We start from the raw sequence: 144179 nt of genomic DNA on the forward strand, positions 1-144179 counted from the left end.
AAACCTTTAGGTTAACGATCTTGTTAAATGTTGTTAACCCAATGTTTATAATATCAAAAGAGATTTTAAATTATTATATTATCATGATATTATGATGTACAAATATCTCTTAATATGATATATATATACATTAAATGTCGTTACAACGATAATCGTTACATATATGTCTCGCTTCAAAATCATTAAGTTAGTAGTCTTGTTTTTACATATGTAGTTCATTGTTAATATACTTAATGATATGTTTACTTATCATAATATAATGTTAACTATATATATAACCATATATATGTCATCATATAGTTTTTACAAGTTTTAACGTTCGTGAATCACCGGTCAACTTGGGTGGTCAATTGTCTATATGAAACCTATTTCAATTAATCAAGTCTTAACAAGTTTGATTGCTTAACATGTTGGAAACATTTAATCATGTAAATATCAATCTCAATTAATATATATAAACATGGAAAAGTTCGGGTCACTACAACTCCGTCACTTGTGGGAACGTTTTGTTTAATAGTTGTAGCCCGATGTTCTTTTTCTCACATTGGTGAGAAGCGAACATTACTAACCCGTAAGCATAGCATGCTTCTTTATGTTGCATGTTAGCCGCTTTTTCTAAATCATGAAGTCCTATATTCGGATACATTGAGTCAAAATAATTTCTTAGCCCGTTGCGTAAAATAGCATTTGGGTTCCCCGCAATATATGCGTCAAAGTAAACACATCGTAACTTATGGGTTTCCCAATGTGATATCCCCCATCTTTTAAACGAAAGTCTCTTATAAACCAAGACATTCTTGGAACGTTCTTCGAATGTCTTACAAACTGATTTTACCGTAAATAGTTGTGCCGAAGAATTCTGACCGACTCTAGACAAGATTTCATCAATCATGTCTCCGGGTAGGTCTCTTAAAATATTGGGTTGTCTATCCATTTTGTGTTTTTATACTGTAAAATAGACAAGATTAGATTCATAAAAAAAAAATACTTATTAATGCAAGCAATTTTTACATATATCATAAAGCATAAGCACACTATATTACATATATTACACCACATGAATACAACTATCTTATTCTGACTCGCTCGTTTCTTCTTCTTCGGTTTGGTTCGTTTTGCCAAGTTTCTTGGGATATATGATGTTCCCCTAATACGAGCTGTCGTTTTCCACAACGGTTTAGAAAAACCTGGTGGTTTAGAGGTTTCCGGGTCATTGTTACAACTTAAGGGCTTCGGGGATTGACAATACATATAAAGTTCATCGGGGTTGGAATTAGATTTCTCTATTTTTATGCCCTTTTCCTTATTATTTTCTTTTGCCTTTTTAAATTCAGTTGGGGTAATTTCTATAACATAATCGGAATTCTCGTCAGAATCCGATTCATCGGAGAATTGGTAATCCTCCCCATATTTTGCTTCCTTGGCGGAAACACCATTGACCATAATTAACCTTGGTCGGTTGGTTGAGGATTTTCTTTTACTTAACCGTTTTATTATTTCCCCCACCGGTTCTATTTCCTCCTCCGGTTCCTCCTCTTCCGGTTCTGATTCTTCTTCCGGTTCTTCTTCGGGAACTTGTGAATCAGTCCAATATATATTCGACTCTTCGTTATTATTTGGTAAGTCAATGGGATTTGTGCTAGAGGTAGACATCTATCACACAATATCAAACATGTTAAGAGATTAATATATCACATAATATATACATGTTAATAATATATAGTTTCCAATAAAAATGTTAAGCAATCATTTTTAAAGAAAATACGGTCGAAGTCCAGACTCACTAATGCATCCTAACAAACTCGATAAGACACACTAATAAAAATTTTCTGATTCTCTAAGACCAACGCTCGGATACCAACTGAAATGTCACGTTCTTATTGATTAAAAACGTTCCATATTAATTGATTTCGTTGCGAGGTTTTGACCTCTATATGAGACATTTTTCAAAGACTGCATGTGACAACCCGGAAATTTCCAACCAAATTTAAACTTTATCTTTATATTATTCCTACACGATAAGCAAAGTTTGCTAAGTTAAATCTCAAAAATTTTAAATTGTGTTCATACATTCATTATAACCTCGACCAAATTCCGACGATTCACGAACCGTTATATATAAATAAATATGTATATATATGTATATATATATTATAACTTGAGAATATTAATAAAGTATTAAACGTATAATACTTTACATGAACGTATTTGTTTCAATATGTTTATCGATGGAATTAGAAGATAATATCAAATGATTGATTTATCAGATACATTATGATATGATTACGGGTCTATGTTATGAGGTCCACTGTGATTTAAGAAATCTATTCTTTTTGTCAACATTCGGAAAATGGTAAAGTGATTTATAAGTAAGAACGTGAAGTGTAAATAACTTAGATGTTGGATATCGACAAGTTAAGTAATTCGACATTTTTCATTAAGATGATTTCATACGTTTATTTAACCTTTGAACTTTATCCCATGCTTCACCAACAAACTGTAATTTAAAAACTTGAAACCTATTATGAATATATATGATTCTACTTTTCTAAAACATTTTATGATATAACGATTTCCATTATTTTAACCTTTAAATAAAATGATTCTTAAAAATATATTTGGTTTTGGAAAACAAAATTATTATATTTATTTGATTTAGTTTCAAACGTACAAAAATGTTTTCAGTTTAAAAAAAACTTTATTATTAAAACGTATATAACTTTTATAAATATCTAGAACCACTTTTGATAACTCATTACTTAACCAGTATGATAAAGATAACGATATTTATATTTTATTTTATTAAATATATATAACGATTTAAATTAATATTATATATATTTATACGCGTATTATACTTACATATTTTTATACTTTTACTATACTTAAACTTTACCTTTACTTTATTTTTACTTTACTTTAACTTTAATAATTCATTTTAATAATTCATACTTTAATAATTCACTTTAATAATTCATACTTTAATAATTCACTTTAATAATTCATACTTTAATAATTCACTTTAATAATTCATACTTTAATAATTCACTTTAATAATTCAAAAATCTATTATAAATAGAATTCAATAGGTTTCATTATTTCATAGAAACTTGAAAATATTTTTCTCTAAACTCTCTCAATCGATTTACATATATATATTTACTCCGTATTATTTCAAGATATTATTAGTATACATAAAATATTATGTCAGAGTGCTATCCGAGTGATTCCGAAATTGTTTTTCGAGTGGGATTAGATTAAGGAAATTATGGGTTATAGCTATGGAGGTGATTGGGTATGGTTCATGGGTATGCTCGTGAGGTCAATATAGTGTTTATCATCTCCTTTGCGTCTACGTACCTTTCCTGCAATATTGAATCTCAATATTGATACGTGAGTACTCATAATTTAACTTTTACATACTAATAGTGTATCCATGACTAGTGCTCGAGTATATAGGATTATGCATGTTTGTACTTTTGATATTGCCTTTAGTTTGGTTATGTTGAATCCTGAATTAGTTATATATGCGACTGAGATAAGGTATAAGATATGCATGTCGTTGGAAAGGTAGCGAAAAATTAAGAACTTTTCATTTAGATATCGAATGATTTCGATGAACGGATTTGAAGTTATAGTCCATCGAATTTTTGTATTATTATTAAAAATGATTATTATTATCGTCGTTATTATCGTCGTTCTAGTTTTATCTTATTATTATTATTATTATTATTATTATTATTATTATTATTATTATTATTATTATTATTATTATTATTATTATTATTATTATCTTTATCAATAAAAGGATTTATCATTAATAATTGTTATTTTTTTATTACTACTATCGTTATTATCGTTAAAGTTATAATTAGTCTTATTATTATTATTATCCAATTATTATTATTATTATTATTATTATTATTATTATTATTATTATTATTATTATTGGTATTATTATTATTATTATTATCATTATTAATATATATATCATTATTTAAAAATGGTTATTGTTATTGTTATTATTATTATTACTATATTATCATTAAGATAATTATAATTATTAGTATTATCGTTAATAATGTTATAGTAACTATCATTATTAATATTAGTGTAATTAAAACAAATATTTGTAACACCTAATTATTTTGATTACTATTATTATCATTATTACGAACACGATATAAAAGACGATTAAAAGCTATTAAACAAAACGATTAGGAAATAATGGGTAAGAGTATCATGATGAAATTAAAATATTATAAGATATTGATTTAGATAAAATTATCGTTCTTATTATTTTTATCATTACTATTATTATTAAAATTATCGTTAGTATTAAAACTATCATTTTAACAAAAATTATCATTTTAATAAAAATGTCATTGTTACTATAAAATATCATTATTATTATTATTTTAAATAGAATTATTATTTTAAAGATAATATTAAAAATTATCGTAAATATTAAAGTTATCATAATTAGAATTATTGTTTTATCATAATGTCATCTTAGTAATTATAAATATTGATATTTTTATAATAATAATTATTATTACAAAATAATACAACTTTTACTTATTATCATTATAGATATTATTTTATCAAATAAATATTTGATACAAACATATTTTACTACGTGTAATAACTTACTTTAATAATACCTATCATATTATCTTTATAATATTAAATGAACCCTATAAATTTTATTACTTAATATATATATAAGTATATTTTATTATATAAATATAATATAAAATTTTATTTATTAATAAATAAATTATATTATTTACTCTAATAAATCTTTTAAAAATATTTAAAAATATAAAACGACGATATTTAAACTATATATTAATCATGTATAGATTTTTGAAAATTATTTTGAGTCAAATTTACTTTTGTTGACTTTTGCATATTAGTCTCGAGCATTAGGATCGTGGTACACTATGACTTGACCTAATTTGCTAGACAAATATTGACCAACACATAAATATATATAATTAATTTAGGTTCGTGAATCCGAGGCCAACCTTGCACTTGTTCAATGACATTATATGTATTTTTACTACGAAATACAGTATGGTGAGTTTCATTTACCTTTTTACCCTTTATATTTTTGGACTGAGAATACATGCGCTTTTATAAATGTTTGACGAAATAGACACAAGTAATTGAAACTACATTCTATGGTTGAATTATCAAAATCGAATATGCCCCTTTTTATTAAAGTCTGGTAATCTAAGAATTAGGGAACAGACACCCTAATTGACGCGAATCCTAAAGATAGATCTATTGGGCCTAACAAACCTCATCCAAAGTACCGGATGCTTTAGTACTTCGAAATTATATCATGTCCGAAGGAGGATCCCGGAATGATAGGGGATATTCTTATATGTATCTAGTTAATGTCGGTTACCAGGTGTTCACCATATGAATGATTATTTTTTTGTCTCTATGCATGGGACGTATATTTATGAGAACTGGAAATGAAATTCTTGTGGTCTATTAAAATGATGGAAATAAATGATTATGATAAACTAATGAACTCACCAACCTTTTGGTTGACACTTTAAAGCATGTTTATTCTCAGGTGTTAAAGAAATCTTCCGCTGTGCATTTGCTCATTTTAAAGATATTACTTGGAGTCTTTCATAGCATATTTTGAAGAACGTTGCATTCGAGTCATTGAGTTCATCAAAGATTATTATTAAATCAATTTATAGTTGGATAGTGGATATTATGAAATGGTATGCATGCCTGTCAATTTTTGATGTAAAGAAAGATTGTCATTTAAAAACGAATGCAATGTTTGTAAAATGTATCATATAGAGGTCAAATACCTCGGAATGTAATCAACTATTGTGAATCGTTTATAATGTATATGAACGGGTCCTTTCAGTTGGTATCAGAGCGGTGGTCTTAGCGAACAAGGTCTGCATTAGTGTGTCTAACTGATAAGTCGTTAGGATGCATTAGTGAGTCTGGACTTCGACCGTGTCTGCATGTCAAAAGTTTTGCTTATCATTTCTAGTCGGAAATCATCTGCTTATCATCCATAGGAAATTAACTGCTTATCATTATTAGTCTAGACACGTCTTGCTACATTAATTGCATGAGTAGTGTATAGACAAAATTCATATCTTAGCGTATCTGCTAAATCATATCTTATCGTATATGTTACTTTAAACTTTGCCTGACATATCCCGCAAATTCCTCCGTAATCTTTGAAATCTTTTGATCTCTATATATAGATATCCTATGTAAATAGAATACCACCCGATAGCCGAAAAATCATTTTATATCGAAAATCCTTTATCCAATCGTATGAAATGGAATTTGTCATCAGTTCAGGTCACTCGGATTCCGAAATGGAATCTCACTCAAGCTCCGAAAGCAGTGTGACCGGAATAGATCAACCAATCAGTCATCACCTATTCTGGATGAATTGGGGATGGGTTCGTAGCCTCCTCAATCATTGGAAACAAGAAGAAGGCGATCCTTTCCATCCACCACATTGCCCTCTTGGCGAAGAACCTGAAGCACTTACCGGCGAACCTGTTCGAGACACCATTTTCTCTCTCATTTCCAGGGTATCTCGTCACGATTATATACTACATCAAATTCTAGATTTTATTTATCCGCTCGTTCTGACCGACAATCATCCTGGAATAATAGAAGAAGTCAACGAACTTCGCGCTCGGGTAGTGGCTTTGGAGAATATGGTGTAGAGATTACAAACACCAGCAGCAGCACCAGCAGCATAACCAGTACCACCATCATCAATGCCAATAATACCATTACCACCTCCAACCACAACCGCGTTGTAAACTTCAACTTCACAATCTGTCCCACGAGCATCAACGTCATACGCACCATAGATACCAAGGAGTACCAACAACAATAACTGATGAAGTATTAATTCATAACTTCATTGGAGAAACATTCTGCGGTGATTATATAATCTCTAAAGTCTTAGAGATTATCTAATCTAGCCCTAACCATAAATCAGTTAAGCGAACCAAAATGATAGAAGGAAGAGTAGAAACCCTGACAAAAATGGTGTGTGATTAACAAGTTAAACTTGTTTTACCAACAGCATCAACAGTACCGTCAACGTCACCAGCATCGTCAGTACAGTCAACATCAGAATCAACAACACCTATAACATCACAAACTCCGTCAGTTCAAGAATCACTGTGGACATCATTACGAATCAATAACGTGTATATTGTATCAACAAGTTATGAAGAATTAACTCATTCCCTCTGAAGAAATTATATATATATTTTATATATATATATATTTTGAAATAAAAAATAAATCTTTCCGTGCTAAGCTATTGTGTGTGAATCTTAACTACTCGGTTAATTCATATTACAAATATGCAATAATGTACGTCCCTCGCCCGCGACTTAATCATCGTTAACTACAATCTCTGTCTCAATTCAACAAATTCCAATTCCTAATAAATCAAGTATATATTTGATTTTACACTTCATCATTGATGTAACCGAAACTTTTCAGATAACATCATTCGTACTTTGCGAAGTTCACAAGAATTTAACGAAAACCAACATCACATCTCAACAAATAATGAAGTATTGATTCATAATTTCAATATTATTGAAGAAATACTTATGTAACCTCTAAAGCCTTCAAGGAATTATTCAATTCTAGTTCCAACCGTAAATCGAATGAGTTTAATTTAGTATTAACTCATTAAAATCTATGTTACATCTGAGGAGAATATATACATATATATTTTCATAAAGACTATAATAAAATTCGTATGTACAAAATATTAATTGTGAAAATTTTTTAACGGGTAGGTAATACCCGAGAGATATATATAAATTCACAATTAATATGTTACATTCTTCGAATCAGATTAAGCAAAAATATAAATTATACTTCCTACTTTCACAATAATATACATTCTTTCATAGAAATCAAAACAACCATACTCATTCAAACCCAATTACATATTCTGATTTTAAAATCTCAGAATTCAATTCGAGATATAACCGGTACCATCACTTTTAGATTCCTACATCTTTCAAAGCTATACTTTGACTTCAAAAGTGTGTTAGAACATCAAATGTATACAAACGATTACAATCTGTGTTCAAACCCTTCGAAAATCTCTGAAGACACTTCAAATAATGAGCAATCGAGATGATGATCCAACCACATATTACCCACAGTTATGTACTTAAAAAGCTCTTGAAACCAAAGTCATAATTCAACACATATCTGTGTCAGATCTTTTGGCATTTATTAGAAAAAATAACCTTGCAATTCCTTTGCAAAGTAGCAAATTATATCATAGCTCCAGCAAGAAAACTTCGATTTTTTCATTCGGAGTAGCCTTATCATAATTTTGATATATGTGATTACCCTTTTGTTACCGGAGAACCTTTCATATTCCACCACATTAGCAATAAACTTACCAACAACTTCACTGATCTTGGGCATTCCGAAGAATCTTTATATTTATCGAAACCTCATCATTTACTCATCTGCCTCTTGTAACGAGAATTGCCATACGAATCATTGGGAATTAGCAATCAGTATTTTGAAATCTCACAGCATGTTGACGCCAACAGTTATACATAACGTCTATTTCCAAGGCTTACATACTTCGAATGTGAAGTTTCTGAAAAACACTCTGAACCGCGAACTAGTTCTCGAAATGCTGATGAAGCAACAAAAACTGTAAACGACCTTAGCAGTAAAAAGTTTGATGATAAAGATTAGTGTATTAACAAAGCTTAGAAATAGAGAAGTTTTGGAACTAGAAAACGGATTGAGCAAAGTATGAAGGAGGCTGTGGACAAATCACCAAGACTGAACCTGCCTTCAAAGAATCCAAATGATTCAGTGTCTGCTGAAGTCATTAACGAATACCTTGCTCCTGACACTAAACCCTTACAGACAATATTCTTCATCATCCTCTGATATTAGAAATTCTAAGATATCATCGTATCTTTCATTATAAATATCCTCCATATTTCTAAAGATATTTCCATAACTATTCTTATCTGGAATCGTTTATCTCTTTGCGCTATCTGTATTACATCAAAAAGGAAACTGTTTAGTTCCTATACTCTGTAAACCTTTGAGTTTAAAATATGAATGTTTTTGAAGTAGTGTTGGAAACTGAAGCATGAGTTAGTATAATATAATGACACTTGATCAACGTGATTATATTACAGTAATTCATGCTGAGTTTCTAAATGGAACGTGATGATTCACAGATCATAACATCATCATGTGCCATGTTATACGACTCTTGTATTCTATTTAACCTCTAAAATATCAAGAAAATATTTCTTGATGATTTGGCCTTTTCCAAGGTATTTTAGTAATTTGACAAGTCAAGATCGTGCCATCACAATTTCCTTCCTAGAACATTAACAATGTTCATTCCGAAGTTCATATCTGTGAATTCTGGACCATTACAAGCGGTGCTTAATCGCAAGAAGAAGAAACGAAAGGACAAAACTCCGAAATAGAAATTGGGGTATAAATTGCAGCAAATAAAAGAGAGCATTAACTGTGGATAATAATGATTATAGAAGATAGAAACAGAGACTTTGAAATATAAGGGAAGATATAAAGCCCAACGACAAACCAAAAATTATAAACCATATATATCGATGCATATAGCAATATAAAGACACGGGAGAACTAGAAACACTATAAACTCAAGAGTATAGTAGAAGTAAATAGATTCTTCCGGCGGTTGATGAAAAAGAAGAATGACCGATATGAAAGTTATAAGTATATCGAGAATCAAAATTGGATGAAGCATATTGATGAATACTTTAAAATATGAGTTGAGGGGGGAAAGAATAGAAGGTGATGAAACATGACTAGGAACTTAAAAATCAACAGATTTAACTCACACAATGACGAAATAATTGAATCAAACCCTCTAGTGAATAGGTTAAGCTTTTTGGGATTAATTTAGTCATACCACAACTAAATCAAGTGTGATTAGATCAACACCTAGAGCTATTATTCACCACCTGGGTGATTTGGGTTGAGAGAGAATCGGAGGAGCTCACCAGATCTGAGTGTGTGTAACAAATGAGAGGCTTAACCTAAAATGAAGAACATAAGACCTTATATACCCCTACTGTTGACTCACCCGTACGATTCATCCATCACACATACGAGTTGGCTTCATCAGCCGTACGGGTGATCACTCACTCGTGTCTTCTCATTTAGGTTGTAATTGTGACTTAGCTCAGCATCAATCGTGCGTATGAGCCTATCAGCCGTACGAGTGAGGCTTCACTCAAACGTCTGACTAAGTCTAACATAGTCAAACATCCAAATCTCATTCCTGCAGTTGCTTTAACCACATACAAACACGGATAGGATAATAACGAACGATCATGGTGGCCTGTAAACTGTTGTACCTGCAATGGACGTGGGTAGATGTCTAGGGACTTGCATAAAATGCATCAACAGAAGGCGTGAGTTGTAAGAAAACGAAGGAGGTGAATTTATAAGAAAATCTCCGACAGAACAATTAAAATGGACGATCGCATTTAAAGCGGATCCTAATTCCTTTTGTTACCAGAGAATCAAATCTTATTACAAAGATTTTCTTCAAATCCCTTGAAATCTGGAAATCAATCATATCTACGTCAAATGATAAGATGAATCTACACTTACTCATTTCACTCTTCTATGTTAGCTTCATTCGTACTCTTCATATAAATGGATTGTTTATCCAAATTATTCGCTGATGATAAAACTCTAATTTTCAGCCTGTATGCATCATGAAAACATACTTATTCTCATTCACGACCTTTCCACTCAAATTTCGGGACGAAATTTCTTTAACGGGTAGGTACTGTGACAACCCGAAAATTTCCAACCAAATTTAAACTTTATCTTTATATTATTCCGACACGATAAGCAAAGTTTGTTAAGTTAAATCTCGAGAATTTTAAATTGTGTTCATATATTCATTATAACCTCGACCAAATTCCGACGATTCACGAACCGTTATATATAAATAAATATGTATATATATGTATATATATATTATAACTTGAGAATATTAATAAAGTATTAAACGTATAATACTTTACATGAACGTATTTGTTTCAATATGTTTATCGATGGAATTAGAAGATAATATCAAATGATTGATTTATCAGATACATTATGATATGATTACGGGTCTATGTTATGAGGTCCACTGTGATTTAAGAAATCTATTCTTTTTGACAACATTCGGAAAATGGTAAAGTGATTTATAAGTAAGAACGTGAAGTGTAAATAACTTAGATGTTGGATATCGACAAGTTAAGTAACTCGACATTTTTCATTAAGATGATTTTATACGTTTATTTAACCTTTGAACTTTATCCCATGCTTCACCAACAAACTGTAATTTAAAAACTTGAAATCTATTATGAATATATATGATTCTACTTTTCTAAAACATTTTATGATATAACGATTTCCATTATTTTAACCTTTAAACAAAATGATTCTTAAAAATATATTTGGTTTTGGAAAACAAAATTATTATATTTATTTGATTTAGTTTCAAACGTACAAAAACGTTTTCAGTTTAAAAAGAACTTTATTATTAAAACGTATATAACTTTTATAAATATCTAGAACCACTTTTGACAACTCATTACTTAACCAGTATGATAAAGATAACGATATTTATATTTTATTTTATTAAATATATAACGATTTAAATTAATATTATATATATTTATACGCGTATTATACGTACATAGTTTTATACTTTTACTATACTTAAACTTTACCTTTACTTTATTTTTACTTTACTTTAACTTTAATAATTCACTTTAATAATTCATACTTTAATAATTCACTTTAATAATTCATACTTTAATAATTCACTTTAATAATTCATACTTTAATAATTCACTTTAATAATTCACTTTAATAATTCAAAAATCTATTATGAATAGAATTCAATAGGTTTCATTATTTCATAGAAACTTGAAAATATTTTTCTCTAAACTCTCTCAATCGATTTACATATATATATTTACTCCGTATTATTTCAAGATATTATTAGTATACATAAAATATTAAGTCAGAGTGCTGTCCGAGTGATTCCGAAATTGTTTTTCGAGTGGGATTGGATTAAGGAAATTATGGGTTATAGCTATGGAGGTGATTGGGTATGGTTCATGGGTATGCTCGTGAGGTCAATATAGTGTTTATCATCTCCTTTACGTCTACGTACCTTTCCTGCAATATTGAATCTCAATATTGATATGTGAGTACTCATAATTTAACTTTTACATACTAATAGTGTATCCCTGACTAGTGCTCGAGTATATAGGATTATGCATGTTTGTACTTTTGATATTGCCTTTAGTTAGGTTATGTTGAATCCTGAATTAGTTATATATGCGACTGAGATAAGGTATAAGATATGCATGTCGTTGGAAAGGTAGCGAAAAATTAAGAACTTTTCATTTAGATATCGAATGATTTCGATGAACGGATTTGAAGTTATAGTCCATCGAATTTTTGTATTATTATTAAAAATGATTATTATTATCGTCGTTATTATCGTCGTTCTAGTTTTATCTTATTATTATTATTATTATTATTATTATTATTATTATTATTATTATTATTATTATTATTATTATTATTATTATTATCTTTATCAATAAAAGGATTTATCATTAAAAATTGTTATTTTTTTTATTATTACTATCGTTATTATCGTTAAAGTTATAATTAGTATTATTATTATTATCCAATTATTATTATTATTATTATTATTATTATTATTATTATTATTATTATTATTATTATTATTATTATTATTATTGGTATTATTATTATTATTATTATCATTATTAATATATATTATTATTTAAAAATGGTTATTGTTATTGTTATTATTATTATTACTATATTATCATTAAGATAATTATTAGTATTATCGTTAATAATGTTATAGTAACTATCATTATTAATATTAGTGTAATTAAAACAAATATTTGTAACACCTAATTATTTTGATTACTATTATTATCATTATTACGAACACGATATAAAAGACGATTAAAAGCTATTAAACGAAACGATTAAGAAATAATGGGTAAGAGTATCATGATGAAATTAAAATATTATAAGATATTGATTTAGATGAAATTATCGTTCTTATTATTTTTATCATTACTATTATTATTAAAAATATCGTTAGTATTAAAACTATCATTTTAACAAAAATTATCATTTTAATAAAAATGTCATTGTTACTATAAAATATCATTATTATTATTTTAAATAGAATTATTATTTTAAAGATAATATTAAAAATTATCGTAAATATTAAAGTTATCATAATTAGAATTATCGTTTTATCATAATGTCATCTTAGTAATTATAAATATTGATATTTTTATAATAATAATTATTATTACAAAATAATACAACTTTTACTTACTATCATTATAGATATTATTTTATCAAATAAATATTTGATACAAATATATTTTACTACGTGTAATAACTTACTTTAATAATACCTATCATATTATCTTTATAATATTAAATGAACCCTATAAATTTTATTACTTAATATATATAAAAGTATATTTTATTATATAAATATAATATAAAATTTTATTTATTAATAAATAAATTATATTATTTACTCTAATAAATCTTTTAAAAATATTTAAAAATATAAAACAACGATATTAAAACTATTTATTAATCATGTATAGATTTTTAGAAATTATTTTGAGTCAAATTTACTTTTGTTGACTTTTGCATATTAGTCTCGAGCATTAGGATTGTGGTACACTATGACTTGACCTAATTTGCTAGACAAATATTGACCAACACATAAATATATATAATTAATTTAGGTTCATGAATCCGAGGCCAACCTTGCACTTGTTCAATGACGTTATATGTATTTTTACTACGAAATACAGTATGGTGAGTTTCATTTACCTTTTTACCCTTTATATTTTTGGGACTGAGAATACATGCGCTTTTATAAATGTTTGACGAAATAGACACAAGTAATTAAAACTACATTCTATGGTTGAATTATCAAAATCGAATATGTCCCTTTTTATTAAAGTCTGGTAATCTAAGAATTAGGGAACAGACACCCTAATTGACGCGAATCCTAAAGATAGATCTATTGGGCCTAACAAACCTCATCCAAAGTACCGGATACTTTAGTACTTCAAAATTATATCATGTCCGAAGGAGGATCCCGGAATGATAGGTGTAATGACCCGCACTTTTTCGATCGTTCTATACTTATAAGATTGATATTTACATAAATTAAACATTACCAACTTGATAAGCAATCCAAATTGTCGAGACTTATATTTCCGAAAAGAGTTTTACACAACGTTTGACCGTCTAGTTTGACCGATGATATCACGAACTATACAATATATGATAATTATACGTTTGTGTATATATATGTATATATACATATTTAACATGATTAATAAATGTTTTAATATCTCATTTTGTATTAATAACAACAAGTTATATGTGTATTTTGAAACTACTAACTTAAGTTTTCAAAACGATAACTATACGTAACGTTATTTGACATAAATACTTAAGACATATAATGTTTATACATATATTGTATAAGTAATGTATTTAATCACTTTTAAAGACTTAAATACATAAAACCATATAAGTGTATTCACAAAAGATAGCTATATTTGAATCCTCATTCCATTTTTCACAAAATTTCTATACGTATACCTAGAGTATTTGTACTCGTATCATACCAAGCTCCTATACGTATTTACTAATAGTAAATACACATCAAAATCACCACCTAACCAGCCATTATTCATGCCATGAGGGCTAGGTAATTGAACTTGGAAGCAATTAGGACTAGATACATAAAATGATTACTTGAAAATTTTGTCCATATACTCCTTATGCCACGTTTTTTTGTAGTATTTATACATGATCATTTTGATTCATTTTATCTCAAATTCTCTAGCAAAACACACACATACTTTGAAGCCTTAAAACCCTTAATCAATTCAGCAAAGTTTCCAAGAAGATCTAGCTTCAAAAACCATACTAAAACACCATAAGAAAACCATACAAAAACACTTCAAGAAAACCTTCCAAGAACACCAACTTACTTCCAATCTTTCATCCACTTCCATCACCCTTTTGATTCTAGCTTCTTACTTCTCTTTTACAGAAACTTCATCCAAGGAACTTGAGGTAGAATCTATGTTCATAACCTTATTCGATTCATATATATATAGCTATCATATTTTGTGATATACAAGTTTAACAACAAGAACATAGTTTGAATGTTTTCAAACTTGTTTGCAAACTAAATAGATCCTTCTAACCTAACTTTTAAAATACTTCAAGACATGTAACATAACTTATTTATATGTTAATTTAACAAGGTAAAACTTGGTTTTTCAAAGTATAAGTATTTTTGGAAAAATGGTCATTAAATGATTTTGTTGTAACAAAATGTTTAACTTCATATGTTTCACTAAACTTTCACTTATGCCGTATGATTTTGAATACAAACCAAGGTATTTACAGTTCATAGTCTTAAAGAAGAACTCGATCCAAGAAGATGGCAATTTGAATCAACGAAAACGGACTTGTAACGAAGAAACTATGACCGAAACAAAATTGGCTATCCTAGACATTTTCAACTACGGGATTCATTGGAAAAATTTACATAAAATCACATACTTCTAAGATAACATGATATTTTATATATATGTACTCATAATTCAATTTCATATGGTTCAGGATCACCCGTAAGCAACACGAGAAGATTAATCATAAGATCCCATGATTGTACGCAACACGTCATTTGACAACACCGGTACTTTATGTACGCAACACGTCATTTGACAACACCGGTACCATGGGTCAAGATTAATCTCGACCAATACATATACGATGGGGTTTTATTTATTTCGTTGGGGGTTTTATTTATTGCGGGTATATTAAACATCTAAAAATGAACCATTAAAAATTGAATTGCTAACCTCGGACAGCTAACTTCGGACTAAGGAAATATTCAAAGTATTAAAAGTATAACAAGTATATATATATATAACGTTTGTTTTAAAATGAAAACATATTGATATATTATATATGGATAGGTTCGTGATATCAACCGGAAGACCGAGTCAAAATATATATATCATCAAGACAAGAGTGAGTATATAGTCCCACTTTTAAACTCTAAATATTTTGGGATGAGAATACATGTATTTTATGTTTTACATTATGGACACAAGTAACTGAAAAATATATTCTACGTTGAGTTGTACCACTGGCATACTTCCCTGTAGCTTGGTAACTAATATTTACAGCGGTATTGTAAACGCGAATCCTGTTGATAGATCTATCGGGCCTGACAACCTCAACCGGACTGGACGACCAGTATTCAACGGTTGCACAGTACTTCGTTTTGTGACTACACTTGGTACGGTGTAGTAAGATTTCATATTAAAGGGAATATGCGACGTGAAAATGTTAAGTATGGTTACCAAGTGCTCAACCACTTAGAATACTTTTATTAAACTGTTTATATACGAAATCTTGTGGTCTATATATATATTGCTGCCGGCATTAAACCTATATCTCACCAACTTTATGTTGACCTTTTTAAAACATGTCTATTCTCAGGTGATTTCTAAAGCTTCCGCTGCATCATGTTGGATCTAACCAGGATCTTGCGTACGCATGTTTGTGTCAAAAATAAAACTGCATATCCGAGATGTTGTATTGTAAAATATGCTAGAAACCGTGTTGTTGTCATCATTTGTAAAGTTTGTAAGTCGAAGATTATCGCTAAACGTTAATCTTCTTTTTATTGTCTTAAGCTTGTAACAAAAATAATGGTTGTGGTTTGTAATGTATAATATATGCAGTTTTTCTTTTAAAAATGTCTCATATAGAGGTCAATACCTCGCAATGAAATCATACGTTATCTAACGCGTTCTTATGGTTAAGGACGGGTTATGACATGTGGTATCAGAGCGGTGGTCTTAGCGAACCAGGTTTGCATTAGTGTGTCTAACTGATAAGTCGTTAGGATACATTAGTAAGTCTGGACTTTGACCGGGTCTGATTTAAAAACCATTGCTTATCATTGTTGGTTAAAATTTATATGTAAATATTATGTAGTACTAATGGGTTAGTTGTTGTGTGATAGATGTCGGGCTCGAAACTTATTATCACATTCAGCGACTCCGAATCAGAACCTTCAGATTGTGTTTCAGTCATTAACATATCCGATGACGAAAGTGGTATTTTTGGAGAAGACTCACAATTTCCGGATGAACCAACTATAGAAATATCGGAAAGTGAACCCGAGGAGGAAAGTGAACCCGAGGAGGAAAGTGAACCCGAGGAGGAAAGTGAACCCGAGGAAGAAATACAGGAAATTACAAAAGACGAGTTCGAACTAGGAAAGAAACGAAAGGCTAATGAATTAGAAAATCCAAATCCCGAGTTTAATGAGAATGATGTGGCACCAATTCCACTCAACACTACCACCCCTATCCCCGCTATTCCTATTAGTGCTATCCCCGCATCTAGTTCTTCGGCACCTCAGCCAAAACGTAGGGAGACAGCTAGGATTCGCGTTGGGGGATTCCCTGGACATAAATGTTTTGGGAAATAGACCAAATGATGCGCTACCGTATTAAACCATGGAATCACATAATGTTTTGTATAATATTATTAGTGTGGTTTGTTTAAAGTTTGATGTAAGCATATGTAAAATAGCGAAGTATGAAATGCAATAATTTTCCATGGTTAAGTATTATTTAGATTGTAGTAATTGGTTCTGTACTAAGCTATTAAGTATGAACATTAACGGGTAGGTACTACCCTAGATATAATTATAAAACGCTAATAAGAAGAAAAGGCTTTTATAATAATACCTGGTTCATATTATTAACAAGCTATAAATGTACTATAAATACACACTACATCTATAATATTCCATGTGAATAATTATTTTCTTTCATTAGGAAATGGCGCGATTGAATCGAATGACGGAACAAGAACTCGAGGAACTCATCAACCAGCGAGTGAACGACAGAATGTTATGGGTTGAGGCTGCAAGAGCTGCTGCAGTTAATCCAAATCCTCGTGTAGGATGCTCCTACAAGACGTTTCAAGCTTGCAAGCCATCATCATTCAGTGGAACGGAAGGACCGATCGGTTTAACCCGATGGATAGAAAAGATGGAGACGGTGTTCAAAATCAGTGGTTGTGATGAAAAAGACATGACCAAGTTTGCATCGTGCACTTTACAAGATAGTGCACTCACATGGTGGAAGAATTATGTGAAGGCGGTAGGAGGAGATGTAGCTTATGATACTCCATGGGAAGAATTCAAAGCAATGATAATCACCGAGTATTGTCCAAGGAATGAGGTTATTAAGTTAGAAGATGAGTTACGAAGTTTGAAGGTGGTTGGTACTGAAATCACCAACTACAATCAGCGATTCATGGAATTGGTTTTACTATGTCCTGAATTGGTTCCAACCGAAGCACGGAAGATTGAAATGTACAAAGGTGGTTTGCCCAAAAAGGTCAAGGCAAACGTTACGGCGTCGAAACCTAAGACAATTCATGAAGCTATAACCATGGCGAACGAGTTAATGGATCAGGTCATTCTGGATAAGAAAGCATTCACTACTGAGGTGAAGGTATCGAGTAACAAAAGGAAGTGGAACGGAAATTATGATCGAGGTTACCAACAGCAATCTTTTAAGAAACCAGAAACCCCGAAAGGTGCGGGTAGCGATTCAGGCTTTGGTTACAAAGGACAAAGTCCTTTATGCAACCGTTGTCACAAACATCACTTTGGTTACTGTAGTGTGTTGTGCACCAAATGCAATCGACAGGGACATCTTGCTGAAGATTGTAAGGCTCTCGTTACAAATGCAAATGGTAACAAGACTCCTGCCACCAACGCAAATAGAACTGCTTTGGCTAACATTACTTGTTTTGGGTGTGGAAAACAAGGTCACTATAAGAGCCAGTGCCCGAATCAGAATGGCGGACCTGCACGTGGAAGAGCGTTTGTTATTAATGCTAGAGAGGCACGAGAAGACCCGGAGCTTGTTACGGGTACGTTTACCATTAATAACTTATCAGCATCTATTTTATTTGATACTGGCGCCGATAGAAGTTATGTGTGTAAAAATTTTTACACTAAATTGAATTGTTCATCATCACCTCTAGATGCTAAGTACTTGATTGAGTTAGCTAATGGTAAACTAATTAAAGCCGATAAAATATGTCGTGATTGTGAAATAAATCTAGCCGGAGAAACGTTTAAAATCGACTTAATACCCGTAGAATTAGGAGGTTTTGATGTAATAGTCGGCATGGACTGGATGTCCAAAATAGGAGCGGAAGTTGTTTGTGCCAAGAAGGCAATTCGTATTCCTGGTAAGGATAAAATACCGGTGATGATTTATGGAGAGAAGGGTAATTCAAAACTAAAACTCATTAGCTGTTTGAAAGCCAAGAAGTGTTTAGAAAAGGGATGTTATGCTATTCTAGCACATGTTAATAAAGTCGAAAAGAAAGAAAAGTGCATCAACGACGTGCCTGTGGCAAGAGATTTTCCTGAAGTTTTTCCGGAAGAATTGCCGGGATTACCTCCATTTAGATCGGTAGAATTTCAAATAGATTTAGTACCAGGAGCTGCACCAGTGGCTCGTGCTCCATATAGACTTGCACCATCCGAGTTAAAAGAACTTCAAAGTCAGTTAAAAGAATTACTGGACCGTGGATTCATACGACCGAGTACTTCACCGTGGGGAGCTCCAATTTTGTTTGTTAAGAAGAAAGATGGATCTTTCAGGATGTGTATAGACTATCGTGAATTAAATAAGTTAACTATCAAGAATCGGTATCCACTACCGAGAATTGATGACTTATTTTATCAATTGCAAGGATCATGTGTGTATTCGAAAATCGACTTAAGATCGGGCTATCATCAACTACGCGTCAAAGAAGAGGACATTCCGAAAACTGCTTTTCGGACACGTTATGGTCATTACGAATTTTTGGTTATGCCGTTTGGATTGACGAATGCGCCAGCTGTATTCATGGACCTCATGAATCGAGTTTGTAGTCCGTATTTAGATAAGTTTGTTATCGTTTTCATTGATGATATTCTTATCTATTCCAAGAGTGAGCAAGAGCATGAAGAGCATTTAAGGTTGATACTGGAGTTGTTGAGAAAAGAACAACTTTATGCTAAATTTTCTAAGTGTGCTTTCTGGTTGAAAGAAGTGCAATTTCTTGGTCACGTTGTTAATAGCGAAGGAATTCAGGTTGATCCAGCAAAAACTGAAGCTATTGAAAAATGGGAGACTCCTAAGACACCAACACAGATACGCCAATTTTTGGGTTTAGCCGGTTATTATAGAAGGTTTATTCAAGATTTTTCCCGAATAGCTAAGCCGTTGACAGCGTTAACGCAAAAAGGGAAGAAATATGAATGGACCTCGGAGCAGGAGAACGCATTTCAAATACTGAAGAAGAAGTTAACTACGGCGCCTATTTTATCGTTACCAGAAGGGAACGATGATTTTGAAATATATTGTGACGCTTCGCGACAAGGTTTTGGTTGTGTTCTTATGCAACGAAAGAAAGTAATTGCATTTGCATCCCGACAATTGAAGATTCACGAGCGGAATTATACGACGCATGATCTAGAACTGGGAGCAGTCGTGTTTGCATTAAAGATGTGGAGACACTACTTGTATGGGGTTAAATTCACTGTGTTTACTGATCATAAAAGCCTTCAACATATTTTTGATCAGAAACAATTGAACATGAGGCAACGTAGGTGGGTCGAGTTAATAAACGACTATGATTGTGAAATTCGTTATCATCCCGGAAAGGCGAACGTGGTGGCCGATGCTTTAAGCAGAAAGGAACGAGAACCAATTCGAGTTCGAGCAATGAATATAAAAATTCGCATGAATCTCAACTCACAAATCAAAGAAGTTCAACGAGAAGCACTTACTAAAGAAAATAAAGGAAATGAAATAATGAAGAAGTATGAGAAGCAACTCGTTATGCGGGAAGATGGAATTCGATATTTTGCAAATCGTATTTGGGTACCGAAGTTGGGTGGATTAAGGAAGTTGATATTGAACGAGGCACATAAGACAAGATATTCGATACATCCTGGAGTTGGGAAGATGTACCAAGATCTTAAGACGCATTATTGGTGGCCTAATTTGAAGACAGACGTTGCAACATATGTTGGGGAATGTTTAACTTGTTCCAAAGTCAAAGCAGAACACCAGAAGCCGTCAGGGTTACTTCAACAACCAGAAATCCCAGAATGGAAATTGGATGGTATTACCATGGATTTCATCACGAAGTTACCAAAGACTGCCTGGGGATACGACACCATTTGGGTGATTGTTGATCGTCTCACCAAGTCTGCACATTTCTTGCCTATAAAGGAAACAGATAGAATGGAGAAACTATTACGATTGTATATAAAGGAAGTTGTTTCAAGGCATGGAATACCTATTTCCATTATATCCGATCGTGATAGTAGATTTACCTCAAAGTTTTGGCAATCACTACAGGAGGCACTAGGAACTCGTTTGGATATGAGTACCGCATATCATCCGCAGACCGACGGGCAGAGTGAAAGAACAATTCAGACTCTTGAAGACATGCTCAGGGCATGTGTGATCGATTTTGGAAACGGATGGGATAAATATCTACCGTTAGCAGAATTCTCGTATAATAATAGTTATCATGCGAGCATTGGAGCTGCGCCATTCGAAGCATTGTATGGAAGGAAGTGTAGATCTCCTATCTGTTGGAATGAAGTAGGAGATCGACATTTAACTGGTCCCGAGATCATACATGAAACGACTGAGAAGATAGTGCAAATCAAGGAGAGATTGAAAACAGCCCGTAGTCGCCAAAAGAGCTACGCCAATGTCCGAAGGAAACCATTAGAGTTTCAGGTCGGGGACATGGTTATGCTAAAGGTGTCACCTTGGAAAGGTGTAATACGGTTCGGCAAAAGGGGTAAACTGAACCCAAGGTACGTAGGCCCGTTCAAGATCATCGAACGCATTGGACCGGTAGCTTATCGACTCGAGTTACCGCAACAACTCGCCGGAGTACATAATACCTTTCACGTCTCAAACCTTAAGAAGTGTCTTGCAAAGGAAGACCTCACCATTCCTCTTGAAGAAATCCATGTCGACGAGAAACTACAATTCGTCGAAGAACCAATCGAAATCATGGACCGAGAAGTTAAACAGCTCAAACAGAGCAATATACCGATTGTTAAAGTTCGTTGGAATGCTAGAAGAGGTCCCGAGTTTACTTGGGAACGAGAGGATCAGATGAAACGAAAGTATCCGCACTTGTTTATCAATGACGCAAAATAGGTACGATTTTAAAATTTCGGGACGAAATTTATTTAACGGGGAGGTAATGTAATGACCCGCACTTTTTCGATCGTTCTATACTTATAAGATTGATATTTACATAAATTAAACATTACCAACTTGATAAGCAATCCAAATTGTCGAGACTTATATTTCCGAAAAGAGTTTTACACAACGTTTGACCGTCTAGTTTGACCGATGATATCACGAACTATACAATATATGATAATTATACGTTTGTGTATATATATGTATATATACATATTTAACATGATTAATAAATGTTTTAATATCTCATTTTGTATTAATAACAACAAGTTATATGTGTATTTTGAAACTACTAACTTAAGTTTTCAAAACGATAACTATACGTAACGTTATTTGACATAAATACTTAAGACATATAATGTTTATACATATATTGTATAAGTAATGTATTTAATCACTTTTAAAGACTTAAATACATAAAACCATATAAGTGTATTCACAAAAGATAGCTATATTTGAATCCTCATTCCATTTTTCACAAAATTTCTATACGTATACCTAGAGTATTTGTACTCGTATCATACCAAGCTCCTATACGTATTTACTAATAGTAAATACACATCAAAATCACCACCTAACCAGCCATTATTCATGCCATGAGGGCTAGGTAATTGAACTTGGAAGCAATTAGGACTAGATACATAAAATGATTACTTGAAAATTTTGTCCATATACTCCTTATGCCACGTTTTTTTGTAGTATTTATACATGATCATTTTGATTCATTTTATCTCAAATTCTCTAGCAAAACACACACATACTTTGAAGCCTTAAAACCCTTAATCAATTCAGCAAAGTTTCCAAGAAGATCTAGCTTCAAAAACCATACTAAAACACCATAAGAAAACCATACAAAAACACTTCAAGAAAACCTTCCAAGAACACCAACTTACTTCCAATCTTTCATCCACTTCCATCACCCTTTTGATTCTAGCTTCTTACTTCTCTTTTACAGCAACTTCATCCAAGGAACTTGAGGTAGAATCTATGTTCATAACCTTATTCGATTCATATATATATAGCTATCATATTTTGTGATATACAAGTTTAACAACAAGAACATAGTTTGAATGTTTTCAAACTTGTTTGCAAACTAAATAGATCCTTCTAACCTAACTTTTAAAATACTTCAAGACATGTAACATAACTTATTTATATGTTAATTTAACAAGGTAAAACTTGGTTTTTCAAAGTATAAGTATTTTTGGAAAAATGGTCATTAAATGATTTTGTTGTAACAAAATGTTTAACTTCATATGTTTCACTAAACTTTCACTTATGCCGTATGATTTTGAATACAAACCAAGGTATTTACAGTTCATAGTCTTAAAGAAGAACTCGATCCAAGAAGATGGCAATTTGAATCAACGAAAACGGACTTGTAACGAAGAAACTATGACCGAAACAAAATTGGCTATCCTAGACATTTTCAACTACGGGATTCATTGGAAAAATTTACATAAAATCACATACTTCTAAGATAACATGATATTTTATATATATGTACTCATAATTCAATTTCATATGGTTCAGGATCACCCGTAAGCAACACGAGAAGATTAATCATAAGATCCCATGATTGTACGCAACACGTCATTTGACAACACCGGTACTTTATGTACGCAACACGTCATTTGACAACACCGGTACCATGGGTCAAGATTAATCTCGACCAATACATATACGATGGGGTTTTATTTATTTCGTTGGGGGTTTTATTTATTGCGGGTATATTAAACATCTAAAAATGAACCATTAAAAATTGAATTGCTAACCTCGGACAGCTAACTTCGGACTAAGGAAATATTCAAAGTATTAAAAGTATAACAAGTATATATATATATAACGTTTGTTTTAAAATGAAAACATATTGATATATTATATATGGATAGGTTCGTGATATCAACCGGAAGACCGAGTCAAAATATATATATCATCAAGACAAGAGTGAGTATATAGTCCCACTTTTAAACTCTAAATATTTCGGGATGAGAATACATGTATTTTATGTTTTACATTATGGACACAAGTAACTGAAAAATATATTCTACGTTGAGTTGTACCACTGGCATACTTCCCTGTAGCTTGGTAACTAATATTTACAGCGGTATTGTAAACGCGAATCCTGTTGATAGATCTATCGGGCCTGACAACCTCAACCGGACTGGACGACCAGTATTCAACGGTTGCACAGTACTTCGTTTTGTGACTACACTTGGTACGGTGTAGTAAGATTTCATATTAAAGGGAATATGCGACGTGAAAATGTTAAGTATGGTTACCAAGTGCTCAACCACTTAGAATACTTTTATTAAACTGTTTATATACGAAATCTTGTGGTCTATATATATATTGCTGCCGGCATTAAACCTATATCTCACCAACTTTATGTTGACCTTTTTAAAACATGTCTATTCTCAGGTGATTTCTAAAGCTTCCGCTGCATCATGTTGGATCTAACCAGGATCTTGCGTACGCATGTTTGTGTCAAAAATAAAACTGCATATCCGAGATGTTGTATTGTAAAATATGCTAGAAACCGTGTTGTTGTCATCATTTGTAAAGTTTGTAAGTCGAAGATTATCGCTAAACGTTAATCTTCTTTTTATTGTCTTAAGCTTGTAACAAAAATAATGGTTGTGGTTTGTAATGTATAATATATGCAGTTTTTCTTTTAAAAATGTCTCATATAGAGGTCAATACCTCGCAATGAAATCATACGTTATCTAACGCGTTCTTATGGTTAAGGACGGGTTATGACAATAGGGGATATTCTTATATGTATCTAGTTAATGTCGGTTACCAGGTGTTCACCATATGAATGATTATTTTTTGTCTCTATGCATGGGACGTATATTTATGAGAACTGGAAATGAAATTCTTGTGGTCTATTAAAATGATGGAAATAAATGATTATGATAAACTAATGAACTCACCAACCTTTTGGTTGACACTTTAAAGCATGTTTATTCTCAGGTGTTAAAGAAATCTTCCGCTGTGCATTTGCTCATTTTAAAGATATTACTTGGAGTCTTTCATAGCATATTTCGAAGAACGTTGCATTCAAGTCATTGAGTTCATCAAAGATTATTATTAAATCAATTTATAGTTGGATAGTAGATATTATGAAATGGTATGCATGCCTGTCAATTTTTGATGTAAAGAAAGATTGTCATTTAAAAACGAATGCAATGTTTGTAAAATGTATCATATAGAGGTCAAATACCTCACAATGTAATCAACTATTGTGAATCGTTTATAATGTATATGAACGGGTCCTTTCACTGCATTCATTTTTAAAACAAACCATAACCTTTATTTCATAAATAAAGGTTTAAAAAGCTTTACGTAGATTATCAAATAATGATAATCTAAAATATCCTGTTTACACACGACCATTACATAATGGTTTACAATACAAATATGTTACATCGAAATCAGTTTCTTGAATGCAGTTTTTACACAATATCATACAAACATGGACTCCAAATCTTTTTCTTATTTTAGTATGCAACAGCGGAAGCTCTTAGTATTCACTTGAGAATAAACATGCTTTAAACGTCAACAAAAATGTTGGTGAGTTATAGGTTTAACCTATATATATCAAATCGTAACAATAGACCACAAGATTTCATATTTCAATACACATCCCATACATAGAGATAAAAATCATTCATATGGTGAACACCTGGTAATCGACATTAACAAGATGTATATATAAGAATATCCCCATCATTCCGGGACACCCTTCGGATATGATATAAATTTCGAAGTACTAAAGCATCCAGTACTTTGGATGGGGTTTGTTAGGCCCAATAGATCTATCTTTAGGATTCGCGTCAATTAGGGTGTCTGTTCCCTAATTCTTAGATTACCAGAGTTAATAAAAAGGGGCATATTCGATTTCGATAATTCAACCATAGAATGTAGTTTCACGTACTTGTGTCTATTTTGTAAATCATTTATAAAACCTGCATGTATTCTCATCCCAAAAATATTAGATTTTAAAAGTGGGACTATAACTCACTTTCACAAATTTTTACTTCGTCGGGAAGTAAGACTTGGCCACTGGTTGATTCACGAACCTATAACAATATATACATATATATCAAAGTATGTTCAAAATATATTTACAACACTTTTAATATATTTTGATGTTTTAAGTTTATTAAGTCAGCTGTCCTCGTTAGTAACCTACAACTAGTTGTCCACAGTTAGATGTACAGAAATAAATCGATAAATATTATCTTGAATCAATCCACAACCCAGTGTATACGTATCTCAGTATTGATCACAACTCAAACTATATATATTTTGGAATCAACCTCAACCCTGTATAGCTAACTCCAACATTTACATATGGAGTGTCTATGGTTGTTAAGAAATATATATAGATGTGTCGACATGATAGGTCAAAACATTGTATACGTGTCTATGGTATCTCAAGATTACATAATATACAATACAAGTTGATTAAGTTATGGTTGGAATAGATTTGTTACCAATTTTCACGTAGCTAAAATGAGAAAAATTATCCAATCTTGTTTTACCCATAACTTCTTCATTTTAAATCCGTTTTGAGTGAATCAAATTGCTATGGTTTCATATTGAACTCTATTTTATGAATCTAAACAGAAAAATTATAGGTTTATAGTCGGAAAAATAAGTTACAAGTCGTTTTTGTAAAGGTAGTCATTTCAGTCGAAAGAACGACGTCTAGATGACCATTTTAGAAAACATACTTCCACTTTGAGTTTAACCATAATTTTTGGATATAGTTTCATGTTCATAATAAAAATCATTTTCTCAGAATAAAAACTTTTAAATCAAAGTTTATCATAGTTTTTAATTAACTAACCCAAAACAGCCCGCGGTGTTACTACGACGGCGTAAATCCGGTTTTACGGTGTTTTTCGTGTTTCCAGGTTTTAAATCATTAAGTTAGTATATCATATAGATATAGAACATGTGTTTAGTTGATTTTAAAAGTCAAGTTAGAAGGATTAACTTTTATTTGCGAACAAGTTTAGAATGAACTAAACTATGTTCTAGTGATTACAAGTTTAAACCTTCGAATAAGATAGCTTTATATGTATGAATCGAATGATGTTATGAACATCATTACTACCTCAAGTTCCTTGGATAAACCAACTGGAAATGAGAAAAATAGATCTAGCTTCAAAGGATCCTTGGATGGCTTGAAAGTTCTTGAAGCAGAATCATGACACGAAAACAATTTCAAGTAAGATTTCCACTCGAAATAAGATTGTTATAGTTATAGAAATTGAATTAAAGTTTGAATATGATTATTACCTTGTATTAGAAAGATAAACTACTGTAAGTAACAAAGGTTTCTTGATCTTGGATGATTACTTGGAATGGATTTAGAAAACTTGGAAGTAAACTTGCAATCTTGGAAGTATTCTTGATTTTATGAAACTAGAACTTTTGGAATTTATGAAGAACACTTAGAACTTGAAGATAGAACTTGAGAGAGATCAATTAGATGAAGAAAATTGAAGAATGAAAGTTTTTGTAGGTGTTTTTAGTCGTTGGTGTATGGATTAGATATAAAGGATGTGTAATTTTGTTTTCATGTAAATAAGTCATGAATGATTACTCATATTTTTGTAATTTTATGAGATATTTCATGCTAGTTGCCAAATGATGGTTTCCACATGTGTTAGGTGACTCACATGGGCTGCTAAGAGCTGATCATTGGAGTGTATATACCAATAGTACATACATCTAAAAGCTGTGTATTGTACGAGTACGAATACGGGTGCATACGAGTAGAATTGTTGATGAAACTGAACGAGGATGTAATTGTAAGCATTTTTGTTAAGTAGAAGTATTTTGATAAGTGTATTGAAGTCTTTCAAAAGTGTATGAAACACTACATGTATATACATATTAAAACACTACATGTATATACATTTTAACTGAGTCGTTAAGTCATCGTTAGTCGTTACATATAAATGTTGTTTTGAAACCTTTAGGTTAATGATCTTGTTGAATGTTGTTAACCCATTGTTTATTATAACAAATGAGATGTTAAATTGTTATATTATCATGATATTATGATATATAATATATCTTAGTATGATATATATACAGTTAAATGTCGTTACAACGATAATCGTTACATATATGTCTCGTTTCGAAATCATTAAGTTAGTAGTCTTCTTTTTACATATGTATTTCATTGTTAATACACTTAATAATATATTTACTTATCATTTAACATAATTAACCAAGTGTATCAATATCTTAATATGATTCATATGTACCTAGTAAGACGTTGTTATAACGATAATCGTTATATATATCGTTTTCGAGTTTCTTAAATTAATAGTCTCATTTTTATGTATATAACTCATTGTTAAAATACCTAATGAGATACATACTTATAATAAAATCATGTTAACTATATATATAATCATATATATGTCATCGTATAGTTTTTACAAGTTTTAACGTTCGTGAATCACCGGTCAACTTGGGTGGTCAATTGTCTATATGAAACCTATTTCAATTAATCAAGTCTTAACAAGTTGATTGCTTAACATGTTGGAAACACTTAATCATGTAAATAACAATTTCATTTAATATATATATATAAACATGGAAAAGTTCGGGTCACTACAGGTATCAATATTTCTTCCTCCGGAACCTCTTCTTCTTCTGGTTCCTCCTCTTCCGATTCCTCCTCTTCTGGTTCCTCTTCTTCTGGTTCCTCCTCTTCCAGTTCCTCCTCTTCCGGTTCCTCTTCGGGAATTTGTGAATCTTCCCAAAATATATTCGACTCTTCATTATTATTAGGTGAATCAATGAGATTTGTACTAGAGGTAGAAATCTATCACACAATATCAAACACGTTAAGAGATTAATATATCACATAATATTTACATGTTAATAATATATAGTTTCCAACAAAAAAAATGTTAAGCAATCGTTTTTGAAGAAAACACGGTCGAAGTCCAGAATCACTAATGCATCCAAACAAACTCGGTAAGACACACTAATGCAATTTTCCGGTTCTCTAAGACCAACGCTCGGATACCAACTGAAATGTCCCATTCATATTGATTATAAATGTTCCATATTAATTGATTTCATCGCGAGGTTTTGACCTCTATATGAGACGTTTTTCAAAGACTGCATTCATTTTTAAAACAACCATAACCTTTATTTTATCGATAAAGGTTTAAAAAGCATTACGTAGATTATCAAATAATGATAATCTAAAATATACCGTTTACACACGACCATTACATAATGGTTTACAATAAGAATATATTACATCAAAAATAAGTTTCTTGAATGCAGTTTTTACATAATATCATACAAGCATGGACTCCAAATCTTGTCCTTATTTTAGTATGCAACAGCGGAAGCTCTTAATAATCACCTGAGAATAAACATGCTTAAAACGTCAACAAAAATGTTGGTGAGTTATAGGTTTAACCTATATATTATCAAATCATAATAATAATATACCACACGATTTCATATTTCAATATACATCCCATACATAGAGATAAAATTCATTCATATGGTGAACACCTGGTAACCGACATTAACAAGATGCATATAAGAATATCCCCTATCATTCCGGAAAATCCTTCGGACATGATAAAAACGAATTCGAAGTACTAAAGCATCCGGTACTTTGGATGGGGTTCGTTAGGCCCAATAGATCTATCTTTAGGATTCGCGTCAATTAGTAGATCGGTTTACTAATTCTTAGGTTACCAAGCAAAAGGGGCATATTCGGCTTCGGTCATTCACCCATATAATGTAGTTTCAATTACTTGTATCTATTTCATAAAATATTTATAAAACTGCATGTATTCTCATCCCAAAATATTAGATTTTAAAAGTGGGACTATAACTCACTTTTACAGATTTTTACTTCGTCGGGAAGTAAGACTTAGCCACTGGTCGATTCACGAACCTATAACAAATATGTACATATATATCAAAGTATGTTCAAAATATATTTACAACATTTTTAATACGTTTTAATGTTTTAAGTTTATTAATTCAGCTGTCCTCGTTAGTAACCTACAACTAGTTGTCCACAATTAGATGTACAGAAAATAAATTGATATATATTATCTTGAATCAATCCACGACCCAGTGTATACACGTCTCAGGCTAGATCACAACTCAAAGTATATATATTTTTGGAATCAACCTCAACCCTGTATAGCTAACTCCAACATTACTGCATATAGAGTGTCTATGGTTATTCCAAATAATATATATACATGGGTCGATATGATATGTCAAAACATTTGCATACGTGTCTATGGTATCCCAAGATTACATAATATATTAGAATACATGTATAATACAATATAAGTTAGCTAGGATATGATTTGTATAGAATTGTTACAATATTTCCCGTAGCTACAACAATCAAAAAAATATCCAATCTTGTTTTACCCATAACTTCCTCGTCTTAAATCCGTTTTGAGTGAATCAAATTGCTATGGTTTCATATTGAACCCTATTTTATGAATCTCAACATAAAAAGTATAGGTTTATAGTAGGAAATATAAGTTACAAGTCATTTTTGTAAGAGGTAGTCATTTCAGTCGAAAGAACGACGTCTTGATGACCATTTTGAAAAACATACTTTCACTTTGAGTTTAACCATATTTTTGGATATAGTTTCATGTTCATAAGAAAAATCATTTTCCCAGAAGAACAACTTTTAAATCAAAGTTTATCATAGTTTTTAATTAACTAACCCAAAACAGCCCGCAGTGTTACTACGACGGCGTATATCCGGTTTTACGGTGTTTTTCGTGTTTCCAGGTTTTAAATCATTAAGTTAGCATATCATATAGATATAGAACATGTGTTTAGTTGATTTTAAAAGTCAAGTTAGAAGGATTAACTTTTGTTTGTGAACAAGTTTAGAATTAACTAAACTATGTTCTAGTGATTTCAAGTTTAAACCTTCGAATAAGGTAGTTTTATATATATGAATCGAATGATGTTATGAACATCATTACTACCTCAGGTTTTGTGGATAACCTACTAGAAATAAGAAAAATGGATCTAGCTTAAAAGGATCCTTGGATGGCTTGAAAGTTCTTGAAGCAGAATCATGACACGAAAACAAGTTCAAGTAAGATTTCCACTCGAAATAAGATTGTTATAGTTATATAAATTGAATCAAAGTTTGAATATGAGTATTACATTGTATTAGAAAGATATCTTATTGTAAATAAGAAAGATTTCTTGAGGTTGGATGATCACTTTACAAGATTGGAAGTAAGCTAGCAAACTTGGAAGTATCCTTGATTTTATGAAACTAGAACTTATAGAATTTATGAAGAACACTTAGAACTTGAAGATAGAACTTGAGAGAGATCAATTAGATGAAGAAAATTGAAGAATGAAAGTGTTTGTAGGTGTTTTTGGTCGTTGGTATATGGATTAGATATAAAGGATGTGTAATTTTGTTTACATGTAAATAAGTCATGAATGATTACTAATATTTTTGTAATTTTATGAGATATTTCATGCTAGTTGCCAAATGATGGTTCCCACATGTGTTAGGTGACTCACATGGGCTGTTAAGAGCTGATCATTGGAGTGTATATATGATGTGTGTGAGGTGGTATATGAAATAGTATTAATTTTTACAGGGAAATACTATTAAATACAATACAATTTTATACAAGTTATTTATTTATTTAAAGAGTGGATATACCTAAACCTTGCTACAACACTTATAGGCAGTGTACCTAATCGTACAGTAGTGTAGTTTTTAGTAAGTCCGGTTCGTCCACAGGGAACTCTAGCCAAGTTTAACGCTATATTAGTTTTAACTTATAATTGTAAAAATACAAAAATATATATAAGTAGTATTATTATTATAAAGGGGGTTTTTACCGTTTAATGACCGGTTTGTCGATTTTAAAACTTTAGTCGCAGTTAAAACCTAATGTAAAATATTAAATATATAAAAGACTTAACTTAAAGTGTAAAGTAAATAACGATAATGAAATTGTGATAAATAAAAGTGCGATAAAATAAAATTGCGATAATTAAAGAGTACGATAATTAAAAATGCAATTAAATAAAATGACAATAAATAAAAGTGTGATAATTAAAAGTGCAATTAAATATGAAATATATAAATTATGCTTATTTAAACTTCCGTAATCATGATGTTTGACGTGTTGATTTTAGTTTTATTACCATGGGTTAATTGTCCTTTGTCCTGGATTATTCGATATGTCCATACGGATTTGTCCATAATAGTCCATCAGTCATAATCATAAAGTGCGAAAGTCTTCGTCAAATTATTCTTATTCCCGAAGTCAAATATTCCAACTAATTGGGAATTCGAATTGTAACAAGGTCATAATACTTTGTTTAATGAATACATCAGGTTATCGACTGCGTGTAGACCAAGGTTTTACTACTTTGTTAACAATTACACCAATTACCCTTGAATGTAATCCACCCCAGTTTCAACAAGTCTATTAACTATTAATCCAATCCCGTGTCCGGTAAAATGAACAATTATTGGTATTTATAGATATCCCGCCCACCGTACCCAGTCAAGCGTATGTGGTTATATATAAATACATCAAATTATAAGTCTATATATTAAATTAACGAGGTGTCGTTTAGTTAATATAAAGCCCATTAATAGCCCATCGTCTAATTTCCACAAGTGTCATTCTTTTGTCCAAACCCCAATTATGGTACAAAGCCCAATTACCCAATTTTAATATTTAGCCCAACATCACGATTACTTCGGCATTAAATAAGCATAATAATAATTTAGCTATGAGACATTAAATTAAAAAGGTTGAACATAACTTACAATGATTAAAAATAGCGTAGCGTTACACGGACAGAATTTCGACTTACACCCTTACAACATTCGCTAACATACCCTTATTATTAGAATTAGAATTAGAATTAAAATTAAAATTAAAATTAAAATTAAAATTATAATATATATATATATATATATATATATATATATATATATATATATATATATATATATATATATATATATATATATATATATATATATATATATATATATGTATATATATATATTATACGAGTGAGATTGAGAGAAAGATATATGGATGTGTAAAAGATCGCTTAAAAATGCGAAATTTATAGCATGTAGCCTGACTTTTTGGCTCATGCGATCGTATGATATTATCTCATGCAGGCCATGCGATCGCATGGCCTGGGATTCCAGCTCACATGTCTTTGTTTGCATTCTGCCGACGGATTTTAAATATAAATATAATATATAAATAATTTTAAGAATTATTTAAATATTATATTATATTTATGTGCATAGTTGACTTATAATTTTAGGTCCGTTGCGTCGAGCGTTGAGAGTTGACTTTGGTCCCGGTTCCGGATTTCCGAACGTCCTTGCGTACAATTTAATATCTTGTATTTTGCGTTACGCGTCTTATACTCTTGTAATTTTGAGACGTTTCTCATTAATAATTGGAACCACTTTGATTGTATTTTGTACTTTTGAGCTTTTTGGTCGTTTGCATCTTCAATTCGTCGAATTTGTCTTTTGTCTTCTCCTTTTATTATTTAAACAAATATCACTTGTAAATAGAACACTTGTAACTAAAAGCTTGTCTTTCTTGAGGGATAATGCTATAAAATATATGTTCGTTTTTAGCATTATCAAATATTCCCACACTTGAGCGTTGCTTGTCCTCAAGCAATATAGTCTTGAAATAAAAATGCTAGAATCACTTCTTTATTCTTCACACTTTGTACATCAGTGATTTCTATACGGCGGTATAAACAATGGTAGTAACGATGTGGTTTACAGTCAAACATGACTATAAAAATTTAGATACTTAAGGAAATTGGATCTTTATGAAAACATTTGATCTTTTGAAAATTAAATCTAATTTTTACCCTGAATAAGTTTTCCGGAATAACCCTTCACCGGTGTTTACAAATTGTTTTTGTGGGTTTTGTGGGTTTCAGATTTGATAATTTTAGCTCAAAACTTGCGGTTTTGTGTCACCCACTTGCTAACCTTGTATTAGGAAACCAACACGTCCAGTATACTTGCTCCGTATATTACCTTTCGGTAAACTACCGTCCGGTTGTAAAGGAAAGCATTGAACAAGCAACTGTTAAGGCAATGTCGCCTGGCATGCTTTTAATTATGGTCTATAACGTGTCGGATGCAATTACTATCCTTTGTAGGAGCAATAGTAAAGCTCACCCTTATGGTTTTTCGGTCTGGCACAAGATCCTGTCTTTGACCATGCTATGCAACCACCGTTCTTACGGTTGACACCCGATTTGGTTCAGGTGACCTAATGAATTCTAGGTAAATTCCTAGGATTTTACGTTCAATGGTAATGAACGCATTAAAAATGGGTTTTTCAGAAAACAAATCGGTTTGTAATTTTGATCAAAATATTTTCTCGTTCAAGCTCGAGTTTAGATATCATCGAATTCCATGAGTTTGTAATTCTCAATATTTAAAGTCAATCTCTAGGATTGTAACGACCCGGAAATTTCCGACCAAATTTAAACCTTAAACTCTATATGTTTCCGACACGATAAGCAAAAACCTTGATGTTGAGTCTAGAAAGTCTGAAATCTAAATCTGGAAGATTAGTTACCCTTTTGACCAAGCCTGACGATTCACGAATGATTATGTGTATATGTGTTATATGATTATTTATAGTTAACGATAACAAAAGTATTAGATATGTAATAGGTTTTGAAATAAAATTATTATATTGGCAAGAGTAAAAGATAATATGTTTAATAAATATCTGAAACCATTTTTGTCAAATTATTTAAGAATCATTTTAATAAGATTAAACGTTTTAACGTTATTTTAAAAGTCATAACTTTTCTAGAAACCTTTTGTTAAACGATAAATGTAACGGTCCGTGATTTTTATAAAAATAAATATTTAATTAAAACGTGTTTATTAAATATATATTTATGTATTTTACAAAATGATTAAATATAGTCTTTAACTAAATATAAAACGTTTTGTATTTAAAAACACTTAGTTAAACAACGAACACATTTTTTTTTCGATATAATATAATTTGATTATAAAATATTTTTATGGATTTTCAATAATATAAAAATAAAAATAAAGATAATATAAAGATTTTTTTTAATGACACCAAAAGACTACAACATTTCATCACATGATTGTAAGTTAAAACATTGTAAATCACTAAACCTGCGCACTTGCACGAGAAAAATCATAACTAATTCATTCGGACTCGAAAAAGGGTGATCTTGGTGTCCAAACGACCGTAACTCAAAAATCTACAACTTTCGTGACTATACCTTACACGAATCGTGTACCCATCTACACGAAACGTGTAATGTTTTGCCGACATAAAGTGGGTAGGTGACGAAAATTTCTTTAAAAAGGCCTCGTACGTTTCAGTTTATTCATTTTCATCAAACACAAACACACACATACAGAGACATAAGATAGATAGATAGATATTACTCCGTATAACTTAATAATTATAATATAAATATATTATGATTATTACTATAATTATTAGAATTAATATTAATCTTAAGATTAATATTACATGAAACTCGAGAATAGGAGTGTTATTAATACTGAAAATACACAAAGTATTATGACGGGGTTCTGTCCAAGTGTTCCAAAACTGGTTTTATGAATGGGATAAGATTAAGGAGATTATGGGTTAAATTTATGAAAGTTATGAGTATGGATCGGGGGTTTTGCTCATGAGACAAACTAGTGTTTGTCATCTCTGTTGCGTTTAAATAATATCCTGCAATATTGAATCTCAATATTGATACGTGAGCACTCTAAACTTAACTTTTATTTACTTTTAGTGTGTCCCTGACTAGTGCTCGAGAAGTTAGGATCGTGTACATTTTTATATCTATTTTTGTTAAAATATATTTAGGATAGAATCTGAATTAGTTACTCTTGCGGTTAAGATAATGTATATGAATAATATGTTTTTGGAAAGGTGGCGAAAAACTATAAACTTTTCATTTAGATGTCGAATGGATTCGACGGATGGATTTGAAGTTATAGTCAATTGAACTTTTGTACAAATTATCAAAAATGAATATTTTAACATTACGTCGATGTTATAAATTTCTATTATTATTGATATTATGATTTTTATGGGAAAACTAATATTTTTATTAACAACTATAAAATTATTATTTTAATGGTTATTGTTATTAAAACTATTAAATATCATTTTACTAAAAATATTATTTTTACGATTATTATGATTGTTGTTATTAATATTTCAAAGAAAATAATATTTTTATCAAAACTATAAAGTTATTATTTTATTGTAATTAAAAATATTATTGATACTAAAACTATAAAATTATTATCATCAATAATATTAATATTAAAATTATTATTTAAAAATATTGTTTAAAAGTAAAAAGTATCTTTATATCAAAATTTGGTATAATTTTAAGATATTATAAAAAGAATTATATTATTATTTACCTTAATAAGTATTGTAAAAATATTTGAGGATATAAAACAGTGATATATAGTTATATTTAGAATTTTTGGAAATCTTTTTGAGTCAAACGAATTTTTATTAACTTTTACATATTGGTCTCGAGCATTAGGATTGTGGAACACTGTAAATTGACTTTATTTTGTTATTAACCAATATATAAATATATAATTAATTAGGTTCGTGAATCGAAGGCCAACCTTATAAGTGTTCAACGGTGTTATATGTATTTTTGCTACAAAATACATTAGGTGAGTATATAGTCCTACTTTTAAACTCTAAATATTTCGGGATGAGAATACATGTATTTTATGTTTTACATTATGGACACAAGTAACTGAAAAATATATTCTACGTTGAGTTGTACCACTGGCATACTTCCCTGTAGCTTGGTAACTAATATTTACAGCTGTATTGTAAACGCGAATCCTGTTGATAGATCTATCGGGCCTGACAACCCCAACCGGACTGGACGACCAGTATTCAACGGTTGCACAGTACTTCGTTTTGTGACTACACCTTGGTACGGTGTAGTAAAATTTCATATTAAAGGGAATATGCGACGTGATTAAATGTTAAGTATGGTTACCAAGTGCTCAACCACTTAGAATATTTTTATTTAAACGCTTATGAATATGAAATCTTGTGGTCCATTGTTATAACGCTGCTAGCATCAAACCTATATATCTCACCAACTTTATGTTGACTTTTTAAAGCATGTTATTCTCAGGTACGAATTAAGACTTCCGCTGTGCATTAGCTCATATAAAGAATATTAGTTGGGACCATTTAAGTCATGTTACAAGAACGTGCATTCGAGTCATTGAAGATCATTAAAGACATTTATTAAGTAAATGACAGAATAGGTCATTCGGATATCGAGAAATGTTAGACGAGTTTAATAATGTTTGATGTAAAGATAGATTGCCTTTTAAGAATAAATGCAACGTTTGTAAAATGTATCATATAGAGGTCTAGTACCTCGCGATGTTATCAACTGTTGTAATTCGTTTGTAATCAATATGGACACTGTCCGGATGATTAGTTTCGGATCCTTTCAAGGATTGAGTAATATCAGGCTTAAAAGCTGATTTTTAATCTTTAAGGAGATTATCCTTTTCTGGGGGTCTGATTCTTTAGTCTTATCAAGCTAATTTGCACGGCGTCCTCCCAATTTTACGAGATAGATCCTCTCATGGTTAGGATAAGTCTGACCACTTGACGACCCTGTTTGATGCTGAGGTCCGTGGATTTCCTGCTGATTTTAGTGATGACTTTTCTAGATTTTTCGTCAACCTACAACTGGTCTGGATGACAACTTCCTGACCTAAATCAAGAAGCGCGTGTCTTTTTCAGAAGACTTTACATCCTTTTAATGATGAAATTGATTTATCGTGTAGATCTATCTTTCTTTCAAATATATTACAGTTTTCCTTGTAAAACGGTTAATTTTGTCCAAAACAAAAGTATCTTCAATTATTTGTACAAAAATATGTGATATATGTTTTTAAATAACTTGGTAAATTTTTCCCACACTTGGCTTTTATTTTCCTTTTTATTGTCCTCTATTCCATTTTAAATGAATTCTAACATTTTGCTTTGTTTCTCAATTTTTGTCCTTTCCGAGGTAACACCTAGTTTTATCGTTCATAAATATGTATAAACATGATTTTGAATTCATTTAATTGAAAATTTTGAAAATTTTACTAGAATTGGGTAGTCAGTATATAAGACTAGGGCTGTTCTTTATTATCAGAGAGCACTAGATTCTAATATAACTACTGCATTACTAGTATTTTTAATGGTGACCAAGTGTATAAGTCAAAAAATTTAAGAATCCGAAAGAATTTAACCCCTTCCCACACTTAAGATCTTGCAATGCCCTCATTTGCAAGAAATCAGTAACACTTTAAATTATTGAGGGTGATTAGCGTAGAAAAGTGATTAAATTTGTACCAAAGTTTCCAAACATATTGGCGTTTGCTTGTTGAATGATAAATGGTGCACATCATTTGTTCATTCCGTCTTGTTGTTACATCACATTTGTTTTTCGTTTTGTTGTCAAAAGTACTAGCTTTTGCTGAACTTAATGCCAGTCTTTGAAAATGCGATGTTTTACCCTGTTGTGTACAATTGACAATATACATACATACAAATATAAATATGCATGGTAATTTGAAATGAGACTTAAAATCCCACTTTCAAATCAAATATGAAATATTAGTACCAAATAATAAAAATATTAAACAATACATTAATGTATCACAATATCATATGTTTAAACATAAATAAATAAAAATAATAAAAAGATAAAAATCATACAAATCACCAACTGGAACTATATCAATCTGGATAGGGGTTCCAGTTCATGTCGTCGTCCGGGTTCCATGGTTGGTAATAGGTTTACTGGTAGGCCTGGTTAGGGTCGTAGAGAGTATATGGTGGTCTCATCTCGGGCTGGTGTGGAGGATAGTAAGCGGGTCGGGTCGGGTCGGAACGTAGTGATCCTGAGGTGACAGCTGGCTCATAATCTGATGCCGATGATAGTCCCATCTATCATGCTTTCATTGCCTGGAATGCTCGTAATCATTCCGGGCTTGCCACTGCTCCATCCGACTAAATCTCTCCCCGTTTGTCATATCTACCTCATCTACACGCTGGTAGACGTCAGTCATAGCCTCCCTAAGGACATCCCTAATGTCATCCGCTTCCTCCATTTCCTCATCTGAAACTCTCTCTACCTGAGGATGACTACCTTCATAGGGTACTGGCTGGTTGCGTCTTGTGATGACCCGGGAATTTTCGACTAAATTTAAACTTAATCTTATTATGTTTCCGACACGATAAGCAAAGTATGTTATGTTAAGTCTCCAAAAGTTTGAATTGTTGTCATACATTCAATTGACCTTCGACTGCTCTCGACGATTCACGAACAATTGTTGTAAAAAAATATATGTATATATATATATATATATATTTAAATATAAATAAAAGCATAAATAATAAGTTGAAATAATAAAATACAACTTAATAATTAGAATTAAATATGTAACATATAAATATGAAATTGGATAGGTATAAATTATTATATTATTATGAATATAATTATTATCATTAATAATATTAATATTAATATTATTATAATTAGTATTATTATAATTAGTATCATTATTATTAATAATATTATTGTTATACATATTATAGTAATTATTATAATCATCATTAATAATAATATTATTATTTTTATGAATTTATATTATTATTATTATGTGTATTATTATTATATTTATATTTATATTTATATTTATCAATAAAGTTAATTATAATCTATAAATATAAATACTGATATAAGAACAGATATATGTACATATATATACAGTTTATAAATAAATACTTTTACATATATCCAAATGCAGAATACGGATTTACATGTATAACTAAATATGTATGTATGTAGATACGATTTATACATAAATAAATAATTAGATAAAAGCGTATTCAATTGCCTATCATTGTCCGAGCTGCTCAATCTGTCTGTTAACTTTGAACAACTCGAATCAATTATTACCAACCAAGACAAAATCTGTTAGCAGTCTTTTCTTCTTTTATTTATTTTTTTTCTTTTTGTATTCTTCTTCCTGGATTAATATTCTATCGACCATTTTCATTATAAAACAAATGATTATCTCGTTAGACATAAACCATTCAATTCTTTCACTTGCATATGAAATTGTAATTACAGATAGAAGCTACAATCCGATTGAATTAAGCAGGAAAAGTAAGAAACAGCTCAAAACCTCTATTCGTGTAACTTTTTAACTATAACCATCTTCATTCCAGTTTTCTTGATCTTGGATAAACAACCAACAAGAATCAATCGAACACCATTACCATCTTCAACCTCTAGATCACCACGATATATATATACTCTCATCACCACTACTCTCTTCAACCCAAAACACCAACATGTATAACTACAATAAACGCCACTTGTTTTCTATCTCTAATATTTTAACCATCGTAGAACACCATCGAAAACCACTTTCATCAACCACAAGTCACCACCCTACCACCTCATTCATCAATCACTTTATATTTCTCTCTTTCCTTTCTCTTGCTCGACTCCACCACTTCAAACCAATATCCTCGCCACCCCAAACTACCAATCTACACCACCATCATGAATTAATAATCGCCACTTTCTAACCCACATTTTCTTTATATTTTCTGTTTCTAGCGAGAACAAACATCACCACCTTCACCCCTCTCAAAAACACAATTGTTGTTGTATATATTCCTATCCGTGACCCATGTCGTCACCACCATTAAAACCATCATCACACATCACCAACACCTGCTGCTGCACCTTCTTTTCTGTTTCAAATCGATGAAACACCACCTACAATGAACCCAAGTTACTATTGCTACCCGTTTTTTTTTTTTTTACAACCGACATCCACACTTTAGTGATAATGATAGCGAACAATGATAATAATAAACGATGATGCTTTTTGGGTATACACAAAAGCCATACGAGTCAAATATGGAACGTACATCATTTTAAATTGCAAGTGGAACATCATTTTATATTTGCAAGTGGAACATCATTTTATATTTGCAAGTGGAACATATACCATTTTCAAGTGGGACTAAGACTTGGAACTTAGATGGCCGACAAGATTGCAAAAGCTAAACACAATATATATTTTTTAATGAAAACGCTGGATACCGATCGAATGCATCTTGGGCCACGTTTCTGTTTAATATGAAATAAACCCTACCACTACTTGGATAAAGAGATAAAGCACCAAAGGAACATTAGGTGGTGGATTAAACTAATTTGCTTGCATAATGGAGTGGGGCCGAACCCTTAGTTATTGAGCCGGAAGGACGATGATGATTAATGAATGATGATAACGAGCATGATGAGAAGATCATAGATAGATAGATGATGGTCATACATAAAGCTAGAAGATGCTATGATGATAAATACGATGGTGAACCGAGATGTCGGGTTTGCTAATAGCTGCTGCAATATTAAGTGATACGCAGGAAACCATCAATTAGGTTTCCTGTATTTCCTGTCGTGACAAAAATCATCCCAAACCACAAACCAACAACTTATCTAGCGGGCTATTGAATAATAACTTATTGGACTTCCATAATTTAGAATGTTTGCCTGGATCAATAACAAATTATATGGTTTAATACGGGGTAAAATTACAAAAGCGAAAATGGAAGAATGGTTTGGATAATTGCGGGTGAGCGGGAGGTCGCGGGTTCGAGCCCGGGCTGGGGCATTCTTTTAAGCCTTTTTCATTTTAAGGTAGAATTTTTACTTATTATTATTATTATTATCATTATTACCATTATTAAAATAGATTATTACTAATATTATTATGAATATAAATATAAAGATTATAAATAAGGATATTAATATGAAAATGAAAAAAATTACATTTAAGTTACAATTTAAATGAATTATTAATATTATTATTATTATGGTTAGTTTATCATTTTTATTATTAATATCATTATTAGTATTATTTTTAACCTTATAATTATTATCATTAATATTATTTTATCAAATAACTATTAAGTTATATAAAAACTATATTTAATACATATAACATAAATATATTAATATGTTTATAATAAATAATAATTATTTATTTAAAGTATAAATAAAATAAATGTACCTAATTAATTAATAAAACCTATAAGTTATTAAATATAACAACTATATCACTAGTAATATATAAAATTGTTCGATTTCAAGTTTATGCTTTAATAAATATATGAATAATATAGGTTCGCGAATCCGAGGCCAACCCTATACTTGTTCAATGTCGTCGTATGTATTTTTACTACAAAATACATTAAGTGAGTTTCATTTGCCTTTTTACCCTTTATATTTTTGGGCTGAGAATACATGCGCAACTTTTATAACTGTTTTACGAAATAGACACAAGTAATCGAAATTACGTTCTATGGTTGAATGATCGAAACTGAATATGCCCCTTTTTAGTCTGGTAATCTAAGAATTAGGGAACAGACACCCTAATTGACGCGAACTCTAAAGATAGATCTATCGGGCCCAACAAGCCCCATCCAAAGTACCGGATGCTTTAGTACTTCAAAATTTATATCATGTCCGAAGGAGGATCCCGGAATGATGGGGATATTCTTATATGCATATTGTGAATGTCGATTACCAGGTGTTCAATCCATATGAATGATATTTTTGTCTCTATGCATGGGACGTATGTTACGAGAAATGGAAATATGAAATCTTATGGTCTATTAAAATTATGAAATGATTATTTATGTTATACTAATGAACTCACCAACCTTTTGGTTGACACTTTAAAGCATGTTTATTCTCAGGTACGAAAGAAATCTTCCGCTGTGAAATTACTCATTATAAAGATATTACTTGGAGTCATTCATGACATATTTCAAAAGACGTTGCATTCGAGTCATTGAGTTCATCAAGATTATTATTAAGTCAATTATATTTGGATATATTATGAAATGCTATACATGCCTGTCAACTGTCGATGTAACGAAAGTTTGTCTTTTCAAAACGAATGCAATGTTTGTAAAATGTATCATATAGAGGTCAATTACCTCGCGATGTAATCAACTGTTGTGAATCATTTGTAATCGATATGGACTTCATCTGGATGGATTAGGACGGGTCTTCACAGTTGGTATCAGAGCGGTGGTCTTAGCGAACCATGTCTTGCATTAGTGTGTCTAACTGATAGTTGTTAGGATGCATTAGTGAGTCTGGACTTCGACCGTGTCTGTATGTCAAAAGTTTTGCTTATCATTTCGTGTCGGAAATCATCTGCTTATCATCCTTAGGAAATTACCTGCTTATCATTCTTAGTCTAAACACATCTTACTGCATTGATTGCATTAATAGTGTATAGACAAATTCATATCTTTGCATATCTGCTAATTCATATCTTAGCGTATCTGGTACTATTACCTTTGCCTGACAGCTTCCGTAGATTCCTCCGTAACTTATGAGATTTTAGTATTATATATGCATATGTAAATTATGTATTGCAGGATACTAATCTGCATCCTATAATCTATTTCTTATCGAAAATCCTTCATCTGATCGTACGAGATGAATCCTTCAACTAGTTCGAGTCCCTCGGTTTCCGACAGCTATTCCGATAGTTATCCTGACAGTTATTCCGAATGGATAGTCACCTAAGCTCCGGAAGCAACGTCACCATAATGAATCAACCAATCATCCATCCCCAATTCATCTGATGGATTCGTAGTCGACTTAATCAACGGAGACGCACAGAAGGCAATCCCTTCCACCAACCAAATTCACCTCTTAACAATGAACCTGAAGCGTTTACCGGCGAACCTGTTCGAGACACCATTTTCAGTCTCATTTCCAGGGTAACTCGACAAGATTATATTCTATCCACAATTCTGAACCTTATTCATCCGCTCGTTCAGACCGACAATCATCCTGGAGTAATAAGTCAACGAACTTCGTGCTCGAATAATCAATTCGAAGAATATGGGTGCAAAATGTACCAGCTTCAGCAACATCACCGGCACCAACAATACCATCAATAACAGCACCAGTACCATCAACAATCCATGCTTCAATATCATCATCTGTACTTTGAGTATGATCTTCGTTCTACGTATAGTTCTACATCATTTATCTTCGTTCAACATGGCGAATATGTAATCTCTGAAGTTTTAGAGATTATTTATTCTAGTTCCAACCGAAAAGTAAACGAGTTTAATATCATATTAACTCATTTAATCCATGAATACATATGAAGAAAATATATATGTATATATGTTTTCATAAAGATTGTAATTAAAAATTCTCTTGTACAAACTGTTAATGGTGAAAATATTTTAACGGGTAGGTAATACCCGAGGAATATTTAAATTTCACATTAATGAGTTACAATGTACGTTCTTCGAATCTGTTTCAACAGTCATATACTATCCTACTTACGTCCACCGATATACAAATCCGTTCACCACAGAATAACCATATTCATCTAATTTCATATTTGAATTTTGATTTACCAGAATCCAACAAGTGGCATAACGAAGAAAACATTTGACAAAATAAAATTTGTTAGAAATAAACAAATTAACTATATGAAATTTTGTTAAGAATCCACGCTAACAAAATCCTAGCTAAATGTTCCTAGCTAACTATTAATTCTGTATTACATTTTAATTATCGCAATTTATTTTATCACAATTTTAATTCTCGCAACTTTAATTATCGTCATTTAATTTCTGTTATTTATTTTTATGCATTTTAAATATTGGGACACGTATAAAAGGTTTTGACATATCATATCGACGCATTTATATATATTATTTGGAATAACCATAGACACTCTATATGCAGTAATGAACAAGTTCTCTATACAGGGTTGAGGTTGATTCTACAATAATATATATAGTTTGAGTTGTGATCGAGTCTGAGACGAATACGGGTCACGATCCGTATTAATTAATTCGAATATTATATATTAAACTATACATAAATTATTGAATTTATAATTGTGGACTATCAGCTGTGGACTACCAACATTGGACAATTAAAAGGAATTAAAATATTGAATATAACATATAAAACTAAACAATTCTTCAAGTTTGCCACTTGATTTCATCTTAAACCTCATTTGTATCTTAACGATTACAATCTGCGTTCAAACCTTTCGTAATTCTTGAAAACACCTCAATCGAGAGGATGGACCAACCGCACTTCATCTACGGAAGAAAAATTTTATGCATATAGTTATGTACCTGAAAACACTCAGAACCTGAGTAAACGTATAACACGTATCTGTGCTAGTTTTCTTTAGCGTTGTTATTACCAAAAATAAGTTTACATACTCTCTCCAAATTAGCCAATTTTGTCACAGCTTCAGCAAATCAACTCCGACTTCCATTCGAATTAGCCTTATTATAACCTCGATATATAAGTTTGCCTGTCGTCATCGTTACCGGGGAACTATTTATATTCCGTCACATTAGCAGTAAACTTGCCAACAACTTCATTACTCATTAGCTTAAGTCTCTATGAAGAACCATTATATCTGGTCATTAAAACCCTATCATGTACTCAACTATATTTGTGACGGTGATTGCCCAATCAATTATCGAGAATCAGCAATCAGCATTTCGAATCTTGTAGCGTTTCTACATCAACAATTATATGTATACACTTAACATTTATCTCCTAGAATTATGTACTACAATTCTGAAATTCTGAAAAGTAACCAGCCTACGAATCAATACTTTGAACTTTGAAAAAGCTGAGTGAAGCAACAGAAACCGTAGACAATCATAAATGACCTTAATCATCAGAAGTTTGAAGATAAATAATAGCATGTTGGAAAAGCTCGGAAAAGTTAAAACTGGAGAACGGATTAAGCTAACCACGAAGGAGACCAAGGACAAATACAAGGACCATACCCTATATTCAAAGAATCCAGATAATTCTGGATCCGTTGAAATCTTTAGAGAATATCTTGCTCCGAAGTCATGTTAAAATCTTGCGGAAAATCTTTCTCCATCAACCACCGAACTTAGAAATTCCAAAATATCATCATCAATATCTTCGATATCTCTGAGGATATTTTGATAAATATTCTCGTCCGAAATTATATACCTCTTCGTGCTTCATGTGTATCATTATGTTGGAAACATTCAATAGAAAATTTAGTACCGAAAAGCAGATTATGCGAAACTATGAAGAAAGCCGTGGACAAATCACAAAGAATAATTTGACTTCAAAGAATCCAAATGATTCAATGTCTGCTAAAGTCTTTAGTGAATATCTTGCTCCTTACTCTAAACCCTTACTGACAATAGTTTCTATCATCCTCTGATCTTAGATATTCCGAGATATTATCGTATCTTTCATTATAAATATCCTCCATATTTCTGGAGATATTTTTATAACTATTCTTATCTGAAATCATTAATCTCTTCGTGCTATCAGTATTACATCATATAGAAACTGTTAGTTTCTATATTCTGTAAACTTTTGAGCTTAAAATATGAATGTTATTGAAGTAATGTTGGGAATTGATGCATGAGTTAGTATAATATAATGACACTTGATCAATGTGATTATATTACAGTAAGTCATGCTGGGTTTCTAATGGGACGTGATGATTCACAGATCATAACGTCATCATGTGCCATGTTACATAACTCTGTCATTCTGCTTAACTTCTGAACATATCAAGAAAGTATATTCTTGATAGTTCTATTCTCATTGAATCTGGTAATTTGACAAATCAAATCGTGCTATTACGTTCCTTCTTATTTAGAACATTAATAATGTTCATTCTGAAACTTATATCTGCGAATTCTGGACCATTACAAGAGATGTCAAATCGCCAGAAGAAGAAACAAAGGGACAAAGCTCTGAAATAGAAATTGAATTATAAATCGCAGCAAATAGGAGGGAGTATTAACTATGGATGACAATGATTATAGGAACCAGAAATAGGGATATTGAAAAATAAGGGGAGATACAAAGCCCGATAACAACGTATAAATTACAAACCGTGAATATCAATGTTTATCGCAACATACAGACACGGAAAAATTAAAAACACTATAACCCCAAAAGCAAAATAGAAGTAAGTAGATTCTTCTGGTGGAAGTTGGAAAAGGAGAATGATTGTTGCGATAGTAAGGAAAAGGGACAAGGATCAGAGCCGGATTAAGCATTTTTCATAAAGTTTTGAATTTGGGAATTGGGTATAGGAATGGTAAAAGTAACGGAACGGAAGAAGTTAATTTATAGTGACATATCTGATAGAAAAATCAAGGCAGATCTCCGCATTTAATTAGAAAATCCTAATTTTATTGCTCGCCGAATAATCAAATCTTTTAGATTTTTAAGATTTTCTGTAAATCCCTTGAATTCCGGAATTCAAACCTGACTACGTCAAAAGTTAAAAATAAATATTTGTTTCTCATTTCCTTCTTTTGTGAATAGCTCCACTCGTACTCTTCGATTAATCGAATCCTTTTATCCATATTACTCAATGATGATAAAACTCTATTTATCAACTCATATTCGTCATGAAAACATTTTTATTGTTAACCATGACCACCTCACTCAAATTTTGGGACAAAATTTCTTTAACGGGTGGGTACTGTGATGACCCGGGAATTTTCGACTAAATTTAAACTTAATCTTATTATGTTTCCGACACGATAAGCAAAGTATGTTATGTTAAGTCTCAAAAAGTTTGAATTGTTGTCATACATTCAATTGACCTTCGACTGTTCTCGACGATTCACGAACAATTGTTGTAAATAAATATATGTATATATATATTTAAATATAAAAAAAGCATAAATAATAAGTTGAAATAATAAAATACAACTTAATAATTAGAATTAAATATGTAACATATAAATATGAAATTGGATAGGTATAAATTATTATATTATTATGAATATTATTATTATCATTAATAATATTAATATTATTATTATTATAATTAGCATTATTATAATTAGTATCATTATTATTAATAATATTATTGTTATACATATTATAGTAATTATTATAATCATCATTAATAATAATATTATTATTTTTATGAATTTGTATTATTATTATTATTATGTGTATTATTATTATATTTATATTTATATTTATATTTATCAATAAAGTTAATTATAATCTATAAATATAAATACTGATATAAGAAGAGATATATGTACATATATATATATATATATATACAGTTTATAAATAAATACTTTTACATATATCCAAATGCAGAATACGGATTTACATGTATAAATAAATATGTATGTATGTAGATACGATTTATACATAAATAAATAATTAGATAAAAGTGTATTCAATTGCCTATCATTGTCCGAGCTGCTCAATCTGTCTGTTAACTTTGAACAACTCGAATCAATTATCACCAACCAAGACAAAATCTGTTAGCAGTCTTTTCTTCTTTTATTTATTTTTTTTCTTTTTGTATTCTTCTTCCTGGATTAATATTCTGTCGACCATTTTCATTATAAAACAAATGATTATCTCGTTAGACATAAACCATTCAATTCTTTCACTTGCATATGAAATTGTAATTACAGATAGAAGCTACAATCCGATTGAATTAAGCAGGAAAAGTAAGAAACAGCTCAAAACCTCTATTCGTGTAACTTTTTAACTATAACCATCTTCATTCCAGTTTTCTTATTCTTGGATAAACAACCAACAAGAATAAATCGAACACCATTACCATCTTCAACCTCTAGATCACCACGATATATATATACTCTCATCACCAGTACTCTCTTCAACCCAAAACACCAACATGTATAACCACAATAAACGCCACTTGTTTTCTATCTCTAATATTTTAACCACCATAGAACACCATCAAAAACCACTTTCATCAACCACAAGTCACCACCCTACCACCTCATTCATCAATCACTTTATATTTCTCTCTTTCCTTTCTCTTGCTCGACTCCACCACTTCAAACCAATATCCTCGCCACCCCAAACTACCAATCTACACCACCATCATGAATTAATAATCGCTACTTTCTAACCCACATTTTCTTTATATTTTCTGTTTCTAGCGAGAACAAACATCACCACCTTCACCCCTTTCAAAAACACAATTATTGTTGTATATATTCCTATCCGTGACCCATGTCTTCACCACCATTAAAACCATCATCACACATCACCAACACCTGCTGCTGCACCTTCTTTTCTGTTTCAAATCGATGAAACACCACCTACAACGAACCCAAGTTACTACTGCTACCCGTTATTTTTTTTTACAACCGACATCCACACTTTAGTGATAATGATAGCGAATAATGATAATAATAAACGATGATGCTTTTTGGGTATATACAAAAGCCATACGAGTCAAATATGGAACGTACATCATTTTAAATTGCAAGTGGAACATCATTTTATATTTACAAGTGGAACATCATTTTATATTTGCAAGTGGAACGTATACCATTTTCAAGTGGGACTAAGACTTGGAACTTAGATGGCCGACAAGATTGCAAAAGCTAAACACAATATATATTTTTTTATGAAAACGCTGGATACCGATCGAATGCATCTTGGGCCACGTTTCTGTTTAATATGAAATAAACCCTACCACTACTTGGATAAAGAGATAAAGCACCAAAGGAACATTAGGTGGTGGATTAAACTAATTTGCTTGCATAATGGAGTGGGGCCGAACCCTTAGTTATTGAGCCGGAAGGACGATGATGATTAATGAATGATGATAACGAGCATGATGAGAAGATCATAGATAGATAGATGATGGTCATACATAAAGCTAGAAGATGATATGATGATAAATACGATGGTGAACCGAGATGTCGGGTTTGCTAATAGCTGCTGCAATATTAAGTGATACGCAAGAAACCATCAATTAGGTTTCCTGTATTTCCTGTCGTGACCAAAATCAACCCAAACCACAAACCAACAACTCATCTAGCGGGCTATTGAATAATAACTTATTGGACTTCCATAATTTAGAATGTTGGGCCGGATTAATAACAAATTATATGGTTTAATACGGGGTAAAATTACAAAAGCAAAAATGGAAGAATGGTTAGGATGTTTGCGGGTGAGCGGGAGGTCGCGGGTTCGAGCCCGGGCTGAGGCATTCCTTTAAGCCTTTTTCATTTTAAGGTAGAATTTTTACTTATTATTATTATTATTATTATTATCATTATTACCATTATTAAAATAGATTATTACTAATATTATTATGAATATAAATATAAAGATTATAAATAAGGATATTAATATGAAAATGATAAAGAAACATTTAAGTTACAATTTAAATGAATTATTAATATTATTATTATTATGGTTAGTTTATCATTTTTATTATTAATATCATTATTAGTATTATTTTTAACCTTATAATTATTATCATTAATATTATTTTATCAAATAACTATTAAGTTATATAAAAACTATATTTAATACATATAACATAAATATATTAATATGTTTATAATAAATAATAATTATTTATTTAAAGTATAAATAAAATAAATGTACCTAATTAATTAATAAAACCTATAAGTTATTAAATATAACAACTATATCACTAGTAATATATAAAATTGTTCGATTTCAAGTTTATGCTTTAATAAATATATGAATAATATAGGTTCGCGAATCCGAGGCCAACCCTATACTTGTTCAATGTCGTCGTATGTATTTTTACTACAAAATACATTAAGTGAGTTTCATTTGCCTTTTTACCCTTTATATTTTTGGGCTGAGAATACATGCGCAACTTTTATAACTGTTTTATGAAATAGACACAAGTAATTGAAATTACGTTCTATGGTTGAATGATCGAAACTGAATATACCCCTTTTTAGTCTGGTAATCTAAGAATTAGGGAACAGACACCCTAATTGACGCGAACTCTAAAGATAGATCTATCGGGCCCAACAAGCCCCATCCAAAGTACCAGATGCTTTAGTACTTCGAAATTTATATCATGTCCGAAGGAGGATCCCAGAATGATGGGGATATTCTTATATGCATATTGTGAATGTCGATTACCAGGTGTTCAATCCATATGAATGATATTTTTGTCTCTATGCATGGGACGTATGTTACGAGAAATGGAAATATGAAATCTTGTGGTCTATTAAAATTATGAAATGATTATTTATGTTATACTAATGAACTCACCAACCTTTTGGTTGACACTTTAAAGCATGTTTATTCTCAGGTACGAAAGAAATCTTCCGCTGTGAAATTACTCATTATAAAGATATTACTTGGAGTCATTCATGACATATTTCAAAAGACGTTTCATTCGAGTCGTTGAGTTCATCAAGATTATTATTAAGTCAATTATATTTGGATATATTATGAAATGCTATACATGCCTGTCAACTGTCGATGTAACGAAAGTTTATCTTTTCAAAACGAATGCAATGTTTGTAAAATGTATCATATAGAGGTCAATTAGCTCACGATGTAATCAACTGTTGTGAATCGTTTGTAATTGATATGGACTTCGTCCAGATGGATTAGGACGGGTCTTCACACGTCTACTCTTTAATACCTTAGCATCCTGATAGACCTTCAATCTTAAAGGCTCAACCTGTTCCCTACATTCCAAAAGTGGACCCCCTTGGTCCCTATCTACACCCAAATACTCTTCAATGAGAGTAATAAAAATACCTCCTCCTATATTCCTTCCACCATCTTAGACAAATAAAAACCGACACAGTAGGGGATATTAACAAAGCTTCTTGGGTCTCGAATACACTTTAGGTAAAATAAATCATGTAAGGTCATTTTCTCCTTATTGTGACCTCTCTGTGTAATCGAGTTAGCCAAAAATCTATGAATTATACGAAGCTCGACTTTGTTAATATGTAAGTAGGAGTGTTTTCCTCCCAGTGTAAAAAATTATAGTTTGACATACGCCTCCAAACGGCGTTCGCGTCAAAATTCCTATCTACCCTTTCACCACGATAAATCAAATTCATACAATCGGGTAGTAGCAATTCACTAGGAGTGTAAATCTGTAATGCCCTGGCCATGTCCAGCATGGACATCCTGTACATCCTACGGCGAAGTATAAATCTAAGAAAACGTCTATCATCTAATCTATCTACATCTACATTTAACGCTATAGTACTCATCAGCTCAACACACCATTCCTTATATACAGGTCTACGAATGGTGAATAGACGTTCCCAATCGGTAAAAGAAGTGCTGCCATACCGTTGGATCAAATGCTGTCTAACTGAGTTAGCAAGTTGGACCCTTTTCAAAGGATCCCAATCGATTACCCTTGGCACTTCTACATTTTTCGATATCAGTTTGAATTTGTTACTTTGATATGCCGGGTAATCCCTCCAGCTTCTATCGAATCTCAGATTAGGATGCAACGTGTGTTCAGGAATCGTTGGGTATTCTACTGGCGGATGTATCGGAAATACTATGAAGGCATCAACAAATTGTAGCGGATCATAATAAGGTACGTGTTGATCAGGTTGTTGTTGTGGTTCCTGTTGTTGCTCCGGTTCAGGTTCATATTGCATTTCTGGTTCAGGTTCTGGAGCAGGTCGTCTAGATGATGATGAAACACCATCAGTATCTGTAAATCTCTGCAAAACACATTAAACACAAAATTTGTGCATCCAAATATGCATTAGTGTTAGCAAAATAACAACTTAAAACAATCACAATGACATGTTTAATCAAAATTAAACTTATGCTCATTTTCACAATTTTATCAATTCTACACTTATTCAAATAAGCATATATGAAAATGTATACAAAGTTTATAAGCATTTAACTCAAATAACATGTCAAACTAGTCATTACTAGCAATTAAACAAGTCTCAAATGGCATTTATATCAATTTAATCAAGTTCATGAATTTTAGACTTAAAAAGTCCACTTTAATTCTCAAAAATCATGTTTAGGATCAAAGGTTGGATCATTTAGCTACCTAAACATGTTACAATACTTAATTTAGCAATAATTCATGACAAAAATCGGCCATAACCTGTTTATATCAAAAAGCCCCAAATTGCTCAAGAACACAAACCCTAGATTCCTAAAAATTTTGAAGTTTTTGGCTTCAAATCATGTTAAATAGCATCAATCTAGGTTATACATGCATAAAATATTAACAATTTAACTCTAATTACACTAGAAATTAACAAAATCAAATTAGGAAAAATATAGCTCAAGAACACTAAAAATCAAATTTAAAGAGGTTTAGGGATATAATTGTTACCTTTCTTGATAAACTTCTGAACAATTTCATGTTTGGAGCGGATTGTAGAAAGAAATTTGGTGAATTTTGGTGGAAAAATGATGAAATTTGTGAGGTTTTGGGGTGTATGTTCGTGATATGTGTGTGTGTTTGTGGAGTGGACAGAAGCAGTCGACTGCTTTTGATCCTGAGCTATTTTCCTGCCTCATGCGATCGCATGAGGTTGCAGTGCAAACCCCATGCGATCGCATGGGGTCCGAGTACAGTGCTTTTTTTCCTTTTTTTTCCTTTTTTTGTTTTTTAATAAAAACCTTATAACTTTTAAAACATATAATTAAATTAAATTTTAAAAATTTGTTTCTTTTTAGGATGAGGGCGTTTCGGATCGTTGTCCTAGTCCGTCCCTCGAAATTTTTTTAAAATTTGTTGCATTTCAAATACTTATTTTTGGAAATGGACCCATAAAGTCAATACCCCAAATGTCAAATACTTCACATACTTGAATGACATTTTGTTGCATTTCATCATGTTGACTTATTTTTCCGGCCCTTTGACAAGCATCACAGGATTTGCAAAGAAGGTGTGCGTCTTTGAAAATTGTAGGCCAATAGAATCCAGCATCATAAATTTTTCTTGTTGTGAGCTGAGGCCCATAATGCCCTCCTGTTGGTCCTGTGTGACAATGGTTTAATATTTGACTAGCTTCATCTCCGAATACACATCGGCATATTATTTCATCGGGACAACTTTTAAACAAATGTGGATCTTCCCAGAAATAGTGTTTTATATCACTGAAGAATTTCTTTCGTTTTTGGTACGATAATCCTTTTTCAAGGAATCCACATACTAAGTAGTTTGCATAGTCTGCAAACCATGGAATTTCATTATAATCTCTCTTCAATAGATATTCATCAGGAAAGTTGTCTTGTATGGCCGATTCATTTAGAACTTCTAATTCAGGATTTTCAAGACGAGAAAGATGATCAGCTGCGAGATTTTCTGCTCCCTTTTTATCTCGGATTTCAATATCGAACTCTTGTAAGAGTAAGATCCAACGGATTAATCTTGGTTTAGCATCTTGTTTCGAAAATAGGTATCTAAGAGCAGAATGGTCGGTATAGACCACCGTTTTAGCTAGAACGAGATATGAACAAAATTGGTCAAAAGCAAAGACAATAGCAAGGAGTTCTTTTTTAGTAGTTGTATAGTTTGTTTGTGCTCCTTGTAACGTCTTACTAGCATAATATATAGGTTGAAATCGTTTTTCAATCCTTTGTCCTAAAACGGCTCCCATTGCAAAATCACTTGCATCGCACATTAGTTCAAACGGTAGACTCCAATTTGGAGTTATCATGATCGGCGCATTAGTGAGTTTTTCTTTAAGAATATTAAAAGATTTAATGCATTCATCTGAAAAGATGAATGGAACATCATTTTCTAGGAGTTTATTCATAGGAGTGGCAATTTTAGAAAAATCTTTTATGAAACGTCGGTAAAAACCGGCATGCCCTAGAAAACTCCTAACTCCTCTAACATTGGTGGGATGTGGAAGTTTAGCAATTACATCTACTTTAGCTCTATCCACTTCAATTCCTTCCTTTGAGATTTTATGACCAAGAACGATGCCTTCTTTAACCATGAAATGGCATTTCTCCCAATTAAGTACTAGATTTGATTGTTCTCATCTAATAAGTATTCGTTCAAGATTAACTAGACATGATTCAAATGTATCACCGAAGACTGAAAATTCATCCATGAAAACTTCCATGCATTCTTCTATCATGTCGTGAAAAATCGCCATCATGCACCTTTGAAAGGTTGCAGGGGCGTTGCAAAGTCCAAATGGCATGCGTTTGTAAGCAAAAGTAATCTTAGAATTACCCCTCGACATATTGTATGAAGGGACCCGTTCATATACATTATAAATGATTCACAATAGTTGATTTCATTGCGAGGTACTTGATCTCTATATGATACATTTTACAAATATTGAATTTATTTTTTTAAAAGACAAACTTTCATTTACATCGAAAGTTGACGGCATGCATACCCTTTCATAATATATCCATCTATAATTGACTTAATAATAATCTTGATGAACTCGATGACTCGAATGCAACATCTTTTGAAATATGTCATGAATGACTCCAAGTAATGTCTCTAATATGAGCTAATGCACAGCGGAAGATTTCTTTCATACCTGAGAATAAACATGCTTTCAAGTGTCAACCAAAAGGTTGGTGAGTTCATCAGTTTATCATAATCATTCATTTCCATTATTTTAATAAACCACAAGATTTTGATTAAACATAATTCCAATAGCAGAATCGTCTCATCTGCATAAAGGTAAAATCATTTCCAATAATATAATAGACCAAAAGATTTTCATTTTTCATAAACATAATCCTCAAGCAGAATCCTCTCGTCTGAATTAAGATAAAATCATTCATATGGTGAACACCTGGTAATCGACATTAACAAGATGCATATAGAATATCCCCAAAACAGAATCCTCTCGTCTGTATAACAGAATCCTCTGGTCTGTATAAAAATCGAAGTACTAAAGCATCCGTACCTTGGATGGGTTTGTTAGGCCCATAGATCTATCTTTAGGATTCGCGTCAATTAGGGGTACTGTTCCCTAATTCTTAGGTTACCATGCTAAAAAGGGATATATTCGGTATTCATAATCCAACATAGAATGTAGTTTCAAGACTTGTGTCTATTTTGTCAAACATTTATAAAAACAACACATGTATTCTCAGTCCCAAAAATATATATTGCAAAAGCATTTAAAAAGGGAGAAAATGAAACTCACTATACTGTATTTCGTAGTAAAAATACATATGACGTCATTGAACAATGCAGGGTTGGCCTCGGATTCACGAACCTATATCAATTGTATATCTATTAAAACATATCGTGGAAATCACACAATTTCCTTTATTAATTATATATTATTTATGTGTTTGTAGTTTATATAAATTTTATGTTAAATTCTATTATATTTTAACTTTTATGTTATATATATTATTTTAACATAATTATTATCTAGATATTTAGTTATATATATACATACGTGTTTAGTGATATATCTGAAAATCATTAGTTTGTTATACATAAGTATAATGTTAATAGGGTTGATATATAGTTATATGAAATATTAATACAATTGTAGTATATGTAATAAGTATATTTTACGTACAAAATATTTGTCTGTTTTTAAATGATAGTTTTAATAACAATAAATTACTAAAAGTAATAATAACTTATTTTTAATAATATTACTAATAATAATAATGATATTGTTAATAGTGGTACTTTTGTTAATAATAATAGTTCTACTATATATATAAAATGATAATAATACTAATATTTATGAAAGTACTAATAAATCATATCATTTTTATAATAATATTTCCAATGTTAATCATAATCATAATATTTATAATAATACTAAAATTGTACGATTTATAATATTAATGTTACTTATAACAATACAAATGAAAATATTAATAATATTATTACTTAATAATAATACTAGTGATAATGATAATAATAGTAGTCTTAATTGTAATTTTTAATTGTGTTAGTAATAATAAATGATAACTTTTATTAGTAATAATGATAATAATGATAATAACTAATATTAACAATAATATCAACAATAATAATAATACTTATAATAATAATAATGGTAATACTAATAATTTCTAAATAATAATGCTAATAATAATAATAATAACACTAATACTTGAATTAATAACAATAATTAATAATACATAACAATAACAATAACAATAACAATCATAATAATAAAAATAATAATAATAATAATAATAACAATAATAATAATAATAATAATGATAATGATAATAATAATAATAATAATAATAATAATAATAATAATAATAATAATAATAATAATAATAATAATAATGATGATGATGATGATGATGATGATGATGATGATGATAAAAATGATAAAATTACCACCTCACATAAAATGGGCCTAAAAAAGAATGGAACGCCGTTGCCAAGACTCGAACCCTCAACCTCTCGCTAACCCACAAACACAATAAACCACTGAACCGTTCATGCTTTTCTGTTATTTTACAACACCCATTTATTTTTAACTCGTTATTTTCTGTTCTATTTCTACTTTCATCTTCAAGAACTCATCGATCAAAACTATAAATTGGTCATAAAAATAATTTAAATGTTATCTCAGAAATCGTAAAACTGAAACACAAATCAGTTGGTTACGTTTGAAATTTATTAAAACAAAAGGAATAATAAAAATCAGAAGCTGTACAGCTCTCGGATGAACACGAGGAACTAAAGATTGATTTTCAAATTTAAGATCGTTCTAGCTATAGATTTCTACATGAATTAGCTCCTATTTCCATCCTAGATACTTTCTAAATCCCTAATTGAAACAGAAACTTTAAAACAATTATGAATTTCACGATTAACATCTGTTTTGACTTTTTAGAAATCAACTTTGACTTCGAAATTAAACCTCGATATCAAAAATTGAAATCTCAAACTTTGCAGAAAGATTGCTTATCGGATTCCTAACAAAACTATATTTTTACATTTTGATAAAAATTGTAGAATCAAGCTTTTTGTAAAAAGGTGGAAGGACATAGGTAATGAAAGGACCCGTCCTAATCCACCTGGACGAAGTCATCAACATTTGATCCCATTGCGATGATCGGCTCCAAGTAATGTCCTTATATTGAGCAAATGCACAGCGGAAGACTTAATTCATACCTGAGAATAAACATGCTTTAAAGTGTCAACCAAAAGGTTGGTGAGTTCATAGGTTTATCATAACAATCATTTCAATATGTTAATAGACCACAAGATTTCATAATCATAAATATTTTAATAAAGATATTCTAAGTGGTTGAGCACTTGGTAACCATACTTAACATTTAATCAACGTCGCATATTCCCTTTATTATGAAATCTCACTACACCGTACCAAGTATAGTCACCGAAACGAAGTACTGTGCAACCGTTGAATACTGGTCGTCCAGCCCGGTTGGGGTTGTCAGGCCCGATAGATCTATCAACAGGATTCGCGTTTACAATACCACATGTAAATAGTAGTTACCAAGCTACAAGGAAGTATGCCAGTGGTACAACTCAACGTAGAATATATTTTTAAGTACTTGTGTCTATTTCATAAACATTTATAAAAACAGCGCATGCATTCTCAGCCCAAAAATATATATTGCAAAAGCAATTAAAAAGGGAGCAAATGAAACTCACTTTTGCCTTGAAGGTATTTAATTCAACTTGGTCTCCGATAGATATCACGAACCTAACCATATATATAATATATCAACATATTTTCTTTTTAAATAATCGTTACATATATATATATATATATATATATATATATATATACTTTTAATACTTTTAATATTTTCTTAGTCCGTAGTTAGCAGTCCGATGTTAGTGGTCCACAATTAGTTGCTTAAATAAAAAAAATAAATACCCCATCATATTTGTATTGATCAGAATTAATCTCGACCCATGGTACCATGTTGTAAAATGACGTGTTGCGTACATAAAATACCGTGTTGTCAAATGACGTGTTGCGTACAATCATGAGGTCTTATGATTAATCTTCTCGTGTTGTTTACGGGTGCTCCTGAAATATATAAAATCAAATCATAAGTAATTATATATAAAATATCATATTAATTAGAAAAGATATGATTAATTTACTTTTTCTCCAAATATTTTCGTGGCTAAACTAGCTTCGGATACCCAATCCTGTTTTAGTCGTAGTTTCTTCATTACAACTCCGTTTTTGTTGGTTCAACTTGCCACTTCCTTGGATCGAGTCAAATTTTAAGAATATGAACTGAAAATACCTTAGTTTATATTCAAAATCATAGGTTATAGGTCAAACTTTGGTGAAACTTATGAAAGTGATCATTTTCCATCATAAAAACAATATTTAATGATCATTTTTCTAAAAATACTTACACTTTGAGTTAAACCATGCAATTTTTATGTGTTAACATATTCATAAGAAATATCATTTTTCCAGAACATGAACTTCCAATTCAAAGTTCAAGATGGTTTTTAATTATCCAACCCAAAACAGCCCCCGGTTGCACTCTGACGACGTAGATTCAGTTTTTAAGATGTTCTTTGTAAAACCAAGTTATATCTTGTTAGGTTAGCATATCATTATGATATATTACAGGTCTTGAAGTGTTTTAAAAGTCAAGTTAGAAGGATCTATTTAGTTTGCGAACAAGTTTGAATCATTCAAACTATGTTCTTGTTGTTAAAATTTTATACCACAAAATAAGATAGCTATATGAATATGAATTGAATAATATTATGAACAAGGTTACTACCTCAAGTTACTTGGACAAAGTTACTGCAAAAGATAAGAAATAATCTTGGAATCAAAGAGTGGTGGAGTTAGATCAAAAGGTTGGAAGTAAACTTCTTCAAATGGGTGGTTATTTTGATATGTTCTTGAAAGAGTTTTCTTATGGTGTTTAAGGCTTGTAATTGAAGCTAAATGATGGGGAAAATGCTTGGAGATGATCAAGTATGAAGTTAGGAGTATTTTTAGAGAGAAATGAGGGTGTAGGTATGAGAAAATGGAGTGAAGAAATGGTGTTCATTTATAAAAACGTTTTTAGTTTATAAAGAAAGAAAAGGATTCCTAATTTTGTTTTCTTACTAATAATTCATACTACTTGACAAATCCTAGTTATCTCATATATAGGGCAGTAATAATGTTGATTAGGATGTTGATTTTATGTGTATATACCAATAGTAAATACGTATAGAAGCTGGGTATGATACGGGTACATATACCCTAGATATACGTATAGAAATCTTGAGGAAACGGAACGAGAATTCAAATATAGCTATATTTTGTGAATATACTTATATTTTTTTTTATGTATTTAAGTCCTTAAAAAGTGATTAAATACATTATATATACGATACATGTATAAGCATCATAGATTATAAGTATATATATCAAAGAATGTTACGTATAGTTATCGTTTTGAAAACTTAAGTTAGTAGTTTCAAAATATACTTATAACTCATTGTCATTAGTACACAATGAGATGTTAAACCATCCTTAGATCATGTTAAATATATATAAATAAATATATATACAAAAACATATAATTATCGTATGTTATATAGTTCGTGATATTATCGGTCATATTGGACGGTCAAACGTTGTGTAAAACTCTTTTCAAAAACACAAGTCTCAACAATTTGGATTGCTTATCATGTTGGTATGGTTTAATTTATGTAAATATTAATCTCATAAGTATAATTTGGTCGGAAAATTCCGGGTCATTACAGTACCTACCCGTTAAAGAAATTTCGTCCCCGAAATTTGATAGAGGTTGTTATGGATAACAATAAGAAGGTTTTCATGACAAATATAAGGTGATAATGGAGTTTTATCATCATTGAGTAATGTAGATAAAACGATTCGATTATGGGAAGAATATAAACGAGACTATCGTAAAAGAGTGAGATGAGTAAAATATATTCGTCTTAACCGACGACGTAGTTATGATTGATTTCCAGGATTTAAGGGATTTAAAAAGAATCTTACGTAATAAGATTTGGTTCTTTGGTGATTAAGGAAATCAGGATCTTCTTTGATTATATACAATAATCTATTTCGATTGCTCTGTCGGATATTTCACTATAAATTCACCCCTTCGTTTCCTTATTTTCCACGACTCACACCTTTTATTCTTTCTCCCTTGATTCTTACTTTAAAGCATTCATCAATATGCTCCATCCAGTCCTGATTTTTGATATACTCCTAACTTTTATATCTGTCATTCTTCTTTTTCATCTACCACCAGAAGAATCTATTTACTTCTACTATACTCTTGTGTTTATAGTGTTTCTAATTCTCCCATGTCTCTATATTGCTATCTGCATCGATATACACGGTTTGTAATTTCGGGGTTATTATCGGAGTTTATATTCTTCATTATTTTTCGGAGCTTCATGCTTTCGTTTTCTCTTCCCGACTTCAAGTCAAGCAAGTAATGATCCGGAATTCGTAGATATGAAATTCAGAATGAACATAGCTAATGCTCTAAGAAGAAAATGGTAATAGAACGATTTTGATTTGTTAAATTACCAGAATACCCTGGAGAAGACCGAGTCATCCAGAAAAATATTCTCTTGATATGTTTAGGGATTAGATAGAATGTAAGAGTCGTGTAAATGGCACATGATGACGGTACTGTGAATCATCATGCTTCATTAGAAACTCAGCATGACTTACTGTAATATAATGACGTTGATCAAGTGTCATTATATTATACTAATCCATGCTTCAGTTCCCAACACTACTTCAAAACATTCATATTTTAAACTCGAAGGTTTCAGAATTTAGAAACTAACACAGTTTCTTTTATGTTGCAGATATTACGGAGAGATAAATGATCTCAGATAAGAATAGTTGTGAAAATATCGCCAGAAATATGGAGGATATTTATAATAGAACATACGAGAATATCTTAGAATTTCTAATATCAATGGATGATGAAGAAGATTTGTCTGTGAAGGTTTAGAATGAGAAATAAGATGTTTGCTAAAGATTTCAGCAGGCACAGAATCATTTGGATTCTTTGAAGGCAAACTTATTCTTTTGATTTGTCCATGGCTTTCTTCATAGTTTCGCATAATCCGCTTTTCGGTACTAAATTTTCTATCGAGCATTCCTAACACTCCTTTCTTTATCATTAAACTTTTGGCCATTAAGATCATCTACAACATGCTGCTTCGTCAGCATTTTCAAAGTTAACTGATCTGGGTCATCGGTTATAAAACCGAGGTAGTTTCAGGAGAATCGTGTTTTAAGAATGATTAATCGCTGATGGTAATATTGTGGAATATAAAAGGTTCCCCAGTAACAATAAAGAGTACGCATATATATCGCGGTTATAATAAAGTTATTTCGGATGAAAAGTCGGAGTTGACTTGCTGGAGCTATGACAAAATTAGATACTTTGGAAAGGGATTGCAAAACGATCTTCGGTAATAACAATGTTAAAGGAACTAGAACAGATACGTGTCAAACGTTTACTCAATTTTCGAGGGTTTTTCAGGTGCATAACTATATGCATCAATCTTTTCTTCCGATGAAGTGCGATTGGTTTATCCTCTCGATTGAGTTATTTTTAAGAATCATGATAGATTTGAACGCTGATTGTAATCGTCGAGATACAATGAGGTTTAAGATGAAATCAAGTGGCAATCTTGAAGAAATATTTAGTTTCATATGTTATAATCAATATTTTAATTCATTTTAATTGTCCAATGTCATTAGTCCATAGTCGATAGTCCACAGTAACAGTCCAATAATTCATATATAGTTTAATATATAATATATGAATTAATTAATACGTGTCGTGACCCGTATACGTCTCAGACTCGATCACAACTCAAACTATATATATTATTGTAGAATCAACCTCAACCCTGTATAGAGAACTCGATCATTACTGCATATAGAGTGTCTATGGTGATTCCAAATAATATATATAGATGCATCGATATGATATGTCAAAACATTGTATATACGTGTCCCGATATTTAAAGTGCGTAAAATAATTACAGAAATTAAATGACGATAAATAAAAGTGCTATAATTAAATTGCGATAAATAAACTGCGATAAATAAAATGTAATCAGTTAGCTAGGAACAGTTAGCTGGAACAGTTAGCGTGGATTCTTAACAAAATTTTTCATAGTTAATTTGTTTGTTTCTAACAGATTTTATTTTGTCATATGTTTTCTTCATATGCCACTTGTTGGATTCTGGGAAGTCAAAATCCAAATATGAAATTGAATGAAAATGGTTATTCTGCGGTGAACGGATACGTATATCGGTGGTTGTAAGTAGGATAGTAAATGACTGTTGAATCAGCTTCGACGAATGTACAATGTAACTTATTAAGATGAAATCTAATTATTCCTCGGGTATTACCTACCCGTTAAAAAAAAAATTCACCATTAATATTTTGTACAAAAGAACTTTTAATTACAATCTTTATGAAAACATATATACATATATATTTTCTTCAGATGAAATCATGAATTTAATGATTTAATATGATATTAATCTCATTTGCTTTTCGGTTTGAGCTAGAATAAGAAATCTCTAAAACTTTTTGAAACCACATATTCTTCGCAGAATATCAATGAAGTTATGGATCAATACTTCATCGTTCATTATTGTTGGTACTCTTTGGTATCTATGGTGCGTATGATGTTGATGTTTGTGGGACAGATTATGATGTCGAGACGTGTGATGCGAATGTTGTTTGTTAGTGGTGATGATGGTATTGTTGATGTTATTGATGGTGGTGCTGATTATGCTGCTGGTGCTGCTGCTGGTGTTTGCAACCTTCGCACCATGTTCTCCAAAGCCGTCACGCGAGCGCGAAGTTCGTTAACTTCTGCTAGTACACCGGGATGATTGGCGGTTGGAGCAAGCGAATGAACAAGATTTGTAATATGGGATAGTATATAATTGTGACGAGATACTCTAGAAATGAGAGAGAAAATGGTGTTTCGAATAGGTTCGCCGGTAAGTGCTTCAGGTTCATCGCCAAGAGGGCAATTTGGTGGATGGAATGGATCACCTTCTTTTTGTCTCCAGTGATTTAGTATATTACGAACCCATCCCTAATTCATCCAGAATAGATGATGGGAAATTGGTTGATCCATTCCGGTGACGCTGCTTTCGGAGCCCGAATGGAAATCCATATCGGCATAACTGTCGGAATCTGCAGAATTCGAACTAGATGCGGAATCCATCTTGTATAATGGGGAAAATGAATTTTTGGTATGGAATAGATTATAGGAGTTAGATTTAGTACTCTTCAATACATAATTTACATATGTATATATAATACCAAAATCCCGTAAATTACGGAGAATCTTTGAAAAGATATCAGTCAAAGTACGCAATAACAGATATGCTAAGATAAGAATTCGTCTATACACTATCAATGCAGTAAATGCAGTAAAACATGTCTAGACTTATGAATGATAAGCAGGTAATTTCCTAAGGATGATAAGCAGATGATTTCCGACTAGAAATGATAAGCAAAACTTTTGACATGTAGACACGGTCGAAGTCCAGACTCATTAATGCATCCTAACAACTACTAGTTAGACACACTAATGCAAGACCTGGTTCGCTACGACCACCACTCTGATACCAACTAAAAGGACCCGTCCTAATCCACCTAGACGAAGTCATCAACATTTGGTCCCATTGCGATGATCGACTCCAAGTAATGTCCTTATATTGAGCAAATGCACAGCAGAAGACTTAATTCATACCTGAGAATAAACATGCTTTAAAGTGTCAACCAAAAGGTTGGTGAGTTCATAGGTTTATCATAACAATCATTTCAATATGTTAATAGACCACAAGATTTCATAATCATAAATATTTTAATAAAGATATTCTAAGTGGTTGAGCACTTGGTAACCATACTTAACATTTAATCAACGTCGCATATTCCCTTTATTATGAAATCTCACTACACCGTACCAAGTATAGTCGCCAAAACGAAGTACTGTGCAACCGTTGAATACTGGTCGTTCAGCCCGGTTGGGGTTGTCAGGCCTGATAGATCTATCAACAGGATTCGCGTTTACAATACCACATGTAAATAGTAGTTACCAAGCTACAGGGAAGTATGCCAGTGGTACAACTCAACATAGAATATATTTTTAAGTACTTGTGTCTATTTCGTAAAGATTTATAAAAGCAGCGCGTGCATTCTCAGGCCAAAAATAGATATTGCAAAAGCAATTAAAAAGGGAGCAAATGAAACTCACTTTTGCCTTGAAGGTATTTAATTCAACTTGGTCTCCGATAGATATCACGAACCTAACCATATATATAATATATCAACATATTTTCTTTTTAAGTAATCGTTACATATATATATACTTTTAATACTTTTAATATTTTCTTAGTCCGTAGTTAGTAGTTCGATGTTAGTGGTCCACAATTAGTTGCTTAAATAAAATAAATAAATACCCCATCATATTCGTATTGATCAGAATTAATCTCGACCCATGGTACTATGTTGTCAAATGACGTGTTGCGTACATAAAGTACCGTGTTGTCAAATGACGTGTTGCGTACAATCATGAGGTCTTATGATTAATCTTCTCGTGTTGTTTACGGGTGCTCCTGAAATATATAAAATCAAATCATAAGTAATTATATATAAAATATCATAATAATTAGAAAAGATATGATTAATTTACTTTTTCTCCAAATATTTTCGTAGCTAAACTAGCTTCGGATACCCAATCCTGTTTTAGTCGTAGTTTCTTCATTACAACTCCGTTTTTGTTGGTTCAACTTGCCACTTCCTTGGATCGAGTCAAATTTTAAGAATATGAACTGAAAATACCTTAGTTTATATTCAAAATCATAGGTTATAGGTCAAACTTTGGTGAAACTTATGAAAGTGATCATTTTCCATCATAAAAACAACATTTAATGATCATTTTTCTAAAAATACTTACACTTTGAGTTAAACCATGAAATTTTTATGTGTTAACATATTCATAAGAAATATCATTTTTCCAGAACATGAACTTCCAATTCAAAGTTCAGGATGGTTTTTAATTATCCAACCCAAAACAGCCCCCGGTTGCACTCTGGCAACGTAGATTCAGTTTTTAAGATGTTCTTTGTAAAACTAAGTTATATCTTGTTGGGTTAGCATATCATTATGATATATTACAGGTCTTGAAGTGTTTTAAAAGTCAAGTTAGAAGGATCTATTTAGTTTGCGAACAAGTTTGAAATCATTCAAACTATGTTCTTGTTGTTAAAATTTTATACCACAAAATAAGATAGCTATATGAATATGAATTGAATAAGATTATGAACAAGGTTACTACCTCAAGTTACTTGGACAAAGTTACTGCAAAAGATAAGAAATAATCTTGGAATCAAAGAGTGGTGGAGTTAGATCAAAAGGTTGGAAGTAAACTTCTTCAAATGGGTGGTTATTTTGATATGTTCTTGAAAGAGTTTTCTTATGGTGTTTAAGGCGTGTAATTGAAGCTAAATGATGGGGAAAATGCTTGGAGATGATCAAGTATGAAGTTAGGAGTATTTTGAGAGAGAAATGAGGGTGTAGTTATGAGAAAATGGAGTGAAGAAATGGTGTTCATTTATAAAAACGTTTTTAGTTTATAAAGAAAGAAAAGGATTCATAATTTTGTTTTCTTACTAATAATTCATACTACTTGACAAATCCTAGTTACCTCATATATAGGGCAGTAATAATATTGATTAGGATGTTGATTTGATGTGTATATACCAATAGTAAATACTTATAGAAGCTGGGTATGATACGGGTACATATACCCTAGATATACGTATAGAAATCTTGAGGAAACGGAACGAGAATTCAAATATAGCTATCTTTTGTGAATATACTTATATTTTTTTATGTATTTAAGTCCTTAAAAAGTGATTAAATACATTATATATACGATACATGTATAAGCATCATAGATTATAAGTATATATATCAAAGAATGTTACGTATAGTTATCGTTTTGAAAACTTAAGTTAGTAGTTTCAAAATATACTTATAACTCATTGTCATTAGTACACAATGAGATGTTAAACCATCCTTAGATCATGTTGAATATATATAAATACATATATATACACAAACGTATAATTATCGTATGTTATATAGTTCATGATATTATCGGTCATATTGGACGGTCAAACGTTGTGTAAAACTCTTTTCAAAAACACAAGTCTCAACAATTTGGATTGCTTATCATGTTGGTATGGTTTAATTTATGTAAATATTAATCTCATAAGTATAATTTAGTCGGAAAATTCCGGGTCATTACAGGTAACGAGCAGAATGAGAGAAAAAAATATATCAGATTAGTTCTTCACCTAGTAATTGTTATACGAATATAATTGATAAAGATGGAGAATAATTGAATGATTGTTCAATAGCTTAAGACTATTGATGGATATGTATTGGGAATATTTACAGACCAATTATCACAAGGAAGCAGAAACCACAGAAAAGAATATATATAAAATAAAAATAAAAGAACAGATGGGGATATATATGTACGCGTACCAGCTGTTATAATTTATATTTATAATTAATAAATATAATAATTTTGTTACTATTATTAATAATAGAAATAAAATACTAATATTATAATAATAATAATAATGATATTAATAATATTAATAATAATAATAATAATAATAATAATAATAATAATAATAATAATAATAATAATAATAATAATAATAATAATAATAATAATAATTGATAACAACAATGATAATAATGTTAATACTTAACAATACTAGTTTTAATATAACAATTTAATATTACTACATAATTATTTATATGGAAGAAAATGTTTATAATTTTCTAAATATTATTTATAATTTACTTATTTTACAATATTTATATAAATAACTTATGTATAGAAATTTTATATATGTTACATATTTTAATCCACAATTGTTAATATATATATATATATATATATATATATATATATATATATATATATATATATATATATATATATATATATATATATATTCATTATTAATTTCATTAAGAAACTAGAACGAGCATTTCTAAATAATGTATAATTATATATATACTAATTTACTATATTATTATATATACTTGTTACATAACCAGTTTTAGTGTATATCATAAATTATTTTATATCTTTACTTTTAATAACAAAATCGTATAATATTTTATTAATGTACTTTTAAGTTATCAAGTTATAATATATATACACATATATTCATGTACACATCTTTACTTACAATTTAACTATTCTTCAATTAATTGTTCGTGAATTGTTGGGAATTGTCAGAGGGTAACTAAATACATGAACACAGTTTCAAAAATTCTTGAGACTCAACAATACAGACTTTGCTTATCGTGTCAAAATCATCTAAAGATTTAAGTTTAAATTTGGTCGAAATTTTCCGGGTCATCACATTGTATACGTATTATCTTTGCATCAACCCAGAGACGTATTATATACGTATTGTCTTAGAATTAACTAAGATGTATTGTGTACATATTGTCTTAGGATTTATCAAAACGTATTGTATATTATGTGTTAGGACGTACCAAGAATATTATTATACATATATACGATCACATAATTAACCAAGATTATAATATTTTGTTATACTACTGATAACATGTCCAAATATATATAGGATATAGGAAAATTTAGCAAGGATATGGTTAATATAGTTTTTATAATATAAATTTCGTCCATACAACGTTAAATTTATCAGATTTTATTTTGCTCGCCAAATATTCATTACAACTCCGTTTAAAGTGAATCAAATTGCTATGGATTCCTTAAGGAGTAAATTTTATAAAACCCCTTCGAAAAGTTCATCCCAAGTAGTAATTTTTAGAGCTTTACCCTCTTTTTGTGTCGGTGGACAGATTTAGAAAAATCCCGGCATCCACCCGTATATGATTTTTGATAAAAAAAATACTTCTACTTTATCTAAAATCATGAAAAAAATAATGGAAGTCTTATTTACATATATTAACATATTTCCAAAGTCTTAGCCTCGAACTCAAAGTCTAAGATAGGTTTTTAATTCCCAACCAAAAATAGCCCCCGGTTTTACTACGACGGCGTATGTTCGGTTTTACGGTGTTCTTCGTGTTTCCAGGTTTTAAATCATTAAGTTAGCATATAATATAGATATAGAACATGTGTTTAGTTTATTTTAAAAGTTAAGTTAGAAGGATTAACTTTATTTGCGAACAAGTTTAGAATTAACTAAACTATGTTCTAGTGATTACAAGTTTAAATCTTCGAATAAGATAGTTATATATATATGAATCGAATGATGTTATGAACATCATGGTTACCTCAAGTATAGTAGGTAAACCTACTGGAAATGATGAGAAAATGACTTGAGCTTCAAAGGATCTTTGATGGCTTGGAAGTTCTTGAAGCAGAATCATGACACGAAACAAGTTCAAGTAAGATTACTACTTGATTTAAGATAGTTATGTTTATAGTAATTGAACCAAAGCTTGGATATGATTATTACCTTGATTAAGAATGAAAAGTTACTAATATTAGATGGAAGTTCTTGATCTTTGATGAGTTGTTGGATTGGATTAAAAAGATTGGAAGTAGTCTTGCAACTTCTTGATTCTAGGTTGTTTTTATGGTGATTAAAGCTTGTAATTGAAGCTAAATGATGGAGAAAATGCTTGGAGATGATCAAGTATGAAGTTAGGAGTATGTTGAAAGAGAATTGGGAGTGTAAGTATGAGAAAATGGAATGAATAAATGGTGTGCATGTATAAAAATGTTTTTAGTTTATAAAGAAAGAAAAGATTCCTAATTTTGTTTTTTTGCTAAATAATTCATGCTACTTGACAAATGGTTGGTTCCACATGTTCCTTAATCATTTACGGCTGCTAAGGAGAAGATTTGTATTGGTATATACCAATAGTAAATACATCTAGAAGCTGAGTATAATACGAGTGCAATTACCGAGCGAATACGACTAGAATTCTTGATGAAAACAAATGGGAATACAATTGTGATTATTTTTGTTAAGTAAGAGTGTTTTGATATATGTATTGAAGTCGTTCAAATGTGTATTAATACATTATAATACACTATATATATATACATTTTAACTGAGTCGTTAAATCATCGTTAGTCGTTACATGTAAGTGTTGTTTTGAAACCTTTAAGTTAACGACCTTGTTAAATGTAATTAATCCCATTGTTATTATATCTAATGGGATGTTACATTGTTATATTATCATGATAACATAGTGTGTTAATATATCTTAATACAATATATAAATATTAAGACGTTATTACAACGATAATCGTTACGTATATATATCGTTTCGAAATCCTTAAGTTACTACTCTCATGTTATGTATATAGTTAATTGTTAATATACTTAATGAGATAGTTAATTATCATTTTATTATGTTAAATATATATATAAGTTCATATATATATTATCATGTTATTTACAAGTTATAACGTTCGTGAATCATTGGACAAATTGGGTGGTCACACATTTACATAAAATTCATTTCAATTAATCAAGTCTTAAAAAGTTTGATTGCTCAACATGTTGGAAACATTTAATCATGTAAATATTAATATCGTTCAATATATAATCATGGAAAAATCCGGGTCATGACAATTTTGTAAAACATTTATAAAACTGCACATATTCTCATCCCAAAAATATTAGATTTTAAAAGTGAGACTATAACTCACTTTCACAGATTTTTCCTTCATCGAAAATAAGACTTGGCCATGGGTCGATTCACGAACCTATAACAAATATGTACATATATATCAAAGTATGATCAAAATATATTCACAACATTTTTTATTACGTTTTAATGATTTAAGTTTGTTAAGTCCACAGTCCAACGTTATTAATCTACAACTAGTTGTCCACAGTTAGATGTACAGAATAATTCAATATATATTATCTCGAATCAATCCATGACCCAGTGTCTACAAGTCTCAGACTTGATCATAACTCAAAGTATATATATTATTTTGGAATCAACCTCAACCTTGTATAGCTAACTCAAGCATTACTACATATAGAGTGTCTATGGTTGTTCCAAATAATATATATAGATGAGTCGATATGATATGTCAAAAGATTGTATACGTATCTATGGTATCCCAAAATTACATAATATATGTTAGAATACATGTATAATATAATATAAGTTGGTTAAGTTATGATTTGTTACAAATTTCACGTAGCTACAACAAGCAAAATTATCCAATATTGTTTTACCCATAACTTCTTCGTTTTAAATCCGTTTTGAGTGATTCAAATTGCTATGGCTTCATAATGAACTGAAATTTATGAAACTAAATAGAAAAAGTATAAGTTTATAGTCAGAAATACAGGTTACAAGTCATTTTTGTAAGAGGTAGTCATTTCAGTCGAAAGAACGACGTCTTGATAACCATTTTGAAAAGCATACTTCCACTTTGAGTTTAACCATGATTTTTGGATATAGTTTCATTTTCATAAGAAAAATCATTTTCACAGAGGGACAACTTTTAAATCAAATTTTATCATAGTTTTTAATTATCTAACCCAAAACAGCACGCGGTGTTACTATGACGGCGTATGTCCAGTTTTACGGTGTTCTTCGTGTTTCCAGGTTTTAAATCATTAAGTTAGCATATCATATAGATATATAACATGTGTTTAGTTGATTTTAAGAGTTAAGTTAGAAGGATTAACTTTATTTGCGAATCAGTTTAGAATTAACTAAACTATGTTCTAGTGATTACATGTTCAAATCTTTGAATAAGATAGTTACATATATATGAATTGAATGATGTTATGAATATCAGTACTACCTCAAATATAGTAGGTAAACCTACTGGAAATGACAAAAATAATCTTGAGCTTGAATGGATCTTTGATGGCTTGGATGTTCTTGAAGCAGAATAATGACACGAAAACCATTTCAAGTAAGATTATTACTCGAATTAAGATAGTTTATAGTTATAGAAATTGAATCAAAGTTTAGATATGAGTATTACCTTGAATAAGAAAGATAACCTACTGTAAATAACAAAGGTTTCTTGATCTTGGATGATTACTTGGATTGGATTAGAAAGCTTGGAAGTAATCTTATAAACTTGAAAGTGTTCTTGATATGTTCTTGAGTTGTTGTTTTGTAAGTTATTTTATGTTTGGATTTTTGAGCTAAGTTGAGCTAGATTTTGATGAAGATGATGAAGAACACTTAGAACATCAAGAGAGAACTTGAGAGAGGTGAGTTTGATTCATAACAATTGAAAAATGAAAGTGTTAATGATGGTGATGAAAAATGTGAGCATGCATGGCCATATAAGGTCACATTAGTTTGTAATTTTGTGTAATCATTCATGCTAGTTGTCAAATGATGGTTCCCACATGTTTAATGACTCATATGGGATGTTAAGGAGCTGATGATTGAGTGTATATACTAATAGTATATACATCTAGAAGCTGTGTATTGTACGAGTACGAATACTGGTGCATACGAGTAGAATTGTTGATGAAAACGAATAAGGATGTAATTGTAAGTATTTTTTAATAAGTAGAAGTACTTTGATAAGTGTCTTTAAGTCTTTCAAAAGTTTATGAATGCATATTAAAATACTAGATGTATATACATTTAACGGAGTCGTTAAGTCATCGTTAGTCGTTACATGTAAGTGTTGTTTTGAAAGCTTTAAGTTAACGATCTCATTTAATGTTGTTAACCCATTGTTTATTATATCTAATGAGATGTTAAATTATTACATTATCATGATATTATGATGTATGAATATATCTTATTTTGATATATATACATTAAAATGTCGTTACAACGATAATCGTTACATATATGTCTCGTTTCGAAATACTTAAGTTAGTATTCTTGTTTTACATATGTAGTTCATTGTTAACATACTTAATGATATATATATATATAATTATCATTTTATCATGTTAAATATAGTGTAACAATATCTTAATATGATATATATGTATTTAGTAAGACGTTGTTATAGCGATAATCGTTATATATATCATTTCGAGTTTCATAACTTAGTAGTCTCATTTTTGGTGCATATAACTCTTTGTTAATATACTTTGTGAGATATTTACATATCATAGTATCATGGTATCTCAAGATTACATATATAGATGTGTCGACATGATAGGTCGAAACATTGTATACGTGTCTATGGTATCTCAAGATTACATAATATACAATACAAGTTGATTAAGTTATGGTTGGAATAGATTTGTTACCAATTTTCACGTAGCTAAAATGAGAAAAATTATCCAATCTTGTTTTACCCATAACTTCTTCATTTTAAATCCGTTTTGAGTGAATCAAATTGCTATGGTTTCATATTGAACTCTATTTTATGAATCTAAATAGAAAATGTATAGGTTTATAGTCAGAAAAATAAGTTACAAGTCGTTTTTATAAAGGTAGTCATTTCAGTCAAAAGAACGACGTCTAGATGACCATTTTAGAAAACATACTTTCACTTTGAGTTTAACCATAATTTTTGGATATAGTTTCATGTTCATAATAAAAATCATTTTCTCAGAATAACAACTTTTAAATCAAAGTTTATCATAGTTTTTAATTAACTAACCCAAAACAGCCCGCGGTGTTACTACGACGGCGTAAATTCGGTTTTACGGTGTTTTTCGTGTTTCCAGGTTTTAAATCATTAAGTTAGCATATCATATAGATATAGAACATGTGTTTAGTTGATTTTAAAAGTCAAGTTAGAAGGATTCACTTTTGTTTGCGAACAAGTTTAGAATTAACTAAACTATGTTCTACTGATTACAAGTTTAAACCTTCGAATAAGATAGCTTTATATATATGAATCGAATAATGTTATGAACATCATTACTACCTTAAGTTCCTTGGATAAACCTACTGGAAAAGAGAAAAATGGATCTAGCTTCAACGGATCCTTGGATGGCTCGAAGTTCTTGAAGCAGAATCATGACACGAAAACAAGTTCAAGTAAGATCATCACTTGAATTAAGATTGTTATAGTTATAGAAATTGAACCAAAGTTTGAATATGATTATTACCTTATATTAGAATGATAACCTACTGTAAGAAACAAAGATTTCTTGAGGTTGGATGATCACCTTACAAGATTGGAAGTGAGCTAGCAAACTTGAAAGTATTCTTGATTTTATGTAACTAGAACTTGTAGAATATATGAAGAACACTTAGAACTTGAAGATAGAACTTGAGAGAGATCAATTAGATGAAGAAAATTGAAGAATGAAAGTGTTTGTAGGTGTTTTTGGTCGTTGATGTATGGATTTGATATAAAGGATATGTAATTTTGTTTTCATGTAAATAAGTCATGAATGATTACTCATATTTTTGTAATTTTATGAGATATTTCATGCTAGTTGCCAAATGATGGTCCCCACATGTGTTAGGTGACTCACATGGGCTGCTAAGAGCTGATCATTAGAGTGTATATACCCATAGTACATACATCTAAAAGCTGTGTATTGTACGAGTACGAATACGGATGCATACGAGTAGAATTGTTGATGAAACTGAACGAGGATGTAATTGTAAGCATTTTTGTTAAGTAGAAGTATTTTGATAAGTGTCTTGAAGTCTTTAAAAAGTGTATAAATACATATTATAACACTACATGTATATACATTTTAACTGAGTCGTTAAGTCATCGTTAGTCGTTACATGTAAGTGTTGTTTTGAAACCTTTAGGTTAACGATCTTGTTAAATGTTGTTAACCCAATGTTTATAATATCAAATGAGATTTTAAATTATTATATTATCATGATATTATCATTTATGAATATCTCTTAATATGATATATATATATACATTAAATGTCTTTACAACGATAATCGTTACATATATGTCTCGTTTAAAAATTATTAAGTTAGTAGTCTTGTTTTTACATATGTAGTTCATTGTTAATATACTTAATGATATGTTTACTTATCATAGTATCATGTTAACTATATATATATATCCATATATATGTCATCATATAGTTTTTACAAGTTTTAACGTTCGTGAATCACCGGTCAACTTGGGTGGTCAATTGTCTATATGAAACATATTTCAATTAATCAAGTCTTAACAAGTTTGATTACTTAACATGTTGGAAACATTTAATCATGTAAATATCAATCTCAATTAATATATATATAAACATGGAAAAGTTCGGGTCACTACAGTACCTACCCGTTAAATAAATTTCGTCTCGAAATTTTAAGCTGTTGAAGGTGTTGACGAATCTTCTGGAAATAGATGCGGGTATTTCTTCTTCATCTGATCTTCATGCTCCCAGGTGAACTCGGGTCCACTACGAGCATTCCATCGAACCTTAACAATTGGTATCTTGTTTTGCTTAAGTCTTTTAACCTCACGATCCATTATTTCGACCGGTTCTTCGATGAATTGAAGTTTTTCGTTGATTTGGATTTCATCTAATGGAATAGTGAGATCTACTTTAGCAAAACATTTCTTCAAATTCGAGACGTGGAAAGTGTTATGTACGGCCGCGAGTTGTTGAGGTAACTCAAGTCGGTAAGCTACTGGTCCGACACGATCAATAATCTTGAATGGTCCAATATACCTTGGATTTAATTTCCCTCATTTACCAAATCGAACAACGCCTTTCCAAGGTGCAACTTTAAGCATGACCATCTCTCCAATTTCAAATTCTATATCTTTTCTTTTAATGTCAGAGTAGCTCTTTTGTCGACTTTGGGCGGTTTTCAACCGTTGTTGAATTTGGATGATCTTCTCGGTAGTTTCTTGTATAATCTCCGGACCCGTAATCTGTCTATCCCCCACTTCATTCCAACAAATCGGAGACCTGCACTTTCTACCATAAAGTGCTTCAAACGGCGCCATCTCAATGCTTGAATGGTAGCTGTTGTTGTAGGAAAATTCTACTAACGGTAGACGTCGATCCCAACTGTTTCTGAAATCAATAACACATGCCCGTAGCATGTCTTCAAGCGTTTGTATCGTCCTTTCGCTCTGCCCATCAGTTTGTGGATGATAGGCGGTACTCATGTCTAGACGAGTTCCTAATGCTTGTTGTAATGTCTGCCAGAATCTTGAAATAAATCTGCCATCCCTATCAGGGATAATAGAGATTGGTATTCCATGTCTGGAAACGACTTCCTTCAAATACAGTCGTGCTAACTTCTCCATCTTGTCATCTTCTCTTATTGGCAGGAAGTGTGCAGATTTGGTGAGACGATCAACTATTACCCAAATAGTATCAAAACCACTTGCAGTCCTTGGCAATTTAGTGATGAAATCCATGGTAATGTTTTCCCATTTCCATTCCGGGATTTCGGGTTGTTGAAGTAGACCTGATGGTTTCTGATGCTCAGCTTTGACCTTAGAACACGTCAAACATTCTCCTACGTATTTAGCAACATCGGCTTTCATACCCGGCCACCAAAAATGTTTCTTGAGATCCTTGTACATCTTCCCCGTTCCAGGATGTATTGAGTATCTGGTTTTATGAGCTTCTCTAAGTACCATTTCTCTCATATCTCCAAATTTTGGTACCCAAATCCTTTCAGCCCTATACCGGGTTCCGTCTTCCCGAATATTAAGATGCTTCTTCGATCCTTTGGGTATTTCATCCTTTAAATTTCCTTCTTTTAAAACTCCTTGTTGCGCCTCCTTTATTTGAGTAGTAAGGTTATTATGAATCATTATATTCATAGATTTTACTCGAATGGGTTCTCTGTCCTTCCTGCTCACGGCATCGGCTACCACATTTGCCTTCCCCGGGTGGTAACGAATCTCAAAGTCGTAATCATTCAATAATTCAATCCACCTATGCTGCCTCATATTTAGTTGTTTCTGATTAAATATGTGTTGAAGACTTTTGTGGTCGGTATATATAATACTTTTGACCCCATATAAGTAGTGCCTCCAAGTCTTTAATGCAAAAACAACCGCGCCTAATTCCAAATCATGCGCCGTATAATTTTGTTCGTGAATCTTCAATTGTCTAGACGCATAAGCAATCACCTTCGTTCGTTGCATTAATACACAACCGAGACCTTGCTTTGATGCGTCACAATAAATCACAAAATCATCATTCCCTTCAGGCAATATCAATATAGGTGCCGCAGTTAGCTTTTTCTTCAATAACTGAAACGCTTTCTCTTGTTCATCATTCCATTCAAATTTCTTCCCTTTATGCGTTAATGCAGTCAAGGGTTTTGCTATTCTGGAAAAGTCTTGGATGAACCTTCTGTAGTAACCAGCTAGTCCTAAAAACTGGCGTATGTGTTTCAGAGTTTTCGGGGTTTCCCACTTTTTAACAGTTTCTATCTTTGCCGGATCCACCTTAATACCTTCTTTGTTCACTATGTGACTGAGGAATTGAACTTCTTCCAACCAAAATGCACACTTTGAAAACTTAGCGTACAATTCTTCCTTCCTCAATACTTCTAACATCTTTCTCAAATGTTCACCGTGTTCTTGGTCATTCTTTGAGTAAATAAGTATGTCATCAATGAAAACAATGACAAACTTGTCAAGGTATGGTCCACACACTCGGTTCATAAGGTCCTTGAACACAGCTGGTGCATTAGTTAACCAAACGGCATGACCATAAACTCGTAATGACCGTAACGTGTTCTAAAAGCAATCTTTGGAATATCATCTTCTTTCACCCGCATTTGATGATACCCGGAACGTAAGTCAATCTTTGAATAAACAGATGAGCCTTGTAGTTGATCAAATAAGTCATCGATTCTCGATAGTGGGTAGCGGTTCTTGATGGTAAGTTTGTTCAACTCTCGGTAGTCGATACACAACCTGAATGTACCATCTTTCTTTTTGACAAACAAAACAGGAGCTCCCCACGGTGATGTGCTTGGTCGAATGAAACCACGCTCTAAAAGTTCTTGTAATTGGCTTTGCAGTTCTTTCATCTCGCTGGGTGCGAGTCTGTAAGGAGCACGAGCTATTGGTGCAGCTCCTGGTACAAGATCTATTTGAAATTCAACGGATCGATATGGGGGTAATCCCGGTAATTCTTTCAGAAATACATCGGGAAATTCTTTTGCAATGGGAACATCATTGATGCTCTTTTCTTCAGTTTGTACTTTCTCGACATGTGCTAGAACAGCATAGCAACCTTTTCTTATTAGTTTTTGTGCCTTCAAATTACTAATAAGATGTAGCTTCGTGTTGCCCTTTTCTCCGTACACCATTAAGGGTTTTCCTTTTTCTCGTATAATGCGAATTGCATTTTTGTAACAAACGATCTCTGCTTTCACTTCTTTCAACCAGTCCATACCGATTATCACATCAAAACTCCCTAACTCTACTAGTATCAAATCAATCTTAAATGTTTCGCTAACCAGTTTAATTTCTCGATTCCGACATATATTATCTGCTGAAATTAATTTACCATTTGCTAATTCGAGTAAAAATTTACTATCCAAAGGTGTCAATGGACAACTTAATTTAGCACAAAAATCTCTACTCATATAGCTTCTATCCGCACCCGAATCAAATAAAACGTAAGCAGATTTATTATCAATAAGAAATGTACCCGTAACAAGCTCCGGGTCTTCCTGTGCCTCTGCCGCATTAATATTGAAAACTCTTCCGCGGCCTTGTCCATTCTTGTTCTCCTGGTTCGGGCAATTTCTAATAATGTGGCCTGGTTTTCCACATTTATAACAAACTACATTGGCATAACTTGCTCCGACACTACTTGCTCCGCCATTACTCGTTCCGACACCATTTGTTCCTTTCGTTCTATTAACCCATGGTCCGTAGACCTCACACTTAACCGCGCTATGACCATTTCTTTTACACTTGTTTCAAAATTTGGTGCAGAACCCCGAGTGATACTTTTCACACCTTTGGCATAGCTGCTTCTGATTGTTGTTGTTGTTACGATTATTATTGTTGTTGGGATGATTGTTGTAGTTGCTGTTGTTGTTGTTGTTGTTGGGCCGTTTGTTGTAGTTGCGATTGATGTTGCGATTGTTGGGATAATTGTTGCGATTATTGTTGTAATTGCTGTTGTTGTTGTATTGGTGATTCTTATCACCGTTTTCCTCCCACTTTCTTTTGACTTGCTTCACATTGGCCTCTTCAGCAGTCTGTTCTTTAATTCTTTCTTCAATCTGGTTCACTAGTTTGTGAGCCATTCTACATGCCTGTTGTATGGAGGCGGGCTCGTGTGAACTTATATCTTCTTGGATTCTTTCCGGTAATCCTTTCACAAACGAGTCGATCTTCTCTTCCTCATCTTCGAATGCTCCCGGACACAATAGGCACAATTCTGTGAATCGTCTTTCGTATGTGGTAATATCAAATCCTTGGGTTCGTAACCCTCTAAGTTCTGTCTTGAGCTTATTGACCTCGGTTCTGGGACGGTACTTCTCGTTCATCAAGTGCTTGAATGCTGACCACGGTAGTGCGTACGCATCGTCTTGTCCCACTTGCTCTAGATAGGTATTCCACCATGTTAACACAGAACCTGTGAAGGTATGCGTAGCGTACTTCACTTTGTCCTCTTCAGTACACTTACTTATGGAAAACACCGATTCGACCTTCTCGGTCCACCGTTTCAATCCGATCGGTCCTTCAGTTCCATCAAATTCTAAAGGTTTGCAGGCTGTGAATTCTTTGTAGGTGCATCCTATACGATTTCCTATACTGCTAGATCCAAGGTTATTGTTGGTATGTAGTGTGATGACCCGGGAATTTCCGACCAAATTTAAACTTTAATTTTTATATGGATCCGACACGATAAGTAAAGTCTGTAAAGTTGAGTCTTAAAATTTTGGAAATATTTACATGAATGCATTTGACCTTTGACTATTTCCCGACGATTCACGAACAATGGTGTGTAAAGATATATATAAAATTTAATATGTATAAGCTATTATACTATATTTATTATTAATAAAATATGCATTATAATAACTAATAAGGTTGTATTATCATTTTTAATATTATTATTAGTAAATAAATTATTTAAAATTATCATTATTATTATTCACACCTTTACTTTTAGTAAAATTATAAAATTAAAAGAATATTATTATTAGCATAACATTGTAGTCTTTATATTTATTATTATTAATAATATTATTATTAACATTATTATTATTAACAATTATTAATATTAATATTATTAATTATTATTATTAATAGAATTCTTTTTATTATTATATATTTATAATTAACCCACAAATTTAGGAATTTAATCAGCTTTAAATCGTTATCAACCTCTGTGTAATTTTGTCTTAAGTTCAGAATTTGTTAAACATCAAATCGTTCGTACCAATCAAATAAAATTTATAAACTGCTTTTAATTATTATAATTGATGGCTTATGAACGAGTATTTTCTGTCAAACCACTTCACCCATTTAACCCGTACGTCACCTTATTAGACCACAAAACCACTAATGTAACACCAACATTTTTTTGGATAATCCTCACCACTACAACTCTTTTCTTTTCTTTCCTTCTATTTTGTTTTTCCTTTTCTATTTCGAAAGTCACCACGATTCATCATAAATCTCTGTTACAACAAACTGTTATTATCACTATGCATCGATCACCATTAAAACAACCACAAGAACCATTATCGACACCACGCCTACTGTTGTGTTTCGACTGCTACTTGCCATCTGTTGCAACTCAAACGTCACTACAACCCACAACAAACAACCACCACTATCACCCCAAAATCACCACGACCACCACCTACACTTCCATGAACACCAACTAAAGCTACTACATATTGGTTACTGTTTATGTCTTGCTTCGTGAACCACAAGACCCACCAATTGGTAGCTACTACCAAGCAGTTTCTGTTTCAACACACAAACTACCAACGAACGAAGTACCATGATCACCATCTTGTAAAAACACCACTATCACCTCTCTCTCTTCACCTCCATCTTTTCTTTGTGAACTCTAAAACCCGTCACTTTCTTCCTCTTTTTCCTTCATTAATTCGTGTTATTCTTCTTTCTGTTTTTGTTCGAACAACAAAACAACCTTTAACCACAACCAAACCTACTGTTTCGCTGCTGCCTTTATTCCACTTCTTCTGATCAAACGAAACTACAGCTGCAAAGTATTTATTTTTTTTAGCCATAATTGTATTACAATAATGATAAGGAGATGATACTTATATTCTATCTACTAAGTGGCAAACAAGTTTATGACTTGTAGGTCCTTTAATCGTGGAGAATGGGTAGCCACGCAAGGGAAAGGAACACGTTTTTTTTTTAACCTAATCCTTTTTATTTAAAGAGATAAATAAGATGCCCTATGAGTATCCAAGGTATTTTGGGCACCACAATATTTTATCGATCCATTAAGATAAACAGGAACCGAGTCCTTAATTATTTCTAATGTTGGGCCACGAATTCGGATACTGTTGAGCCAGATTATTAATGATGATTAAGGGTTAAAGGAGTTTAGGTTGATGGTTTAATCAGAAGATAAAAAGTAGAGGAGTGGTCTGGTAGGGTTTTGTTAAACCAAAAGGTCCCAAGTTCGATCCTTGCTGCCGCAGTTGTATTTTTATTTAATCAAACATCAACCTGCTGTTGGACTGAGTTATTCCTGTGGGCCGAACTAAGTTCATTTATTGGGTCGAAGTTATAGGATAAGAGATTTAAAGGTGTAAATTAAATTAGAAAAATTAGAAGCAGTGGAACGGTTATAGATGTTGGGTGTTAAGCGAGAAGTCGTGGGTTCGAGCCTGGGCAGTGGCCTTTTATTTTTAAAGCTTGTGACAACCCGGAAATTTCCAACCAAATTTAAACTTTAATCTTTATATGTTTCCGACACGATAAGCAATATTTGTTAAGTTAAATTTCAAGAATTTTAAACTATGTTCATACATTCATTCAACCTCGACCAAGTTCCAACGATTCACGAACCATTAAACGAATATGATTATATATGTATATGTGTATATATATTATAACTTGAAACGTAAACAAAATATTAGATTAAATACTTTATATGATTGTATATGTTTCAAAATGTTTATCAATGGAATTAGAAGATAAGATCAAATGATTGAATTATCAGATATATTGAATTATGATTACAAGTCTCTGTTGAAAGGCCCACGTTGATTTGAAGAAATCTTTCCATTTTAACAATATTCGGAAAATGGTAAAGTGATTTATAAATAAGAACAAATTGTCAATCATTGAGAACTAGACAAAGGATAGTGGAAGATTGAATCTCATAAAGACTCGATTGATCTATTTAGTTTCAAACGTACAAAAACGTTTTCAGTTTAAAAAGAACTTTATTATTAAAATGTATATAACTTTTATAAATATCTAGAACCACTTTTGACAACTCATTACTTAACTAGTATGATAAAGATAACGATATTTATATTTTATTTTATTAAATATATATAACGATTTAAATTAATATTATATATATTTATACGCGTATTATACGTACATAGTTTTATACTTTTACTATACTTAAACTATACCTTTACTTTATTTTTACTTTACTTTAACTTTAATAATTCATACTTTAATAATTCATACTTTAATAATTCACTTTAATAATTTATACTTTAATAATTCACTTTAATAATTCATACTTTAATAATTCACTTTAATAATTCATACTTTAATAATTTACTTTAATAATTCATACTTTAATAATTCACTTTAATAATTCAAAAATCTATTATAAATAGAATTCAATAGGTTTAATTATTTCATAGAAACTTGAAAATATTTTTTTCTAAACTCTCTCAATCGATTTACATATATATATATTTACTCCGTATTATTTCAAGATATTATTAGTATACATAAAATATTACGACGGAGTGCTGTCCGAGTGATTTCGAAATTGTTTTTCGAGTAGGATAAGATTAAGGAAATTATGGGTTATAGCTATGGAGGTGATTGAGTATGGTTCATGGGTATGCTCGTGAGGTCAATATAGTGTTTATCATTTCCGTTGCGTCTACGTACCTTTCCTGCAATATTGAATCTCAATATTGATACGTGAGTACTCATAATTTAACCTTTACATATTAATAGTGTATCCCTGACTAGTGCTCGAGTATTTAGGATTATGCATGCTTGTACTTTTGATATTGCCCTTAGACATGTTAGGTTGAATCTTGAATTAGTTACACTTGCGGTTGAGATAAGGTATAAGATATGCATGTCCTTGGAAAGCTAGTGAAAAATTAAGAACTTTTCCTTTAGATATCGAATGGTTTCGATGAACGGATTAGAAGTTATAATCAATTGAAATTTCGATATTTTTATTAAAAATGATTATTATTATCGTCGTTTTTATCATCGTTCTAGTTTTATCTTATTATTATCATTATTATTATCTTTATCAATAAAAGGGATTTATCATTAAAAATTGTTATTTTTTTTATTATTACTATCGTTATTATCGTTAAAGTTATAATTAGTATTATTATTATTATCCAATTATTATTATTATTATTATTATTATTATTATTATTATTATTAGTATTATTATTATTATTATTATTATCATTATTAATATATATATCATTATTTAAAAATGGTTATTGTTATTGTTATTATTATTATTACTATATTATCATTAAGATAATTATTAGTATTATCGTTAATAATGTTATAGTAACTATCATTATTAATATTAGTGTAATTAAAACAAATGTTTGTAACACCTAATTATTTTGATTACTATTATTATCATTATTATGAACACGATATAAAAGACGATTAAAAGCTATTAAACGAAACGATTAGGAAATAATGAGTAAGAGTATCATGATGAAATTAAAATATTATAAGATATTGATTTAGATAAAATTATAGTTCTTATTATTTTTATCATTACTATTATTATTAAAAGTATCGTTAGTATTAAAACTATCATTTTAACAAAAATTATCATTTTAATAGAAATGTCATTGTTACTATAAAATATCATTATTATTATTATTTTAAATAGAATTATTATTTTAAAGATAATATTAAAAATTATCGTAAATATTAAAGTTATCATAATTAGAATTATCGTTTTATCATAATGTCATCTTAGTAATTATAAATATTGATATTTTTATAATAATAATTATTATTACAAAATAATACAACTTTTACTTACTATCATTATAGATATTCTTTTATCAAATAAATATATGATACAAACATATTTTACTACGTGTAATAACTTACTTTAATAATACCTATCATATTATCTTTATGATATTAAATGAACCCTCTAAATTTTATTACTTAATATATATAAAAGTATATTTTATTATATAAATTTAATATAAAATTTTATTTATTAATAAATAAATTATATTATTTACTCTAATAAATCTTTTAAAAATATTTAAAAATATAAAACGACGATATTTAAACTATATATTAATCATGTATAGATTTTTAGAAATTATTTTGAGTCAAATTTACTTTTGTTGACTTTTGCATATTAGTCTCGAGCATTAGGATTGTGGTACACTATGACTTGACCTAATTTGTTAGACAAATATTGACCAACACATAAATATATATAATTAATTTAGGTTCGTGAATCCGAGGCCAACCTTGCACTTGTTCAATGACGTTATATGTATTTTTACTACGAAATACAGTATGGTGAGTTTCATTTGCCTTTTTACCCTTTATATTTTTGGGACTGAGAATACATGCGCTTTTATAAATGTTTGACAAAATAGACGCAAGTAATTGAAACTACATTCTATGGTTGAATTATCGAAATCGAATATGCCCCATTTTATTAAAGTCTGGTAATCTAAGAATTAGGGAACAGACACCCTAATTGACGCGAATCCTAAAGATAGATCTATTGGGCCTAACAAACCCCATCCAAAGTACCGGATGCTTTAGTACTTCGAAATTTATATCATGTCCGAAGGAGGATCCCGGAATGATAGGGGATATTCTTATATGTATCTAGTTAATGTCGGTTACCAGGTCTTCACCATATGAATGATTATTTTTTTGTCTCTATGCATGGGACGTATATTTATGAGATCTGGAAATGAAATTCTTGTGGTCTATTAAAATGATAGAAATAAATGATTATGATAAACTAATGAACTCACCAACATTTTGGTTGACACTTTAAAGCATGTTTATTCTCAGGTGTTAAAGAAATCTTCCGCTGTGCATTTGCTCATTTTAAAGATATTACTTGGAGTCTTTCATAGCATATTTTGAAGAACGTTGCATTCGAGTCATTGAGTTCATCAAAGATTATTATTAAATCAATTTATAGTTGGATAGTGGATATTATGAAATGGTATGCATGCCTGTCAATTTTCAATGTAAAGAAAGTTTGTCTTTTAAAAACGAATGCAATGTTTGTAAAATGTATCATATAGAGGTCAAATACCTCGCAATGTAATCAACTATTGTGAATCGTTTATAATGTATATGAACGGGTCCTTTCAGTTGGTATCAGAGCGGTGGTCTTAGCGAACCAGGTCTGCATTAGTGTGTCTAACTGATAAGTCGATAGGATGCATTAGTGAGTCTGGACTTCGACCGTGTCTGCATGTCAAAAGTTTTGCTTATCATTTTGTGTCGAAAATTAACTACTTATCATCCTCGGGAAATTAGCTGCTTATCATTTTTAGTCTAAGACACGTCTTTCTGCATTGATTGCATGAATAGTGTATAGACAAAAATTCATATCTTAGCATATCTGCTAAATCATATCTTATCGTATCTGTTACTTTAAACTTTGCCTGACATATCCCGTAAAGTCCTCAGTAATCTACGAAATCTTTTGATCTATATATATATATATATATATATATATATATATATATATATATATATATATATATATATATATATATATATATATATATATATATATATATTCTATGTAATTAGAATACCATCCGTTAGCCAAAATCATTTCATATCGAAAAAAAAAATTCTTTATCCAATCGTACGAAATGGAATTCGTCATCAGTTCAAGTCACTCAGATTCTGAAATGGAATCCCATTCAAGCTCCGAAAGCAGTGTGACCGAAATAGATCAACCAATCAGTCATCACCTATTCTGGATGAATTGGGGATGGGTTCGTAGCCTCCTCAATCATTGGAGACAAGAAGAAGGTGATCCCTTCCATCCACCACATTGCCCTCTTGACGAAGAACCTGAAGCACTTACCGGCGAACCTGTCTGAAACACCATTTTCTCGCTCATTTCCAGAGTATCTCGTCATGATTATATATTACATCAAATTTTAGATTTTATTTATTCGCTCGTCCGAACCGACAATCACCCCGGTGTAATAGAAGAAGTCAACGAGCTTCGCGCTCGGGTAGTGGCTTTGGAGAATATGGTGCAGAGATTACAAACACCAGCAGCAGCATCAGCAGCATAACCAGTACCACCATCATCAACGCCAACAGTACCATTACCACCTCCAACCACAACCGCGTCGTAAACCTCAACTTCACAATCTGTCCCACGAGCATCAACGTCATACGCACCATAGATACCAAGGAGTACCAACAACAATAACTGACGAAGTATTAATTCATAATTTCATTGGAGAAACATTCTGCGGCGATTATGTAATCTCTAAAGTCTTAGAGATTATCTAATCTAGCCCTAACCATAAATCAGTTAAGCGAACCAAAATGATAGAAGGAAGAGTAGAAACCCTGACAAAAATGGTGTGTGATTAACAAGCTAAACTTGCTTTACCAACAGCATCAACAGTACCATCAGCGTTACCAGCATCGTCAGTACAGTCAACATCCGAATCAACAACACCGATAACATCACAAACTCCGTCAGTTCAAGAATCACTGTGGACATCATTACGAATCAATAACGTGTATATTGTATCAACGAGTTATGAAGAATTAACTCATTCCCTCTGAAGAAATTATATGTATATTATATATATATATATATATATATATATATATATATATATATATATATATATATATATATATATATATATATATATATATATATATATATATATATATATATATATATATATATTTTGAAATAAATCTTTCCGTGTTGTGTGTGAATCTTAACTACTCGGTTAATTCATATTACAAATATGCAATAATGTACGTCCTTCGTCCGCAACTTAACCAGCGTTAACTACAATCTCTGTCGCAATTCAACAAATTCCGATTCATAATAAATCAAGTATATATTTGATTTTACACTTTCATCATCGATGTACCCGAAACTTTTCAGATAACATCATTCGTACTTTGCGAAATTCACAAGAATTCCACGAACCGAACATCATACATCAACAAATAACGAAGTATTGATTCATAATTTCAATGTCATTAAAGAAATACTGCGTAAAAGTTATGTACTTTTTAAAGCCTTTAGGGATTATTCAATTCTAGTTTCAACGTAAATCAAATGAGTTTAATTTAACATTAACTCATTAAATCTATGTTACATCTGAAGAAAATATACATATATATTTTTTCATAAAGACTGTAATAAAATTCTTTTGTACAAAATATTAATTGTAAATTTTTTTTTAACGGGTAGGTAATACCCGAGAGATATATAAATTCACAAATAATATGTTACATTCTTCGAATCTGATTCAACAAATCATCCATTATACTCCCTACTTTCACAACAGTATACATTCTTTTATAGAAATCAAAACAACCATACTCATTCAAAATTTAATTACATATTCTGATTTTGAAATCTCAAAATTCAACTCGAGATATGACCAAAATCATCACTCTTAGATCCTTACATCTTTCACAAGCTATATTTTTACTTCAAAACTATGTTAGAACATCAAATGTATGTTAACGATTACAATCTGTGTTCAAACCCTTCGAAAATTTTTGAAGACACTTCGAATGATGAGCAATCGAGATGATGATCCAACCACATGTTACCCACAGTTATGTACCCGAAAAACTCTTGAAACCAAAGTAAAAGTTTAAACAACGTATCCGCGTCAGATTCTTTGGCATTTATTAGCAAAAATAACTTTGCGACTCCTATTCAAAGTAGCCAGTTTTGTCACAGCTCCAGCAAGTCAACTTCGACTTTTCAGTCAGACTAACCTTATTATAACCTTGAGATATACACCATCGTTACCAAGGAACCTTTACATTCCACCACATTATTAGCAGATGTACCAACAACTTCATTACCCTTTGACTTTAGCCTCTTCAAAGAGTCATTATAATTATTTATTGAAACCTCATCATTTACTCATTCGTATCTTGTAATGAGAATTGCCATACGAACCATTGGGAATTAGCAATCAGTATTTTGAAATCTCGCAGCATGTCTACGCCAACAGTTATATGTGTATATATAACGTCTATCTTCTGGACTTAATTTGAATGTGAAGTTTCTGAAAAACACTCCGAACTACGAATTAGTTCTCCGAAAATGGAAAAAATACTGATGAAGCAGCAAAAACTATAAACGACTTTAAACGGTAAAAGCTGGATAATAAGGATGAAGTGTGCTGACAAAGCGCAGAAAAAGAGAAGTTTTGGAACTGGAAAACGGATTGAGCAAAGTAGGAAGGAGGCTGTGGACAAATTACAAAGACTGAACCTGACTTCAAAGGATCCAAATGATTCAGTACATGCTGAAGTCATTAATGAATACCTTGCTCCTGACTCTAAACCCCTGCGGACAATATTCTTCATCATCCTCTGATATTAGAAATTCTAAAATATCATCATATCTTTCATTATAAATATCCTCCATATTTCTGAAGATATTTTCTTAATTTTTCTTATTTGAAATCATTTACCTCTTCGCGCTATTTGTATTACATCATAAAAGAAACTATTTTAGTTTCTAAATTCTGAAACATTCAAGTTTAAAATAGGAATATTTTGAAGTAGTGTTGGGAACTGAAGCATGAATTAGTATAATATAAAGACACTTGATCAATGTGATTATATTACAGTAAGTCATGCTGAATTTCTAAATGGAACATGATGATTCACAGATCATAACATCATCATGTGCCATGTTATACGACTCTTGTATTCTATTTAACCTCTAAAATATCAAGAAAATATTTCTTGATGATTCGGCCTTTTCCAAGGTATTCTAATAATTTGACAAGTCAAGATCGTGCCATCACAATTTCCTTCCTAGAACATTAACAATGTTCATTCCGAAATTCATATCTGTGAATTCTGGACCATTACAAGCGGTGCTTAATCGCAAGAAGAAGAAACGAAAGGACAAAACTCCGAAATAGAAATTGGGGTATAAATTGCAGCAAATAAAAGAGAGCATTAACTGTGAATGATAATGATTATAGAAGACAGAAGCAGAGACTTTGAAATATAAGGGAACATATAAAGCTCAACGATAAACTAGAAATTATAAACCATATATATCGATGCATATAGCAATATAAAGACACGGGAGAACTAGAAACACTATAAACCCAAGAGTATAGTAGAAGAGTAAATAGATTCTTCTGGCGGTAGATGAAAAAGAAGAATGACCGATATGAAAGTTAGAAGTATATCGAGAATCAGAACTGGATGGACCATATTGATGAATACTTTAAAATATGAGTTGAGGGGGAAAGAATAGAAGGTGATGAAACATGACTAGGAACTTAGAAATCAACAGATTTAACTCACACAATGGCGGAATAAGTGAATCAAACCCTCTAGTGAATAGGTTAAGTTTTTTTTTTTTTTTGATTAATTTAGTCAAACCACAACTAAATCAAGTGTGATTAGATCAACACCTAGAGCTATTATTCACCACATGGGTGATTTGGACTGAGAGAGAATCGGAGGAGCTCACTAGATCTGAGTGTGTGTAACAAATGAGAGGCTTAACCTAAAATGAAGAACATAAGACTTTATATACCCCTGCTGTTGACTCACCCATACGATTCATTCATCACACGTACGAGTTGGCTTCATCAGCCGTACGGGTGATCACTCACTCGTGTCTTCTCATTTAGGTTGTAATTGTGACTTAGCTCAGCATCAACCGTGCGTATGAGCCTGTCAGCTGTACTAGTGAGGCTTTACTCATACGTCTGACTAAGTCTAACATAGTCAAACATCTAAATCTCGTTCCTGCAGTTCCTGTAACCACATACAAACACGGACATGATAATAACGAGCAATCATGGTGGCCTGTAAACTGTTGTACCTACAATGGACGTGGGTAGATGTCTAGGGACTTGCATAAAATGCATCAATAGAAGGTGTGAGTTGTAAGGAAATGAAGGAGGTGAATTTATAAGAAAATCTCTGACAGAACAATTAAAATGGACGATCGCATTTAAAGCGGATCCTAATTCCCTTGATTACCGGAGAGTCAAGTCTTATTAAGAAGATTTTCTTCAAATCCCTTGAAATCTGGGAATCAATTATATGTACGTCAAATGATAAGATGACTCTACACTTACTCATTTCACTCTTCTATGTTAGCTTCATTCGTACTCTTCATATAAATGGATTGTTTATCCAAATTATTAGCTGATGATAAAACTCTAATTTTCAGCCCGTATGCATCATGAAAACATACTTATTATCATTCACAACCTTTTCACTCAAATTTCGGGACGAAATTTCTTTAACGGGTAGGTACTGTGACAACCCAGAAATTTCCAACCAAATTTAAACTTTAATCTTTATATGTTTCCGACACGATAAGCAATATTTGTTAAGTTAAATTTCAAGAATTTTAAACTATGTTCATACATTCATTCAACCTCGACCAAGTTCCAACGATTCATGAACCATTAAATGAATATGATTATATATGTATATGTGTATATATATTATAACTTGAAACGTAAACAAAATATTAGATTAAATACTTTATATGATTGTATATGTTTCAAAATGTTTATCAATGGAATTAGAAGATAAGATCAAATGATTGAATTATCAGATATATTGAATTATGATTACAAGTCTCTGTTGAAAGGTGAAAGGATCCGTTCATATACATTATAAACGATTCACAATAGTTGATTACATCGCGAGGTATTTGACCTCTATATGATACGTTTTACAAACATTACATTCGTTTTTAAAAGACAAACTTTCTTTACATCAAAAATTGACGGCATGCATACCATTTCATATTACATCCAACTATAATTGACTTAATATTAATCTTGATGAACTCAACGACTCGAATGCAACGTCTTTCAAAGTATGTCATGAATGACTCCAAGAAATATCCTTAAAATGAGCTAATGCACAACGAAAGATTTCTTTAATACCTGAGAATAAACATGCTTTAAAGTGTCAACCAAAAGGTTGGTGAGTTCATTAGTTTATCATAATCAATCATTTCTGTAATAGTAATAGACCACAAGATTTCAGTTTCTATAAATATCCGTACACTCGCGAGTGTATAAAAGTATTCTATAAGTTGTAGGCACCCGGTAACAAGCCTTAACGTTCATGTTTTACCCTCTGAAGTACACCAGATCAGGTGTGTTTAAAATAACCTCGAAGTACTAAAGCATCCCATAGTCAGGATGGGGTTTGTCAGGCCCAATAGATCTATCTTTAGGATTCGCGCCTACCGTACATAGACAAGTAGTTTAATGTTACCAAGCTAAGGGTATATTTCTGGTTTAAACCCACATAGAATTAGTTTTAGTACTTGTGCCTATTTTGTAAAACATTTATAAAACAGCGCATGTATTCTCAGCCCAAAAATATATATAAAAAGGGAGTAATGAAACTCACCATACTGTATTTCATAGTAAAAATACATATAACGTCATTTAACAAGTGCAAGGTTGGCCTCGGATTCACGAACCTATATTAATTATATATATTTATATGTTGGTCAATATTTGTCTAACAATTTTTGGTCAAGTCATAGTGTACCACAATCCTAATGCTCGAGACTAATATGCAAAAGTCAACAAAAGTCAACTTAACCCAAAATGACTTCTAAAATTTATACGTGTTTATTATATAACTTAACTATAGTCATTTTATATATTTAAATATATTTATTAGATTTTATAATAATAAAAGTCATTTATTAATAAAAATTTATATTAACGTTTATATATTGATAAAATATACTTTTATATATCTTAAGTAGTAAAATTTATAAAGTTCACTTAATATCGTAAAACTATAGTGGTAAGTATTATTAATGTAATTATATTACGCGTGGTGAAAAATATCTTTGTATCCCCTATTTATTTGATAAAATAATATTGATCATAATAATAATAAGTAAAAGTTGTATTATTTTGTGATAATAATAATTATTATTCTATAAAAAAAATAACAATATTTATATTTACTAAAAATGTTATTATGATAAAATGATAATACTAACATAATAGTAATAATGATATTTTATAATAACAATGATATTTCTATTAAAATAATAACGACGATAGTAATAATAATCATTTTAACAATAATACTAAAATTCAGTTGACTATAACTTCTAATCCGTTCATCGAAACCATTCGATATCTAAATGAAAAGTTCTTAATTTTTCGCTAGCTTTCCAATGACATGCATATCATATACCCTATCTCAGTAGCATATGTATCTAATTCAGGATTCAACAAACCTATCTAAGGATAATATCGAATGTACAAGCATGCATAATCCTATATACTCGAGCACTAGTCAGGGATACACTATTGAAATATAAAAGTTAAGTTATGAGTGCTCACGTATCAATATTGAGATTCAATATTGCAGGAAAGTACGTAGACGAAACGAAAATGATAAACGTTAGGTTGACCTCACGAGAAATACCCTCGATCAATACCCATAACCTCCATAGCTATAACCCATAATTTCCTTAGCTCTATCCCGTTTGAAAACTTATTTTAAAATCGTCTGAATATTACTCCGTCGTAGTATTTTATGTATACTAATAATATCTTGAAATAATACAAAGAAAATATATATGTGTAATTCGATTGAGAGAGTTTAGAGAAATATATTTTCAAGTTTCTATGAAATAATAAAACCTATTGAATTCTATTTATAATAAATTTTTGAATTATTAAAGTGAATTATCAAAGTATGAATTATTAAAGTGAATTATTAAAGTATGAATTATTAAAGTGAATTATTAAAGTATGAATTATTAAAGTAAATTATTAAAGTATGAATTATTAAAGTGAATTATTAAAGTATGAATTATTAAAGTATGAATTATTAAAGTGAATTATTAAAGTATGAATTATTAAAGTGAATTATTAAAGTATGAATTATTAAAGTTAGAGTAAAGTAAAGGTGAAGTAAAGGTAAAGTTAAAGTATAGTAAAAGTATAAAACTATGTACGTATAATACGCGTATAAATATATATAATATTAATTTAAATAGTTATATATATTTGATAAAATAAAATATAAATATTGTTATTTTATCATACTAGTTAAGTAATGAGTGGTCAAAAAGAATAGATTTCTTAAATCACAGTAGACCTCATAACATAGGCCCGTAATCATATCATAATGTATCTGATAATTCAATCATTTGATATTATCTCTTAATTCTGTCAATAAATATATCGAAACAAATACGTTCATGTAAAGTATCATATATCTAATACTTTGTTAATGTTTTCAGTTAATATTATATATTATATATACATATCTATATACACATAATTGTTCGTGAATCGTCGAACACGGTCAAAGGATAATTGATTACATGAATGTAGTTCCAAACTTTTTGAGATTCAACATTACAAATTCTGCTTATCGTGTCGGAAACATATAAAGGTTAAGTTTAAATTTGGTCAGAAATTTTCGGGTCGTCACAGTACCTACCCGTTAAAGAAATTTCGTCCCGAAATTTGATCGAGGTCATCATGGCTAACTATAAAAATGTTTTCATGACGAATATGAGTTGATAAATAGAGTTTTATCATCATTGAGTAATATAGATAAAACAATTTGATTACGCGAAGAGTATAAGTGAAGCTATCGCAAGAGAGTGAAATGAGTAAACGTATATTTATTTTAACCGATGACGTAGTTATGATTGATTTCCAGAATTCATTGGATTTAAAGAAAATCTTTGCAATAAGATTTGGTTCTTCGGCGATTAAGAAAATCATGACCTTCTTTGATTAAATGCGATAATCTGTCTCGATTTCTCTGTCTGATATTTTACTATAAATCCACTCCCTTCGTTTCTTTATTTCCACAGCTCACACCTTCTAGTCTTTCTCCCCAATTCATACTTTAAAGCATTCGTTAATATGCTTCATCCAGTATTGATTCTTGATATACTCTTAACTTTCATATCTGTCATTCTTCTTTTTCATCTACCACCGGAGGAAGTTATTTTCTTCTACCATTACCTTGGGGTTATTGTGTTTTTCATTCTCCCGTGTCTTTATATTGCTATACGCATTGATATACACGGTTTGTAATTTCGAGGTTGTTATCGGGCTTTATATTCTCTATTATATTTCAGAGCTTCATGCTTTCATTTTCTCTTCCCAGCCTTAAGTCAAGCGGATAATGGTCCAGAATTCGTAGATATGAATTTTTGGATGAACATAGTTAATGTTCCAAGAAGAAAATCGTAATGGCATGATCTTAATTTGGCAACTTACCAGAATATCTGAAAATATAGAGCTATCAAGATGATATGTTCTTAATATGTTTGGAAATTGGGTAGAATGTAACAGTCGTGTAAATAGTACATGATGACGGTATGTTCTATGAATCATCACGTTCCATTAGAAACTCAGCATGACTTACTGTAATATAATCACATTGATCAAGTGTCATTATATTATACTAACTCATGTTTCAGTTCCCCACACTGCTTTAAAAACATTCCTATTTTAAATTCGAATTTTTTTTCTTCAGAATTTAGAAACTAACACAGTTTCTTTTTATGTTGTAACGCAGATATTGCGAAGAGATAAAAGATTTCGGATAAGAATAGTTGTGAAAATATCTTCAGGAATATCGAAGATATTTATAATAAAAGATACGATAATATCTTAGAATTCTTAACATAGATGGATGATGAAGAAGATTTGTCTGTGAAGGTTTAGAATAAGAAGTAAGGTGTTTGCTAACGATTTCAGTAGACACTGAAAATTTTGGATCCTTTGAAGGCAGGTTTAGTCTTTGTGATTTGTCCACAGCCTCCTTCATGGTCTGCTCAATCCATTTTCCAGTTTCAAACCTTCTCTTTTTCTCAGCTTTACCACCATACTATTCTTTATCATCAAACTTTTGACTGTTAAAGTCGTTTACAGTTTTTGCTGCTTCATCAGCATTTTTCCAATTTCGGAGAACTAGTTCATAGTTTGGGATGTTTTTCAGAAAATTCACATTCGAAGTATGTAAGTCTAGGAGATAGACGTTATATGTATACATATAACTTTTAACGTAAAATTGTCGCGAAATTCAAAATACTGATTGCTAATTCCCAGTAGTTGGTGTGACAATTATTATTACAGGATGTAGGTGAGTACATGATGGGGTTTTAATGAATAAGTATAGTGAATTTTCGGAGAGGCTTAAGTCAAAGGTTAATGAAGTTGTTGATAAGTTTACTGCTAATGTGACGAGATATGAAATGTTCCCCGGTAACCATGATGAAGGGTTTATTCGTATAAACAAATGAAGGTGATTTGCTGGAGTTGTGACAAAACTGTCTATTTTGGAAAGAGATTGAAAAATTATATTTGGTAATAAATATCAAAGGATCTGACATGGATACATGTTAAACTATAACTTTGGTTTCGAGAGCTTTTCAGGTGCATGACAGTGGGTAATGTGTGGTTGGATAATCATCTCGCATGTCTTTAGGAATTTCGAAGTGTTTGAACACATATTGTAATTGTTAATATACATATGATGTTTTAAGATTTTGAATGATACAAATATTTTTGTGAGTTCCATGAATAGAAATGAGGTTCTAGGACAGTTTTGAAGTCAAAGTATAGTTTTGAAAGATGTAGGAATCTAAGAGTGATGATTTCGGTTATATCTTGAATCGAATTCTGAGATTTTAAAATCAGAATATGTAATTAGATTTTGAATGAGTATGGTTGTTTTGATTTATATAAAAGAATGTATATTGTTGTGAAAGTAGGGAGTATAATGGATGACTTGCTGAATCAGATTCGAAGAATGTAACATATTAATTGTGAATTTATATATCTCTCGGGTATTACCTACCCGTTAAAAAAAAATTCACAATTAATATTTTGTACAAAAGAATTTTATTACAGTCTTTATGGAAATATATATGTGTATATTTCTTCAGATGTAATATAGATTTAATGAGTTAATATTAAATTAAACTCATTTGATTTATGGTTAAGGCTAGGATAGATAATTTCTAAACTTTAGAAATTACATAATCGCCGTAGAATGTTACCCCAATGAAGTTATGAATCAATACTTAATCGTTGTGGTATTCCTTGGTATCTACATGGCGTATGACGTCGATGCTCGTGGGACAGATTGTGAAGTTGAGGTTTGCGATGTGGTTGTTGTTGGTGGTGGTAATAGTACTGTTGATGTTGTTGATGGTGGTACTGGTTATGCTGCTGGTGCTGCTACTGGTGTTTGTAACCTTTGCACCATATTCTCCAAAGCCACTACCCGAGCGCGAAGCTCGTTGACTTCTTCTATTACACCGGGGTGATTGTTGGTTCGAACGAGCGGATAAATAAGATCTAGAATTTGGTGTAGTATATAATCATGATGAGATACTCTGGAAATGAGAGAGAAAATGGTGTTTCGGACAGGTTCGCGAGTAAGTGCTTCAGGTTCATTGCCAAGAGGGCAATGTGGTGGATGAAAGGGATCACCTTCTTCTTGTCTCCAATGGTTAAGTAGATTACGAACCCATCCCCATTTCATCCAGAATAGATGATGGCTAATTGGTTGATCCATTCCGGTCACGCTGCTTTCGGAGCTCATGTGGAAATCCATATCGGCATAGCTGTCGGAATCCGAGGAACTCAAACTGGTTGAGGGATCCATCTTGTATGATCAGGGAAGGAATTTTTTTGTATGAAATAGATTGTAGAATTTAGATTTGGTATTCTTCAATACATAATTTACATATGTATATATAATACCAAAATCCCATAAATTACGGAGGAATCTTTGAAAGATGTCAGTCAAAGTTCACAGTAACAGGTATGCTAAGATAAGAATTCGTCTATACACTATTATGCAATAAATGTAGGAAAATGCGTCTAGACTTAAGAATGATAAGCAGGTAATTTCCTAAGGGTGGTAAGTAGATGATTTCAGACTAAAAATGATAAGCAAAACTTTTGACATGCAGACACGGTCGAAGTCCAGACTCACTGATGCATCTTAACAACTATCAGTTAGACACACTAATGCAAGACCTGGTTCGCTAAGACCACCGCTCTGATACCAACTGAAAGGATCCGTTCATATACATTATAAACGATTCACAATAGTTGATTACATCGCGAGGTATTTGACCTCTATATGATACGTTTTACAAACATTGCATTCGTTTTTAAAAGACAAACTTTCTTTACATCAAAAATTGACGGCATGCATACCATTTCATATTACATCCAACTATAATTGACTTAATATTAATCTTGATGAACTCAACGACTCGAATGCAACGTCTTTCAAAGTATATCATGAATGACTCCAAGTAATATCCTTAAAATGAGCTAATGCACAACGGAAGATTTCTTTAATACCTGAGAATAAATATGCTTTAAAGTGTCAACCAAAAGGTTGGTGAGTTCATTAGTTTATCATAATGAATCATTTCTATAATAGTAATAGACCACAAGATTTCAGTTTCTATAAATATCCGTACACTCGCGAGTGTATAAAAGTATTCTATAAGTTGTAGGCACCCGGTAACAAGCCTTAACGTTCATGTTTTACCCTCTGAAGTACACCAGATCAGGTGTGTTTAAAATAACCTCGAAGTACTAAAGCATCCCATAGTCAGGATGGGGTTTGTCAGGCCCAATAGATCTATCTTTAGGATTCGCGCCTACCGTACATAGACAAGTAGTTTAATGTTACCAAGCTAAGGGTATATTTCTGGTTTAAACCCACATAGAATTAGTTTTAGTACTTGTGCCTATTTCGTAAAACATTTATAAAACAGCGCATATATTCTCAGCCCAAAAATATATATAAAAAGGGAGTAATGAAACTCACCATACTGTATTTCGTAGTAAAAATACATATAACGTCATTTAACAAGTGCAAGGTTGGCCTCGGATTCACGAACCTATATTAATTATATATATTTATATGTTGGTCAATATTTGTCTAACAATTTTTGGTCAAGTCATAGTGTACCACAATCCTAATGCTCGAGACTAATATGCAAAAGTCAACAAAAGTCAACTTAACCCAAAATGACTTCTAAAATTTATACATGTTTATTATATAACTTAACTATAGTCATTTTATATATTTAAATATATTTATTAGATTTTATAATAATAAAAGTCATTTATTAATAAAAATTTATATTAACGTTTATATATTGATAAAATATACTTTTATATATCTTAAGTAGTAAAATTTATAAAGTTCACTTAATATCGTAAAACTATAGTGGTAAGTATTATTAATGTAATTATATTACGCGTGGTGAAAAATATCTTTGTATCCCCTATTTATTTGATAAAATAATATTGATCATAATAATAAAAAGTAAAAGTTGTATTATTTTGTAATAATAATTATTATTATTCTATAAAAAAAATAACAATATTTATATTTACTAAAAATGTTATTATGATAAAATGATAATACTAACATAATAGTAATAATGATATTTTATAATAACAATGATATTTCTATTAAAATAATAACGACGATAGTAATAATAATCATTTTAACAATAATACTAAAATTCAGTTGACTATAACTTCTAATCCGTTCATCGAAACCATTCGATATCTAAATGAAAAGTTCTTAATTTTTCGCTAGCTTTCCAATGACATGCATATCATATACCCTATCTCAGTAGCATATGTATCTAATTCAGGATTCAACAAACCTATCTAAGGACAATATCGAATGTACAAGCATGCATAATCCTATATACTCGAGCACTAGTTAGGGATACACTATTGAAATATAAAAGTTAAGTTATGAGTGCTCACGTATCAATATTGAGATTCAATATTGCAGGAAAGTACGTAGACGAAACGAAAATGATAAACGTTAGGTTGACCTCACGAGCAATACCCTCGATCAATACCCATAACCTCCATAGCTATAACCCATAATTTCCTTAGTTCTATCCCGTTTGAAAACTTATTTTAAAATCGTCTGAATATTACTCCGTCGTAGTATTTTATGTATACTAATAATATCTTGAAATAATACAAAGAAAATATATATTTGTAATTCGATTGAGAGAGTTTAGAGAAATATATTTTCAAGTTTCTATGAAATAATAAAACCTATTGAATTCTATTTATAATAAATTTTTGAATTATTAAAGTGAATTATTAAAGTATGAATTATTAAAGTGAATTATTAAAGTATGAATTATTAAAGTGAATTATTAAAGTATGAATTATTAAAGTAAATTATTAAAGTATGAATTATTAAAGTATGAATTATTAAAGTGAATTATTAAAGTATGAATTATTAAAGTGAATTATTAAAGTATGAATTATTAAAGTTAGAGTAAAGTAAAAGTAAAGTAAAGGTAAAGTTAAAGTATAGTAAAAGTATAAAACTATGTACGTATAATACGCGTATAAATATATATAATATTAATTTAAATCGTTATATATATTTGATAAAATAAAATATAAATATCATTATTTTATCATACTAGTTAAGTAATGAGTGGTCAAAAAGAATAGATTTCTTAAATCACAGTGGACCTCATAACATAGGCCCGTAATCATATCATAATGTATCTGATAATTCAATCATTTGATATTATCTCTTAATTCTGTCAATAAATATATCGAAACAAATACGTTCATGTAAAGTATCATATATCTAATACTTTGTTAATATTTTCAGTTAATATTATATATTATATATACATATCTATATACACATAATTGTTCGTGAATCGTCGAACACGGTCAAAGGATAATTGATTACATGAATGTAGTTCCAAACTTTTTGAGATTCAACATTACAATTTCTGCTTATCGTCTCGGAAACATATAAAGGTTAAGTTTAAATTTGGTCGGAAATTTTCGGGTCGTCACAAAAGGCCCACGTTGATTTGAAAAAATCTTTCCATTTTAACAATATTCGGAAAATGGTAAAGTGATTTATAAATAAGAACAAATAGTCAATCATTGAGAACTAGACAAAGGATAGTGGAAGATTGAATCTCATAAAGACTCGATTGATCTATTTAGTTTCAAACGTACAAAAACGTTTTCAGTTTAAAAAGAACTTTATTATTAAAACGTATATAACTTTTATAAATATCTAGAACCACTTTTGACAACTCATTACTTAACTAGTATGATAAAGATAATGATATTTATATTTTATTTTATTAAATATATATAACGATTTAAATTAATATTATATATATTTATACGCGTATTATACGTACATAGTTTTATACTTTTACTATACTTAAACTTTACCTTTACTTTATTTTTACTTTACTTTAACTTTAATAATTCATACTTTAATAATTCACTTTAATAATTCATACTTTAATAATTCACTTTAATAATTCATACTTTAATAATTCACTTTAATAATTCATACTTTAATAATTCATACTTTAATAATTCACTTTAATAATTCAAAAATCTATTATAAATAGAATTCAATAGGGTTCATTATTTCATAGAAACTTGAAAATATTTTTTTCTAAACTCTCTCAATCGATTTACATATATATATTTACTCCGTATTATTTCAAGATATTATTAGTATACATAAATATTACGACGGAGTGCTGTCCGAGTGATTTCGAAATTGTTTTTCGAGTAGGATAAGATTAAGGAAATTATGGCTTATAGCTATGGAGGTGATTGAGTATGGTTCATGGGTATGCTGGTGAGGTCAATATAGTGTTTATCATTTCCGTTGCGTCTACGTACCTTTCCTGCAATATTGAATCTCAATATTGATACGTGAGTACTCATAATTTAACCTTTACATATTAATAGTGTATCCCTGACTAGTGCTCGAGTATTTAGGATTATGCATGCTTGTACTTTTGATATTGCCCTTAGACATGTTAGGTTGAATCTTGAATTAGTTACACTTGCGGTTGAGATAAGGTATAAGATATGCATGTCCTTGGAAAGCTAGCGAAAAATTAAGAACTTTTCCTTTAGATATCGAATGGTTTCGATGAACGGATTAGAAGTTATAATCAATTGAATTTTCGATATTTTTATTAAAAATGATTATTATTATCGTCGTTTTTATCGTCGTTCTAGTTTTATCTTATTATTATCATTATTATTATCTTTATCAATAAAAGGGATTTATCATTAAAAATTGTTATTTTTTTTATTATTATTATCGTTATTATCGTTAAAGTTATAATTAGTATTATTATTATTATCCAATTATTATTATTATTATTATTGGTATTATTATTATTAGTATTATTATTATTATCATTATTAATATATATATCATTATTTAAAAATGGTTATTGTTATTGTTATTATTATTATTACTATATTATCATTAAGATAATTATTAGTATTATCGTTAATAATGTTATAGTAACTATCGTTATTAATATTAGTGTAATTAAAACAAATATTTGTAACACCTAATTATTTTGATTACTATTATTATCATTATTATGAACACGATATAAAAGACGATTAAAAGCTATTAAACGAAACGATTAGGAAATAATGAGTAAGAGTATCATGATGAAATTAAAATATTATAAGATATTGATTTAGATAAAATTATAGTTCTTATTATTTTTATCATTACTATTATTATTAAAAGTATCGTTAGTATTAAAACTATCATTTTAACAAAAATTATCATTTTAATAGAAATGTCATTGTTACTATAAAATATCATTATTATTATTATTTTAAATAGAATTATTATTTTAAAGATAATATTAAAAATTATCGTAAATATTAAAGTTATCATAATTAGAATTATCGTTTTATCATAATGTCATCTTAGTAATTATAAATATTGATATTTTTATAATAATAATTATTATTACAAAATAATACAACTTTTACTTACTATCATTATAGATATTCTTTTATCAAATAAATATATGATACAAACATATTTTACTACGTGTAATAACTTACTTTAATAATACCTATCATATTATCTTTATGATATTAAATGAACCCTATAAATTTTATTACTTAATATATATAAAAGTATATTTTATTATATAAATTTAATATAAAATTTTATTTATTAATAAATAAATTATATTATTTACTCTAATAAATCTTTTAAAAATATTTAAAAATATAAAACGACGATATTTAAACTATATATTAATCATGTATAGATTTTTAGAAATTATTTTGAGTCAAATTTACTTTTGTTGACTTTTGCATATTAGTCTCGAGCATTAGGATTGTGGTACACTTTGACTTGACCTAATTTGTTAGACAAATATTGACCAACACATAAATATATATAATTAATTTAGGTTCGTGAATCCGAGGCCAACCTTGCACTTGTTCAATGACGTTATATGTATTTTTACTACGAAATACAGTATGGTGAGTTTCATTTGCCTTTTTACCCTTTATATTTTTGGGACTGAGAATACATGCGCTTTTATAAATGTTTGACAAAATAGACGCAAGTAATTGAAACTACATTCTATGGTTGAATTATCGAAATCGAATATGCCCCATTTTATTAAAGTCTGGTAATCTAAGAATTAGGGAACAGACACCCTAATTGACGCGAATCCTAAAGATAGATCTATTGGGCCTAACAAACCCCATCCAAAGTACCGGATGCTTTAGTACTTCGAAATTTATATCATGTCCGAAGGAGGATCCCGGAATGATAGGGGATATTCTTATATGTATCTAGTTAATGTCGGTTACCAGGTGTTCACCATATGAATGATTATTTTTTTGTCTCTATGCATGGGACGTATATTTATGAGATCTGGAAATGAAATTCTTGTGGTCTATTAAAATGATAGAAATAAATGATTATGATAAACTAATGAACTCACCAACCTTTTGGTTGACACTTTAAAGCATGTTTATTCTCAGGTGTTAAAGAAATCTTCCGCTGTGCATTTGCTCATTTTAAAGATATTACTTGGAGTCTTTCATAGCATATTTCGAAGAACGTTGCATTCGAGTCATTGAGTTCATCAAAGATTATTATTAAATCAATTTATAGTTGGATAGTGGATATTATGAAATGGTATGCATGCCTGTCAATTTTCAATGTAAAGAAAGTTTGTCTTTTAAAAACGAATGCAATGTTTGTAAAATGTATCATATAGAGGTCAAATACCTCGCAATGTAATCAACTATTGTGAATCGTTTATAATGTATATGAACGGGTCCTTTCAAAGCTCCTTTCTTCAAAGGTTGTACTCTCTTATTATTATTATTATTATTATTATTATTATTATTATTATTATTATTATTATTATTATTATTATTATTATTATTATTATTAATATTATTATTATTATTATTATCATTATCATTATCATTTTTAATATTATTATTATCATAAGTACTAAGTGTTATCATTAGTAAAAGTAGAATTATAATTTGTAATACCATTAACATTAACATTATCACCAATATTATTATTATTAACATATAATATTTTATTTATTTTTAGTATTATTATAAATATTATTTTAACAAAAGATAATTATATAAAGATATAAATATTACATACACCATAAGTATATCTAAAGTTTCTATTTTCACATATTATATAATAATAACACATATAGATATATATATATAACATTTGAAATAATAAATACATTATCATTTTAAATAAGTAATATATTATATAATTAACATATATAAACTTGTTTGATTACTATTACATGTTAATTAGAGGTGTTAATATATATACATGATATAGGTTCGTGAATCCAAGGCCAACCCTGCATTTTTCAGTTGGTCAATATTGTCATATGTATTTTTACTACAAAATACATTAGGTGAGTTTTCATTAATCCCTTTTTAAATGCTTTTGCAATATATATTTTTGAGACTGAGAATACATGCGCTGTTTTTATAAATGTTTTTACGAAATAGACACAAGTAATCGAAACTGCATTATATGGTTGAATAATCGAAATCGAATATGCCCCTTTTTATATAGTCTGGTAATCTAAGAATTTGGGAACAGACACCCTAATTGACGCGAACTCTAAAGATAGATCTATCGGGCCCAACAAGCCCCATCCAAAGTACCGGATGCTTTAGTACTTCGAAATTTATATCATGTCCGAAGGAGGATCCCGGAATGATGGGGATATTCTTATATGTATATTGTGAATGTCGGTTACCAGGTGTTCAATCCATATGAATGATATTTTTGTCTCTATGCATGGGACGTATGTTTATGAGAAATGGAGATATGAAATCTTGTGGTCTATTAAAATTATGAAATGATTATTTATGATAAATAAATGAACTCACCAACCTTTTAGTTGACACTTTAAAGCATGTTTATTCTCAGGTATGAAAGAAATCTTCCTCTGTGCATTTGCTCATTTTAGAGATACTACTTGGAGTCATTCATGACATATTTCAAAAGACTTTGCATTCGAGTTATCGAGTTCATCAAGATCATTATTAAGTTAATTATAATTGGATGTATTATGAAATGGTATGCATGTCGTCAATTTTCAATGAAATGAAAGTTTTTCTTTTAAAACGAATGCAACGTTTGTAAAATGTAACATATAGAGGTCAAGTACCTCGCGATGTAACTAACTATTGTGAATCGTTTGTAATCGATGTGGACTTTGTCCGGATGGATTAGGACGGGTCCTTTCAGTTGGTATCAGAGCGGTGGTCTTAGCGAACTAGGTCTGCATTAGTGTGTATAACTGATAATGTAGTGACCCGAACTTTTCCATGTTTATATAAATTAATTGAGATTGATATTTACATGATTAAATGTTTCCAACATGTTAAGCAATCAAACTTGTTAAGACTTGATTAATTGAAATATGTTTCATATAGACAATTGACCACCCAAGTTGACCGGTGATTCACGAACGTTAAAACTTGTAAAAACTATACGATGACATATATATGGTTATATATATAGTTAACATGTTTTTATTATAAGTATGTATCTCATTAGGTATTTTAACAATGAGTTATATACATAAAAATGAGACTATTAATTTAAGAAACTCGAAAACGATATATATAACAATTATCGTTATAACAACGTCTTACTAGGTACATATGAATCATATTAAGATATTGATACACTTGGTTAATTATGTTAAATGATAAGTAAATATATTATTAAGTGTATTAACAATGAAATACATATGTAAAAATAAGACTACTAACTTAATGATTTCGAAACGAGACATATATGTAACGATTATCGTTGTAACGACATTTAACTGTATATACATCATACTAAGATATATTATATATCATAATATCATGATAATATAATAATTTAACATCTCATTTTTTATAATAAACAATGGGTTAACAACATTCAACAAGATCGTTAACCTAAAGGTTTCAAAACAACATTTACATGTAACGACTAACGATGACTTAACGACTCAGTTAAAATGTATATACATGTAGTGTTTTAATATGTATTCATACACTTTTGAAAGACTTCAAGACACTTATCAAAATACTTCTACTTAACAAAAATTCTTACAATTACATCCTCGTTCAGTTTCATCAACAATTCTACTCGTATGCACCCGTATTCGTACTCGTACAATACACAGCTTTTAGATGTATGTACTATTGGTATATACACTCCAATGATCAGCTCTTAGCAGCCCATGTGAGTCACCTAACACATGTGGGAACCATCATTTGGCAACTAGCATGAAATATCTCATAAAATTACAAAAATATGAGTAATCATTCATGACTTATTTACATGAAAACAAAATTACATATCCTTTATATCTAATCCATACACCAACGACCAAAAACACCTACAAACACTTTCATTCTTCAATTTTCTTCATCTAATTGATCTCTCTCAAGTTCTATCTTCAAGTTCTAAGTGTTCTTCATATATTCTACAAGTTCTAGTTACATAAAATCAAGAATACTTTCAAGTTTGCTAGCTCACTTCCAATCTTGTAAGGTGATCATCCAACCTCAAGAAATCTTTGTTTCTTACAGTAGGTTATCATTCTAATACAAGGTAATAATCATATTCAAACTTTGGTTCAATTTCTATAACTATAACAATCTTATTTCAAGTGATGATCTTACTTGAACTTGTTTTCGTGTCATGATTCTGCTTCAAGAACTTCGAGCCATCCAAGGATCCGTTGAAGCTAGATCCATTTTTCTATTTTCCAGTAGGTTTATCCAAGGAACTTAAGGTAGTAATTATGTTCATAACATCATTCGATTCATACATATAAAGCTATCTTATTCGAAGGTTTAAACTTGTAATCACTAGAACATAGTTTAGTTAATTCTAAACTTGTTCGCAAACAAAAGTTAATCCTTCTAACTTGACTTTTAAAATCAACTAAACACATGTTCTATATCTATATGATATGCTAACTTAATGATTTAAAACCTGGAAACACGAAAAACACCGTAAAACCGGATTTACGCCGTCGTAATAACACCGCGGGCTGTTTTGGGTTAGTTAATTAAAAACTATGATAAACTTTGATTTAAAAGTTGTTATTCTGAGAAAATGATTTTTATTATGAACATGAAACTATATCCAAAAATTATGGTTAAACTCAAAGTGGAAGTATGTTTTCTAAAATGGTCATCTAGACGTTGTTCTTTCGACTGAAATGACTACCTTTACAAAAACGACTTGTAACTTATTTTTCCGACTATAAACCTATACTTTTTCTGTTTAGATTCATAAAATATAGTTCAATATGAAACCATAGCAATTTGATTCACTCAAAACGGATTTAAAATGAAGAAGTTATGGGTAAAACAAGATTGGATAATTTTTCTCATTTTAGCTACGTGAAAATTGGTAACAAATCTATTCCAACCATAACTTAATCAACTTGTATTGTATATTATGTAATCTTGAGATACCATAGACACGTATACAATGTTTCGACCTATCATGTCGACACATCTATATATATTTTGGAACAACCATAGACACTCTATATGTGAATGTTGGAGTTAGCTATACAGGGTTGAGGTTGATTCCAAAATATATATAGTTTGAGTTGTGATCAATACTGAGATATGTATACACTGGGTCGTGGATTGATTCAAGATAATATTTATTGATTTATTTCTGTACATCTAACTGTGGACAACTAGTTGTAGGTTACTAACGAGGACAGCTGACTTAATAAACTTAAAACATCAAAATATATTAAAAGTGTTGTAAATATATTTTGAACATACTTTGATATATATGTATATATTGTTATAGGTTCGTGAATCAACCAGTGGCCAAGTCTTACTTCCCGACGAAGTAAAAATCTGTGAAAGTGAGTTATAGTCCCACTTTTAAAATCTAATATTTTTGGGATGAGAATACATGCAGGTTTTATAAATGATTTACAAAATAGACACAAGTACGTGAAACTACATTCTATGGTTGAATTATCAAAATCGAATATGCCCCTTTTTATTAAGTCTGGTAATCTAAGAATTAGGGAACAGACACCCTAATTGACGTGAATCCTAAAGATAGATCTATTGGGCCTAACAAACCCCATCCAAAGTACCAGATGCTTTAGTACTTCGAAATTTATATCATATCCGAAGGGTGTCCTGGAATGATGGGGATATTCTTATATATGCATCTTGTTAATGTCGGTTACCAGGTGTTCACCATATGAATGAATTTTATCTCTATGTATGGGATGTGTATTGAAATATGAAATCTTGTGGTCTATTATTATGATTTGATATATATAGGTTAAACCTATAACTCACCAACATTTTTGTTGACGTTTTAAGCATGTTTATTCTCAGGTGATTATTAAGAGCTTCCGCTGTCCCATACTTAAATAAGGACGAGATTTGGAGTCCATGCTTGTATGATATTGTGTAAAAACTGCATTCAAGAAACTTATTTTGTTGTAACATATTTGTATTGTAAACCATTATGTAATGGTCGTGTGTAAACAGGATATTTTAGATTATCATTATTTGATAATCTACGTAAAGCTTTTTAAAATCTTTATCTATGAAATAAAGGTTATGGTTTGTTTTAAAAATGAATGCAGTCTTTGAAAAATGTCTCATATAGAGGTCAAAACCTCGCAACGAAATCAATTAATATGGAACGTTTTTAATCAATAAGAACGGGACATTTCAGTTGGTATCCGAGCGTTGGTCTTAGAGAACTAGAATTTTGGATTAGTGTGTCTTATCGAGTTTGTTAGGATGCATTAGTGAGTCTGGACTTCGACCGTGTTTACTTGAAAAATGATTGCTTAACAAATTTTGTTGGAAACTATATATTTTTAACATGTGAACATTATGTGATATATTAATCTCTTAAGGCGTTTGATATTATGTGATAGATGTCTACCTCTAGAACAAGTCCCATTGACTCACCTAATAATAATGAAGAGTCAAATGTAAATTGGAATGATTCGTGGACTGATTCACAAGTTCCCGAAGAGGAACCGGAAGAAGAGTCGGAACCGGAAGAAGAATCGGAACCGGAAGAAGAATCGGAACCGGATGAAGAAGTAGAACCGGTGGGGGAAATAATAAAATGGTTAAGTAAAAGAAAATCCTCAACCAACCGACCAAGGTTAATTATGGTCAATGGTGTTTCCGCCAAGGAAGCAAAATATTGGGAGGATTACCAATTCTCCGATGAATCGGATTCCGACGAGAATTCCGATGATGTTATAGAAATTACCCCAACTGAATTTAAAAAGGCAAAAGAAAATAATAAGGGAAAGGGCATAAAAATAGAGAAATCTAATTCCAACCCCGATGAACTTTATATGTATCGTCAACCCCCGAAGTGCTTAAGTTGTAACAATGACCCAGGAACCTCTAAACCACCAGGTTTTTCTAAACCGTTGTGGAAAACGACAGTTAGTATTAAGGGAACATCATATATCCCTAGAAACTTGGCAAAACGAACCAAAACCGAAGAAGAAGAAACGAGCGAGTCGGAATAAGATAGTTGTATTCTTGTGGTGTAATATATGTAATATAGTATGCGTATGCTTTATGATATATGTAAAAATTGCTTGTATTAATAAGTATTTTTTTATGAATCTAACTCTTGTCTATTTTACAGTTTAAAAACACAAAATGGATAGACAACCCAATATTTTAAGAGACCTACCCGGAGACATGATTGATGAAATCTTGTCTAGAGTCGGTCAGAATTCCTCGGCACAACTATTTAAGGCGAGATCAGTTTGTAAGACATTCGAAGAACATTCCAAGAATATCTTGGTTTATAAGAGACTTTCGTTTGAAAGATGGGGGATATCACATTGGGAAACCTATAAGTTACGATGTGTTTACTTTGACGCATATATTGCGGGGAACCCAAATGCTATTTTACGCAACGGGTTAAGAAATTATTTTGACTCAATATATCCGAATATTGGACTTCGTGATTTAGAAAAAGCGGCTAACATGCAACTTAAAGAAGCATGTTATGCTTACGGATTAGTAATGTTCGCTTCTCACCAAAGTGAGAACAAGAACATCGGGCTACAACTATTAAACAAAACGTTTCCACAAGTGACGGAGTGAAATGTCCCGTTCTTATTGATTAAAAACGTTCCATATTAATTGATTTCGTTGCGAGGTTTTGACCTCTATATGAGACGTTTTTTCAAAGACTGCATTCATTTTTAAAACAAAACGTAACCTTTATTTCATAAATAAAGGTTTAAAAAGCTTTACGTAGATTATCAAATAATGATAATCTAAAATATCCTGTTTACACACGACCATTCATAATGGTTTACAATACAAATATGTTACAACAAAATAAGTTTCTTGAAATGCAGTTTTTACACAATATCATACAAACATGGACTCCAAATCTCGTCCTTATTTAAGTATACGACAGCGGAAGCTCTTAATAATCACCTGAGAATAAACATGCTTAAAACGTCAACAAAAATGTTGGTGAGTTATAGGTTTAACCTATATATATCAAATCATAATAATAGACCACAAGATTTCATATTTCAATACACATCCCATACATAGAGATAAAAATCATTCATATGGTGAACACCTGGTAACCGACATTAACAAGATGCATATATATAAGAATATCCCCATCATTCCGGGACACCCTTCGGATATGATATAAATTTCGAAGTACTAAAGCATCCGGTACTTTGGATGGGGTTTGTTAGGCCCAATAGATCTATCTTTAGGATTCGCGTCAATTAGGGTGTCTGTTCCCTAATTCATAGATTACCAGACTTAATAAAAAGGGGCATATTCGATTTCGATAATTCAACCATAGAATGTAGTTTCACGTACTTGTGTCTATTTTGTAAATCATTTATAAAACCTGCATGTATTCTCATCCCAAAAATATTAGATTTTAAAAGTGGGACTATAACTCACTTTCACAGATTTTTACTTCGTCGGGAAGTAAGACTTGGCCACTGGTTGATTCACGAACCTATAACAATATATACATATATATCAAAGTATGTTCAAAATATTTTTACAACACTTTTAATATATTTTGATGTTTTAAGTTTATTAAGTCAGCTGTCCTCGTTAGTAACCTACAACTAGTTGTCCACAGTTAGATGTACAGAAATAAATTGATAAATATTATCTTGAATCAATCCACGACCCAGTGTATACGTATCTCAGTATTGATCACAACTCAAACTATATATATTTTGGAATCAACCTCAACCCTGTATAGCTAACTCCAACATTCACATATAGAGTGTCTATGGTTGTTCCGAAATATATATAGATGTGTCGACATGATAGGTCGAAACATTGTATACGTGTCTATGGTATCTCAAGATTACATAATATACAATACAAGTTGATTAAGTTATGGTTGGAATAGATTTGTTACCAATTTTCACGTAGCTAAAATGAGAAAAATTATCCAATCTTGTTTTACCCATAACTTCTTCATTTTAAATCCGTTTTGAGTGAATCAAATTGCTATGGTTTCATATTGAACTCTATTTTATGAATCTAAACAGAAAAAGTATAGGTTTATAGTCAGAAAAATAAGTTACAAGTCGTTTTTGTAAAGGTAGTCATTTTAGTCGAAAGAACGACGTCTAGATGACCATTTTAGAAAACATACTTCCACTTTGAGTTTAACCATAATTTTTGGATATAGTTTCATGTTCATAATAAAAATCATTTTCTCAGAATAACAACTTTTAAATCAAAGTTTATCATAGTTTTTAATTAACTAACCCAAAACAGCCCGCGGTGTTACTACGACGGCGTAAATCCGGTTTTACGGTGTTTTTCGTGTTTCCAGGTTTTAAATCATTAAGTTAGCATATCATATAGATATAGAACATGTGTTTAGTTGATTTTAAAAGTCAAGTTAGAAGGATTAACTTTTGTTTGCGAACAAGTTTAGAATTAACTAAACTATGTTCTAGTGATTACAAGTTTAAACCTTCGAATAAGATAGCTTTATGTATATGAATCGAATGATGTTATGAACATCATTACTACCTTAAGTTCCTTGGATAAACCTACTGGAAAAGAGAAAAATGGATCTAGCTTCAATGGATCCTTGGATGGCTCGAAGTTCTTGAAGCAGAATCATGACACGAAAACAAGTTCAAGTAAGATCATCACTTGAAATAAGATTGTTATAGTTATAGAAATTGAACCAAAGTTTGAATATGATTATTATCTTGTATTAGAATGATAACCTACTGTAAGAAACAAAGATTTCTTGAGGTTGGATGATCACCTTACAAGATTGGAAGTGAGCTAGCAAACTTGAAAGTATTCTTGATTTTATGAAACTAGAACTTTTGGAATTTATGAAGAACACTTAGAACTTGAAGATAGAACTTGAGAGAGATCAATTAGATGAAGAAAATTGAAGAATGAAAGTGTTTGTAGGTGTTTTTGGTCGTTGGTGTATGGATTAGATATAAAGGATATGTAATTTTGTTTTCATGTAAATAAGTCATGAATGATTACTCATATTTTTGTAATTTTATGAGATATTTCATGCTAGTTGCCAAATGATGGTTCCCACATGTGTTAGGTGACTCACATGGGCTGCTAAGAGCTGATCATTGGAGTGTATATACCAATAGTACATACATCTAAAAGCTGTGTATTGTACGAGAACGAATACGGGTGCATACGAGTAGAATTGTTGATGAAGCTGAACGAGGATGTAATTGTAAGCATTTTTGTTAAGTAGAAGTATTTTGATAAGTGTATTGAAGTCTTTCAAAAGTGTATAAATACATATTAAAACACTACATGTATATACATTTTAACTGAGTCGTTAAGTCATCGTTAGTCGTTACATGTAAGTGTTGTTTTGAAACCTTTAGGTTAACGATCTTGTTAAATGTTGTTAACCCAATGTTTATAATATCAAATGAGATTTTAAATTATTATATTGTCATGATATTATGATATATTAATATATCTTAATATGATATATATTCATTTAAATGTCGTTACAACGATAATCGTTACATATATGTCTCGTTTCGAAATCCTTAAGTTAGTAGTCTTGTTTATATGTATGTAACTCATTGTTAATATACTTATGGAGATACTTACTTATCATAATCTCATGTTAACCATATGTATATCCATATATATATCGTCATGTCGTTTTTACAAGTTTTAACGTTCGTGAATCGCCGGTCAACTTGGGTGGTCAATTGTCTATATGAAACATATTTCAATTAATCAAGTCTTAACAAGTTTGATTGCTTAACATGTTGGAAACATTTAATCATGTAAATATCAATCTCAATTAATATATATAAACATGGAAAAGTTCGGGTCACTACAGTACCTACCCGTTAAATAAATTTCGTCCCGAAATTTTAAGATGTTGAAGGTGTTGACGAATCTTCTGGAAATAGATGCGGGTATTTCTTCTTCATCTGATCTTCACGCTCCCAGGTGAACTCGGGTCCTCTACGAGCATTCCATCGAACCTTAACAATTGGTATCTTGTTTTGCTTAAGTCTTTTAACCTCACGATCCATTATTTCGACGGGTTCTTCGATGAATTGAAGTTTTTCGTTGATTTGGATTTCATCTAACGGAATGGTGAGATCTTCTTTAGCAAAACATTTCTTCAAATTCGAGACGTTGAAAGTGTTATGTACAGCCGCGAGTTGTTGAGGTAACTCAAGTCGGTAAGCTACTGGTCCGACACGATCAATAATCTTGAATGGTCCAATATACCTTGGATTTAATTTCCCTCGTTTACCAAATCGAACAACGCCTTTCCAAGGTGCAACTTTAAGCATGACCATCTCTCCAATTTTAAATTCTATATCTTTTCTTTTAATGTCAGCGTAGCTCTTTTGTCGACTTTGGGCGGTTTTCAACCGTTGTTGAATTTGGATGATCTTCTCGGTAGTTTCTTGTATAATCTCCGGACCCGTAATCTGTCTATCCCCCACCTCACTCCAACAAATCGGAGACCTGCACTTTCTACCATAAAGTGCTTCAAACGGCGCCATCTCAATGCTTGAATGGTAGCTGTTGTTGTAGGAAAATTCTGCTAACGGTAGATGTCGATCCCAACTGTTTCCGAAATCAATAACACATGCTCGTAGCATGTCTTCAAGCGTTTGTATCGTCCTTTCGCTCTGCCCATCAGTTTGTGGATGATAGGCAGTACTCATTTCTAGACGAGTTCCTAATGCTTGCTGTAATGTCTGCCAGAATCTTGAAATAAATCTGCCATCCCTATCAGAGATAATAGAGATTGGTATTCCATGTCTGGAGACGACTTCCTTCAAATACAGTCGTGCTAACTTCTCCATCTTGTCATCTTCTCTTATTGGCAGGAAGTGTTCTGATTTGGTGAGACGATCAACTATTACCCAAATAGTATCAAAACCACTTGCAGTCCTTGGCAATTTAGTGATGAAATCCATGGTAATGTTTTCCCATTTCCATTCTGGGATTTCGGGTTGTTGAAGTAGACCTGATGGTTTCTGATGCTCAGCTTTGACCTTAGAACACGTCAAACATTCTCCTACGTATTTAGCAACATCGGCTTTCATACCCGGCCACCAAAAATTTTTCTTGAGATCCTTGTACATCTTCCCCGTTCCAGGATGTATTGAGTATCTGGTTTTATGAGCTTCTCTAAGTACCATTTCTCTCATATCTCCAAATTTTGGTACCCAAATCCTTTCAGCCCTATACCGGGTTCCGTCTTCCCGAATATTAAGATGCTTCTCTGATCCTTTGGGTATTTCATCCTTTAAATTTCCCTCTTTCAAAACTCCTTGTTGCGCCTCCTTTATTTGAGTAGTAAGGTTATTATGAATCATTATATTCATAGATTTTACTCGAATGGGTTCTCTGTCCTTCCTGCTCAAGGCATCGGCTACCACATTTGCCTTCCCCGGGTGGTAACGAATCTCAAAGTCGTAATCATTCAATAATTCAATCCACCTACGCTGCCTCATATTCAGTTGTTTCTGATTAAATATGTGTTGAAGACTTTTGTGGTCGGTATATATAATACTTTTGACCCCATATAAGTAGTGCCTCCAAGTCTTTAATGCAAAAACAACCGCGCCTAATTCCAAATCATGCGTCGTATAATTTTGTTCGTGAATCTTCAATTGTCTAGACGCATAAGCAATCACCTTCGTTCGTTGCATTAATACACAACCGAGACCTTGCTTTGATGCGTCACAATAAATCACAAAATCATCATTCCCTTCAGGCAATGACAATATAGGTGCCGCAGTTAGCTTTTTCTTCAATAACTGAAACGCTTTCTCTTGTTCATCATTCCATTCAAATTTCTTCCCTTTATGCGTTAATGTAGTCAAGGGTTTTGCTATTGTGGAATAGTCTTGGATGAACCTTCTGTAGTAACCAGCTAGTCCTAAAAATTGGCGTATGTGTTTCGGAGTTTTCGGGGTTTCCCACTTTTCAACAGTTTCTATCTTTGCCGGATCCACCTTAATACCTTCTTTGTTCACTATGTGACCGAGGAATTGAACTTCTTCCAACCAAAATGCACACTTTGAAAACTTAATGTACAATTCTTCCTTCCTCAATACTTCTAACACTTTTCTCAAATGTTCACCGTGTTCTTGGTCATTCTTTGAGTAAATAAGTATGTCATCAATGAAAACAATGACAAACTTATCAAGGTATGGTCCACACACTCGGTTCATAAGGTCCATGAACACTGCTGGTGCATTAGTTAAACCAAACGGCATGACCATAAGCTCGTAATGACCGTAACGTGTTCTGAAAGCAGTCTTTGGAATATCATCTTCTTTCACCCGCATTAGATGATACCCGGAACGTAAGTCAATCTTTGAATAAACAGACGAGCCTTGTAGTTGATCAAATAAGTCATCGATTCTCGGTAGTGGGTAGCGGTTCTTGATGGTAAGTTTGTTCAACTCTCGGTAGTCGATACACAACCTGAATGTACCATCTTTCTTCTTGACAAACAAAACAGGAGCTCCCCACGGTGATGTGCTTGGTCGAATGAAACCACGCTCTAAAAGTTCTTGTAATTGGCTTTGCAGTTCTTTCATCTCGCTGGGTGCGAGTCTGTAAGGAGCACGAGCTATTGGTGCAGCTCCTGGTACAAGATCTATTTGAAATTCAACGGATCGATGTGGGGGTAATCCCGGTAATTCTTTCGGAAATACATCGGGAAATTCTTTTGCAATGGGAACATCATTGATGCTCTTTTCTTCAGTTTGTACTTTCTCGACGTGTGCTAGAACAGCATAGCAACCTTTTCTTATTAGTTTTTGTGCCTTCAAATTACTAATAAGATGTAGCTTCGTGTTGCCCTTTTCTCCGTACACCATTAAGGGTTTTCCTTTTTCTCGTATAATGCGAATTGCATTTTTGTAACAAACGATCTCTGCTTTCACTTCTTTCAACCAGTCCATACCGATTATCACATCAAAACTCCCTAACTCTACTGGTATCAAATCAATCTTAAATGTTTCGCTAACCAGTTTAATTTCTCGATTCCGACATATATTATCTGCTGAAATTAATTTACCATTTGCTAATTCGAGTAAAAATTTACTATCCAAAGGCGTCAATGGACAACTTAATTTAGCACAAAAATCTCTACTCATATAGCTTCTATCCGCACCCGAATCAAATAAAACGTAAGCAGATTTATTGTCAATAAGAAATGTACCCGTAACAAGCTCCGGGTCATCCTGTGCCTCTACCGCATTAATATTGAAAACTCTTCCACGGCCTTGTCCATTCGTGTTCTCCTGGTTCGGGCAATTTCTAATAATGTGGCCCGGTTTTCCACATTTATAACAAACTACATTGGCATAACTTGCTCCGACACTACTTGCTCCGCCATTACTCGTTCCGACACCATTTGTTCCTTTCGTTCTATTAACCCCTGGTCCGTAGACCTCACACTTCGCCGCGCTATGACCATTTCTTTTACACTTGTTGCAAAATTTGGTACAGAACCCCGATTGATACTTTTCACACCTTTGGCATAGCTGCTTCTGATTGTTGTTGTTGTTGCGGTTATTATTGTTGTTGGGATGATTGTTGTAGTTGCTGTTGTTGTTGTTGTTGTTGTTGTTGGGCCGTTTGTTGTAGTTGCGATTGATGTTGCGATTGTTGGGATAATTTTTGCGATTATTGTTGTAATTGCTATTGTTGTTGTATTGGTGATTCTTATCACCGTTTTCCTCCCACTTTCTTTTGACTTGCTTCACATTGGCTTCTTCAGCAGTCTGTTCTTTAATTCTTTCTTCAATCTGGTTCACTAGTTTGTGAGCCATTCTACATGCTTGTTGTATGGAGGCGGGCTCGTGTGAACTTATATCTTCTTGGATTCTTTCCGGTAATCCTTTCACAAACGCGTCGATCTTCTCTTCCTCATCTTCGAATGCTCCCGGACACAATAGGCACAATTCTGTGAATCGTCTTTCGTACGTGGTAATATCAAATCCTTGGGTTCGTAACCCTCTAAGTTCTGTCTTGAGCTTATTGACCTCGGTTCTGGGACGGTACTTCTCGTTCATCAAGTGCTTGAATGCTGACCACGGTAGTGCGTACGCATCGTCTTGTCCCACTTGCTCTAGATAGGTATTCCACCATGTTAACGCAGAACCTGTGAAGGTATGCGTAGCGTACTTCACTTTGTCCTCTTCAGTACACTTACTTATGGCAAACACCGATTCGACCTTCTCGGTCCACCGTTTCAATCCGATCGGTCCTTCGGTTCCATCAAATTCCAAAGGTTTGCAGGCAGTGAATTCTTTGTAGGTGCATCCTACACGATTTCCTGTACTGCTAGATCCAAGGTTATTGTTGGTATGTAGCGCAGCCTGTACTGCGGCTATGTTTGAAGCTAGAAAAGTACGGAATTCCTCTTCATTCATATTCACTGTGTGTCGAGTAGTCGGTGCCATTTCCTTCAAAATAGTCAAATGGAACAAGTTAATCATACAGAATATTAAGAGTAGTTAATAGTATTTCGTAGCATAATATGAACTCATTTATAAAAGCTTTTTCTTTATATTAGCGTTTTATAAGTTTAAATTCGGGTAGTACCTACCCGTTAAGTTCATACTTAGTAGCTAATATACAATTCAACTACTACAATTCTATATGAAAAACTGATTATAATAATATTTCGCGTTCAAACTTTTATACAATATTTTACAAACTTACAATACCGCTTATTTTACATAAAGTATGAAATATAGCACACAATAACTTTGATACAAGATAGTTGTGAAGATAATTCTAGCTAGTACACAAGTCGTTCAGCAAAGGCAATAAAGACACGTAATTCATACGTCCAGAAACAAGTCATGCATTCTGGTTTTACTAGGACTACTTCCCATCCTTGGTCTTGTGCAACATAACCGTTATGGCCGTTGATAAGACAGCGTGTTGTAACGTCGTCAAAGGGACGAGGGTTACGTAATGTCCAACAGTCCCGTAACAATCTAAAAACCTCATTTCTTACCCCAATTACCGACTCCGTCACTTGTGGGAACGTTTTGTTTAATAGTTGTAGGCCGATGTTCTTGTTCTCACTTTGGTGAGAAGCGAACATTACTAATCCGTAAGCATAACATGCTTCTTTATGTTGCATGTTAGCCGCTTTTTCTAAATCACGAAGTCCAATATTCGGATATATTGAGTCAAAATAATTTCTTAACCCATTGCGTAAAATAGCATTTGGGTTCCCCGCAATATATGCGTCAAAGTAAACACATCGTAACTTATGGATTTCCCAATGTGATATCCCCCATCTTTCGAACGAAAGCCTTTTATAAACCAAGGCATTCTTGGAACGTTCTTCGAATGTCTTACAAACTGATCTCGCCTTAAATAGTTGTGCCGAAGAATTCTGACCGACTCTAGACAAGATTTCATCAATCATGTCTCCGGGTAGGTCTCTTAAAATATTGGGTTGTCTATCCATTTTGTGTTTTTATACTGTAAAATAGACAAGAGTTAGATTCATTAAAAAAATACTAATACAAGCAATTTTTACATATATCATAAAGCATAAGCATACTATATTACATATATTACACCACACGAATACAACTATCTTATTCCGACTCGCTTGTTTCTTCTTCTTCGGTTTTGGTTCGTTTTGCCAAGTTTCTAGGGATATATGATGTTCCCCTAATACGAGCCGTCGTTATCCACATTGGTTTAGAAAAACCTGGTGGTTTAGAGGTTCCCGGGTCATTGTTACGAATTAAGGACTTCGGGGGTTGACGATACATATAAAGTTCATCGGGGTTGGAATTAGATTTCTCTATTTTTATGCCCTTTCCCTTATTATTTTCTTTTGCCTTTTTAAATTCAGTTGGGGTAATTTCTATAACATCATCGGAATTCTCGTCGGAATCCGATTCATCGGAGAATTGGTAATTCTCCCAATATTTTGCTTCCTTGGCGGAAACACCATTGACCATAATTAACCTTGGTCGGTTGGTTGAGGATTCTCTTTTACTTAACCGTTTTATTATTTCCCCCACCGGTTCTATTTCTTCTTCCGGTTCCGATTCTTCTTCCGGTTCCGATTCTTCTTCCGGTTCTGACTCTTCTTCCGGTTCCTCTTCGGGAACTTGTGAATCAGTCCACGAATCATTCCAATTTACATTTGACTCTTCATTATTATTAGGTGAGTCAATGGGACTTGTTCTAGAGGTAGACATCTATCACATAATATCAAACACGTTAAGAGATTAATATATCACATAATATTCATATGTTAAAAATATATAGTTTCCAACAAAATTTGTTGAGCAATCATTTTTCAAGTAAACACGGTCGAAGTCCAGACTCACTAATGCATCCTAAAAAACTCGATAAGACACACTAATGCAAAATTCTGGTTCTCTAAGACCAACGCTCGGATACCAACTGAAATGTCCCGTTCTTATTGATTAAAAACGTTCCATATTAATTGATTTCGTTGCGAGGTTTTGACCTGTATATGAGACGTTTTTTCAAAGACTGCATTCATTTTTAAAAAAAACCGTAACCTTTATTTCATAAATAAAGGTTTAAAAAGCTTTACGTAGATTATCAAATAATGATAATCTAAAATATCCTGTTTACACACGACCATTCATAATGGTTTACAATACAAATATGTTACAACAAAATAAGTTTCTTGAAATGCAGTTTTTACACAATATCATACAAACATGGACTCCAAATCTCGTCCTTATTTAAGTATGCGACAGCGGAAGCTCTTAATAATCACCTGAGAATAAACATGCTTAAAACGTCAACAAAAATGTTGGTGAGTTATAGGTTTAACCTATATATATCAAATCATAATAATAGACCGCAAGATTTCATATTTCAATACACATCCCATACATAGAGATAAAAATCATTCATATGGTGAACACCTGGTAACCGACATTAACAAGATGCATATATATAAGAATATCCCCATCATTCCGGGACACCCTTCGGATATGATATAAATTTCGAAGTACTAAAGCATCCGGTACTTTGGATGGGGTTTGTTAGGCCCAATAGATCTATCTTTAGGATTCGCGTCAATTAGGGTGTCTGTTCCCTAATTCATAGATTACCAGACTTAATCAAAAGGGGCATATTCGATTTCGATAATTCAACCATAGAATGTAGTTTCACGTACTTGTGTCTATTTTGTAAATCATTTATAAAACCTGCATGTATTCTCATCCCAAAAATATTAGATTTTAAAAGTGGGACTATAACTCACTTTCACAGATTTTTACTTCGTCGGGAAGTAAGACTTGGCCACTGGTTGATTCACGAACCTATAACAATATATACATATATATCAAAGTATGTTCAAAATATTTTTACAACACTTTTAATATATTTTGATGTTTTAAGTTTATTAAGTCAGCTGTCCTCGTTAGTAACCTACAACTAGTTGTCCACAGTTAGATGTACAGAAATAAATTGATAAATATTATCTTGAATCAATCCACGACCCAGTGTATACGTATCTCAGTATTGATCACAACTCAAACTATATATATTTTGGAATCAACCTCAACCCTGTATAGCTAACTCCAACATTCACATATAGAGTGTCTATGGTTGTTCCGAAATATATATAGATGTGTCGACATGATAGGTCGAAACATTGTATACGTGTCTATGGTATCTCAAGATTACATAATATACAATACAAGTTGATTAAGTTATGGTTGGAATAGATTTGTTACCAATTTTCACGTAGCTAAAATGAGAAAAATTATCCAATCTTGTTTTACCCATAACTTCTTCATTTTAAATCCGTTTTGAGTGAATCAAATTGCTATGGTTTCATATTGAACTCTATTTTATGAATCTAAACAGAAAAAGTATAGGTTTATAGTCAGAAAAATAAGTTACAAGTCGTTTTTGTAAAGGTAGTCATTTTAGTCGAAAGAACGACGTCTAGATGACCATTTTAGAAAACATACATCCACTTTGAGTTTAACCATAATTTTTGGATATAGTTTCATGTTCATAATAAAAATCATTTTCTCAGAATAACAACTTTTAAATCAAAGTTTATCATAGTTTTTAATTAACTAACCCAAAACAGCCCGCAGTGTTACTACGACGGCGTAAATCCGGTTTTACGGTGTTTTTCGTGTTTCCAGGTTTTAAATCATTAAGTTAGCATATCATATAGATATAGAACATGTGTTTAGTTGATTTTAAAAGTCAAGTTAGAAGGATTAACTTTTGTTTGCGAACAAGTTTAGAATTAACTAAACTATGTTCTAGTGATTACAAGTTTAAACCTTCGAATAAGATAGCTTTATGTATATGAATCGAATGATGTTATGAACATCATTACTACCTTAAGTTCCTTGGATAAACCTACTGGAAAAGAGAAAAATGGATCTAGCTTCAATGGATCCTTGGATGGCTCGAAGTTCTTGAAGCAGAATCATGACACGAAAACAAGTTCAAGTAAGATCATCACTTGAAATAAGATTGTTATAGTTATAGAAATTGAACCAAAGTTTGAATATTATTATTACCTTGTATTAGAATGATAACCTACTGTAAGAAACAAAGATTTCTTGAGGTTGGATGATCACCTTACAAGATTGGAAGTGAGCTAGCAAACTTGAAAGTATTCTTGATTTTATGAAACTAGAACTTTTGGAATTTATGAAGAACACTTAGAACTTGAAGATAGAACTTGAGAGAGATCAATTAGATGAAGAAAATTGAAGAATGAAAGTGTTTGTAGGTGTTTTTGGTCGTTGGTGTATGGATTAGATATAAAGGATATGTAATTTTGTTTTCATGTAAATAAGTCATGAATGATTACTCATATTTTTGTAATTTTATGAGATATTTCATGCTAGTTGCCAAATGATGGTTCCCAAATGTGTTAGGTGACTCACATGGGCTGCTAAGAGCTGATCATTGGAGTGTATATACCAATAGTACATACATCTAAAAGCTGTGTATTGTACGAGTACGAATACGGGTGCATACGAGTAGAATTGTTGATGAAACTGAACGAGGATGTAATTGTAAGAATTTTTGTTAAGTAGAAGTATTTTGATAAGTGTATTGAAGTCTTTCAAAAGTGTATAAATACATATTAAAACACTACATGTATATACATTTTAACTGAGTCGTTAAGTCATCGTTAGTCGTTACATGTAAGTGTTGTTTTGAAACCTTTAGGTTAACGATCTTGTTAAATGTTGTTAACCCAATGTTTATAATATCAAATGAGATTTTAAATTATTATATTATCATGATATTATGATATATTAATATATCTTAATATGATATATATTCATTTAAATGTCGTTACAACGATAATCGTTACATATATGTCTCGTTTCGAAATCCTTAAGTTAGTAGTCTTGTTTATATGTATGTAACTCATTGTTAATATACTTATGGAGATACTTACTTATCATAATCTCATGTTAACCATATGTATATCCATATATATATCTTCATGTCGTTTTTACAAGTTTTAACGTTCGTGAATCGCCGGTCAACTTGGGTGGTCAATTGTCTATATGAAACATATTTCAATTAATCAAGTCTTAACAAGTTTGATTGCTTAACATGTTGGAAACATTTAATCATGTAAATATCAATCTCAATTAATATATATAAACATGGAAAAGTTCGGGTCACTACACGGAGTCGGTAATTGGGGTAAGAAATGAGGTTTTTAGATTGTTACGGGACTGTTGGACATTACGTAACCCTCGTCCCTTTGACGACGTTACAACACGCTGTCTTATTAACGGCCATAACGGTTATGTTCCACAAGACCAAGGATGGGAAGTATTCCTAGTAAAACCAGAATGCATGACTTGTTTCTGGACGTATGAATTACGTGTCTTTATTGCCTTTGCTGAACGACTTGTGTACTAGCTAGAATTATCTTCACAACTATCTTGTATCAAAGTTATTGTGTGCTATATTTCATGCTTTATGTAAAATAAGCGGTATTGTAAGTTTGTAAAATATTGTATAAAAGTTTGAACGCGAAATATTATTATAATCAGTTTTTCATATAGAATTGTAGTAGTTGAATTGTATATTAGCTACTAAGTATGAACTTAACGGGTAGGTACTACCCGAATTTAAACTTATAAAACGCTAATATGAAGAAAAAGCTTTTATAAATGAGTTCATATTATGCTACGAAATACTATTAACTACTCTTAATATTCTGTATGATTAACTTGTTCCATTTGACTATTTTGAAGGAAATGGCACCGACTACTCGACACACCGTGAATATGAATGAAGAGGAATTCCGTACTTTTCTAGCTTCAAACATAGCCACAGTACAGGCTGCGCTACATACCAACAATAACCTTGGATCTAGCAGTACAGGAAATCGTGTAGGATGCACCTACAAAGAATTCACTGCCTGCAAACCTTTGGAATTTGATGGAACCGAAGGACCGATCGGATTGAAACGGTGGACCGAGAAGGTCGAATCGGTGTTTGCCATAAGTAAGTGTACTAAAGAGGACAAAGTGAAGTACGCTACGCATACCTTCACAGGTTCTGCGTTAACATGGTGGAATACCTATCTAGAGCAAGTGGGACAAGACGATGCGTACGCACTACCGTGGTCAGCATTCAAGCACTTGATGAACGAGAAGTACCATCCCAGAACCGAGGTCAATAAGCTCAAGACAGAACTTAGAGGGTTACGAACCCAAGGATTTGATATTACCACATACGAAAGACGATTCACAGAATTGTGCCTATTGTGTCCGGGAGCATTCGAAGATGAGGAAGAGAAGATCGACGCGTTTGTGAAAGGATTACCGGAAAGAATCCAAGAAGATATAAGTTCACACGAGCCCGCCTCCATACAACAGGCATGTAGAATGGCTCACAAACTAGTGAACCAGATTGAAGAAAGAATTAAAGAACAGACTGCTGAAGAGGCCAATGTGAAGCAAGTCAAAAGAAAGTGGGAGGAAAACGGTGATAAGAATCACCAATACAGCAACAACAGCAATTACAACAATAATCACAACAATTATCCCAACAATCGCAACATCAATCTCAACTACAACAAATAGCCCAACAACAACAACAACAACTACAACAATCATCCCAACAACAATAATAACCGCAACAGCAACAACAATCAGAAGCAGCTATGCCAAAGGTGTGAAAAGTATCACTCGGGGTTCTGCACCAAATTTTGCAACAAGTGTAAAAGAAATGGTCATAGCGCGGCAAAGTGTGAGGTATACGGACCAGGGGTTAATAGAACGAAAGGAACAAATGGTGTCGGAACGAGTAATGGCGGAGTAAGTAGTGTTGGAGCAAGTTATGCCAATGTAGTTTGTTATAAATGTGGAAAACCGGGCCACATTATTAGAAATTGCCCGAACCAAGAGAACATGAATGGACAAGGCCGCGGAAGAGTTTTCAATATTAATGCAGCAGAGGCACAGGAAGACCCAGAGCTTGTTACGGGTACGTTTCATATTGACAATAAATCTGCTTACGTTTTATTTGATTCGGGTGCGGATAGAAGCTATATGAGTAGAGATTTTTGTGCTAAATTAAGTTGTCCATTGACGCCTTTAGATAGTAAATTTTTACTCGAATTAGCAAATGGTAAATTAATTTCAGCAGATAATATATGTCGGAATCGAGAAATTAAACTGGTTAGCGAAACATTTAAGATTTATTTGATACCAGTAGAGTTAGGGAGTTTTGATGTGATAATCGGTATGGACTGGTTGAAAGAAGTGAAAGCAGAGATCGTTTGTTACAAAAATGCAATTCGCATTATACGAGAAAAAGGAAAACCCTTAATGGTGTACGGAGAAAAGGGCAACACGAAGCTACATCTTATTAGTAATTTGAAGGCACAAAAACTAATAAGAAAAGGTTGCTATGCTGTTCTAGCACACGTCGAGAAAGTACAAACTGAAGAAAAGAGCATCAATGATGTTCCCATTGAAAAAGAATTTCCCGATGTATTTCTGAAAGAATTACCGGGATTACCCCCACATCGATCCGTTGAATTTCAAATAGATCTTGTACCAGGAGCTGCACCAATAGCTCGTGCTCCTTACAGACTCGCACCAAGCGAGATGAAAGAACTGCAAAGCCAATTACAAGAACTTTTAGAGCGTGGTTTCATTCGACCAAGCACATCACCGTGGGGAGCTCCTGTTTTGTTTGTCAAGAAGAAAGATGGTACATTCAGGTTGTGTATCGACTACCGAGAGTTGAACAAACTTACCATCAAGAACCGCTACCCACTACCGAGAATCGATGACTTATTTGATCAACTACAAGGCTCGTCTGTTTATTCAAATATTGACTTACGTTTCGGGTATCATCAAATGCGGGTGAAAGAAGATGATATTCCAAAGACTGCTTTCAGAACACGTTACGGTCATTATGAGTTTATGGTCATGCCGTTTGGTTTAACTAATGCACCAGCTGTATTCATGGACCTTATGAACCGAGTGTGTGGACCATACCTTGACAAGTTTGTCATTGTTTTCATTGATGACATACTTATTTACTCAAAAAATGACCAAGAACACGGTGAACATTTGAGAAAGGTGTTAGAAGTATTGAGGAAGGAAGAATTGTACGCTAAGTTTTCAAAGTGTGCATTTTGGTTGGAAGAAGTTCAATTCCTCGGTCACATAGTGAACAAAGAAGGTATTAAGGTGGATCCGGCAAAGATAGAAACTGTTAAAAAGTGGGAAACCCCGAAAACTCCGAAACACATACGCCAGTTTTTAGGACTAGCTGGTTACTACAGAAGGTTCATCCAAGACTTTTCCAGAATAGCAAAACCCTTGACTGCATTAACGCATAAAGGGAAGAAATTTGAATGGAATGATGAACAAGAGAAGGCGTTTCAGTTATTGAAGAAAAAGCTAACTACGGCACCTATATTGTCATTGCCTGAAGGGAATGATGATTTTGTGATTTATTGTGACGCATCAAAGCAAGGTCTCGGTTGTGTATTAATGCAACGAACGAAGGTGAATGCTTATGCGTCTAGACAATTGAAGATTTACGAACAAAATTATACGACGCATGATTTGGAATTAGGCGCGGTTGTTTTTGCATTAAAAACTTGGAGTCACTACTTATATGGGGTCAAAAGTATTATATATACCGACCACAAAAGTCTTCAACACATATTTAATCAGAAACAACTGAATATGAGGCAGCGTAGGTGGATTGAATTATTGAATGATTACGACTTTGAGATTCGTTACCACCCGGGGAAGGCAAATATGGTAGCCGATGCCTTGAGCAGGAAGGACAGAGAACCCATTCGAGTAAAATCTATGAATATAATGATTCATAATAACCTTACTACTCAAATAAAGGAGGCGCAACAAGGAGTTTTAAAAGAGGGAAATTTAAAGGATGAAATACCCAAAGGATCGGAGAAGCATCTTAATATTCGGGAAGACGGAACCCGGTATAGGGCTGAAAGGATTTGGGTACCAAAATTTGGAGATATGAGAGAAATGGTACTTAGAGAAGCTCATAAAACCAGATACTCAATACATCCTGGAACGGGGAAGATGTACAAGGATCTCAAGAAACATTTTTGGTGGCCGGGTATGAAAGCCGATGTTGCTAAATACGTAGGAGAATGTTTGACGTGTTCTAAGGTCAAAGCTGAGCATCAGAAACCATCAGGTCTACTTCAACAACCCGAAATCCCGGAATGGAAATGGGAAAACATTACCATGGATTTCATCACTAAATTGCCAAGTACTGCAAGTGGTTTTGATACTATTTGGGTAATAGTTGATCGTCTCACCAAATCAGCACACTTCCTGCCAATAAGAGAAGATGACAAGATGGAGAAGTTAGCACGACTGTATTTGAAGGAAGTCGTCTCCAGACATGGAATACCAATCTCTATTATTTCTGATAGGGATGGCAGATTTATTTCAAGATTCTGGCAGACATTACAGCAAGCATTAGGAACTCGTCTAGACATGAGTACTGCCTATCATCCACAAACTGATGGGCAGAGCGAAAGGATGATACAAATGCTTGAAGACATGCTACGAGCATGTGTTATTGATTTCGGAAACAGTTGGGATCGACATCTACCGTTAGCAGAATTTTCCTACAACAACAGCTACCATTCAAGCATTGAGATGGCGCCGTTTCAAGCACTTTATGGTAGAAAGTGCAGGTCTCCGATTTGTTGGAGTGAAGTGGGGGACAGACAGATTACGGGTCCGGAGATTATACAAGAAACTACCGAGAAGATCATCCAAATTCAACAACGGTTGAAAACCGCCCAAAAGTCGACAAAAGAGCTACGCTGACATTAAAAGAAAAGATATAGAATTTGAAATTGGAGAGATGGTCATGCTTAAAGTTGCACCTTGGAAAGGCGTTGTTCGATTTGGTAAACGAGGGAAATTAAATCCAAGTTATATTGGACCATTCAAGATTATTGATCGTGTCGGACCAATAGCTTACCGACTTGAGTTACCTCAACAACTCGCGGCTGTACATAACACTTTCCACGTCTCGAATTTGAAGAAATGTTTTACTAAAGAAGATCTCACTATTCCGTTAGATGAAATCCAAATCAACGAAAAACTTCAATTCATCGAAGAACCCGTTGAAATAATGGATCGTGAGGTTAAAAGACTTAAGCAAAACAAGATACCAATTGTTAAGGTTCGATGGAATGCTCGTAGAGGACCCGAGTTCACCTGGGAGCATGAAGATCAGATGAAGAAGAAATACCCGCATCTATTTCCAGAAGATTCGTCAACACCTTCAACAGCTTAAAATTTCGGGACGAAATTTATTTAACGGGTAGGTACTGTAGTGACCCGAACTTTTCCATGTTTGTATATATTAATTGAGATTGATATTTACATTATTAAATGTTTCCAACATGTTAAGCAATCAAACTTGTTAAGACTTGATTAATTGAAATATGTTTCATATAGACAATTGACCACCCAAGTTGACCGGTGATTCACGAACGTTAAAACTTTTAAAAACTATACGATGACATATATATGGTTATATATATAGTTAACATATTTTTATTATAAGTATGTATCTCATTAGGTATTTTAACAATGAGTTATATACATAAAAATGAGACTATTAATTTAAGAAACTCGAAAACGATATATATAACGATTATCGTTATAACAACGTCTTACTAGGTACATATGAATCATATTAAGATATTGATACAATTCGTTAATTATGTTAAATGATAAGTAAATATATTATTAAGTGTATTAACAATGAAATACATATGTAAAAATAAGACTACTAACTTAATGATTTCGAAACGAGACATATATGTAACGATTATCGTTGTAACGACATTTAACTGTATATACATCATACTAAGATATATTATATATCATAATATCATGATAATATAACAATTTAACATCTCATTTGTTATAATAAACAATGGGTTAACAACATTCAACAAGATCGTTAACCTAAAGGTTTCAAAACAACATTTACATGTAACGACTAACGATGACTTAACGACTCAGTTAAAATGTATATACATGTAGTGTTTTAATATGTATTCATAAACTTTTGAAAGACTTCAAGACACTTATCAAAATACTTCTACTTAACAAAAATGCTTACAATTACATCCTCGTTCAGTTTCATCAACAATTCTACTCGTATGCACCCGTATTCGTACTCGTACAATACACAGCTTTTAGATGTATGTACTATTGGTATATACACTCCAATGATCAGCTCTTAGCAGCCCATGTGAGTCACCTAACACATGTGGGAACCATCATTTGGCAACTAGCATGAAATATCTCATAAAATTACAAAAATATGAGTAATCATTCATGACTTATTTACATGAAAACAAAATTACATATCCTTTATATCTAATCCATACACCAACGACCAAAAACACCTATAAATACTTTCATTCTTCAATTTTCTTCATCTAATTGATCTCTCTCAAGTTCTATCTTCAAGTTCTAAGTGTTCTTCATATATTCTACAAGTTCTAGTTACATAAAATCAAGATTACTTTCAAGTTTGCTAGCTCACTTCCAATCTTGTAAGGTGATCATCCAACCTCAAGAAATCTTTGTTTCTTACAGTAGGTTATCATTCTAATACAAGGTAATAATCATATTCAAACTTTGGTTCAATTTCTATAACTATAACAATCTTATTTCAAGTGATGATCTTACTTGAACTTGTTTTCGTGTCATGATTCTGCTTCAAGAACTTCGAGCCATCCAAGGATCCGTTGAAGCTAGATCTATTTTTCTCTTTTCCAGTAGGTTTATCCAAGGAACTTAAGGTAGTAATTATGTTCATAACATCATTCGATTCATACATATAAAGCTATCTTATTCGAAGGTTTAAACTTGTAATCACTAGAACATAGTTTAGTTAATTCTAAACTTGTTCGCAAACAAAAGTTAATCCTTATAACTTGACTTTTAAAATCAACTAAACAAATGTTCTATATCTATATGATATTCTAACTTAATGATTTAAAACCTGGAAACACGAAAAACACCGTAAAACCGGATTTACGCCGTCGTAATAACACCGCGGGCTGTTTTGGGTTAGTTAATTAAAAACTATGATAAACTTTGATTTAAAAGTTGTTATTCTGAGAAAATGATTTTTATTATGAACATGAAACTATATCCAAAAATTATGGTTAAACTCAAAGTGGAAGTATGTTTTCTAAAATGGTCATCTAGACGTCGTTCTTTCGACTGAAATGACTACCTTTACAAAAACGACTTGTAACTTATTTTTCCGACTATAAACCTATACTTTTTATGTTTAGATTCATAAAATAGAGTTCAATATGAAACCATAGCAATTTGATTCACTCAAAACGGATTTAAAATGAAGAAGTTATGGGTAAAACAAGATTGGATAATTTTTCTCATTTTAGCTACGTGAAAATTGGTAACAAATCTATTCCAACCATAACTTAATCAACTTGTATTGTATATTATGTAATCTTGAGATACCATAGACACGTATACAATGTTTCGACCTCTCATGTCGACACATCTATATATATTTCGGAACAACCATAGACACTCTATATGTGAATGTTGGAGTTAGCTATACAGGGTTGAGGTTGATTCCAAAATATATATAGTTTGAGTTGTGATCAATACTGAGATACGTATACACTGGGTCGTGGATTGATTCAAGATAATATTTATCGATTTATTTCTGTACATCTAACTGTGGACAACTAGTTGTAGGTTACTAACGAGGACAGCTGACTTAATAAACTTAAAACATCAAAATATATTAAAAGTGTTGTAAATATATTTTGAACATACTTTGATATATATATGTATATATTGTTATAGGTTCGTGAATCAACCAGTGGCCAAGTCTTACTTCCCGACGAAGTAAAAATATGTGAAAGTGAGTTATAGTCCCACTTTTAAAATCTAATACTTTTGGGATGAGAATACATGCAGGTTTTATAAATGATTTACAAAATAGACACAAGTACGTGAAAATACTTTCTATGGTTGAATTATCAAAATCGAATATGCCCCTTTTTATTAAGTCTGGTAATCTAAGAATTAGGGAACAGACACCCTAATTGACGCGAATCCTAAAGATAGATCTATTGGGCCTAACAAACCCCATCCAAAGTACCGGATGCTTTAGTACTTCGAAATTTATATCATATCCGAAGGGTGTCCCGGAATGATGGGGATATTCTTATATATGCATCTTGTTAATGTCGGTTACCAGGTGTTCACCATATGAATGAATTTTATCTCTATGTATGGGATGTGTATTGAAATATGAAATCTTGTGGTCTATTATTATGATTTGATATATATAGGTTAAACCTATAACTCACCAACATTTTTGTTGACGTTTTAAGCATGTTTATTCTCAGGTGATTATTAAGAGCTTCCGCTGTCGCATACTTAAATAAGGACGAGATTTGGAGTCCATGCTTGTATGATATTGTGTAAAAACTGCATTCAAGAAACTTATTTTGTTGTAACATATTTGTATTGTAAACCATTATGTAATGGTCGTGTGTAAACATGATATTTTAGATTATCATTATTTGATAATCTACGTAAAGCTTTTTAAAACCTTTATCTATGAAATAAAGGTTATGGTTTGTTTTAAAAATGAATTCAGTCTTTGAAAAACGTCTCATATAGAGGTCAAAACCTAGCAACGAAATCAATTAATATGGAACGTTTTTAATCAATAAGAACGGGACATTTCAGATAAGTCGTTAGGATGCATTAGTGAGTCTGGACTTCGACCGTGTCTGCATGTCAAAAGTTTTGCTTATCATTAGTGTCGAAAATTATTTGCTTATCATCCTTAAAGTCTAGACACATCTTACTGCCTCTATTGCATAGACAGTGTATAGATAAATTCATATCTTAGCGTATCTGTTATTGTTACCTATGCCTGACAGCTTCCGTAGATTCCTCCGTAACTTATGGGATTTTAGTATTATATATGCATATGTAAATTATGTATTTCAGGATACTAATCTACATCCAATAATCTATTTCTTATCGAAAATCCTTCATCTGATCGTACGAGATGAATCCTGCAACCCGTTCGAGTCCCTCAGATTCCGATAGCTATTCCGACATAGATGTTCACCTAAGCTCCGAAAACAGCGTCATCTGCATGAATCAACCAATCAGCCATTATCAATTCATCTGATGGGTTCATAGTCGACTTAATTAATGGAAAAGCGCAGAAGGCGATCCCTTCCACTAACCGAATTCACCTTTTGGCTAAGAACCTGAAGCACTTACCGGTGAACCTGTTCGTAACACCATCTTCACCCTCATTTTTCGAATATCTCGCCACAACTATATCATAACTTAGATACTAAACCTTATTCATCCGCTCGTTCCGACCGACAATCATCCCGGAGTAATCGAAGAAGTCAACGAGCTTCGCGCTCGAGTAATCAATTTGGAGAACATGGTGCAAAACTTACCAGCTTCAGCAACATCACCGACACCAACAGTACCACCATCACCAACAGAAACATCTACATCCCACACCTCAACATCACAATCTGAACCACGAACATCAACATCATACACACCATAGATACCAAGGAGTATCAACATCAATTAACAATGAAGTATTGAACCATAACTTCATTAATATCCTGCGAAGAATATGTGGATCCTAATAATTAACGATGAAGTATTGGACCATAACTTCATCAATATTCTGCGAAGAATATGTGGATCCTAATAGTTTTAGGGATTACTTATTCTAGCTCAAATCGAAAATCAAATGAGTCTAATATTATATTGACTCATTAAATCCCTGATTACGTTTAAAGAAAATATACATCTAGGTGTATATTCATAAAGATTGTAATTAAAAATTCTTTCGTACAAACTGTTAATGGTGAAAATATTTTAACGGGTAGGTAATACCCGAGGAATATCTATATTTCACATTAATAAGTTACACTGTACGTTCTTCAATTCAGACTCAGCAGTCATTAACAACACTGCTCAAATTCACACATATATGTACCCGTTCACCAAAGAACAACTATTTTCATCCAAGTTCAATTTCATATTTGGATTTTGACCGATCAGAATTCAAGTCAAGATTTGACAAGTGGCATAATGAAGAAAACATTTGACGGAATAAAAATTGTTAGAAACAAACCAATTAACTATGAGAAATTTTGTTAAGAATCCACGCTAACAAAATCCTAGCTAACTGTGGACTAATCAACTGAGGACTATCAGCAATGGATAATTAAAATGATTTAAAATATTGATTATGACATATGAAACTAAACAATTCTTCAAGTTTGCCACTTGATTTCATCTTAAACCTCATTTGTATATTGACGATTACAATCTGCGTTCAAACCTTTCGTAATTCTTGAAAACACCTCAATCGGGAGGATGAATCAACCGCACTTCATCTACGGAAGAAAAGATTGATACATATAGTTATGCACCTGAAAAATTCTCGGAACCTGTATAAACGTTTAACACGTATCTGTGCTAGCTCCTTTGGCGTTGTTATCACCGAAAATAACTTTACAATTCTTTTCCAAATTAGCCAATTTTGTCACAGCTTCAGCAATTCAACTTCGACTTTTTATCCGAAGTAACCTTACTATAAATCCTGATATATATGATTACCCTTTTGATACTGGAGAATTCTTTTATATTCCACCATATTACCAGCAGACGTACCAGGAACCTCGTTGCTTCTTGGCTTAAATCTCTCTGAAAAATCATTATATTTATTCATTGAATCCCTATCATATACTCATCCATATCTTGTAACGAGAACTGCCATACCAATTACCGGAAATCAGCAATCAGTACTTTGAAAACTCACAGCATATCTACATCAACAGTTATATGTATGGCATTTATCGCTTAGAATTATGATCTCTCATTCTGAAATTCTGAAAAGCACTCAGTCACAAATCAATGCTCTGAATGTTGAAAAAGCTGAATGAAGCAGCAGAAACCATAGACAACTATAAACGCCCTTAATCATCGAAAGTTTGATGATAAAGAATAGTATGTTGGAAAAGCTCAGAAAGGTTGGAACTGGAAAACAGATTGAGCTAACCATGAAGGAGACCAAGGACAAATACAAGGACCATACCATATATTCAAAGAATCCAGATAATTCTGAATCCGATGAAACCTTCAACGAATATTTTGCTCCGTACTCATGTTAAAATCTTGCGGAAAAATCTTCCTCATCAACCATCGAACTTAGAAATTCCAAAATATCATCATCAATATCTTCGATATTTCTGAGGATATTTTCATAAATATTCTCATCCGAAATTATATACCTCTTCGTGCTTCCTGTGTATCATTATATTGGAAACATTCAATAGAAAATTTAGTACCGAAAAGCAGATTATGCGAAACTATGAAGAAAGTCGTGGATAAATCACAAAGGATAAGTTTGACTTCAAAGAATCCAAATGATTCAATGTCTGCTAAAGTCTTTAGTGAATATCTTGCTCCTTACTCTAAACCCTTGCGGACAATAGTTTTTATCATCCTCTGATTTTAGATATTCCAAGATATCATTGTATCTTTCATTATAAATATCCTCCATATATCTGAAGATATTTTCATAACCATTCTTATCTGAAATCATTAATCTCTTAGTGCTATCAGTGATGCATTATATAGAAACTGTTAGTTTCTATATTATGTAAACTTTCGAGCTTAAAATATGAATGCTATTGAAGTAATGTTGGGAACTGATGCATGAGTTAGTATAATATAATGACACTTGATCAACGTGATTATATTACATTAAGTCATGCTGAGTTTCTAATGGGACGTGATGATTCACAGATCATAACGTCATCATGTGCCATTTTACATAACTCTTTAATTCTACTCAACTCCTGAACAAATCAAGAAAATGTATTCTTGATGGTTCTATCTTCCGTGATGTTGATAAATTTGAAAATCAAATCGTGTTATCACGTTCCTTCCTGCTTAGAATATTATAATAATTCGAAACTCTATATCTACAAATTCTGGACCATTATTCGCTTGACTTAAAGTCGAAAAGAGAAAACAAAAGGATGAAACTCCAATATATAAAGGAAATGAAGGGAGTAGATTTATAGTAAAATATCAGACAGAGTAATCGAGACAGATCGCCGTATTTAATTATAGAAATCTTAATTTTCCTTAATTACCAAAGAATCAAATCTTATATAGATTTCGAAGATTTTCATTCCTTGAATTCCAGAAATCCACCGTGACTACATCAAAAGTTAAATCTCTATCTTATTCTTTTGTGACAACTTCACTCGAACGCTCCACATAATCGAATCGTTTTATCTATATTTATCAATAATGATAAAACTCTATTTATCAACTTATATTCGTCATGAAAACATTTTTTTATTGTTAGCCATGACCACCTCACTCAAATATCGGGACGAAATTTCTTTAACGGGTAGGTACTGTGATGCCCCGAGAATTTCCGACCAAATTTAAACTTTAATTTTTATATGGATCCGACACGATAAGTAAAGTCTGTAAAGTTGAGTCTTAAAATTTTGGAAATATTTACATGAATGCATTTGACCTTTGACTATTTCCCGACGATTCACGAACAATGGTGTGTAAAGACATATATAAAATTTAATATGTATAAGCTATTATACTATATTTATTAATAATAAAATATGCATTATAATAACTAATAAGGTTGTATTATCATTTTTAATATTATTATTAGTAAATAAATTATTTAAAATTATCATTATTATTATTCATACCTTTACTTTTAGTAAAATTATAAAATTAAAAGAATATTATTATTAGCATAACATTGTAGTCTTTATATTTATTATTATTAATAATATTATTATTAACATTATTATTATTAACAATTATTAATATTAATATTATTAATTATTATTATTAATAGAATTCTTTTTATTATTATATATTTATAATTAACCCACAAATTTAGGAATTTAATCAGCTTTAAATCGTTATCAACCTCTGTGTAATTTTGTCTTAAGTTCAGAATTTGTTAAACATCAAATCGTTCGTACCAATCAAATAAAATTTATAAACTGCTTTTAATTATTATAATTGATGGCTTATGAACGAGTATTTTCTGTCAAACCACTTCACCCATTTAACCCGTACGTCACCTTATTAGACCACAAAACCACTAATGTAACACCAACATTTTTTTGGATAATCCTCACCACTACAACTCTTTTCTTTTCTTTCCTTCTATTTTGTTTTTCCTTTTCTATTTCGAAAGTCACCACGATTCATCATAAATCTCTGTTACAACAAACTGTTATTATCACTATGCATCGATCACAATTAAAACAACCACAAGAACCATTATCGACACCACACCTACTATTGTGTTTCGACTGCTACTTGCCATCTGTTGCAACTCAAACATCACTACAACCCACAACAAACAACCACCACTATCACCCCAAAATCACCACGACCGCCACCTACACTTCCATGAACACCAACTAAAGCTACTACATATTGGTTACTGTTTCTGTCTTGCTTCGTGAACCACAAGACCCACCAATTGGTAGCTACTACCAAGCAGTTTCTGTTTCAACACACAAACTACCAACGAACGAAGTACCATGATCACCATCTTGTAAAAACACCACTATCACCTCTCTCTCTTCACCTCCATCTTTTCTTTGTGAACTCTAAAACCCGTCACTTTCTTCCTCTTTTTCCTTCATTAATTCGTGTTATTCTTCTTTCTGTTTTTGTTCGAACAACAAAACAACCTTTAACCACAACCAAACCTACTGTTTCGCTGCTGCATTTATTCCACTTCTTCTGATCAAATGAAACTACAGCTGCAAAGTATTTATTTTTTTTAGCCGTAATTATATTACAATAATGATAAGGAGATGATACTTATATTCTTTCTACTAAGTGGCTAACAAGTTTATGACTTGTAGGTCCTTTAATCGTGGAGAATGGGTAGCCACGCAAGGGAATGGAACACGTTTCTTTTTTAACCTAATCCTTTTTATTTAAAGAGATAAATAAGATGCCCTATGAGTATCCAAGGTATTTTGGGCACCACAATATTTTATCGATCCATTAAGATAAACAGGAACCGAGTCCTTAATTATTTCTAATGTTGGGCCACGAATTCGGATACTGTTGAGCCAGATTATTAATGATGATTAAGGGTTAAAGGATTTTAGGTTGATGGTTTAATCAGAAGATAAAAAGTAGAGGAGTGGTCTGGTAGGGTTTTGTTAAACCAAAAGGTCCCAAGTTCGATCCTTGCTGCCGCAGTTGTATTTTTATTTAATCAAACATCAACCTGCTGTTGGACTGAGTTATTCCTGTGGGCCGAACTAAGTTCATTTATTGGGTCGAAGTTATAGGATAAGAGATTTAAAGGTGTAAATTAAATTAGAAAAATTAGAAGCAGTGGAACCGTTATAGATGTTGGGTGTTAAGCGAGAAGTCGTGGGTTCGAGCCTGGGCAGTGGCCTTTTATTTTTAAAGCTCCTTTCTTCAAAGGTTGTACTCTCTTATTATTATTATTATTATTATTATTATTATTATTATTATTATTATTATTATTATTATTATTATTATTATTATTATTATTATTATTATTGTTATTATTATTATTATTATTATTATTATTATTATTATTATTATTATTATTATTATTATTATTATCATTATCATTATCATTATCATTTTTAATATTATTATTATCATAAGTACTAAGTGTTATCTTTAGTAAAAGTAGAATTATAATTTGTAATACCATTAACATTAACATTATCACCAATATTATTATTATTAACATATAATATTTTATTTATTTTTAGTATTATTATAAATATTATTTTAACAAAAGATAATTATATAAAGATATAAATATTACATACACCATAATTATATCTAAAGTTTCTATTTTCACATATTATATAATAATAACACATATAGATATATATATATAACATTTGAAATAATAAATACATTATCATTTTAAATAAGTAATATATTATATAATTAACATATCTAAACTGGTTTGATTACTATTACATGTTAATTAGAGGTGTTAATATATATACATGATATAGGTTCGTGAATCCGAGGCCAACCCTGCATTTTTCAGTTGTTCAATATTGTCATATGTATTTTTACTACAAAATACATTAGGTGAGTTTTCATTAATCCCTTTTTAAATGCTTTTGCAATATATATTTTTGGGACTGAGAATACATGCGCTGTTTTTATAAATGTTTTTACGAAATAGACACAAGTAATCGAAACTGCATTATATGGTTGAATGATCGAAATCGAATATGCCCCTTTTTATATAGTCTGGTAATCTAAGAATTTGGGAACAGACACCCTAATTGACGCGAACTCTAAAGATAGATCTATCGGGCCCAACAAGCCCCATCCAAAGTACCGGATGCTTTAGTACTTCGAAATTTATATCATGTCCGAAGGAGGATCCCGGAATGATGGGGATATTCTTATATATATATTGTGAATGTCGGTTACCAGGTGTTCAATCCATATGAATGATATTTTTGTCTCTATGCATGGGACGTATGTTTATGAGAAATGGAGATATGAAATCTTGTGGTCTATTAAAATTATGAAATGATTATTTATGATAAATAAATGAACTCACCAACCTTTTGGTTGACACTTTAAAGCATGTTTATTCTCAGGTATGAAAGAAATCTTTCGCTGTGCATTTGCTCATTTTAGAGATACTACTTGGAGTCATTCATGACATATTTCAAAAGACTTTGCATTCGAGTCATCGAGTTTGTCAAGATCATTATTAAGTTAATTATAATTGGATGTATTATGAAATGGTATGCATGTCGTCAATTTTCAATGAAATGAAAGTTTTTCTTTTAAAACGAATGCAACGTTTGTAAAATGTATCATATAGAGGTCAAGTACCTCGCGATGTAACTAACTATTGTGAATCGTTTATAATCGATGTGGACTTTGTCCGGATGGATTAGGACGGGTCGTTTCATGTAGCGCAGCCTGTACTGCAGCTATGTTTGAAGCTAGAAAAGTACGGAATTCCTCTTCATTCATATTCACGGTGTGTCGAGTAGTCGGTGCCATTTCCTTCAAAATAGTCAAATGGAACAAGTTAATCATACAGAATATTAAGAGTAGTTAATAGTATTTCGTAGCATAATATGAACTCATTTATAAAAGCTTTTTCTTCATATTAGCGTTTTATAAGTTTAAATTCGGGTAGTACCTACCCGTTAAGTTCATACTTAGTAGCTAATATACAATTCAACTACTACAATTCTATATGAAAAACTGATTATAATAATATTTCGCGTTCAAACTTTTACACAATATTTTACAAACTTACAATACCGCTTATTTTACATATAGCATGAAATATAGCACACAATAAATTTGGTACAAGATGGTTGTGAAGATAATTCTAGCTAGTACACAAGTCGTTCAGCAAAGGCAATAAAGTCACGTAATTCATACGACCAGAAACAAGTCATGCATTCTGGTTTTACTAGGATTACTTCCCATCCTTGGTCTTGTGGAACATAACCGTTATGGCCGTTGATAAGACAGCGTGTTGTAACGTCGTTAAAGGGACGAGGGTTACGTAATGTCCAACAGTCCCGTAACAATCTAAAAACCTCATTTCTTACCCTAATTATCGACTCCGTCACTTGTGGGAACGTTTTGTTTAATAGTTGTAGCCCGATGTTCTTGTTCTCACTTTGGTGAGAAGCGAACATTACTAATCCGTAAGCATAACATGCTTCTTTATGTTGCATGTTAGCCGCTTTTTCTAAATCACGAAGTCCAATATTCGGATATATTGAGTCAAAATAATTTCTTAACCCATTGCGTAAAATAGCATTTCGGTTCCCCGCAATATATGCGTCAAAGTAAACACATCGTAACTTATGGATTTTCCAATGTGATATCCCCCATATTTCGAATGAAAGCCTTTTATAAACCAAGGCATTCTTGGAACGTTCTTCGAATGTCTTACAAACTGATCTCGCCTTAAATAGTAGTGCCGAAGAATTCTGACCGACTCTAGACAAGATTTCATCAATCATGTCTCCGGGTAGGTCTCTTAAAATATTGGGTTGTCTATCCATTTTGTGTTTTTATACTGTAAAATAGACAAGAGTTAGATTCATAAAAAAAAATACTTATTAATACAAGCAATTTTTACATATATCTTAAAGCATAAGCACACTATATTACATATATTACACCACACGAATACAACTATCTTATTCCGACTCGCTTGTTTCTTCTTCTTCGGTTTTGGTTCGTTTTGCCAAGTTTCTAGGGATATATGATGTTCCCCTAATACGAGCCGTCGTTTTCCACATTGGTTTAGAAAAACCTGGTGGTTTAGAGGTTCCCGGGTCATTGTTACAACTTAAGGACTTCGGGGGTTGACGATACATATAAAGTTCATCGGGGTTGGAATTAGATTTCTCTATTTTTATGCCCTTTCCCTTATTATTTTCTTTTGCCTTTTTAAATTCAGTTGGGGTAATTTCTATAACATCATCGGAATTCTCGTCGGAATCCGATTCATCGGAGAATTGGTAATCCTCCCAATATTTTGCTTCCTTGGCGGAAACACCATTGACCATAATTAACCTTGGTCGGTTGGTTGAGGATTTTCTTTTACTTAACCGTTTTATTATTTCCCCCACTAGTTCTATTTCTTCATCCGGTTCCGATGCTTCTTCCAGTTCCGATTCTTCTTCCGGTTCCGACTCTTCTTCCGGTTCCTCTTCAGGAACTTGTTAATTAGTCCACGAATCATTCCAATTTACATTTGACTCTTCATTATTATTAGGTGAGTCAATGGGACTTGTTCTAGAGGTAGACATCTATCACATAATATCAAATGCGTTAAGAGATTAATATATCACATAATATTCACATGTTAAAAATATATAGTTTCCAACAAAATTTGTTAAGCAATCATTTTTCAAGTAAACACGGTCGAAGTCCAGACTCACTAATGCATCCTAACAAACTCGATAAGACACACTAATGTAAAATTCTGGTTCTCTAAGACCAACGCTCGGATAGCAACTGAAATGTCCCGTTCTTATTGATTAAAAACGTTCCATATTAATTGATTTCGTTGCGAGGTTTTGACCTCTATATGAGACGTTTTTCAAAGACTGCATTCATTTTAAAACAAACCATAACCTTTATTTCATCAATAAAGGTTTAAAAAACTTTACGTAGATTATCAAATAATGATAATCTAAAATATCGTGTTTACACATGACCATTACATAATGGTTTACAATACAAATATGTTACATCAAAATAAGTTTCTTGAATGCAGTTTTTACACAATATCATACAAGCATGGACTCCAAATCTCGTCCTTATTTAAGTATGCAACAGCGGAAGCTCTTAATAATCACCTGAGAATAAACATGCTTAAAACGTCAGCAAAAATGTTGGTGAGTTATAGGTTTAACCTATATATATCAAATCATAATAATAGACCACAAGATTTCATATTTCAGTACACATCCCATACATAGAGATAAAAATCATTCATATGGTGAACACCTGGTAACCGACATTAACAAGATGCATATATAAGAATATCCCCATCTATATTTAGGATTCGCGTCAATTAGGGTGTCTGTTCCCTAATTCTTAGATTACCAGACTTAATAAAAAGGGGCATATTCGATTTCGATAATTCAACCATAGAATGTAGTTTCATGTACTTGTGTCTATTTTGTAAATCATTTATAAAACCTGCATGTATTCTCATTCCAAAAATATTAGATTTTAAAAGTGGGACTATAACTCACTTTCACAGATTTTTACTTCGTCGGGAAGTAAGACTTGACCACTGGTTGATTCACGAACCTATAACAATATATACATATATATCAAAGTATGTTCAAAATATATTTACAACACTTTTAATATATTTTGATGTTTTAAGTTTATTAAGTCAGCTGTCCTCGTTAGTAACCTACAACTAGTTGTCCACAGTTAGATGTACAGAAATAAATCGATAACTATTATCTTGAATCAATCCACGACCCAATGTATACGTATCTTAGTATTGATCACAACTCAAACTATATATATTTTGGAATCAACCTCAACCCTGTATAGCTAACTCCAACATTCACATATAGAGTGTCTATGGTTGTTCCGAAATATATATAGATGTGTCGACATGATAGGTCGAAACATTGTATACGTGTCTATGGTATCTCAAGATTACATAATATACAATACAAGTTGATTAAGTTATGGTTGGAATAGATTTGTTACCAATTTTCACGTAGCTAAAATGAGAAAAATTATCCAATCTTGTTTTACCCATAACTTCTTCATTTTAAATCCGTTTTGAGTGAATCAAATTGCTATGGTTTCATATTGAACTCTATTTTATGAATCTAAATAGAAAAATTATAGGTTTATAGTCAGAAAAATAAGTTACAAGTCGTTTTTGTAAAGGTAGTCATTTCAGTCGAAAGAACGACGTCTATATGACCATTTTAGAATACGTACTTCCACTTTGAGTTTAACCATAATTTTTGGATATAGTTTCATGTTCATAATAAAAATCATTTTCTCAGAATAACAACTTTTAAATCAAAGTTTATCATAGTTTTTAATTAACTAACCCAAAACAGCCCGCGGTGTTACTACGACGGCGTAAATCCGGTTTTACGGTGTTTTTCGTGTTTCCAGGTTTTAAATCATTAAGTTAGCATATCATATAGATATAGAACATGTGTTTAGTTGATTTTAAAAGTCAAGTTAGAAGGATTAACTTTTGTTTGCGAACAAGTTTAGAATTAACTAAACTATGTTCTAGTGATTACAAGTTTAAACCTTCGAATAAGATAGCTTTATATATATGAATCGAATGATGTTATGAACATCATTACTACCTTAAGTTCCTTGGATAAACCTACTGGAAAAGAGAAAAATGGATCTAGCTTCAACGGATCCTTGGATGGCTCGAAGTTCTTGAAGCAGAATCATGACACGAAAACAAGTTCAAGTAAGATCATCACTTGAATTAAGATTGTTATAGTTATAGAAATTGAACCAAAGTTTGAATATGATTATTACCTTGTATTAGAATTATAACCTACTGTAAGAAACAAAGATTTCTTGAGGTTGGATGATCACCTTACAAGATTGGAAGTGAGCTAGCAAACTTGAAAGTATTCTTGATTTTATGTAACTAGAACTTGTAGAATATATGAAGAACACTTAGAACTTGAAAATAGAACTTGAGAGAGATCACTTAGATGAAGAAAATTGAAGAATGAAAGTGTTTTTAGGTGTTTTTGGTCGTTGGTGTATGGATTAGATATAAAGGATATGTAATTTTGTTTTCATGTAAATAAGTCATGAATGATTACTCATATTTTTGTAATTTTATGAGATATTTCATGCTAGTTGCCAAATGATGGTTCCCACATGTGTTAGGTGACTCACATGGGCTGCTAAGAGCTGATCATTGGAGTGTATATACCAATAGTACATACATCTAAAAGCTGTGTATTGTACGAGTACGAATACGGATGCATACGAGTAGAATTGTTGATGAAACTGAACGAGGATGTAATTGTAAGCATTTTTGTTAAGTAGAAGTATTTTGATAAGTGTCTTGAAGTCTTTCAAAAGTGTATAAATACATATTATAACACTACATGTATATACA

The sequence above is a fragment of the Rutidosis leptorrhynchoides genome, chromosome 5 (genome assembly GCF_046630445.1).
Source record: "Rutidosis leptorrhynchoides isolate AG116_Rl617_1_P2 chromosome 5, CSIRO_AGI_Rlap_v1, whole genome shotgun sequence".
Classification (NCBI taxonomy): domain Eukaryota; kingdom Viridiplantae; phylum Streptophyta; class Magnoliopsida; order Asterales; family Asteraceae; genus Rutidosis; species Rutidosis leptorrhynchoides.